At 37.7% G+C, this 144,179-nt stretch overlaps 1 protein-coding gene across 1 annotated transcript; it reads right to left on the minus strand.

The window, feature by feature from the left end:
* Positions 1–4,604: 4,604 nt before the first annotated feature.
* CDH7 (cadherin 7) lies at positions 4,605–112,419 on the minus strand (the record flags this gene model as incomplete). Its single annotated transcript, XM_080821643.1, has 11 exons — positions 4,605–5,098; positions 25,277–25,528; positions 28,642–28,759; positions 29,386–29,507; positions 30,338–30,474; positions 43,516–43,769; positions 56,720–56,907; positions 59,356–59,523; positions 66,433–66,552; positions 70,079–70,373; positions 112,210–112,419. The coding sequence occupies 11 exons, from the start codon at positions 112,417–112,419 to the stop codon at positions 4,605–4,607; spliced, it is 2,358 nt and encodes a 785-aa protein (XP_080677769.1).
* Positions 112,420–144,179: the final 31,760 nt, after the last annotated feature.

Here is a 144,179-nt window from a genome sequence, read left to right on the forward strand (position 1 = left end):
TAAAATTTTAAAGCAAATAAAATATTTCTCCCTTCGGTCAATATCAGATAGTCTGGTCTTATGGCTTCTCCATAATTTGCCAAAGGACAATAACATATTGGCATTCATAAGATAATTTTGGACCAGGTTTTTTTTTTTTTTTTTAATGTTGCTTCAGACATATTTTCTAATGCCTTCCCATCACACACACGCACACACACATACACACACAGGCACATGACCTTTTGCAGTTTAACTCTGAGCCCGTACAAGCTGACATAACGATGAAAAAGTGCCAGAATGCCATACATACTGGCTGTCTTGTTCTTGCTTGAAACATTGCCCCTAGAATTGTACTTTACAATGGCTGCCAAATCAGAGTCAAATAACTCCCATTTTTCTTGAGGGCTTATCCCACTTCTCTGAAACAATTTCAATTACACTCAAAATGTAAATGCTATTACTTCTTTCTTGCTCTTTTGGTTATGTTGATGATTAGCTAACATTTCTGCATTAGTTTTGCCTGCCAGACTTTCATATACCACCGTACATACAAATATACATTATTAATAATTTTTTAAAAACTGTATAATTAATAACCAAAAATGAATTTCCTTCTCTATTGTCATATATACTGTATGTGCTCCAGCCATCCCTGAACAGAAAGAGTTAAAAGTTGGAGCTTTCGTATAATCAACTTTAATTAGATTAACTGTAAATAAACCTTTGAATAGTGATTTAAAAACAATTAGGTTAATTAAAACAGTCTGTAAGTCAATCGATGTCAAAATTGAAAGTTTGAAGATTAATATTTATAGCTAGTGCTTAAAAACTTTAAAATATTTAGATTGCTTTTGCCTCTTGCAATATATTTAAACTTATTTTAAGCTCCCTCAGATTTTAAATTTGGATGTAACAAGTCTGCTTACATGGAAGTTCTTTGGGCACAAATATCACTCACATTTTATATAACTACACTTTTTACATGAGAATAATTGCCAGTGCCTGCTCATCGTTAGTGTGGTAAACGTAATTGTGCATGAAGTTAAAATTTTAATTTAAAACATCCTCAGAGGGCAGAGTGAAAAGGCAGCTATCATTACCTAAATATGATTGCTTCCTGTCTGTGTCCTTCATTTACCTAACCGCACTGTGGTCAGCCTCGGGTGTGAGCTCCCGGTCAAAGGAAGAAGTTTACCAGCTTCATCTAATGGCTTACAGAAAGATCTACTCATTGCCTTCACAGAGGTGATCTTTTCTTGTTGTCTCCTTAATTTTGGTCTGCAACTGACCTTAGAGTATTGCTTTAACATAGAAATTGACCTGTGAATCTAGAATGATAATTTAGGCTTGATCTGCAAACGCCCACGTTCTTGATAAGATTTAGTTTGCATAGTCTTTATGCTGATTTAAAATTATGCAGTGATAATTCAGAATTGGGGCTCGGGCATACTTCCTTGACATGGACAGTAACAAGTAAAATGCAAACATTTTTAAGAAATTAAAGTGGCAGAAACATGCATTACTTTGTGCACCTTGTTTCTAATGATGGCCCCAGATGGACAAATGGAAAATATTTAAATGTACTGGCTTCCCATCCTACTGTCTTCCCTGGAAATTATTAAGCCATTACTTCCCACAATGAAGTGGAGCCTTTCTACTTGTAGCTCCAAGGACTTCATAATAGGGGGTATCACATGCATCTATGTTTAGTAGTAGGATAGAGCAGACATTTCTTTCATGTCATTATTTGATATTCTATTCAGTCATACTATTTTTACTATCGTGAGGTTTCCTTTACAAAGCAATACAAGCAGTGAAATGTTGGTAAATATTTAACAACTGGCTCTCCAGGAAAAACAGGTAGTGTTTGTTGCTTTCCGTGGTGGGCTCAATATTACCCCATGGCTAACTTCAATCCAGCAAAATGATCTCTCTAGAGGGAGGGTTGAGAAGAGATGTAGGTCATTGGTTCTTAGGAGCTGGTTCCAGCTGGTTCCGGGATACCACTGAACTTTAGTAACTAGATATAGGTTTTTATATAAATGTTTTTAGACAATGTCCTAACTAGGTTTAACATTGATTTTATCAATCAGCTATTCCAGTGTCTCTCTGTACTGTGGAGATAATGATACATAGCATTAGATTTTAGAAGAAAAAGGAAAACAAAAATAACCAATTCACTTCTATTACCAGTAGGCTTAGCTAGAGTGCTTCACATAAATATCGTGTAAATTAGGGACATTCTTTCAGCCATCTCAAGCATTTTTAAAAAATACCACTGAAGCAAGTTTATTCTGTATTGATGTGATTGTTCACACATAAAAGAGCAGTGGGTATATGCAAGAATTTCAAATCTTTATTTAAATTTGAGCTTTTCTTTTCCCAACCTATGACTGGCAAATGTGAAAAAAAAAAAGAAAAATATTTATATATACTTGAAAATAAGAAAAATCATGGTGAATGGGTGAATGATGTGATGTTTCTTTTCTATAATACATTCACACCTCCATTTAGTGATATGTGCAACTATCAGCAGTTTTGACATCATAATCCAAATGTACTAAACTATTTTATCTTCCTGCAGACAACAAGGGGATTATTACAAAACTGTTTTCTCAGCACCTTGCTGATTTAACACCTATATAATTCCTGCACCACACTCTGTTCTTATTGAACTGGGTAAGTGTACTATGTATTTTTTTTTATTTGAAAAACTTACATATGTGACTAAAAGCCATGAACAGAATCTTTTACTGTTACGAGTTTTTCATATATGTGTATATTAATTCAGCAAGAAGCATATCTATCTAGTCCTGAAACAATGTTTATAAAACTTTATTCAAATGAAAGGACTGTTTGTAGATAATCAGATTTATTGAATTATTTAGTTTGATGAAGCTGACGGCCACGTTCACGTACTTGATTTCTAAAGATGAACTGAAGGTTTGCAGAATCCTAGTTTCTCCTCATGTAATCAAAATATTGATATTCTGATTCCAGTGTTTGTCTTTCAGAAAGAAGCACTTTTAAAATGTAGTTTCCTAGACAGTGTCCACTACCTGTAGATTTATTAGGAACCTGATCAATTATTTTTAAAAAGAGAAATGAAAGAAAAAATCCATTCTTATTGAAATATATGTACACTAAACTAGTGCTATTCCAGGAAAAACATGATAGGTGGAAATATTATAAAGTTCTTACCCTAAGAAGCCTGTCTCACATTTGAGCACGTGATCCCTGGAAATTGCTCTCCTCACTTTGGCACATCTAAACCAGTACAGAAATCCTACATTGCTTGGTTAATTCTTGAGGAACAAATCTGCATCAGAATTTAAAGATGGATTTTTGAAATTTATAGCATTACATTGTTTACGCTATAGTGGAAAAAAAAAAGAGGTCTTTTACTCAATCTGTTTACAGTAAGGGAAGCTGGGGAAAACAAATTCTCAAAAGTCTTTGGAGCATATAGAACTTATGACCTTGAAAAATCTTGCATCAAAAAAAAAATCAATTCTGAAACCTTTCTAAAATACAAATATTTTATTCCACTGTTTGGTACATTCTAATGGCTCAGATAAACGACTTATATGTCCTTGTAGCTGTGCTCCTCTCTGAGATGTGAACAGCAGCAAAGCTCAACTGCTCTACTATTTTTTTCCCCATTTCCATGCTTCATTTCCTTCATGTAGCTCAGACTGGAGAAAAACCAGCATGTTCTGACGAGTTTAATGCTATGAGGCAGTCAGATGGACCTGAATTCAGTGGAGACCGGAGCTCCAAAATAAATAGAACACCATGTGCCAAATAAAAAAGAAAGGAAGGATAGTCTCCTGTATAAATCAGAAGAGATAATAAACATCAATGAATAGACAGCAACTTTTTTCATACCTACACAAGCATCTCAAAATGACGGCAAACTTTAAGAATGATTTACCTTTTTCTTATTTGGAACACTTCATAATTTATTTGCAAAACAACAGTTTATGTTGCCTTACACCAAATTTTATTGGCTTGTATTGGAGGTTTGGGGAAGATTTTCTAAGAATTTATATATTGCTAAATGAAATATATTTGCTACCCAACAGCAATAAAACGCTGCTGGATTCTATAATCTAGCAAGCTAAAAGCATCACTGTAAATTAAATTTGTCCCAAGTTTTGATATGCAAGAAGTTCCAGGACTTTTCAAGGGCTCATCGAGTTGTGTTCTTCTGACGGGCAGTACCGTGAAGGTAGGGACAGGGTACGCTTGGTTCACGGACAACACAGGCCACTACTTACTCATCGAGGTTAGGTGCTTTGCAGGTATCTGAGAGTTGCTATCTATTCACAAACCACTGAGCATTTCGTTTTATCAAAAAGCCTTCAAATGCTCAGAGTCTGTGGTCAGTGCAGTCCCTTGGATAAGTCTAATGAAGTTATGCTTCACCAAGGCAAAAACCTAAACAGTTAAAAATGGAGAGATATTTACAACCATTTTCTCTAGTAAGTCGAGTTCTTGTTTTCTGTACGGAGTGGGGTTTTTTTGTTATTTTTTGTTTTTGTTGGGGTTTTTTTTTTTGTTTGTTTGTTGTTTTTTGCTTTTACTTTTTCTTCAGTACATTTCAAATTAAGGTCCCGGGGCTATGAGTACAAACTCTCCTGGCCGGTTCCATACATATCTGCAAGTCGTTTAAAGCGAGGCCCCCAGTCACTCAGGTAGTCATAATTCTGGTCAGAGTTTGAGCTGATGGAATCCAGGGAGCTGAGGGACTCGGCCACGGAGCCGTTTCCTTCAAACGCGTACGTCTGCAAGGAATCATAGGGGGGAGCACAGGGATCCACATCAGCTTCTTTCAGTCTTTCCCAGATAAATTCTCGGAAAATGACATTGTCTGGGATGCTCTTAAAAGTGGGTCGACTCAAGAACTGAATTTCTGGAGTCACGTCCCTCCGAGTCTTGGTGTCCCTGATGACGTTCAGATTCCTCAGGGCGGCCATGTCGAAGGCTTCCGTGTCTTCCTCTCCGCCACCTTCGTCGTCGTACCTCACGATATTTTCTCTGATGTCTCTCTCCTCGTCAAAAATGAGAGGCTCTTTTTTCCGTCTTCTCATGGTGACGATCAGGAGGATCAACACTAAACCAAGGAGACAGGAAAGGGAAAGTTTCAGTAAATCACCAACTGCCCCTCACCATGGTGAAATTGGGTCTATGGCCTGGACTTACAGATTTCCTGCTCTTTAAAGGGAAATGAATTGACCACCTCCCTGCATGGGAATTCGACAGCAGTAGACGTGCTAAAATTGCTAAAACGCCTTTAAAATAGGACACTTTTATACATTAAGAAACCCTTTTCCACACCTGTTCAGAACCGAGGTCTCCCTCTGTAAGGCGACCTCCAAAGTATTTGCTAGAACGAATTGAAGGGCCATTTCAGGATAAATACAGGAATTTCAAATCTGGGCAACACAAAGGTTTTGTTTGTTTTGTTTTGTTTTTTGTTTTTGTTTTTGAACTCCTTAATTGCTGGAAAGGCAAAGTGACATTCATAAATGTTTTAGGTTTAATTTAACAACTGCAATTTTGGAAGGAAATGGATTTTAGCATTTGGTCAGGTTCTTTGAAGAAATGCCTGGTACTTATCTAAGAAATTCCATTGTTAAGTAAAATCCAGTATGTCAGGCCATATATGAAGATCAAAAGCTTTTCTATAGTAACTGAGTCTCACTTTCAGGATGAAATACTGAACTTGGTTTTTACACATTCTACCTAGGGAGAGAAGTTGTGAGATTTTCAGCCTAGTCAAAGAGAGATTTATCAAAATTAATAAATAATAAAGCATATGGTTGCACTAGAAAGCAAAGGACACCAGATACACTGGCTTTTTGGGTTTAAAATATCTGAATATACTCTTGGATTTTTAGTAAGTATACACTACGAAGAAAGATTCTGCTTCGAATGCTAGCTGAATTGGGAACATATCAGATTTCATGGGCACTTGAATTAAGTTAAAAAAAAAGGTATTTTTGAATTTTGGAGTTCAAAATACATAAAGAATTATTGTTAATTACCTTTTTATTACATCATCCAAATATTTTTCTTGATGATCTAAAAGGCCCAGAGGGACCATCACTCTCAGCCTGCTTTTTAAAAGACACTTAAAATATTTATATTTAAAATGTCTTATAAGGTTTAAGTTTGGCATTAATAATACATTTGAAAATAAAAAAAAATAAAGCCAAGAAGGACATCAGTGTAATTCAGAATAATTAAAAACAAAGCATAGATGAGACATATTCCATCCCCTACCTCAATCTGCTTTAAAAAAAAAAAAGAAGAAGAAGAAGTCTCAGCACTTACTTAAATAAGGCCTTTTTTGTTGCAATGTTCTGGCATGGGCCTTAAAAACAAATATATAGCTTTGTTGTCAAAATGGCCTTGGATAAAAGTTCAGCCTTTTCACATATTAGCTGTGTGATCTTGAGCAAGTAATTTAAACTAATGGAGCCTAGCCACATAAGATAATTATAGACAAATGTTTCCAGGGTAAATTAGAGAGATTGGGGAATAATGTAAGGAGAGGTATTAGAGTGACAAGTACTTGTTTGTGTGCCAAAGAGAAATTTTCATTGTTATCCTCTGACCAACCAACAATGTGAACTCAAAATTTTTCCTCTGACCCAAGAAAAACAATGAAATGAGGTAAGAACGTAGAAGGTGTAGCAGACATATGGCAAGGCACGTGCACTAAAGATTGAATGAGAGACAGAAAAAGCAGTAAGGTGAAAAATGAATGTCTGCAAATAGGACTTATCATTTGGCCCTCCGGGTAGTTCTCTGGGGTATGTGTGTTCTTGTTTGACAGTGGTCTTAGGCATGTGAAACATCCTGCCTACGGTCAATGAAATAAAATGCAATAGGTGGGAATGAAGTATCCTCTACTTCCGACTGCCCCAAAGCCTTTGCACTTTCTAGAACACTATGAGCCTAGCGCTCTGTATAAGGTAATTGAGATACAAGCTGAGAGCTCAAGTGACATTTTGCTAGTTCAGAGAAAGACATGCCAGTAAATTTTAAGACATATGGATAAATAATATTTTAGGTTTATGTATAAATATAGCTTCTGAACCTTTATATAGTTCTGCCCAAAATAAAAGTAATTGCAACAGAGGGGCAAGGTAATATTTCCTCAGAAGTCAGATAGAGATCATGGAAAGGTAATTATCAGAATGATGGGTGGACAGGTAGAGGCAGGAATAAGAGAAATCTGTCACCCACATTGGAAGCAGAATTGAGGGGGAGCAAATATCCAAATGAGTGCAAGAGGATACAAGAAATGAATGGGCATCGGGGTGCCTGGGTGGCTCAGTGAGTTAAGCCTCTGCCCTCAGCTCAGGTCATGATCTCAAGGTCCTGGAATCGAGCCCTGCATCAGGCTCTCTGCTCAGCAGGGAGCCTGCTATGCCCTCTCTCTCTGCCTACTTGTGATCTCTCTGTCAAATAAATAAATAAAATCTTAAAAAAAATGAATGGGCATAAAAGTGAATGAGGTTATGAAGAGAGTAAGATATTATGTAATAATTAGTTCTTTTAATTTAAATCTGTATTTAGGCAAAAATGTCAAAATTTCCAATTCTCTTTCCTTCATATAATTACAATGAATCTTGTCATTTATATATATATATATGATTTTTAATTTATATATATAGGTATATATAAATGTTTTATACATATATAGGTATATATATTTATATATATAGGTTACATTTTGTTTTATATGCTATTTTAACATATAAAACAATTATTTCTTATGTTCTATTGTAAATATATTTTCATGCTACAGAAAAACTTACTTTTTAACACTCAAGCATAGTGCTCAGTAAAAGTGAAACATGAAAGAACCCATAGGTGTATCAGCCCTCAGGTTCAGTACCTATTAAGGATATTAATATCTTATAGAGTTTATTTTATTTCTCAATCTTGCCTGAAGCTGAGAAAAGTGAAGTGTTTTAGGAGGTTAGAAAATTTAACATTTCAATGACTTAGGAGAATATTAATTTCTAACTGCATGAGCCCATATAAAAAATAAAATTTAACCTTTACATAGAACAAGTATTAAGTGCTCTTCAGGGTCTATGGAGATAATCCCTGTATTAAAAAGAATATTTTCTGCTTAAGTAAGCACAAGATTATATAGTTTAAGAGGTTTTTCTCGTATGTCTTTTCTGTCATATGGATAATACTTGTGAGTGAAGACAGACTTAGTCTAGACAGCGTGGCACTTATAATGTGTTGTTCATGAGTTTATATACGGTTAACAAATGTGTGTTAACCACTTATTACAGGCGTTGGGTATGATGATGTACTGTTGTACACAGAAGCAGGCAAAGTACATTCCATTCTTCATGGAACTTATAATGAAATGGGCAGGCTATTAATCAAATAGTGAGAACTAAATGTAAAAGTACAACTGTGATAATTATTCCAAAAGAAGAAAATATGATCTTTTAAAGGTCTATAGTAGAAGAAACAGATCCACACAAGGCAGATTTACGTGCCCTTGAAGGCTGAGGCTAGGTGATATGGGAGATTATACTTGGCACAAACGAGCAGTTAGCAAAGGTTGGAGCTGACAAGGCTGAGGAGTAAAGAGGTGGGAGATAATCAATGTGGTTTAAGGACTGCATATATGATTATATATGTTTTCAAAAAATCATTCTGATTGAACTCAGTAAGAAGGGAAAAGAAGATGTTGAGAAAGCAATTATAATACTACTGTAATTTCTGTTTTATAATTCAGTTCTTTAACATTCAACATTTTCTGAGTATCCCAGTCATGCAGGCAGTAGTGCTGGTTATTGGCAAAATCATAACAGAAAGGATCTCTGCATCTAAGCATCTCAAACTTGGTAGCTCTATATTTACAAAGATAAATATATTATAAATCATGATGTAATTCACTCAGAGAAAGCACACACATACACAGGTACACAGGTACAAAGAAGCATGCAGACCAGAACAGCACCATTCTCCCAAACTGAAATAAATAAAAGGGAAGATGAAGAAAAACATAGACGTGTAAAACACACACGATACTCTTCAGTAGCGGACCCCTATATTCTCAGCATCACTGTAATCTGTGACAGATACACATCCATTTTTACTTAAATCATCTTTAAAGTATTTCAGTCCCACCTAACACACTTCCTGGAGGTTAACCATAGCATTATTGGTCATGATAATTAAGAGGTCCCCTCTCCAACAAACTTTCACCGTCAAGTGTCTTACTTTCTTAAAGACAGCAGACACTTTAAAAGTCATTCAGGTTTGCTCTAGAAGCACTTATAGTGTATTCTCAGTGGCTGAACTCAATGCCTTATTGTCATCCCGAATCCTTGGCAATGAATTATCTAAGCTTGCAAATGTCTGAATGCTCAATATTCAGTTTTGGTCCCCAGAACATTTGTACAGATGTGGCACAAATTGGTATTACTGCTACATAAGCCTACTTGTAATAAAGAAAAACTATTCTCTTTATTTCAAATTTTGAATCGATTCATTTAAAACCACTCTCTCATGTGAACTACTATCAAGCCAGTTCTTTTCCAACCTAAAACTCTATAAAAGGTTCTTGCTTTAAATCAAATTGCAAGACCTTAAATACTGTTAAATATCACTTCGTTGAGTTTAACCTACCATTTAGAGACTCACCAAAAGTTAAAAACTAAATTTCTCTTAATTCAACATTTTTCAACATTATTTTCAACATGTCAACATTGAACATTAATTCAACATTTTTTACTGGGCATTGATTTTCTACAACTGTAATCCCTATAAGGTCAGTGATCTTATTCCCCACAGATATATCTTGAGCACAAAAAGCAATACTTGATAATAAATAAGCACTCAATAAGTATTTGTTAAATAAAGTATGGGCTGGAGATATGCAGGTAACTCTTGCCATTGTGAAGTTCAATATTTTATATAAGAAAATATAACTAGTATATGATACAGTAGATTATATAGCATATAATGCATGCTAGGTAAATATGTATGGGAAGGTATGCTTTGGCCAGGTTGCTCAGAGAAACTCTCACCAAAGAGATGAATTGGAGTAAGACTTGAAGGATAAGCTACTGTCACCTAGAAATACCATTTTCTCTCTGTTTCTATGAATAATCAGAATTTCTTCTTAGTCAATAAAATGGTTGTCTAAATCTTCACTATCCAACATGGTAGCTACTAGCCACATGTGGCTATTGAGCATTTGAAGTGTGGCTATCCCTATTTGAAACATGAATTGAGATGTGCTTTTAGTTTAAAATAGACACGTGATGTTCAAGACAATTGTTAATGTTAAAATTGTTAACGTAAGCTATATTTTTATTGATAACATGTTAAAATTATACGTTTGTTAATATTGCATTAAATATGTTATTAGCATTTACTTCCGTTGTTCCTTTTTAGTTTTGCTAATGAGGCTACCTGAAATTTTAAAATTACATATGTAGTTCACCCTTGTGAATCGTAATATATTTCTTTCGACAAAATGAAATCTTAATTCTGTATGATCTTAAGGTATACCGCTCTAAAATTTTATTGCCAAATGACATACTGAACAGCAAAATAACTATTATACTACAATTATTACTGTGTCTATTAGGTGTAACTGAAAAATGACCTACTCTAAATGAAAAATATGCTATCCAAAAATCTGTATCCATGTTGAATAATTTATTATAAATGATTATCTACATCCATGTGCGAGCAGAACTTAGCCCTTCAATAACTTTGTTTTTCAACTCTTCACTGTCTTTTCATCTTGTTGATTTGCATAAATATTACTAAAATATGTTAATTTTCTCCATTTGCCACTAATTAAGTTTCACTAATTTTCTTTAATTTTGAACTTGAACTTTGGTGGCTTCAGATCAGAAACAACTATGACAGAAATATCTCCACTCCTTTCAGGGTCACTTCCAAATTCCCACCACTTTCTCCATGCCTGGAGTTATACCAGAGTTCTATATTCTCACCAAAAAATAAAAAAAAAATAGGTCATTAAGTGATAATTTTCCAATCAATGATTTATCTTCAACTACACTCAATGTTACTGACTTTTCTTTTTTATAAAAGTAGCCTATTTCATATTTCCATATTCTTATATCCTGATTGCCCTGAAGCCAGAGAATCTGAGTTTTTTGGCGTTATTCCTCCGAGACTAAGGTCACCAATGGTCTTTTTAACATCTGCCCAATCCAAAGGGCACTAGTCAGCCCTTAGCTTACAGGGCCAGTCTATCATTATCTGACATAGATCTTCAACCAGGAAAAATGATACAAGTGAGTTTTCTTGAATTAATAGAACATTACAGGAATTCTTACAATTAAGAAAAGTTTTACTCTCTCCTCTCAAATCATGCTCTGGTGGCTGCTCTTCTCTAGGTTAATACCTAGGGTAAATATTCCTCAAATTCTGTATGTGGCTTCTTTCTTCTTCACCCAATACTCTTTCAACATGAGCTCAATGAAATCCAAAAATTCAACTATTTTCTGTATATGACAATTGGTGAGGTCTCTGACATATAAATCTCCCATGTATCTTCATTAATTAGTCACAATTTTTACTGATTTTTACTGATAACAATATGGGCTGCTCAGAATATAGTAAATACTTAATACATGGAAACTATAATTTTTAATTATTACTATCACTTATTTTACTATAACAACTTTCTGCCCAGGGGCACCTGGGTGGCTCAGTGGGTTAAAGCCTCTGCCTTCAGCTCGGGTCATGATCCCAGAGTCCTGGGATCGAGCCCCGCATTGGGCTCTCTGATCAGCGGGGAGCCTGCTTCCCCCTCTCTCTCTGCCTGCCTCTCTGACTACTTGTGATCTCTCTCGGTCAAATAAATAGATAAAAATCTTTAAAAAAACAACTTTCTGCCCAAATATAGTTTTCCAGATTTTAACCCATTAACTTCAATCTGTTTCAATTTGTGTTTTCTCAAAATAATACCCAAACCAGAAACTTCCAGGTCATCTTGGACTCTAACTTCACTTCCTCCTTGTATTTACCTCTTGCTCGTCCCACTACCTTAATGAACCAATTATTACATAGTGTAAGTCCTGAAGTGTACCTCAAATCCCCCACTTCGACCCACATTGACACTGACTCCCTGCCTCTACTGACTGAATATGTGGGCTTAGGATATCTTTCTTTGTTCTGCCTCAGTTTCCTCCTCTCCAAATGGAGATAATAGAACTTAACTCATAAAAACTATCTCATAGTAACTTTATAAATATGGAGTTTATATTTGTAAAGGTTAAAAAATATAGGTCATATATGATAAACTATAATAAAATCCTAAGCAAAGTCATTCCTATTCCTCTGGATCTTGCTAAAATTTGAATTATATAATAGGTACACAAAAAAGAAACAAATTTTACTTGGTACTTACATGTGATTTTTGATAACTCCCTATTAATTTAGTTACTTGATAGCTATGCTATTTATTGGATGGTCAAATAATAGAGATATCAAAACTATTCTGGAGAAGCTTAAAATATGTGGCAGAGAAAAATGAATAGAATGTGATAAGTACTATTTATAAATTCATCCCCAAATATTTTTCCTCCTACATTATTCATATTAAGCCCCAAGAATACACTGGTTTAAGAAGAGAAAGACTAAGATCAGTACTCTCAAGATGTTCTTAAATTTGAGCAAAGCAAGTAAATATGTTTACAAAGTATGATAACTGACACAAAAGAAATAAGGTTTCATGATAAAGAATTGCAGGTGTTGGTGCGTCATGCCCTGGCATCCCTGACCCTTGCCCACTCCAGCTTCAACTCTCTGGCCAAGGCGTCCCAAGCCTGACAAGCCTGACCACATGTCATACCTGGTCTAGCTCTAGCTCCAGGCATCCCAGTAAGGCAGCCCCAGCCCAGTATTCCCCAAGATCCCTGGTTTCCCAGACAAGCAAAAACTAAGGGAGTTCATCACCACTAAACCAGACTTCCAAGAAAAGTTAAAATGTCTTTAAGCGGAAAAGGCCATAACTAAAAATACAATACATGAAAGAAAAAAAAAAACCTCACTAATAAAGGCAAATATATAATAAAGGCAATGGATCGGCCACTTAAAAATCTTGTGTGCAAAATTAAACCAAAAAGATGTAAAATATGACATCAGCAACATAAAATGTGTGTGTGTGGGAGGGAGAGTACAAATGTAGTACTTTTTTAGAATGCACTGGAAATTAAGTGACTATCAGCTTCAAACAGACTGCTGTATTTATAATGTTGGTATACATGAACTTCATACTAACCAAAATCAAACCCACAAAAGAATCTAACAAATCCAAAGACCTACAACGGATACACACACACACAAATAAAGAAAAGCATCAAACCACAAGAGATCAAAAGAAGAAGGAAACAGAGAACTACAAAAACAATCAGAAAACAATAAGTAATAGTAATAAATATATACCTATCAATACATTTTAAATGTAACTGGACTAAATGATCCAATCAAAAGGCATAGCGTGGCTGAATGGATAAAAACAACATCCATTTATATGCTGCTTACAGGAGACTCACTTTATATCTAAAGGCACATTCAGACTGAAGGTGAAGGGATGGAAAAAGATATTCCATGAAAATGGAAATAAAGCTGGAGCAGTGCTCATATCAGATGAAATATACTTAAAACAAAGACTGAGACTCCAAAAAAAAAAAAAACAATATAACATTTGCAAATATCTATGCACCCAACATATGATCACGTAAATATGTAAAGCAAATTTAAGCAGACATAAAGGGAAAAACTGACAGTAATACAAAATAGTAGGGGGACTTTAACAACCTACTTACATCAATAAATAGATCATCCAGACTGAAAATCAATAAGAAAAAATTGGCCTTAAACAACACATTAGACCAAATGGCTTAACAGATATATAGAGAACATTTCATCTAAAAACTTCAGACAGCATTTTTTTTTGAAGTGCACATTGAACATTCTCCAGGATAGATCACATGTTAAGCTGCAAAACAAGTTACAATAAATTCAAGAAGATTAAAATTATATCCAGCATCTTTTCTAACCACAGTAGTGTGAAACTAGAAATCAATCACAGAAAGATTTCTAGAAAAACAAAACAAAACATGTGGAGGACTAAAGCACATGCTACTAAACAATGTGTCAATAAATAAATCAAAGTTGGAAATAAATACCTTGAGACAAATGAAAATAAAAATGAAAACACAGCTTTTCAAAATCTACAGGATACAGCAAAAGCAATTCTAAGAGGAAAGTTTATAGTGATACAGGCTTACCTCAAGTAAAATCCCAAATAAACCATCTAACTTTATGTCTAAGAGAAGTAGAATATTAACAAGCAAATTCCAAAATTAGAAGAGAAAGGAAATGATAACAATATGAGTGAAAATACATTAGACACTTAGAAAATAGAAAAGATCAATGCACCACTAAGAACTGGTTTTTTTTTTAAAGATAAAACTGATAAACGTCTAGCCAGAGTTTTCAAGAGAAAAACACAACCCATATAAATAAAATCAGAAATAGAAGTTAAAACGATACCACAGAAATAAAAAGGATCATAGCAGACTACTATGATTATACACCAACAAATAGAAGAACTTAGAAAAAAATGATAAATTCCTAGAAACACAACCTTTTGAGATTATGGAAAAACAGAACATCTGAATAGGCCAATTACAAGTAATGATACTGAATTAGTAATTAAAAAACAAACAAACAAACAAAAAACCTCTCCAGAAAATGAAGAGGAAGGACTGCTTCCAAACTCCTTTACAAGGCCATCATTACCCTGATACCAAAACCAAAGATATTGGAAAAAAAAAAAAAATTACAGGTCAATATCCCTGATGAAAACAGATGCAAAAATCCTCAACAAACTATTAGCAAACCAAACTCAGCATTATGTTAAAAGAACTATACCCCATGTGGCACGTGAATGGTTCAGCTGATCAAGCGTCTGACCCTTGATTTTGGCTCAGGTGATGATCTTGGTGTCCTGGGATCCAGTCCTGTAATGGGCTCCCTGCTCAGTGGGGAGTCTGTTCATCTCCCTCTCCCTTTGCCCCTCCCCCTGCTCTCTCTCTCTCTCAAATAAATAAATAAATCTTAAAAATATAAAAATTATACCCCATGATTATGTGGAATTTATGCCAAGGATGTTTCAACATCTGCAAATCAATCAACATTATATACCACATTAACAAAAATGAAGGCTAAAAATCATATGATCTCAATAGATGCAGAAAAAGCAATTGACATAATTCAACATCTACGTATGATAAAAAATCAACGTGAGTATAGAAGAATCACACCTCAACATAAGAAAGGTCGTGTATGTCAAACCCATAGCTAACATCATACTTAAGGGTAAAAACTAAAAGCTTTTACTCTAAGACACAAGGCAAGAATGCCCACCTTTGCCATTTTTATTCAACACAATTAGTCACCACAATTAGGCAAGGGGGAAAAAAAAGGCATCTAAATTAGAAAAGAATGAAACGGTCACTTTTTGAAAATGACATGATACTGTATACAGAAAACCTTAGACTCCACCAAAAACTACCAGAACTAGTAAATGAATTCAGTAAAAGTCACAGAATACAAAATTAGAAATATAAATACAAAATACTGAATACAAAATATAGAAAAAGGTTGCATTTCTCTACACTATAACAAGATACCAAGAAAGAGAAATGAAGAAAGCAATCACATTTACAATTTTATCAAAAAAAAATTACTTAAGGGGGCACCTGGGTGGCTCGATGGTTAAGCAGTCTGCCTTCGGCTTGGGTCCTGATCCAGAGTCCTGAGACTGAGCCCCACATTGGGCTCCCAGCTCAGCAGGGAGTCTGCTTCTTTTTTCTCCCTCTACTCCTCCCCCCAGCTCGTTCTCTTTCTCTCTTTCTCTAAATAAATGGATAAAATCTTTTTAAAAATTGCCTAGGAATAAATTTAACCAAGGAAGTGAGGACCTGTATTCTGAAAATCTGAAAAATTTGACACTGATGAAAGAAATTGAGGATGGCTCAAATAAATGGAAAGGTAAACCATACTCATGGATTGGAAAAATATTATTTTAAAATGTCCATACTATCCAAAGCAAACTACAGATTCAATGTAATCTCTTGAAATTACCAATGTTACTTTCCACAGAATTACAACAAAGAATCCTGAAATGTATATGGAACCTCAAAAGACCCCAAATAGCCAAACCAATCCTGAAAGTGAACAAAGTCAGAGGTGTCATGCTTCCTGATTTCAACCTATACTAGAGAGCTCTAGCAATGGAAACCGTATGGTGCTAGCACAAAAACAGACACATAAATCAATGGAATAGAAAAGAGAGGCCAGAAATAAATGCACACAACTATGGTCAATTTATGACAAAGAAGACATGAATATACAACAGGGAAAAGACCATCTTTACAGAGGATGGTGTTGGGAAAACCTGACCACTTTCTTATACCATAAACAAAAATAAACTCAAAATGGATTAAGAGACTTGAATGTACGACCTGAAACCATAAATCCCCTAGAAGAAAACATAGTAAGCTCTTTGACACTGGTCTTAGCAATATGTTTTTGGACCTGTCTCCTAAGGCAAGGGCAAAAAAAACCTAAAAGAAGCTATTGGGAATACATCAAAGTTTTTTGCACAACGAAGGACAACATCAATAAGTGAAAAGGCCACCTATTGAATGGAAGAAGATATTTGCAAATCATATACTTGATAAGGGATTAATATCCAAAATATACAAAGAACTTACACACCTTAATATCAAATACAAACAAGCAAACAACCCAATTAAAAATGGGTATAGAACTTGAATAGTAGTTTTTCTAAAGAAGACATACAGATAGCCAACAGGAACATGAAAAGATGCTTAACATCACTAATCACCAGGAAAATGAGATTCAAAACCATAAGATTACCTCACACCTGTCAGATTGACAACTGTCAAAAACAAAAACAAAATAAGTGTTGGCATGGGTGCAGAGAAAAGAAAACCCTTGCACACTGTTGGTGGGAATGTAAATTGGTGTAGCCACTATGGAAAACAGTACGGAGTTCCCTCAAAAGGTTAAAACTACCATAAAATCGATTAATTCCAATTCTGGTTGTTTATCCAAAGAAAACCAAAGCACCAATTCAAAGACATACATGTCTTGAGGAACTTCTATACTTTGTGTTCCCTCTCTCTCTCTCTCTCTCTCTTTCTCATACATATATATGTATGTATGTATATGTAAATATACACCTACCTACACACAATGGAATATTAGCAACAAAAAAGAATGAAATCTTGTCATCTGCAACAACATGGATGGGTCTAGAGTGTATTATCTTCAGAGAAAGACAAATACTGAATGATTTCATTTATATGTGGAATCTAAAAAAAAAAAAAAAACCAAATTGAAACAGATTCAGGAAACAAACTGTGGGTTGCCAGAGTAGGGAGTGACTAGGAGGTGGGCAAAATAGGTGAAGGAGACTAAGTCGTCCAAACCTTAAGTTAAAAAATAAGACCTGGAAATGTAATGGATAGGGAATATAGTCAATAATTTTGTAACAATTTTGTATGGTGATAAATGGTAACTAGACTTATCATGAGGATCATTTCATATAAAAATGTCAAATCACTATAATGTACACCTGAAATTAATAGGATATTGTATGTCAAGTATACTTCAGTTAAAAAGACAAAGACTCATGGTGGTGAACCGTGCTTAATCTAATTAGTAGGTGAGACATCCCCCCCCTCCCGAGTAGGTAAAACTAAAACTAAAAGGATAGTGTGAGCCCCACAGGTGAAGGGACTCAGGAAAAAATCTTTTTGTAACACGGAGGCATGTTTGAAACTAAGGGAAAGGCAGCGATGTGGCTCTTCCTTCAGGCTGAGTGAAGGATTAGACAGCCTGATACCTTCAAGAGGTGAGCAGGTGTCAGAACATGTCTTGCTTTGTGGGCCATGAGAACCATTTGGATTTTATGTAAGTACATTTGATGCTTCTGAAATGTCTCAAGCAAGGAAATAATCTATGTTTTAAAAAGTGAAATGATAGGAAAAATACAGGGGTACTAGTGCAGTCTGGTGATCAAAGACAGATGTCATTGGAAGTGACATCTAAGCTAAGATGTAAAGGGTGAGAGAATTCAACTTGTCATTTTGTCTGGATCTATGTGCTGTAGAATAAGAGATATATGCAGATCCTCAGTCACAAAGGCCAGAATTTGAACTTGTACTTATGAACCTACTGTATTATTTATAGCCACAAAGAATAAATGAAAATTTATATTTGATACAATCTAAGCATGTGCATGAGGTAAACTAGATATCAACTATAGCATTTTTGACTAAAATTTAAGCTGAATTTTAACAACAAATGCATTAACCTTGAAAAATCTACTGCAGTATTTTCTCTACCTTTAGATAGATTAGGAAAATCATATATTCAGATTTATTTTTTCTTGAGCCCTTGTAGATCTGCAGGGCTATTAACTAAAAAATATAATGTCAGCATTTTAAGTGTGTGCCATATCCACTTTATAGAAAAAAAAAAAGAGGCTGGATTTCAGACAAAATGCCCTAAAATCATATAATCTTAGGAAATGGGAAAATCTGGCTCTAATGGAGATACTATTTATGGATAAGGACAAAAATAAAATCAAACCTTCTTTTCTGCTAACGAATACATTCAGATCATCCATGGTCTCATTCAGAATGTAGGTATGACATGCCCTCTACATGTCATATCAGCCTTTTATGGCTATGTACATAATGATAAAATAATACTCAGCCCCTGGCTCTAAAAGCAGGAGTCTACTGGAGCAGATATACAGACAAACTAATGAAACAGGTGAGTCAGCCATGAGGGACGCTCTAGCATACAAAAGGTGCTATGGGGCACGCAGGAACAGCACCCAACCTGGACTCCGAAGAAAATCGGGGCAAAGGTGTTCGAGGCAGGAGGAGCAAGTCACGTACAAGCAGGTAAGGCAGGATGAGTCTGAGAAAGAGAAGCTCTGCAATTTGGCTGAAGGTTGAAATGGTAGGGAGCAGTTAGAGCATAGAAAATCTGTGATTTTCATCTGTAGACCACTGGAGCCATGGAAATCTTATTTTAAGCTGGTGTGTGTCACAGTCACATTTTCTTTGGAGAAACTCAGTCTGCCTGGGATGCTGGCAGATTGGATCTGGTAGAGATGGGCAACTCAGGAGAGCAATGACAGACTTGGGTCAAAATCAGGTGCGGCGTCAAGGGAGAGCATGGCACAGATTCAAGAGTCAACAAAGTAAAATTTCATATTTTGGGGGGACTGATTGGCTTAATGGAGAGGAAATCTGTGATACTTTTCTGGGGCAAGGGGAAGTTCAGTTTTGTTTGTAATGTTTTGCTGTCTCGAGACATGGAAAGCAGCATCCCTTTTGTGCAGAACTCTGGGATGGACACATTCATCCAACAGACTGCTGACATTAGAAATTTGAATAGAATTATTAAATCCTGAACAGTTTTCCTACACCCTTACCTCTCCTCCCGACTTAGTCCCTACTTTCATGTTTTTGGAGGGGAATCAATCACCCTTTACTCTTTTCTTCCATCTCCCACAGTGTGGCAGTTAGAATGATTTGATTATCAAGACAGACACAAAACTGACCTAAGCATAAAGAATATTGTGTGTACAAAGAGAACTGGTATAGCATATATTTTGGTTGTAATGAAGTATAATCTCAAATTTATCATATATAATTCTTGATGTGTTCTCTCAAGGTTGGAAGTAGTTGGAGGATACGGTAAATTAGACATTCAGAGCCAAAGAAGTAATCAACCTGCTTTGTAAAGCAGATCAAAGATTCTGCCAGCTCTAATTTGGCAGTACCTGGGCTGTGATACCCACAGATCAACAGGCACTTCCCAGAGACACACGAGTCTCTCCTATTAGAAAACACATAGGAAATGCAAATAACAAATGCCAAATTAAAAAAAGAAAAAAAAAAAAAAAGAAAACACATAGGAAAAAATACCTTATGAAGGACATTGAGCAGGCAGCCACACTTGGGTTTGGGTCCTGGCTGTGACAACTTGTAACTTTGTGCATGTTTCCTCTAATTTAGTTTTCTCATATAAAAAGTGGGCATAATACTATTTAATACCTGCCTGGAAATGCGTTGTGAGAATTAAATTAGACCATGCTCATAAAGCACTTAGCTAATGTCTAGCACTTAGCATGAGCTTATTAAATGTAATTAATTTTTACTATGCTTATATTTGTTTGAAAGAGGAACACATGTGCCACCATAAATTAGATACTTCTGTCCTTTAATATCACTAGGACTATCATTATAGATTATGATGGGGATCAATCTTGTGTTTGTCTATGTGTGCATGTGTGTGTGAGTGTGTGTGTGTGTATTAGTATTACCTATTAGTACAATAGGTATTAGTATACTTAGTATTACCTAAGAAATATATATATATATGTATGTAACATACATATATATATAATATACATATATATGTAATACTATATATATATATATATATGTAATACTATCTCTTACAGAACTAGGAAAATATTTTCCTGTTGAACATAATCATGGGTGGCCACAGTCACAGAGGAGCAAATATGATTCAGCACTCTGTGGACCAGGAAAGAAAAGTGCAAAGATGCATGACAGCGGAATGTCAAGCTGGTCACCCTGGACACACTGCAAGAACTTGAATCCCATGTAGCAAGCAGTGTTTTCCACAAATGATTTATTAAACCTGAAGCGGGGCCAGTCTAACTAATCCCAGTTGTGGCTAAAGAGCAGGGAGCTAGAGGGGATGTTATACGACATCAGTTACTTGGACCTAAAGGTCTAAATATGGAAAAACAAAACTTAATATAGTAAATTCAGTGACAATTTTAGTGTGCACATGCTAACTAAGAAACTAACAAAGAAAACAGATATAATAGTCTCTGCATCGATGTACAATATTTAATATTGAAACATTTAAAACAACTGAAATTCTGCTCATTTCTCAAAATCCACTGAAGTAATAATTTAGTGTTAGTCATTCACAAAATTTTTTTAAGATTTTATTTATTTGAGAGGGAGAGCAAAATAACTGGGGGGAGGGACAAAAGGAGAGAAAGAAACAGACTCCCTGCTTAGCGGGAAGCCTGACTACAAGGGGGCCTGGTCTAGGACCCAGAGATCATGACCTGAGTGAAAGGCAGGCACGTAACCAGCTGAGCCACTCAGGTGCCCTAGATTTGTTTTTCTCTGAAGTGTGTTCAGCTTGGTTGGAAAATAACCATATATGTTCACAATTATGAATTCAACTATGATAAACATGCAGAAAAAAATTGGTGTTGGGGTAGGGCTCAGTCTGGGGGCTCAGTTTGTTAAGCCTCTGACTCTTGATTTTTGCTCAGGTCATGATATCAGAGTCATAAGGTGGAGTCCCATGTTGGGCTCTTTGCTGAGCATGAAGCCTGCTTATGATTCTCTCCCTCTCCCTCTGCCTTTCCCCTTGCTTGCATTCTCTCTCTTTTTCAATAAATAAATAGAATCTTAAAAATTGGTGTCCCAGCAAAATATTTAGTTGAACATTAGACTACTAAAGTATCTTGCCATATACAGATGAAATGCTTCTACTTGCAAAATAATTTCATCTGATTGATAACTTTATCATGAACGTTGAATATGACCACAATCTCTCCCATTCAAGTTGTATTCAATGTAAGTAAAGGAAACTCTGGGTTCTAATTTCTGGATCATCTTTCATTTAGAGAATACAAATAAATTTGAAAGGGTGAGAACAAACTTGGGATGGGAGAAAACTCAGGAAAGGGTTCGCCCGTAAAGTTAGAAGGAAACAAAAATGAAGCTGACATGACCAGCTTCATACAACATGATTTTCCAATTTTGAGAAAGGACTACATATGAACAATTTTGAAAAAAACCACATTTTCAAGGTGTATTTTCTTTGTAGTTTAACCTAAAAACAGTGAGTGATGATAAGGAGACCTAGAATCTGATGGCATCCTGGCCATTAACTTGGTATATGAATTCCTGAAATCCTTGAACCCAGTTGTACTTCCTTTTCCCCCTCTGAAAGGTGCAGAGGTTTGGGCTAGAATTTATTTCGATGATGCCTTCCAGCATGAATATTCTGGAAACTTCAGGGCATACCTTTCTCTTACAAATAGCTTTAATTTGAAACATTACTGGAAAACAAACTTGGCATAGAGGGAAGCACCTTTTTGTAGGGGTTAAAAGCCCAAGTTTCTCCAGTTTCATCCTTAGATTGAACTAGATTCTCAAGTAGTCCCTCCCTATTTCCACCCCTTTACATTGCCCCTCCTTTTTTAAACCATTTTTTATTTTTTAATTAATTAATTAATTTTTTAAAGATTTTATTCATTTATTTGACAGAGATCACAAGCAGGCAGAGAGGCAGGCAGAGAGAGAGAGGAGGAAGCAGGCTCCCTGCTGAGCAGAGAGCCCAATGGAGGGCTCGATCCCAGGACCCTGGGATCATGACCTGAGCCGAAGGCAGAGGCTTTAACCCACTGAGCCACCCAGGCAACCCTAAACCATTTTTTAAACATTTTTTAATTTATTCATTTGGGAGAGAGAGAGAGAGAGAGAGACCATGAGCAGGGAGGAAATTGAAAAAGAGAGGGAGAAGCAGATTCCCCACTGAGCAGAGAACCTGATGTGGGACTCTATCCCAGGACCCTGAGATCACGACCTAGGCTGAAGGCAGACGCTTAACGACTAAACCACCCAGGCACCCCTACCTTGCTTTTTTCTAGCAATATTTATTTAAAGTCTAAAAAAGTTGAGTTACAAATCCTCTTATCTAGTGTCTAGGAATAAAATCCACCTCACTTCTTAAGGTAAAAAGTATGAGTCATGTGTACACTAGAAGTCATGATCCATGTGAGGCTGTGTCTCCCACCCAATCACCCCCACCCAAATACTCAGTCAGGCTGGCTTTGGCACATGTTGTGTGAAAACCCAGAGTCTGTAATTGAAGAGACAGAACTTAACGAAAATGCAAAGTCCTGATCCTCTGTTTCTAAAGACTCAGGAAATACGGCATAAAAAGACTCAATTCTAAACAGAAACATACTGATTACTGAGCCAAGTCCTCACTGAGAAATGAAAGCCACTAGTTCACAAATGAATTTCAGCACAATAGGCTCTGTTTTGACTTACGTTTTTGTAGACTTGGAGAAACTTTTAAAAATGAATAAAATATAAGACATAAACATCTTGTCCTAAGAAGTGGAAGAGATATTCCTAATCTGACATCTGTTAGAGGAAAATGCTCAAATGTAACTAAATTTTGATGAAATCCACAAAAACCTATGATCATACCCTGAGACAAATGTGTACACACACACACACACTATCACATATTCTTATATATCATATGTAAGAATGAAATCTATAAGACTCTATTTTACTTATTTTCAGGGACAGCTAGGTAAAGATTCTTAATTAGAACCATCAAGCAACCTAACTTGCAAGGAATCCTTAGGTCAATGGTAAAAGTATGTTTGTTTTTTTTTAAAGATTTTATTCATTTATTTGACAGACAGAGATCACAAGTAGGCAGAGAGGCAGGCACAGAGAGAGAGAGGAGGAAGCAGGCTCCCCGCTGAGCAGAGAGCCCGATGCGGGGCTCGATCCCAGGACCCCCGGGATCATGACCTGAGCCGAAGGCAGAGGCTTTAACCCACTGAGCCCCCCAGGTGCCCCATAAAAGTATGTTCTAACAATGAAGTAGGCTTCATTAGATAGACAACTTTAAAAGAAATCAAAGGTAATTAATTGTTGGGTATGATTAAACTGTGAGGAATACAATTTTATCTTACTCATTTGAAGTACTCCGTAATCTAAATTGTCTGTGATAACTGGCCAGGTTAAGTTCAAAAAGTCATCCCTACACCATCTGCCTTTGCAATGGTTCCATCTTTTTCAAAACTTACTCCAGTCCTTTGTATTCTATTCTAATCAGGCTTTAACTGAGAATTACTTACCAGTTCTAATGAGTTTGAGACTTTCTGCCATCTGTGTGAAGATATTAGGGGAAAAAAAAAAAAAAAGTTTTTCCTTCCTAGATTTATCTGTTTAGCTGGTTATTGAAGTCAGTCATTTCCATTTGCAGGGGTCATTTACAGTATATTAGTAACTAGGTCTTAGCTTGGTTAATAGGTTGAGAATTCACTTCATCAATAACACTTAAAAGTTACTGCATGTCTGCTATATGGTAGGCACATGATTATCTCATTTAACTTTTACAACATAGTTCTATTATTTTCCCCTTCTAGATTAAGTAGCCAGCTTTATAATGTTCCCCTGGTGAAAAGCTAGTGCATGTTAGAAGCAGTAATGAAAGTTAGGTTTACTTAACTTCATAAATCTTGTTTTTAAACATTACACAATGATGACTCACATTGCCAAATTCAGTTTTTACAAAAATATGTTATAAATGGGTTCACAAATTATAGTAGACCCTAAGAAAACACACAATATGGTCTCATATGTAATACTAAACGCTTGTTGTCCTTGATGTAAGAAGTTCTACTCTGAAAGACAATGTAGCTAAGGAATAAACCATAAACCCATTACCCAATGCCTGTGTTGGATGTCTCCCAATTTTTAAAAGGGTACTGCATAATCTCCTATAAAACTAATTCTAATATAAATTATAAATCTTATTTACCCATGCAATAAAGTAATCATGAAGAGTATAATTAAATATGTTAATTCTTGGGAAATTATAACTTATACATTCCTAAAATTATAATCTTATTTTGTGAATAATTTAAAAATCTACCTTAAATCTTTTCTGAAAAGAGGTGGGATATAAAGCGATAATTTCTGAAGTAATCACATTATCAAAACAACATAGAAAAGATTCTGGTCTAATATATCTCCTTTGTAGGGTATTTTAACACACATAGCTGCGACATGGTAAATTTGAAAAATAAAATCAAATTTAAACAGTCACTTCACTGTTGTTTGAAAAATGAAATTGATTATTTTTTCCGAGTTGTATTTTAAATATACCACTGGAAAGTGTGGCCAAGGAACACGGGTTGCTCACTGAAGGAAACACCATCGAACAGAACACTTGCACATGTTCTCAAAAAGGTACTATCGGCACAAGAAAAGAGAAGGTCACGATGTGTGGTTGGCGTGATCGCTCTCACAGCGCAAACACTGGAAACAGTACCTACCCAGTAATGTCAAGACACAGGCGAGTATGGCAATCAGGGCTCCGGTGCTGAGGCCGGCGGGTAGCACGTAGGCCTCCGCATTGCAGGTCTGAGCGATCCCATCGGCATCACAGTCGCAGACGCGGATGGTGAGAGTGTTGGTGCTGCTGAGGGAAGGCGATCCACTGTCCACGATGGAGATCGGTAGATAGTAAACAGATTGTTCTTGTCTCCGGAAGCCATTCCTCCTGGTGAGAACGGAAGCTGTATTGTCTAAGATAGAGAAAATAAATGGGTAACACCAGATTTCTGATGGACTCAGTCCTGCCAAACTTACCTGATTTAAGGGGGTGGGGAGCTGGGCGAAATAGATGAAAGGGATTAGAAACTTCTAGAAGAAACACACACACACACACACAAATTGATGTGACTTAAGTCATTTTGTTAAGTGTCTTGTCAGAGAGCTCTACTACCCAGTACTTGTTAATTTTAATACATTTTAATGTATTTACGTCATGCTACACAGTTATGACCAAAGGAAACAGATATCAAATAAAACTGAATATGAGATCAGACTTGGCAAGAGTCTGAATATGAAAATTTTTATTCATCACTTAACTGCAACTTAGTAAAACTCACATAGAGTACACTCTTTTCTCCTAAATTTCAAATCATACACTTACAAAGAGGATGATTCAAATTAAAAGGACAAATACTTTTGCAGCACCATAAGATAGCAAAAATAAAAATCCCAATCCATCCCCTCCTTGACAAGTTCCAAACCCAATACAGAAATAAGTAAAATAAGATCATCCAGCTTTATCTGAATGAAGTATACATAGATATTCAGGAAAGGAATTATTGTGTAGTTTTTTAAAAGTCCACATTGGTATATATTGTTACCCAAACCCCATGTATATAAACATTTTGTCAGTGATAAAATAGGTCATTTGTGTTTAATTTATATTCAATATTCTATTTTATCTACCATTTAATTATGAAACCTTTATCAGTGATCAATAAGTCTGTATCACATAACTGTGATTTCTATACCAGAAATAATTTTTTTGTCTACTAGCAATTTACCCAGCTACCATCTTAATTAGAGAATTTATGTGATCCTTTAAATTTACAGCAATTAAAACATGAAGAAGGAAAATAGGATCATAGTTTCACCTAGTGTACTTTAATATGTGCCTCCTTTCCAAGCCATCAAAAAGATATTCATCCAGCGTTTATCGTAAAAGAATTAACACTTCTCCAATGAAAGAGCAAGCTGAAATCTACCCCGTCCTGAGAGCACAAAACAGGAAGCTCACAGGACCCTGGAGAAAACATACAACCTTCAGTGGTAGAGGTGGCAAGAATAAAACTGTTGATTTTCAGGTTCCATCTGGTACGTTTTTCTGTAAACAAATCTTTTAAGACATGAAGTTGTGGTGTTCGTTAAAAATCTACACAGGGAGTTGTTGGAGGATATTGTTTTCAGTATGTTTCTATACACTTAATAGTAATACACACGTCTAGTTCTTTGCCTCCCAATCATTAAGATACATGTATTCACGTTTTGATACACAAAGTTTTTCAGAGCTGTTGAATTGTAATAACACGATTGGTATCAAATAGCACGCATGTATGTCCACACACACACAGGCACACTGGATTGTGGAACACATGCCTAAATGCCCAATATGTGAAAGAAAGCCCTATGTTTGGGAAGGAGATCATAAAATTCATCATGTTCTCTACACAGTTCCTAGCATGGAAGCCAATATAGGAACTGATCTTCTCCTTCTTATTACACGTTTTCCTCCAAGGTACATGCTAGGGAGCTCTGGTCTTGACTTAGGGAAATCTTTCAATTGTGCAGCAGTGGGGATGTCCCATAAATCCATACATTTTAGTGCATGTGCTGTCTAACAATCGTGGTGGTACTGGATAGGATGACACATGGGGGAAATATTCAGACTCTTCTTGGCAAGGTCATAAAATCCCCTCTCTACACTTGTGCTGGATGAATCAAAGCGCTGAGAATTGTCCCAAATATGATTAAGTCAGAGAGTCTGGGATTACCCACGTAGAGAATGCTCTTCCTTTTATATTACTAAAGGGACAAGATACTATTCTCATTTAAGCAGAGAGTGGGGTCAGGAAAACTATTATTTTCAGATTGAATTTTTGAGGTCAAAGTTGGATTTTCTGCACTAAAGAAGATGGCAGCTTCAGGCAAAAAGCACTTATAATATCCACCTTCTGAATAAGTCTTTTTAGATGAGCCAGTGTTTGACTAGAAAATCTATTTCTACAGGTTTTCTTTTCTCCTGAAACCTGATTCACATATTCAACCCAAAGGAATTACATTTTCTGTATTGGTGGGGAATACTCCTCTCTCTGTATATTTTTCAGTTGCAAATGCCCTTTTGTTAAAATAAATACCTTAAATGAAAACACCTCTGAATATATAAATTAAAAATTACAGAACAGCAGGTTCTCCTACTTTAAAAGTTCTTATAATTATCCATGTGTTGCCTATAATGAGATATATATATATCTCAATAATTATCTATATACATTTATATTTAAATATATATGCCTATGTCAGTCTATATATATTTATAAAATGTAAATATTCTGTGTGTCTCTGTGTGTGTGCATATAAATACATATTTAAGCAAAAATGTGTGTGTGTGTGTGTCTCTGTGTGTCTGTGTGTATACAAACACACACACACACACACACATATATATATATATATAAAGCAAAACCAGAATATGCTTATAGGTATTTGTAAAAATGTTTCTATAATAACACTTAGGGAACTGATAAGAGAGTTCACTTTTAAAGCAGAGAAATGAATTTAGGGTGACAGGAAATTCTTTTGTTCTTTTCTTTTAACTTCCCTGCATCAGGAATATATCTTTTAATTATATGCATGGATTACTTCTATTTTTTATTAAAAATAAAAATATAACTGATGCTACTATTGAAAATATTAAGTCAAAGTTGATTTAGGTTGATATCAAACAGGAAATACCAATTATTTTCCTAATGTCTCAAGTTATACCTATGTAGTACAGTCTTATTAACGAATTTAGCTGGCTCTCAAAGGTCTAGAAGAAAAGTCAGAGAGAGATGGATCTGGCTTCTCCCCTATTTGGATTTAGGCCTGAAATGATTTAACTAGCAGCTGCTTCTTCATGACAGCAAATCCATAGATAAAAATTACTTGAGGGGCTCATTGCCCTTTAATTAATGTCCTTGCTAGTGTGTGTGTGTGTGTGTGTGTGTGTGTGTGTGTCCATAATCAGCATTCCTGAGCAAGAAAAAGTAGTTGCTTAGAGAGTCTGTACCTGCTGCCTCCACTGGTGATAATAAGAATACCCTACCTTTGTTATCTTTCAATGAAAAGTTGTGGTTATTTGTTGCATCAGTTGTCAAGCTGAAATAAAACTGGTGTCCATTGGATGGCTCATCTTTATCCACAGCACTGATCTTCTGGATAACCTAGGATGGAGAATTAAAAAGCATGAAAGCATGTTGCTGTGCCCTGCTGTTTTGTGTGACAGGACAGAGCAATTTTATACCTCCTGGGGGGGAAGGACCAGATGTACTAATATGAACCCAATCTAAAAAGGGCTCTGAAAAACCAGTCATGTCCCTTTGAAATTTCACGTTTGCATTTACTTTTGTGAACCTGAGAAATAAGCTGTACCAGCCCAGTACATACCACAAAACACCAAACAAAATGGATGAGTAGAACAAGCCACACCAAGATTAAACCATACTTAGTTCTTAGAAGTTCGAGGTACATAAGTCCTGCTGTGTAAAACGGGGGACAGTCCAATCAAGCATCATATGCTAGATTTTTCCTTAAAGGAGTCGAAGCCCTCCACCGTTTACCATGGCTTTCACAATGTTTACCTTTCTTCCTGAGAAATTTCATCAGCCCAATTAAACCAGAATTTTAAAGTTCCTTCAATATTAGTTTATGCTACACATCAAAGTGTTAGTTTTGCTGAGATGTGCTGATTACATTTTATCTTAAAACTGGCAGAATTTCAAAGGTAACTGCTGCTGGATATTTTTAAAGAAATCACAAGCTAGGAGTCTGGTGTGCGGAAAGCTCTTACCTGCCCTGGCTGGGCATTTTCACACACAGTGGTTTCATAGTCCATAGCAAATTCGGGGGCATTGTCATTGATGTCAAGTATAGTAATGGCCACATAGCCTCTTCCGACTTGAGATGGATTCTCTAATAAAGAGGAAAATTTGTCTTATCATTTACTCTGAGAGTAAAGCTATTATTCCATTGCCATTTTCCTCAAGCAACTCCTATTAAAAACAATTAGACTCAGCCGAAATGGTTTGCCTCTCTGAATCATGATTCTAATAAGAAAATGACCAAACCATAAATGAAATCTAGAAACGTAACACTAAAGACTTCAAAGGGAGCAACGGAAAATTTGATCCAAACGTCATACGTATGTATAGTACATGTGTGTCTTTATTTGAGTCCCTGATGAGAAAATCATTGAAAAGAGGACTAATAAACCATGACTTTCAATATTCTTTGAGGCTAGAGTACAAACTGGTATGACTATACACATATATACATATTATCCATGTACATATACTATATAGAGAGATAATATGCATAACATATCATTATGCATCCCTCTTTCAATATTTTTCTTATCAGGGGCTAAAATTAGTTCAATATCAATATGTATATATGTGTATATTGGTTAGGGATCAAGTTATTACTTTTTGTAAGCTACTGGACTAACTATACCAGCATAAACGCGGCTTATGAAATAAAACTATGAAACAATAGGGAGCTCCCTGAAGGTAACTCAGGCCCGTTATTTTATAGCAATCTCTTTTCATTAACTCTGTGAGTATTAGCAAATAAAGTTAAGGAATATAAATACATTTTACAGCTTGAAATTAGGGATTTTCAAGATTTTGATCAATTCAGATAGGCACGTAATAGAACTCAAGCGGAAATTACCACCTCATGACAGCCCATCCTGTACTCTCAATGTCCTCCGTCCTAATTTAATGTTCAACCTTACAACTTACGGCTCTCCATCGCAAGAACTGTGATATTATGAACAGCATTTGTCTCTCGATCCAAAGATTTGGCAGTTGTAATAACTCCACTGTTGGCATCAATATTAAAGTATCTCTCCAAGTCTGTGTTTCTGTCAATTGAATACCTAATTGAACATTAAAAAAAGAAAGAAAAAAAAAACCTTCAATATTTGTTTGATTACAGTTTGCTAAATTTATTTCATTAATTGCATAGCCAACCACCAAATCCTGCTGATTCCACAATCTGTCATATTAGTAACATAAATACATGCTTAGTTTAAAATTTCACCAATGTTATACTCGGTTCGTAACTGCTTGTCAGTAAACTTTTTGCTTTTCTGTCAGTAACAAATAAACACCCTAGTATAGTTATCTTCACAGTGGATTGTTGCACTAATAAACTTCAAATTGATTTTATTATTATTTTGACTCCCCGAAATCATTTACAATGGATTTAGTAGCCCTTGTCACGTTCATAGGTCCCTCTAAAATGAAACAGATATAGGCATCTTGCCCATTCACATACACTTAGCAACATCTTTTGTCTTGACAACACCAGCCTGACCTTAATCCCCCTAACTTTTAAAAAAATCTCTCATTCAGGATCTTGACTGGGGTTCCATAGATACGTTTCAAGGTAGAACCCCTAAAATTACATGAATATTTTGGTGTAGAGAAGCATTTTCTCAAAATATCTGCTATCCAAATACTAGTGAAAAAATGACTGCTCCACCTATATTCTAATTCCATGATGCTGTTATTTGTTCCATACACAAAATTCATCCACCTCCAATTAATGACTATTTCAAAACACCACACCCTCACCCCCAGTGGTTCTAGTTGAGTGAAGGAATCTTATTTAAAAACAAACAAAAGAACAGATAAGCAAACACACACCCAATTTAAGAATGTATTTTCTGTTTCCATAGTTCTCCAACAACTATCATTAAATAGAATCATCTACTTCTAGTCTGCTGTATTATAAAATTCTAGACACAGCAAACATAGCAAGGAAAGAGGAGGTATCAGAAAATATTAGAAAATTAGCCATAAACCAACAAATACTGTCTTTGTCCAGCAATAGGTGTTTAGGTGTTGAGAGTATTAGGAACTTATTTTCTGATGTTTCTACTTTCTTGATGGCACATGAAATAAGATTATCAGCTGAGGGAGCAAAGAAGAGAAGACAGTTTGAGAAGGAGGGAGAAGTCATTTATCAGAAGGGACAGAAATATATATATATATATATAAATACACACACGTACACAGACTAAGGGATGTATAATGGGATGGCTAAGCATTGTGAATTGCCAATTTGCATTTTATGTTCATCAGTTCAATGTGAGACCAGTCATCCTGCCTATCTGTCTTGTTCTGCTGTCATCCATGTGTTTGAAGGTGCACAAAGAGCATAGGGTTGGATTTGACTAGTCATGGACAATGGCAAGGGGGGGGTACCGATGATAGGGGCATGTACACAGGAGTGATAATAATGAAGGCCCATGGTATAGAAGTTCATAAGGAAGAGTTAAGGAAATAAGGAGAAATAGACTGATATTGAGAAGATTCTGATAGCATCAGGTTGCAGAACTGCTGGAGTGAGAGGTGGTGGACAGGGAATGAGATCCTTGAGGTAAATTTTCAGTAGTAGCGTATGTTTGATGACTGACAAGTCAAGAGTATGTTTTTAAAAACCTATGACTAAATCTGGGGCACCTGGGTGGCTCAGTGGGTTAAGCCTCCGCCTTGGGCTCAGGTCATGATTCCAGGGTCCTGGGATCGAGCCCCGCATCGGGCTCTCTGCTCAGTGGGGAGCCTGCTTCCCCTCCTCTCTCTCTGCCTCCCTCTCTGCTTACTTGTGATCTCTCTCTCTCTGTGTCAAACAAAACAAAACAAAACAAAACAAAAAAACCTATGACTAAATCAAGGCAGAAGAACAGATCACTAGAGTCCAGAAGACCAAGAAAGTGAAAGATCAACATGTTTAATGAGTCATTGGTATAATCCAATCAGTTACCAATCACCATGTCAGGAGTTATTATGGGAAGGAATAAAATGATCCTGGAACTAAAATCTTCAATAAATTAATGTGATAACTGTATATTTCGTGGTTGATAGCAACATGGAAGATTCTGATGATGCATTCCATGGAAGAGTTGAGGGTTTTGAAGGAAAAACAAAATTAAATTGTTTGAAATGATAATGGCAGTACGAACAAAACGTACTCACACTTCTAAGATCTGTGGTATACAGGGTATGAGAAAAATAAATCAATCTTACTTGAGTTCCTCTATACCCTCTTCGTTTCCATCCCTCTATTATAGCTGAAGTGTTTTTATTTGTATCAAAATCAAACTTATTCTGCACATCCCATCTGCTCCGACCTTTTCAAAATGTTTTTCCTTGGAATAAGATCTTTTCCACTGTACGTTATTTGAATTGAAAGCAAGGATGTCTTCTACTTTAAAAAACAAATTTCCTCATGTGTGTCTAGTTCCTTGTTGGCATTTATATCATCAAATCCATTGCTCACCTCTCCATTCTTTTCTTACTCTCTCATTCAAATATACTACGATTGACCACTGACTCCTCCTTAAAACATAGTCTCCATTTGCCTTTATCAGTACCACATAGTCTCTGTGTTCTTCCTCCACCACTGCAAACTCTTTACAGTCACCTAGGCTGGTTCACGTTCCTCTTCATAACTTCTGTTTACATAAACTCTCTGAAAACTCTCCTGTGCGGTCCTCCTCTCTTCTTATATAAAAATGCTTTCCCTCTGAAATTTATACGGTCCCATAGCTTAAGTAACCTATACTTTTGATTGCTCCCAAATCTACATAAAAGTTCCTTGGCCACCAGACTTATTTATTGAATTACATGCTTAATATCACCGCATGGTTATACAACATGAACTGAAATGTAGAATGTCCCAACTGAAGTTATAACTCCTGCGGTCTCTCAAACCTTTCCCTTCCCCACTCTTTCCAAGTAAATGATACCACCAATCACTTGACTGCTCAAACCAATAATCTAGAATTGGTTGGTGGCTTGTTTTACTTTCTTTTGCGTCCCGTTTCTCCGAAAACTCCCAATGACCACACATTGTAGCCCAGATCTTGCATCATTTTATTCCTTATCAACATACGTAGGAAAAAACCAACAAATTGGTCTCCTAGAAATTACAAAGGGAGTCAGAGCATTTGTAGGGATAGAATAAGCTGTTGGTTTGAGAAGAGATGGGAGATTTGGCAAGGACATGGAGGACACAAACTGTCTAGAACATTCTGGATGGTGGCTATGCTTCTTAATCCCAAGGACTTGGGGTCACCCAGAATTAAAGGAGTTCCCAATTTTCTACGAGTCCCTCTAGAAATACAAAAAACTAGATCTTATATATGAGGCATTCACTACTATATAAAGTTACCTGAGAAAAACAATCCCTCAGTCAAGAAAAATAAAGAAAATATGGGTACTCTTTAGAGTCAGAGGTACCCCATGTCTCACAGGAGGGCTGACAGAGCTAAAAGAAAAGTAAGACTCTAAAGAAGTTGGACGAGCACATTCTTTGTACTTCTGTACCCACTGGCCTTGGCACTGAGATGTTTGATGGCCTGAGTCAACTAGAGGCTTAGCAGAAAGGAAGAGGACTGATGTTTCTCTAATCACATGCCAGAGTGAACATTAGTGCATCTTCTGGTGCTGTTAGTGGTGTGTGGACTCACAACAATCCCTCCAGTTTCTGCAAATTACAGCCTAAGAAAAACTTGTTTATATGTGTGTGTGTGTGTGTGTGTGTGTATACACACACACACATAGACATACATACATATATATGTTATATATATATATATATATAACACACACATATATGTGTTATATATATACACATACATATATATGTATACATATGTATACATACATATGTATACATATGTATACATACATACATACATACATATATATATATATATAACACACACATATATGTGTTATATATATACACATACATATATATGTATACATATATATGTATGTGTATATATATAACACATATATGTGTGTGTTATATATATATATATATATATATGTATGTATGTATGTATGTTGGAGTAAGCAACTAGAGAGCTCACCTCTGTATTTTTGTCACTACAGTATTAAAGCTTCCGGTCTACCCATTTACTAGTCAGACAGATGAAAATCTCAGTATCGAGCCTCAATCCTTTTCCTGAGAGCTACAAAGTGCTCTAGATACCTGCAGCATCTTCAGCTCAAAGTCAATCTCAGTGTATCTGAAAGCCGATGGATCAGCCTTTCCCCCAGTCTAACCCTCCTTCAGAACTTTCCCATTTTCAGAAGGACTTGAGCATTAAAGCACAGTTTGCATTTTTAACCGCATCCTCAACTATGAAAGGTCATGCGTGACAAAGACTTCCTTATTTACGTATCTCATATTCATTTGCCCTTAATTCTTATTACTAGAACCTGCTTTTGTTTAGAGGCAGCATGTATTCAGCTGAACAACTCTATTTGCTAGTCTCCTATGTAGATGTGGTATTGGGGTCCTGACAGTGAAGTTGTAGCAAATGAGATGAAAGTTGTTGAGTCAAGCATCACTGAAAAACTCCTGAAACGATAGGACAGAGCTGCTAATTCAGCCGGCGTTTGTTTCTGCCCCTTCCCCTCTGTCTCACCTGGGACGTGAACACAATGGGAAGGGGTCCAAAAGCCATCTTGTAAATATGAGGTGATGAGAGCTTGATATGAGAAGCCAAGGCCCTCGATGACATTATACTGCCAAATTGTCAGTCCTTGGGTGTATAGCTCCAGACTTCTCATTAGTAAGTCATCAGTGTTAAGCTTTGTTGCTACTAGCCAAGCACAATTTCTAACGAGGGCAAGCAGGTACTATTATTATGGTATTTCAGTACTGGATACTAAAGTTTCACAGTTGGTTGTTGATGGAGCCAAGATTCAGAACCGGCATCTGAGCCATCCTTCCATTATATACCACATTGCCTATAAGTAAGCTTTTAGTCCCTGCCACTTACGACTCTACAAGTCAGCTTCTTTCTACTTTTTCCCAATGCTCTCCTATCTAACTAAAACTGTAAGTCAAACTGATGTTTTAACTGATGAATGTAAAGGTAATGTGTATCTTCATTTCTTATGCCTCTCTTCATCTTGGGTCCTCCTATACTCCATTTTTTCTCCTTTCCAATTATTTCGGTTCTGTGTTCCTTGAAGATACTCCTCTAGCATTGAGGCAGCAAGCCCTTCTAATTACATTAAGAAAAAAAAAAAAAGTTCTTTTCTTTACTATTTTTTTTTTTTTTTAAATACTCAGGGAGTCTCCGAGGTCCTGAATATGGGGTAGGCACAGAGGGGTTGTCCTGTCTTCTCTAACTCATCCCCATCTTTCCCATCTTTGAATGCCCTTAGAGCCTTACACCTGAGACTTAATTGCCATCCTGGGGAACTGTACTCCTGCCTAAGATCAGAGACCCTCAGGCCTCAGAGGGTCTTTGCTTGTGCAGAAGAATGAATCATTCAGAATGTGGTTGGTTTATTTCCGAGGAAAAGGAAGGCTCATGGGACAGGTTCCTGCCACACATCATTTTGAAGAAAATGGGTAACGGTTTTAGAAAGAAAGCCTAAGAATAGTATCAGAAGCATAAAGATTTAAACCAAAAAGCTAAGATTTATAAATTTTTATCAGCCTAACAGTTTTCTTCACCCTTATCCATGCACCTCCCCCACAGCCCCCACAGTATCAAGCTTCTCTTATATCACACCAGTAATAATTTTGGAAAATATCATAATGTATTATGATGTGATGTGACTATGGGACCCCAGGATTTGAAGTCAGGAGATTCTAGGATAATAGCACCAAGCCTGCTCTGACTACCTGTGGGAACTCCCAGTCACTTAATCCTTCAGCTCAAGTTTATTAATCAGTAAAGTGAGTTGTAATAGAGATCTACAAAATTTTCTATGTGTCTGATCTTAGTGATTACCCTCCATTATCACAGATAGTCACTGCATATTTTTGTAACTGTAATTTCCCTAGGATCAAACCAAAAATTAGGGCACTTAGTACAGAGAAATCAAGGATGTACCCATAGTATATTGCCAAGGGAAAAAAAAAAATTCTTAGTCAAAGGAAAATCTCTAAAGTTTAGTTCATTAAAGCCATTCTGTTTTAAAAATAAAACACGTATAATCCATAATTGGCCTTTCTTGGTTTGTAGAAAGAATACAGGCTGTCACTAAAATTCTTTAATGTTTAATGTAGTGAACAGTTGGAGGACATATATTTGGATCTCCTTGTTCCTCAGATCTTACAACTTTTTAAAAAATATATTTTATTTTAATTTAAACTAAAAACAAAAACTAAAATGAAAACAACTTACAAATTATGCCTTTTTAAGAAACCTGGCAGTATATAGGATCTGTGGGCTTTGCGCTCACTGCTACAAACCACAGCGTAGGAATGAAAGGACAAAATTTATAGCCACGACCTGGCCCCTAACCTACTATACTTATTTGAGCTTTCCAGTCACCATTTATATTCTTCTGTGTCTTTAGCTGCAAAATGAGAAGGCTTTACGAGATGGTTTCTCATTTCCAGATTTAATATTAGATTTTTTTAAAATAGGTTTTTGTATACAATATCTCCTACAGCTAGATGACAAGAGGGCTGGGACCACATCTTACATGTCTGTAGATGCTCAGTGTTCTGTACACCGACCATAAAACGGATTCCTTAATAAGCACCTATTATCATCATTGCTGCTGTTCCGTAAGCTATGGAGATCGATCAAAATATCAAAGTGCTCTTCCCAAGTAGCATTCTTAGTGCCCAGCTATCGATATGCATGTCAATCCTCTGAAATAGGACCTCTGGGTGAGTGAGCCACATTAACACGAATGCATCACCGCTACTCCCCAAAGGGCAAGAGGTAATGTGACAAATACACATTGACAAATCTAAACAATAGAAATAGCTCAATGATTTGAAACCTTAATCTCTTAAGAAATGTGCGTGCGTGTGTGTGTGTGTGTGTGTGTGTGTGGTGGTGGTGGTGGTGGTGGTGGTGTTGTCATTGCAAGGAGTAGAAAGGTACCGACAGAGACCTTGGTAAAATCCTGGAACCATATTTTCTAACTGTATGACGGGGGTGGAGGGGGGCAGATTTATTATAACAGAGGGATGCCAATGCTTGCCTTGTAGGACTTTAACAAGAAACTTCTTCAAAATAAACTACTGAGTTCAGTACTTCGTGACGCCACCGTTCACATCCTCACCCCTCTCTGATAATGGCATCTCAATATTCCGTTGGCAATGTAAACCTTCCCAATCTCATGCAATCTTGATGGTACTCACCACCAAGATGCCCAGAACTTCCTGGGTAAGAGACGGGACACACGTCCTAAGACAGGCCAAAAAACTTTCCAAGAAACCGTGAACCTTAAACAGAGGGCCACGAGAAAAGAAAAGGGTTGGCATGGGTTCGTCCCACTGCCGCATGCTCCAAAGATTATTTGCTCATTCTTGCTGCTCATATTTATAGAAAAACCTCATACTTATTTAAAAAAAAAAAAAACCCTCTCTTTCCTGAGGACCAGCTATTCAATTTTTCCTTTAACTCTGTGAGCTATCCCCAATTATTTCAAAAAAATTCCTTTTCCTTTTTTTCGGTTACCAAGGCCAATTTCTGTTATTGTAACTGAAGAATGCGAACAGCACAGTTTAAGGTAAATACAGCCCCTTAATCTTCCACCTCATGTACAGTTCCCACAGACTCACACCACAAACATTACGGATTTTATATTCTTCTATTCATCACGCTTTTCAATAAGCATTTTAAATGTAGAAAATACTTCAAGGGACAAATCAAGAGAAAAGGAATCTTCAATAAATTCACTTTACCCGGAGTCTTCAAAAAAGCTAACTCAGAAGACCTTTGCTTGAGCAGAGTTGTAATTCCAGAATATAACAAAAGGTGGAAAAACGGATCAAATAGCTTAGGAATTTCCTACTTAACACATTTAAAAAATTACCTCTGGATATTAACATTAACATTACTGTAACAAAAAACACATTTTAAAAAAAATTCACCATACCTGAACAGAGATATTTATATTTTTTTCATTTTTAGTGATAGTTACATTAAATTGGGCAGCATTTTGAAATGGATTATAGCTCATGTCTTCCTGATGGAATCAATTTCTGCTATTGTTCACATGAACCACTATTTTTCTCTATGTTACTGGCTAAGTTTCTTAGAAAATCAAATAGTAACAAGTAGCAAATAATTTAGATTAAAATAATAGGTACAAATGTATGCATGCATACCAGCTCCTTCAAAAACTACACACTGAATTATTCAAACATCCAAATGTGTTCTTACTAGTCACACTACATAATGTAATATCTGATACTATTTTATCACCTTTGATCTGAGAACATACAATACCAGGAGTGCCAAAAAAGCCTGCAGGTAAGTATTATTATTGTGGTATCCTTGAGCATAAATACAAATGTAGTTCTGTATTTAAATTGCTGGAAATGCTGAAAATAATCCCCATTAATTTTTATGAAACCCTCTTCACATCTGATCTTATTTGTAGTAATATCATGTTTCAATTCATTGGCTATTTTTAGCATAGGGATTTTGGGCTTGTGCTGTCTATGGAAGTCAATCTGCTGATTTCATAAAACAGCACTAGACTCTTAGGCTATAACTAAATAAAACATAAACAGACTTTGCATAATGTTTTCTTGGTTTGTCCAAATCGTGCCACCCCTCAAAGCCCTGTTTATGCTCTCTCTCCTTCAAATGAAGCCTCCTGTCCAGTGAGCTCGGAGTGATTGCAATTTATCTCCCAACTGGCCATGTTATAGTTCTGACACTTTCTCCCCTCACTGTGTTTAACTTTTCTGGGATCTTATGTCTTCAAGCAGATTGCAAGTTCCTTGAGGTCAGAGGACATGTTTTATTCATCTCTGTTTTGCCCGTCAATATTCTCCGCAGCACTGGGCCCAAAGCAGGTTCTTAATAAATGTGTGGTGTTGCACTGCTCCGTCTCCCAGCGCTGACACGAGGAATGAGGAGTGCTCGAGACTCCAGGCTGCTCCCACCGTGTCTGTCCTCACTGGTGAGAAACACAGGTGGGAGCGTTCTACCATTCAGAAAGACCATCAAAATCATCAACAGAACATGACCCGTCCTTCGAAGTTCAATAGATAAGCCCTGATGTTGGGTATTATTTGGGGTAAATATTTACATGAAACATGAAGCAACTACGAAAACATAAATAAAGGTAGCCCAAAGACTGCTAGACCTCAATTACTTACTTCTGCTTTTGAAAGAGCCTCTTCTTCTCCTTCCCCCACCCCCTCCCTCCCCCCGCTAAGTAATCTCAACTACCATCTAATTTCTACTTTTGGCTTCCAGTTTCTATATGGGAAGAGGAAGATAATGTATATATGACATGGTGGGGGATGTAACACACCTGGATGCTAGACAAGCTATCGTGAAGATATAACAGTTCACAATGGTGTTATATTCTGGCTAAGCACTGGGCTCTGAGTTCGTTTAATCTTTCCACCTACTGCTACTATGCTTCTCGGTGGCCAAAATGCTTTATGGTGACATCGGTGCCTCAGTCCTCTTTTAAAGGAAGGGCAGAAGCACAGAGAAGAGTTACTCATCGCTTTGGCTGGCATCAAAAGCAGGTAAAAATAAAAAGTGCTGAGCAAGGCAGAGATCCTATGAGAAAAGGATCTCAGTTTTGCCTTGCTGGAGGAAAGTAAATGTATTTCTTTCCAGAATTCTGGTCTCTCACTCCACATATTGGTAAATATTCCAATTATAAATAGCATATGCTCGATTTTAATATTATACTACCAAAAAAGTCAATAAATTTAAATATCACTTATCCAACTTCCTATCCTGGTTTACAATTCAAATACTATTGGCCTAATTTTAAGCCATTACAATGAAACAAATACTACTTTTCCATTCCTCTAAGAATCCCAATATTTCTAAAGGTGTGAGCACAAAGCTCACAACCCTAAGACTCTGTGGGTTCTTTCTCAATCTGGAAATTCATTTATCCTAGGATCTCAGCAGACCATGTCCCCTTCCCATCCACCAGCATTTGTTGAAGGAGGGCTTACATTTTGATAGGTACTTGAATGCCCAATGCAAACACATATTTGTATCCATTAAACTATATAATATCATCTATATTTTGGAATATATGTGAATACAAAACACAATACAGATCGCCAATACAGTTGCTTGTAAAGTATGCCTCCTTTCACTGACTTACTGACCTTGAAACAAAAATGGGATGAAACCCAATAAACCATAATAATAGCAATGCACAATGATAATACTTTCTAATATTTAAGTCATGATTCTCACTTTAAAATCATTAGTTATTTTCCCTTTATCATTTAATTTTCAAAAAACAGGATAAATCAGGGATAGGGTTTGCCTTTCCTTTTTACTGGGCAGACAGAAACTTAGCTGGCTAAGGGGCATCCCCTAGGTCACTCGGCAAATAGCAGTGTTGAGAAAAGAGAACCAGTCTTCTAGAAAATGTGCAGGCATGCATATCTACTCACCAAACTACAAGATGAGGAACCTGACCTCCTAAATAATATCACAAATAAATAGGAAAGGAGAAATATATCAAAGATAAACCCAGGGGAAAAAAAAAATCAGCCATGAATGAGTGACCTTAAAAAAATAGTATAAAAATGTTTCAAGAATACAAGTAGTAAATATTAAGTCATGAAATTAATTAAAAAAACAAAAAGAATATATATACACACACACCAACAATATGTTAGTCCCTTTGAACAAAGGTTGTACCTCTTTAATTGTGAGATTTAGGCTCAAAAACTGATATAATGGGGCGCCTGGGTGGCTCAGTGGGTTAAACCTCTGCCTTCTGCTCGGGTGATGATCCCAGGGTCCTGGGATCGAGCCCCGCATCGGGCTCTCTGTTCAGCGGGGAGCCTGCTTCCTCCTCTCTCTCTCTCTCTGCCTGCCTCTCTGCCTACTTGTGCTCTCTGTCTGTCAAATAAATAATAAACAAAATCTTTAAAAAAATTGTTTAAAAATCTGATATAAGTTAGTACTAACTTGAACTTTTCAGGTCACCTTCATTAGCATTAAGAAAATGAAAATGAGGTAAAAATAAATCATTGGCCAGCTTCTTTCATTGAGGAAAGCCACAGAGATCTTTACCTCCAAAATCAAGAGAGTTCACTTCTGACCCTTCCATCTCTGTGCATCAGGGAGGAGACCTGGAGGCCACTTCATCTCTAACTCAAGGCACTTAGCTGCTTGGTCCTACTCTTCCTTCCTCCCCACATTATTATGTAATGTTGCATTGTTGCAAATAAAGTACTACAAAAAGCGAAACATTTATGTCAGAGGCTTTCATAGGATGATACACAGGAAATGGGTAAAGGAAAAAGAAGAAACAAGATTTCTTATCTTCTCTCATTCAAGTACTGAATTATGTTATGTATCAGTGTCTCCTTTTTTTATATCCCCAATTTCATGAAAGAATTCTTTCTCCCCATGAAATTAAATGATTTAAGCAGAAGTCAGACTATTCCCAGTAGCTGATCTAGGCGTACAATCACGTTGTGTCTGATCATAAGGGGAGGAGACTTACGTGTTTCAGTAAGAGATGTGATGCTGTAACAAAACCCAAATTCAAGTGTTTGCAAGTCAGCAAGACTCGCTGGATGGAGCTGAGCTTAAGTCAGGAAACTGTTTGGACAATGAAGGCTGGGCTATGACAGGGAGAAGGGGAAGGCGTGTTCTCTCTGGTACATTTGTGACTTTCAAATGTTCTATCACACGGAAGCTTATATTCTTAGGAATAATTTATGATCACTGTGCTAAAAATAATATAGCCATCCATATAACCTGAATTTATCATATAGATAGGGAAATGATGAGTATGACTTCATTTTTGAACAATTATTTTATGCAAATTCTTCATAGACTACAATACTAATGTCAGACAAAAGATAAGCAAAGCAGGGCAGTTATATATGCCTAAATAAGTTTATTATTTATAATAAAAGATTATGCTTTTCTTAACTAAGAATTATTGTCTAAATTACAAATAGTTTTCGTAACGTTTTGTTGTCAATGTCCAAACTTAGCTCAGAAGTTACCTCAAAAGCACTTAGCATTGCCAGATAGCAGTTAAATCTAAAAAGCTGTGGTTAGCTTATAATTGAATATATCTGAATATAAAACATCCACTGATTTTTGTACTTTATTAGAGTTTGTAATCAAAATCCAAAATGTCCCATTAAAAGTTTTACTTATGAGTGCAAATTAAGACACGTAATACAAAGTGATTTCAAGCATATTCTCTGTAGACTATTCACCTGAAAAAGATGTCTCATATGCACACACATACTAACACACACATACGCAAAAACATTCATGTCGATATCACGTTGTACATTAGAAGTAAAACTGAAAGTGTGAAACTGCTGTGGTATTCTAAAGTGCTTACCTATCATCTTTCTGTTGGTCGTAAAGAGATCGGTTGCTTAGAACCATGTGTCTAGTCTTGGTGCAGGACTACTGATAAGACATTTGAAAAATAGTCCTTATATATAGATACAGCATTATTTGTTTTTTTGTAAGTGGAAATAATAAACTTAAAAAATATGCTATCCAAATAGGCCAGTATGTAAAAAATATGATTTGTTTAAAAGTTAATCCCTAATGTTAATTGTTTATAAAATTAGCTTTTTCGTATATGTCTGTATCTTACAACTAGGACATGCATCACTTCATCTTTGAACACAGTTGGCTTTGAAAGAGCTCAGGATAATTGGTTCAATAGGAACATCAGCTATGGCTTGTGGATGATAATGAGTGCCTAAGAATATCGCTACATAATAATGGCCTTGGATAATCAGGTGAAACATTTTTAAATTAGTAAAATGTCGAGTTGTTCTGATTCTGTTTCACTTCCGCTGCTATGGCTCAATACAGAGACAAAACTGGTCTTCATTTGCTATGAATCAAAAGCATCATAATATAGAAACTTGAGTTGTGAATAAAGCACATTGTTGCAAACTGCCAGAAAGAAGAGAAATGAGCTTTTACCTCACAGGGCTGTTGGAAGAATCTGGGTCATGAGCTGCTACAGTGCCAATGATATTTCCAACTTGGGTAGCTTCTGACACCTCCATGGGGTACAAAGGTGAGGAAAACACGGGGGGCTCGTCCACATCCTCCACAATTATCTTCACCGTTGTCGTGTCGCTGAATGGTCCCAGGCTTAGAAAGCGAGGGTCGGCATCTTTGTTTGCAGCTTCTATCCGGAGCGTGTAACTTGTTTTGGCTTCAAAATCCAGGTCCTGTAAAGAAAGTTATTAGGGAAATTAAATTACCAATTAAATAGTCAGCTAAGCAGAGCCTTTCCATTTATGAATGCCAATAAGCATAGAAAGGACTCCGCCATGAAAATGCACCATCAGCATTCACAAATAATAAATAATAATGCCAATCAGAATCCTTGCTGCTTTTCTGGCTCATAGACAATGGTAAGTGCTTTGGAGCTAACTTAATCCACTCTGCCGCCGTGCATTGCATGGGCAAATGCAAGTCTTTAGAATATTATTTGAAAGACAACTGATAAGATTGAAAACTCTTTCCAACAGGGACATCAATATAATATCCTTCAACCATGTAATTTAACTGCACTATCCAGGGGTGTGCATTAAAAAGAAAGAAAAATATAACTTTCCACTGGATTTCTCATTTAAAAGGTCATCTTTATTGATTTCAGGGACTCCATTACAATCCTGAGCTGTGAGGTGATCCAAGGCAGCCACACAGTCTAGGTGTGATATTGAGTGTTGTGCCATCTGAAAACACAGCCAGTTCTCGAAGAAACACCCATTGTTTCTTTCTCCACAATTCCTCTACCAGTATACACTGTGTCTCTGTTTGTGTCTGATGGCTGAGAGTTACACTCCAAAATCTCAGTCCTGCAACTTTCTAAGACGATTAGCATGCCAACACTTAACTCAAAAATAGTGACCCCAGTTAAACCATTTGGTAGCTTTAAAAAGTTGTAAGGGCAATTAAATGTTGTCCTAGGAAAGCACCATCTGTGAAAAAAAAAAAAAGAATTACATACACAATATGCTGAAGTTGTTTGTGACAATAAAAATGCCTCTCTTTTTCAAGGAAGAGAAGAGAAAGAGAAACACTTTCTCTATTTGCAAATAAAGAGTCACAGATTTTTATGACTTTCAAGCTCAATCTCACCACTGAAAAACTGTCCCCAAATATTCCTTGCATTCAAGGAGATAAAACAAACATATCCTTTTTTTAAAAAGTAAAGAAATGGACCGAAATGCTGCCAAATATAAAGCATGGTTTACTTAATTGTAATTTTTACCTAATGGTTGCATAGCAAAAATATATTAGGGAAAAATGGCTAAAATGTAATGTTGAGAATTGGAATCCAACTTCATCTCATGTGCATGGGCAGGTGTGTGCATGTATGTGGGAAAGCATATATTCCAAGCCATCCCCAAAGGTGTGATGCTGACTAAAATAAACAATGTAGTCGTATAAATAGAAAACAGGATATATAGATACACATACTATATGTATATATACACTGCATGTATGTCTATCTGACAAGCAGGATATATATCTGTACTGTTTATACATAAAACATAACATGTACACGCAGAAAACCACGTACATACAAAATAAATATAGATATGTGTGTGTTTGCAGCTATATGTTACATAAAACGTTTCCATGGTTCATCTCTGGTTAATACTGAGGGGGAAATATATAAATCAATACTCAAAAATAGGTTTATAATATCCAGATCAGGGAGCACTTACTGAAATTTTTACTGGCTTCACATCTGTCTCATCCAATAGACTGTAAGCTCCAGACTGTTTTGTTAATTACTAGCATTCCCAGGGCCCATTATGAATTCAGTACATAGAAGGGGGCTCAATAAATTCTTGTTGAATTAGAAAAAACTAGACCACAGATATCCAGGACACACAGCCTTAAAATTGAACTATATATTTGCCCCAGGGAATCCTGATCACCAAAAGGAGGGAGTGGGGGAAGGAAGTCAAGTATATTGGTATTCTTTACCACAAAACACTTCTTAGAATTGCTACAGGAAAATGCAGTTTTAATTCATTCTGAGATTTCATCTGAAAATGCAGGGGCATGTGGTACACAGTGCCCTAAACACCACCTTATTAACAAATTCAGTGATGTTTTGATGATGCTACCTTTTTTGTCTATTACCTAAAAATGTTCCCAGACCAATGGTTCTCAACCAAATGTGGGGATCAGAACTACCCAGGGGTTTTCTGACACACGCGTGGTCCCTTCAAAGATTTGGATGCAGCAGATCCAGGATGAAGCATATGTATTTTTAAAAGGCTCATTGGGTAATTGTGATGCAAGGCCTCTTGTAAGAAGGCTGACCTCTGTGTTCACATTGCGTCATGTCCATACATGTAATCCAATATTTAATTTGGGTATTGCTAAGAATAAAAAAAAAAATATTTACCTAAGTGCATTCACTTACTCTAAACACACACATAGCTTGGATAGTAACCTGTGTACTTTGTTCTTATATTACTTATAAAACTGGCAAATAAGAGAAATCTTACTTTTGTATAGTCTGTGTCTGTGTATCACAGAATGTGTCTTAAAAATCCTGTTTACCGTCTCCTTTTAAATCAATTCAAAACCACAACCACTTTTAAGATATTCATTCAGCTCTATCAAAAGGGATAACAAGTATTTCTGTATTCAAGTAAAAGTTTGACTGGCATATGAAGAAAAATTTAAAATTTACTGCACAAATGAATGCGACTATTTTATGGGAACTTTTTTTTCAATATGTCTAAAAGGCAACAACATGAGGTATAGACATCTGGATGCCACTGAGTCATAATGAAACACAGTATCATGCATGATGATTGGTTGCCTAAGAGCTATTATGAAAATAGAGCAATAAAATAATTCATATGAAAGGCTATGAATCAAGATTACAGACAAAAGAAATTGCTACACAAAATGATTTTCAGAGCAAATCAGAATCAGCCAGACATCTAGTTTTCAAAGAGGGGTGTGGTGTGACAGGGTTGTTAACCACATTGAAGAGAAAGCTTTTGCAATAAAATTTTAATTCTATTTCTCGTTCTTATTGACTTCTATCTAAGCAATACGTTCTATAACTATTAGATTTAATGAACAGAGTTTTACTTGGGGGAAAAGAAAGTTCAAGTAACAACTGAGGAAACACAAAGTAAAAGGTAATGTCTAAACAGATTCTATCCCATAGTGGAACTACATATCACTGGAGACTATATATAATTGGAAAGTAAACCAAAACACTGTTCACCCTGTGGCCTCCAACAGCAAGAAGTAGGTAGGGTGAATAAGAACCCGGATTCAAATGGGAGTCATGAGACCCAAGCCAGTGATGCCACAGAGCCATTCTGAGACCTGAACAAGGTGTGCTTTCATTTGTGCAGCAACATGCATGTCAGAGACACTGAAAGACAGAAGTAGCTTGTTTGGTATATATTCCTAGACTACAAAATAGGGCTGTTTACATTTTTTGCCATCAGAGAGGATGAACTGCAGCATTAAAACAAAACAAAACAAAAAAAAAACCCTATAAACTGATGGTCCACATAGGGGAGGTAGGTGGGGGGTGGGTGAAATTGATGAAGAAGACACTTATCTTGATGAGAACTGAATAATACATAAAACTGTTGTGTCACTGTATTGTACACCTGAAACTAATATAAGGCTATGTTAACTATACTAGAATTAAAATAAAACAATTTAAAAAATAAGCATTATAACTAAGGTAGGGGTGAACAACCTTTTCCTGTAAGGAAATAATACTAAATAATTGGGCTTTGCAGGTTGTACATTCTCTGTCACCTGTAAATGAATTAGTGTGGCCATGTGCCAACAATGCTTCACGTACAGGCAATGAAACATAAGTTCTACGTAACTTTCACGTATCCCACAACATCCGTCTTCCTTCCATTTTTCTCAATCATTTAAAAATATAGAACCATCCATAGTCCTTGAGCTGTACAGAAACAGGCAGTTGTTTGTCAACCCCTGATCTAAGGAGCCCAAGATAATAAGCTTATTTTTCCAGATTAGGTGCTCACCCTTCTTCCTCCTATCCCTTTTACCACAATTAAAATGAACTATTCACTATAAGCAGCACGCTGTCTTCCAGTTCATATCACCTGATGGTCCTTCTTTCATGTAATTTTGTCTTCCATTTGTCTGATCGAAATATGGAGACCCACCATCACCTTCTTTATTAATGTTCCCATAATCCCCTTACCTAACGGATAATAAAACTTCTTTAAAAGGAAAGCTAACCATAAACGAAGTTTTAGACAGATCTTTAACATGCATTTAAAAAGATGTAAGGCTGACATTATTAATGGACGTGAAAATCAAACAGCAGAGAGTTCCAGGGAAAGTCCAAAGTTACATGCGTAGAGGGGGAAGACACACTATGTGAAGTCAAGGCCATGTCCACCCACCACCCATTCCCTTCCTGCTATTAAAAAGCAGAATCCAAGAGCAAAAAAATAAAAAAATAATAAAAAAGAATCCAAGAGCAATTAGGGTCTCTTATTATATGGCATTATCACATTTAGGGACTGCCCACCTCACCAACATATAGGTTGACTATAAGATATTCCTAAATTTAGAGCACTTAGAATATTGACTGACAGAGTAACTGCTATATAAATACTCACTTTGTTACTATTACATTATTCTTAGTGCCATTACTTCCTGCTAGATTGTAAGCAAATCAAATGAAAGTTGAAACCATGCCTTCCTCCCCTATGTTTCTCCCAGGACACCCAGGCCTACATCTTCAGTAAAGTCAGTTTATAATATGGTGGCTTGAATTAAAAAACAAACAAACAAAACAAAACAGCCCAACTATCATTAATAGTGGGATATGCAGAGTTGCCCCTGCCATTTTTAGCCTTTTAAATAGTAAAACCTAAGTTAAAACATAATCTTGAATCCATTTAATAAAATCCCTGCACTGCAGTTTTCTTTCTCCATATCTCTTGGCTTCTGGTCTCCAGCCAAATGTGCTCTCATTAGGCTCAGTGGCCTCCTTTTAGATCTTGCACTTCTGGGCAATGCTTGTGTTGATGTTTAGGAATTGATCCAAGTTAAACTCTTCTTTTGGAAATTGTTCATTCTGCTCTTCTAACCATGGCATGGTACCAAAAGGGCTGATGAGAGAAACAGAACGAGAGAGAGAGAGAGAGTGTGCGCACATACGCACACGTGCCTGACTCTATATTTAGTGTCTATGTTTAATGTTGATTTTGTACAAAAGCACTAAGACTGTTGTCATTTTTAAAAACACTTCTTTTTCTAGAGATTCAGCTATCTTTTGGATCAAAGCATATTCTGTTGCTTTCAATATCTTCCCTCCTTGTTGATCGAACTAATACACATCTTTCCCCCCTTAAGTAAATGGGCTTAAATGAGGTCGTACCTATGGGAAAATAACCCTCAATTACAATTTTCCCTTTGCAATTATTTTACTCTACATAAATCTACTGTCCAGAACCTTAAAAGTGACCTACAACCTTGAAAAAGCTCTCTCTGCTAGAATAATTTTGTACATTTAAACACAATAACAAGAGTTCTAAAGTGATTCCCCCAACTATTTTTCAAAAGCAAAACATACCTTCATTATGTGCAACTACGCGACTGCCTTTGTCTCCTCCCCTCCCCGGGTTGTGCCTGAGAAAGCCTTAATGTTTCCCCCACTTGCCTGAATTTAGACAGGCTTCTTCCTGCTCTTGGCCCCTGACCTACCATTTCTTAGAGCAGTTAGTATAGAAAGCATGTACTGTAAGTTCATTCTCTGCCCCTTTGAGATGGAAATTTTTTTTAAAAAGTTTCTTGCCGCTTTTACAGCCTAGGAATGTCTTCCTCAAGAAACAGGGGAGCCATTTCTTTGAAATGTCATCATCAAGGACGACAGAGCCTCTAGCTGCGAGCTGCAGTGGAGGGTAGGGGCCAACCTTTAGCCTGAGCCTTGCTCCAACTTGTAAAACTACCTCCTGTCATGAAGATACAAGAAAATTTTCTTTGCCTTTAGATAATGCTGTTATCCCCCTATCCATACACACTCTAGCTCTTAACTCAGCAGCCCTCTGTCTCATATGACTTTAGACAGAATTCAGTATTTTCTAACTTAAAAAAAATTCAAAGACCATCAACTAAATGCATATATGTTTCAAATTTTTAGTTGAACTTATCTACAAAGAGGCAGAACCCTAAACTGCTAAATGTATTCCCCATTAACAATGCACATTTATATAGTCCTTCCCATATGTAGGTTATCATTCAATGAGTTTTACAATATTAATTTATTAATTTATTAACTGCTATAACTCATTGGTTCTCAGAAGATAATACTCTAAGATAATATAGCTCCATGATGGAGGCATCATACTCCATAGTGTATATGGACCACATCTTCCTTATCCATTCGTCCGTTGAAGGGCATCTTGGTTCTTTCCACAGTGTGGTGACCGTGGCCACGGCTGCTATAAACATTGGGGTACAGATGGCCCTTCTTTTCACTACAGCAGATATTAATTTATTTCATTTTTTATTTTTTTAAATTATTAATTTATGTTGACCCACACAATTATTTTGTGAGCAATGCTGAAACAGGAGAGAAGACTACGGTACATAGTCAGCCGACCTGAGATGCTGTCTTACTTTTGCCATTCCATGTAATGTGTAACCTGAAGACTCTTTAATTTCTTTGGAGCACAGCTGGGACTCAAAGTCTTTTTTTCTACTTTCCCAGCATCCACAGTATTGTACAGCTCCTCTCTTTTCATGTGTTTTTTCCACTCACTTCTCAAACCTGGGTGGCCTATCTTGCTTTGATAAATGTAATGGGGCAGCAGAGATGTGCCAATTCTGGATATCGGCTTCAAGAGACCTTGTAGCTTCTGTTCCCACCATTCTCGGAACAAACCCAAGTTAGCAACTGGATGCTATGAGACACATTTGTAACCCCCCTGGTCCCAGCAGATAGCCAGCTACCTCCACATGGAGGCAGAGCCGCCGAGCTGACCAGGAGCTGACCACTGATCCATGTGTGAGCTGACCTAAGACCGGCAGAAAAGTCAGCCGGCTGAAGCCCCACCAAATTGCTCACCCACAAAATCATGATGTGAACAAATAGTGTTGTTTAAAGTAGTCGTTTGGGGGGTGATTTGTTAAGTGGCAATAAAGAGCTGACACAGCTGTGGAGAGACAGAATGAAAGTTTGGTGGCTTTAGGTTCTGATATGTGATGGCAGCACATCCAGTGAAAATGAACCAAAATAGACTCGGAATGAGCAAATGAAATAGCGAGAGAGGGGTCATATCTAGACATGTGAATTTCTTTGAATTCCAGGCCCTTGACTCTTCTAATCATCTCCTTACTGGTTTATATCCTGTATTTATTATCGAAAATAGATTCCAGGATCCATCAGTTCTCGCCTCCGCTGATAACATATGCAATTCCTTTTCTTTTATTTATCCAAATATATTTATATTTTAAGTTTGCTTTGTTGATCAGTTATTTATAAACTCTCTTAAAACAGCTCACCTAAAAGAAAAAACAATTTCCCTTCTCTGAATCTTTCCCTGCCCTGCTAACTTAAAATTTTCAGGTTCACCAAGTAATGTCGAAAGCATGCGTCCCTTCACTTTATTATGCCTTTTAAGTGATCTCTGTGCCCAACATGGGGCTTGAACTCATGACCATGAGATCCTGAATTGCATGCCCCACTGACTGAGCCAGCCAGGCACCACTTTCCCTTACTTTATATACATGCTTTAGTGATGTTCTCAAGTGTTCCTTTAGTTTTTTTGTTTTTTTTAAATATTTTATTTATTTATTTGATAGACAGAGATCGCAAGTGAGCAGAGAGGCAGAGACAGAGGAGGAAGCAGGCTCGCCACTGAGCAGAGAGCCCGATGCGGGACTCGATCCCAGGACCCTGAGATCATGACCTGAGCCGAAGGCAGAGGCTTCAACCCACTGAGCCACCCAGGCGCCCCCCTTTAGTTTTAATTATCATGCAGACGGTAATGCTTCCCAGACCTAAGTTTGTACTCTAGACCTCTGCCTGGAGCCGCCATTCCTTATTCATGACCTCCTAGATGTTATTACCCAGATATCACGAGCACCTCACATTATTCAAAACCATATTAACCATCTGCACACTCCCATTCTAAAGAAATGACACAATTATTCATCCAGTTACTCATACTAGAAACATTAAGTTTTGTCCTTAAATTCTCTCTTCAACTTTCTTATACAATCATTAAATGTTATCTCTTTCTTAAATATCTCTTTCTTAAATATGTCTTTCTTGGAAGCTTACCCATTGAAACTAATTTAGGAAACAACACGCCATGGAAAAAAGAAGTAAGGAGAAGATTGTACATTATCTGTGACTTGTACTAAGCAAAAAGAAAAAAAAAGTGATGGACTCACTGGAAAATGTCTTTGACATACACATATTCTGAGAACACTGTTCTGGTAACTGTCAACATCAAAGCAAACAGAAAATACTCGTCAGCGAACATGGCCTTTGCCTCTTTGATCAAGACTATCATGTGTTGACATTTACATTACTATCAACTTCCTTCAAAGAGTGTCAATTTCTTATTTCCTTTCTAAGCCCTTAAATGCATCTGTAATCTCGGCTATTCAAACACGGCTAAGTTTATACCTTAATAATCAGATGACCTATTCCTATACATACATAAACATAATCATTAAAATATTATAAAGATTTGCTAAAATATACATAGTAACAATGGGCTGGATAAGTTGGAAAATATAGTCTGAAATTCACAAGTTAACTGCATTCGAGTTACTGTATTAATCTTATCACAGCCTTAAAAACTAAAATAACAAATAAAATAATTCAAAATGTATGCCTTTCCACAGTCCAATGAGAGAAATATCTTTGTTCCATTTGAGAAATGTACCTCCACAGCAGCAGGATTAATTGAATAAAATCTCTGAAAGAAAAATGTAACGATAAGAAGAAAAATAAATTGGAAATGCTGCCGGTTCGACAGACCTCCACCACCCATCAGTAGCGTTTTATGAAATGCTGAAATACATACTTGACTCTGGGAATTAGCCCCTCATTATTGCAAGTCGTAGACAAAGGACACATTTCAATAACAAGATAGCAAACCCTAGCATTTAGAAATCCTCACGGCAGAGTGAAGGCTGAACGGAAACTGTATATTCTAACTCCTCCTCCTGCACAGTGAAGGGACGTGGGCCACCTTATCAATACTTTGACAATAATGTTCCATTATTTGATAGCTTTGGCCTCATTCAGAATTTTTAAAGGTATGAATATAAGGAGATTATAAAGATAGCCTAGAATCGGGACGCCTGGGTGGCTCAGTTGGTTAAGCAGCTGCCTTCGGCTCAGGTCATGATCCCAGCGTCCTGGGATCGAGTCCCACATCGGGCTCCTTGCTCGGCGGGGAGCCTGCTTCTCCCTCTGCCTCTGTCTGCCAGTGCTCACTCTCTCTCTCTCGGTCTCTCTCTCTGACAAATAAATAAATTTAAAAAAAAAAAAAAATTTAAAAAAAAAAAAAAAAGATAGCCTAGAATCGGCCAGGAAAAGCTTAAATATGCTGTTTGACAGTGACAATGTGAGCCTCCAAACACTCTCCATATGCCAGAGATGAATGTGTACTTATCCTTCACAGGAAATGCATCTTGAAAATGTTCGTTTTTTTATTGTACTGTAACTTTACAGTAATGTATTTTATAAAAGCAAAACCCCATATTTAATCCCTACTGAGGTCTTATACTGAAAACTGAAGTGCATTAGAGGAAAGATTGTCATCTCTCAAAGGAAAAGTAGGAAACAAAAGCTCCCACATTGTAAATTATGATGCAGAAATGTAAGCCGAAAAAATTCTAGGTGGAAAGAAGGACAGTTTTCGCTCACATCGGATAATACTTATGTTTACACCTTGTGAATTTGGAAGCCCTGTGTAACAGGTTGTAGAAGTTATCATTAAATCATTCATAAATGGCCAAAGCAGCAGTTTTCACTGTGAAACGCTGTACTGAAACAGTATTTAAACTATATAATCATGTTTATAATTCTGTGATAATATCTACAAAAACCTTTAGCCTTTGGGATTCTGCCTCTTTAGTCATATTTATAAACATTTTCTATATAAGACATTGGAGGAATAATAACATAAGTGAAGGTTATCTTTCACAATTCTGTACTAATTTTTCTTTTTCTAACGTACCTTTAAAAAGATTGTTTTCTTGTCTCTCTCTGCTCTGAAGTTCACTCTATGCAAAGTGTAACATATGTAAATGTTTTAAAATATGATAAGTTGGCTCAAACCAGAATAAATCTCATTATAACCATGACAGTGCATTGTTTATGACAAAGCAATGAACTAAAGTTTTATTATACTGTAGAACAGAGAGAAAATAAGTTCACATGATTATCAAGCATGGTCCACAGTACAAAATACCCTATTTCCAAGAGAAATGATATAAATAAGCAGTGGAACTCTGTTATCCACATGTGAAATAATATTTAGAGACATTCACAATTACCAGAACAAGTAGGTATGTCAACATCCTAGCAGTGCCTGGTGGTAAACATTTTCCTTTAGTTAGGAGACACTAGAAAACCCATCAAAAAATGGGTCATTTTTTTGGACCGCCCATAGCATTCTACTGTACATCTAAATGGAAATTTAAAAATATTCTAAGAACAATGTAAGAATGTTTCATTTGTTTTCCTTCAGAATTTCTTAGTTTTAGTGGGAGTGCCCTTGGGACTCAGATTCAGAAATCCATTTTGGATTTTACAGATGATTCTACTACTCCCTAGTACAGAAAGAACACTGGATTTATGGAACTCAGACATGTTTTTGCTGACTCCACTCGTTGTGAGAAACCTCTGGAAACATTTTCCCTGGAATGAAATACAGAACCCCATTTCACTGAAATCGTGATAAATAAAACTGAAAATCAAAATCCTGTCCTTGAGGACCATATGCAGTTGCTAGTTCTGACAGAGGGAATCAGAAAATCTTAAGGATAGATCTCCTTCATTCTGAAAACAAAACAAAACAAAACAAAACAAAACAACAACAACAACAAACCCTCTCTAAAGAGACTAATTAAATTTAAAAAAAATGTTAAGCAAAAGCATTCTTCTGAAATAGAAACTCAGGATCCTGTTGGCTTCAAGATGGAAAAACACTTGCATTTGGGGTTAAAGACTGCCCTTATGAGGCCAGTGGACTATAGTGCTTTAAGATGGCACGTTTTAGGGGTAATGGGCTAAGTATGGATATTCTATTTTTCATGAGTAGAAGCCGCTGTCCTTGGATTGAAGATGAAAGTTCATACAACAGTTCTTAGGAGCTACAGCTAAGCTACTGATTTTTAAATTACTTTTATAGCCATTATTATTGAAAAGTCTTGCTAACTCTAACAGTCCTTCAGTGAATTCTTTTGGAATTTCTAAGCATGTAAGCTCATTAATGATTATTTTACCGCTTCATTTCAGTTTGTAGCAGCCCTCTCTCTTATCCCCTTAGTATAAGGCAGATCACTTTCAATCTAGTTGGGAGTAATAAAGTATTGTTGAATTTTGAACAGCAATGTAAAGAAGTGGTGGGTTTGAGAAGCTAGAAACAGGCTGTGAACTCAGGAACTATTAAAATAGTTTTGGAGTGAGCCATGATAACCAACTTTAGGATAATGCTAAAGAGAACAGAAAAAAAAAAAAAAAAAAAAAAAACATACAGCCAAGAGCTATTATGGATCAAGGAGGAGCAAGAAGCTAGAAATGACTACAAAGCTTTAAACTTGAAAAAAAAAAAAAGTATGCTGTTTGACTGTGACCAGAATTAACAGTTAATTCCCTAAAATGTTAAGAAGTAATGTTAAGAAATTGAAGATGAATTTTATTACTGAACTAAATATATCAAATATATATATTTGTGTATATGTTTCTTCCATGCTTTATGCTCTTTATAATATATGAAATGTATGTGTTCCATAAAAATAATTTCAATATATATTTATAATTCTAGAATATGAACAGATTGATTTCAGATGAATCTTTGAAATCTTTGAGCAACATTGTACCTTATTGCATTCCTTTTATTTTAGACAACAAAACAAAACATTTTTCCAACAGTTGGCCTATCCTAGTTATTAAAACTTTTTTACACAGATTGTCACCAGCTGAGCTAAAATAGCAGCTGTCCACTGGAAATAATTGCAGAAATGTTTTGCCCACTGGCCTAAAATCAAACATATGTTTTCCTGTAACAACTAAAATATAACTTACTTTATTGACATGTGTTAATTATTGAGGAGTGTTAATTACAGAGTTATACACCTGGATTGTCAGACTGACATAAAATTCCATTATTCAGGGGGTGGGGATTTTCACACATTTTAATATTTACTATTTCAAATAATTTTTTTGCAATAATTTTTTTTAAATTTAACATTTGTCAAAGATCATGTCTATACAAAGCAGAAGGAATAAATAGCTCATTTTCCTCTTTATCTAATCAGTGTTGGGAGTTAATTTAAATATACCATGACAGAGTCTTTAGTTAGGATTATAGGGATTTTCTATCTCCTTTGCACTTATATTTAGGGGATTATGATAAGCTTCACAACTTTTCGTGCTCCGTATGAATTCTTCAAACACTTCAATTAGTATAAACTGTAAAAAGGAATAATTGATAATGTAGCAAGTCTTCAACATTTCGGTTTCTATTTCCAACTTCGCACTGCTTTCACATATATGGAGTGTTTGTCTAGCTTCCTAACAAAGACTTTTAGTTGATTTTAGGGGTTTCATGCCTGGAATAGTCAACAGAGAAACATACTCACCTCTCCACCGAGGTCATTTAAAACAGCACATCTCCAGTGTGCCTTACTGTCTTAGCACTACAGACAAGGGCTGTGGGATTACGCAGTAGAAACTAGTCAGGGCATGATTACAAATGTCTTTCATGATTCTCTATGATTCTGACACCTCAAAATAAACGCAGACCTTTTCTTCCTAAAGTCAAAATAATAATAGTTCCACACGGTCATTTATTTTGTCTAATACATTCTTCTATCAAAGCAAACATGGCTTCCTGTTTTGTATGCGCTTCACAGAACTTAAAAGGGAAGGAAATATTACCTTCTGTATAGTAATGATGCCTTCCTGAGTGTCTTTGTCAACAGAAATCTTGAAAATCCCCAGTCCGTCACCATCCACAATTTTGTATTCCATTTCAGCATTAGCACCTATATCTGCATCAGCTGCTTTGATCCTGGCCACAACGGAGGCCACTGGCAAGGACTCTGGGACGTTATACTGGTAAGACCCTGTGAAATTCACATCAAGAGGTGAACAAATTACACAAAAGCTAACCCAAAAATACTTAACTATGTGGCCGTTTTGCATCATCTTTGCTTAATTTGTTTTTGTATTTTACTAAAAAAATATGCTAAGGCAATACGAGATAAAGGACAGGTTTCATATAGACTCCAGAAATTTCTTGGCGATGATCTAATAATAATTAATATGTGACAGCAGAAACAGCCTGAGAAAGGCATGATAAGTGTCTCTAGTCCTGTATTTCTAGTGGTGAGAAATAAGCTATGTTTAATAATAACATAAATTTAACATAGTTATATATAAAATTAAGTATGTAACCATTGAATCTAAATAATTAAAATATTACTACTAATATTAATATTAAAAAATAAAAACCAGCATAGCTTAGGCTTCATATGGGCAACGGAAGACTAAGTAGTTCTGATTATTTATTGTTAGGATTTATGTAACAGCATCTTTTACTAAGAAGGTTTCAGACAACTGGACAAGGACACTGACGAAAGATCAGATTAGCCTTGTTTTAGTTCATAAATTTACCAGAAATAAGAGGTATTCCCGTGGGTTATATGTGGAACTGATTTGGGACACAATGACACAAGAGCAGAGGCGATATTATCTGTACAGAGGAAAGAAAAGTAAGATAGAAAGAGAAGCTTTCTAACTTTCCGTTGTAAAAATTCCTCTTCACCATCCTGCAAGTCAAGGAAAAAAAAAAAAAAACTCGGGAAAGCAGATGACCATGAATCATCCCTTTGAAACCAGAAAACTCCTCAGAGCCATTTTTCTCTAATCATCTGGTTTTTTTCCTGCTTCCTCCACCCATTCCATTCCCTTCAGGTTGTTAAATGTGGTATATTTTCACTTTCTTAGGAAGAGAAAAGATTCTCTTCGCAGGAACTGAAGAAGGAAAATGTAACCATATGAAGGGACCATATTTTCAGCTCAAAATTATTATTGTTAGCAATTTTCTAAATTTTGTGAACAGTCACTGATTAAAAAAAATAATGAAAAGATATGCTGATGACTTTTGATTGACCCCTTTCACACATCCAAAGCCTTCTTAGTAAAATCCAGAAATTTTAAGGATAGAATATTAACTACACATGGTAGAGAGAATCCCGCAAAACTGAAAAATCCAATGACATATCCTTGGCTTCCCTCACTTTAATAAGTAGGAGAGCATCTAATAAGCTAGAAAACCTGTACTGTATCTTATCAAATCATGACAACTGAAACAACAAAAATTCTAAGCATCAATTCGTACTACTCTAGGCTTAAAGAAAAATAGTTTATTGTGAGCCCAATATAATTATGTTATTATTTTTCTTATTCTACAACCTTCTTCTCCTCTCCCATTATAAGCTATCAAGGACACAATTAAGGATGAGTTCATTTTTTATGAATGCTAAACTTAGAGTAATTTCAACATTATTTTGTTAGGAGGTATTAAAATGTCTGTTGTATAGCAATATCATGTAACAATATTACATGTTAAAAATGTGTAAAATAAAAATGAAACATCCAAAGACGAAGTGTTTGCAGGAAAACAGTGTCTTTCATGTTCGCAGAGAAAGCTTCCTTGACATTGTTCACTTCTAAGATCTGTTTTTGTAAGGAAGTTTCGTTACTCATGTCTATCAAACAAACATTTTAGAGACATAATAGTCTATACAATTTCCTTATTTTCCTGAGCATTGTAAAGAAATACCACATATACTTACAAAAGGAAAAAAAAAAACAAAAGAGAGTGAGATGAAATGCTTTTCTATAATCAAGACATTTCTACCTAGAATTCCAACCCCCCTTTTTTTCTTGGCTAAGTCAAAAGCCACTTTGGTCATAGAAACTAAATTGAGGGCATGTGGTTTTCTGGTTCTTTGAATTGACTTCTTTTGAAACACTGAATGTTTGCACAAGAAAGAGATGGTAGAACTGCTAAAGGAATGTTTAATGTGCATGAAGTGGCTAAAAAAAAGTGTGGAGTAAAAAATGAAAAAGTTTAGTGCTCTTCCATTTTTATCTTTAAAAATAAATCAATACTTTTAGTGTATAGAATGCATGAAATTTATCTGAATGGTACAATTGGCAACAATCTTGTAACTTACAGAACGTGTACAAAGAATATCTTAGAATGAAAAGATGATTATATAAATGAACTTAATAACTGTCTGGTATTAAAAATATGAACCGAAGAAAAACCATATCATATTGAAGACAGAAGTAATACAAAGATATGATTGCCTCTTTTCATTTTCAATACACTTTGCATTCTACATTTCTGAATTAAAATCCATGCCCCTCATGAAACAAAATTGTGAGAGAATGTAGTAAGGTCACTTGTTTGAGAAGTATTTGGAAATAGTCCTTTTAAAAGACATTTATATAGACTGGCAAGGAAAGTTAGGACACTTGGAGCATTTGACAAAATAGCTTACTTCGAGGAAAGCGAGGTGGGTTATCATTGACATCAGTTAGGGTCACGGTGACTGACGTAGTTCCTGAGAGTCCTCCATTTTGACCAACCATATCCTTTGCCTGAATAACAAGCAAATACTGGTCTTTAGCCTCTCTATCCATGTTTGGAAGGGCGGTCTTGATGACTCCTGTAAAATTTCAAATCCCAGTAAAACGCATCATGAATCATTGCATTTATACTAGCAAAGAACACTGATACAGGTAGCAAGTCACTCCTGAGTTGCTGCCTTCTGTTGTTTTATCTTAAATAATCTTACCGCCTATTAAAGACCAAAGGGACATAATAGTTACATACAATATTACAAAACACAGAGAGTGCTATAACAAGGGAAAAGCAGGGAGGGCTTCTCAATATTGGACAGAGAGGATTATCTTTTGGTTTTATGAAAATACGGTTCAGAAATAACAACTTATAAATAAATAACATGAAGTCCTCATCTAAAGTAATGGGCAGTGACCTGTGCAGGTACATGACAATGAAACACTCCTTTCCTTCTCTTTCACCCTCTCTAACCACTTAATTCCCAGGTGATGTGAAATCACGATAACCTTTTTTTTTTTTTTTAAGATTTTTATTTATTTATTTGACACAGAGAGAGAGATCACAGGTAGGCAGAGAGGCAGGCAGAGAAAGAGGGGAAAGCAGGCTCCCTGCTGAGCAGAGAGCCCGATGCGGGGCTCGATCCCAGGACCCTGGGATCAGAACCTGAGCCAAAGGCAGAGGCTTAAACCACTGACCCACGCAGGCGCCCCTCACGATAACTTTTCAGTTATGGTTCCCATTACCTCTCTATGAGAAAAAATGGCTGAAACAGTCTACAAAGCAAAAAATGAGAGTGATTTATGTTTAATAAGAAAAACACCATTTTAAACTATGGCTATGGTTGTGGTTGTGGTTATGATGCACAATGAGGTTACCCTGTATCGAAAGATCTGAGAAAAAGCACTAAAGATGAGAACGACTACGTTAATATAAATCAGCAACATTGAAAACATTCATGGGTTTTGTTGCTGTTTGTTTGTAATCAATTGCATTGAATATTGATCACCCTTAAGGCTTCAAATGCAGAAGAAATTGATTTCAGACTTTCATTTTGATTGATGGGGAAACTTGACACAATAGTCATTGGTACAGTAAATTAGTTCTTTTATAACTATTTAATTACTGCCTAAGTATATTAGGCAATAATATTTAAAAGTGGGAGGAAATTTAGTTTAACATCATGTGTAAATACATAAAATGATATATTTACCTAATACACTTAGTATATGTACAGAGAGGGGTTATCAGATAAAAATGTATTTAACATTGATCTATATAGACCTTGAAACTAGCAATATGAGGTCATCTTTACTAATTAAATATAAAGAGCTCAGATTCCTACTTATTTCTTGCAATTTCATCTTTTCTAACAAAAACATGTCTTACCTATCCACCTAGGACCACAGCTTGAAAGATGTCTAATCTATTTTATTAAACAGATTCTACTTTTTATGGGGAGGTCAGGATTTAAATCTTCATTGACTCAGACCTGAGGATGAGAAATTCTGGTATTATGGACTTTTCAGTAGCAAAACAACAGCAAAACCAGCTTGTTTGATAGAGGATGGTTCTTTGGGAATAAAATAATTGCAAATAATTGTTTAATTCGGGATAAAGCTTCTTTCATTCCTCATGTTTAGCATAAAAATGTTATATCCTCCAGATTTATATTTTTTAAAAGCTGCTAATTTAAAGGCTAATTATTCAATGTACACATGTCATAATGGTGTGCTATATGCTATATATAATATGTGTTATATTTTATTTACAGTGTATGTTATATTTCAGCAACAAGAATAAGCTTACGGGAAACTATACAAGGCCTGCCCTATACTTCATAATATTCAACAGTTTGGTAACCGTTCTAGGGGTGGGAAACAGATGAGAAAAGCTCTTCAATAGCACAGGAAAAATTTAAGCAATTTGTTATTAGTTCCCAAGATTCCAAGTTAAACAACACTCATCCTGTCTTAAGTGACCATATTTGTGTTTAGTCTGAGCACTAGCCATCAAACACAAACACACCCACACACATACACACATCAACAACGCATCAGTATTTTAAGTGTTTGCGTTACGCTTCCTTAAGTTAGGACGGTTTTGTTTTCGTTTCTAAACTTTGACCACTTTTTCTCATCAGGCAGTGTTGCTACAAGTACAGCAAATACAGTTTAAGTAACTCCTTCCCTGAACTCTTTTGGCTATCTACACACTGCTTATAGTTAATATGTGAACTATCAAAGAAACATGAAAATCATAAGAAAGAGTCACATACTGGTCTGGTTTGGTTGATCAGTGTCTACTACCTATTCTTCTTAGTGTCATAATGTTTCCACGTGTATTTCATATTTGTTCTTCAATACTTCTGTTAACTCTATGATACAATGAGTGCTCATCTCAGTAATATTGCTACTGAGCATAAAATGTCTTTGTCTATGAGTTCTGGAATTTACATCTCTCTTTTTCCTTTCTTTTGTTTCAGATGTTAACCATCCTTTATTTATTTGTAAATCCTTTTTTTTTTTAAATAAATTGAGGATTGGCTCTCTTTACTATTTGATCATTAAGTGTATCATTAGATGACAAAATATTAATGAGCTATGTTTAGAATCATTTCCTGTTCATTCATTTTTTTTTTTTTAACTTCTGGGCATCTCTTATTTTTCCTTCTGAAATCAACAGGTACAAGTGAGCTTTCATCCTTACACCTTCATAATGATGGAGAGAGGCCCTAATATCTCAACTAATCAGCAAGGAAAACACAGCAGCCTCATCCTGTCATGGTTTTGCTTGGTGGCATTATTTTTGTAAGGAAATGTAACATTATTAAGAAAGAAGTCTGGTAGTCAAAATTATTCACTTATTTTTCACACTTCTAATTATTTCTTTACAAGTGATCCTATAAATAGCCCTTTTCCAAAGTAAAAATCATCACAAAGATTGCAAAGTAACCAGGTGCCAAAGGTAATTTCCAAATACCTCAAATATTAAACATATTTTTGACAAGAATGGAATAATTGGGAGAGAAATGAATTTAAATAAGGACATTCAAAAATAATAGATTTCCAGCCCCATGACTTTTGCTAGGCTCTTTAGTTTTAAATAAAACTGTCTACATTTGGCAAAGAGTTCTCAGGCATTGGATCTGATTTGCACTTTGCTATATATTATGGAGAAACGCACATATAGCAAATTGCTAACATGACATCTCTGAAGTAGTAAAGGCCAGTTTTGTCTAGCCAGATCTCTATAGTTATGTGAGATTTTCATGGAAGACAACAACATTATTTGATTTCAGTATCAGTCATTTTGAGCCATTTATGATAAGAAGAATATTCCCAGTAGCTCTTCAGAAAAGAGATTAGTTTAGACTTTAAGCTTCCTGAATAATAATTTTTCTACAGATGTATCATCTGACCCAATAACCCAGAACTTTCCATTTATGTGTAATCCATGGGCACAAAAAATACCGTGCATATGAAACATTAATTTATCATCACTATTGCTCAACAACTGTCTGGTTTTCAGTCTGGGAACAAATTTTCAGATGATTCTTTTATCTCTTAACAGCCATTTATGATTGTTTTAAAGCATATTGTTTTACCATGGAACTTCTCATGAATGTAAATATGTACTACATGTAACAGATAACAGCTGGTTCTGATATCCACCCCATTTAGGGATCCAAAGAATCCCTGAGGCCTGGCATCTACACACTCAGGTCTTGGACTGGTCTAGGGGGCCAGGCAACCACACGACTCAGGTAACACAGGTCTACAGGGTTTCAGGCCATGTGGATCTGAGACACATTAGATGTACATGGTGCATCTCTTCCAATTAGTTTATATTCTTAAATTTGACATCTAAGCTGCATTTATATTTGGTTTGTCTCTCTGTAAGTGAAGCATATGATAAGACCATCAAAAGTCAGAGGAGAACCAATGATAGCAAACATGGACGCTTCTAGAACACTAAAGAATTTCAGAGTTGGCATCCAATGAAGAGTCTCTGAGGAAAGGACTCTTGTAATCTCTGAGAGGACATCCTCAGCAAGGCTGACAGGAAAGAGGGTTCTCCACACCACAGAATGGAATGCATTTCAAGGGCACATGGGGGAGGGGCTTTGTTATGACTATATTACTTACATAAAGTTAGGGAGTCACAAGTGGGTACGTAATATATGACGCAGGTATTGCGTAGTCACACCTCTATGTTAAGAAGGAACTCCTAAATGACAAGTGGTGTTTTATCATTCAATCCATTTTTCAGGGCCAGCTTTATGGCCATGTGACCTGTGCAGGGGTCGCTTGTTTCTCACTCTGTTGATAATAGCTTGAAGTCCTATTCATTTTAGAAGACAGGCCCTGCATTTCCATTTTGAACTGCAAATTACGTAGCCAGTCCTGCCATATACCGAATAGACTGAAACATGGAGTCTATTTGCTTGCAGGTTACGGAGTAGATGAAACCTCAGAATAACCAACCACCAGCCTCCCAGCAGTGTGTGGTCATTATGGAGATGCGTGATGGGAATCTCTGCCGTCCCTTTAATGTTGCCTTATCGAGCTCCTAGGGCCATTCTGTTTGCTTATTAGAGCAAAGTGCTAACATTGGCTTTTGTAGCTACTCACAGTCTTGTCTTCCTGATGGAGAAATAAGGTGGAAAATACAGTTACCCCCCAGTCATCTGGGCTGTGAGTAGTGCTACAGGTGTAATATGTGACCGAAAGCTGTGGCCGTGCTAGGTTCACGATGTGTGATTAATAAATGGTAATAGGTATTATTAATATTAGAAAAAAAATCAGAAGTTAAACTTACAGAAATGCACCTAACAGTGATTCCTTGTGCCTATTGGTTTTTTTTTTTTAAGATTTTATTTATTGGACAGAGATCACAAGTAGGCAGAGAGGCAGGCAGAGAGAGAGAGGGGGAAGCAGGCTTCCCGCTGAGCAGAGAGCCCGATGCGGGGCTCGATCCCAGGACTCGATCCCAGGACCCTGGGATCATGACCTGAGCTGAAGGCAGAGGCTTTCAGGCACCCCTCCCTGTGCCTATTTTTATAAAATCCCGATTTAGCATATTTCCAGTATTCTTCCTATCAAAAATTTTACTTTCTTTATAAAAAACTCTTAGATTTAAAGATTTAGAAATTCATGTTATTTCTCACATAGATAAAAATCAACTGACACCAACTATGAAGACTAAGTCAAACTTGACTCAGAGATAACCATGCCCTTAAGAGTTGAAAACTTTCCATTTTTGTGAAAAAATAGATTTGTTTTGCAAATAATACACTATCCATATTATAAATTAGCAGAGGACAAAAATTTCCAGGATATCTCTGTACTAATGACTCTACAAAGAGAAGTCCCAATGATTACCATAATTGCAATATGAAAAACTCTAAACAAAACAAAATTAAACTGACCTCTTCATCTCCAATACACAATAGACAGTACTCGAGATTCTGAAATTAGAATTAATTTGAAGTACTAATAATGTGATCCCATGACATAGACGATTGTCTGCTTGCTCAGTCAGAGGCCTTACCTTACCTCCACAGGACTTTAAGGAAAAATGATCACTGTACCACAAAGCAAAAATCACAAGCCAATCATTAGTACCAGCAAAATATTTAACCCTAGGGAGGAGTGCATCCTATTTGTGGACAGGTTATATAATGCAGGAGTGTATAATTTGTGAGCAAATTGTCAGAAACTTGTCAATGTCTTTGTGGGCTGTGAAGAGTCGATTTATAAGGGAATGGGTGGGTGGATTTATGCTTCTCAGATCTATCATTAAATCAACCACAAGCACACGTTCTACGTTCATAGGATTCATATCAGAAATCAAATACTTTTGTTTATTTCTCCTTCCATACTTGCTTAATCAGAACTGTTTCTTCTCTGTTAGACTTTCCAGGTGGTTTCCAGATTCTACCACTATATTGGTATAAAATATGCAAATATATCTCTGTAAAAACTATTGGTGAGGTAGGACTGAATTTATTTTTCCGTTCATGCACATTACAACTACCATTTTCAAAAGATGCTTAAAATATTTATCCTCCACAGTGATTTGAAAATGAATTAATATTACCATTTATATGGAAAATAGTCTAAGTATCATTAAAGTAATCATTTAAGGTCACAGGTCCTATCCAATAATCATAAACTTGGCTGTTTGAAGAATAATTTTCTTTACAATAAAGACAAAATTGTTACAATATGGATAAATTCTGTATTTCATGGTGAAGAAGACCAGTGGCACAAACCACCCATCTCCACACTCACCCCTCCTCCCTCCACCCAGAACCAGAAAAGCAGAATAGATAAAATGTTATTTTATAATCATGGGAACGATGCTCTAGAGTCTTTCTTACTTACTGCAAACCATTTCAGCTTAAAAGCAAAACAGAACACCTAGCCAACCAACTACATATTCTATCCAGGCAGTCATGCAACTCATAGAAAACATGTTTTTTCCTTCTAAAATTAAATCACTTAATTTGGTTTTTGATTTAGCAGACCATCATCCTAATTGTTACGTTTAAACTAATTCTCCTGAGTAAACCAGACTGAGAGGATAACCTGAACTTACTACCTATCCTGCTGCATGTCAGGGAGGTTCCTGCTTGAGATTTAAATTTAATTGTGTGTGATTTCTACATAAATTAGTTAAAGCAAGACAAAAAGAAAATGATGTAAATAATATTTTCTTATACAGTCAGGAGATAGCAGCTGGAATACTTTTTTCACACGTAATACTTTAATTTTGGTAGAAGTTCTGATAAACCTAACGAAATACTCTTGGAAGATGCTGACGCCTCGATAAATAATGTGTTTATTACCACAGTTCACATATTGAGAGAAGCTCAGAAGCCACGTAGCATCTATTATCAGCGTCAAGTGTATCAAATAAAAATAACTAATATTAACTCTGTGCCAAGACACATATGATGACATTATAAGAAGAGTCACATTTCAATGTTTACCTGTCTTTGGTTCCACTGAGAAGTATGGCTGTCCTTGCAGAATGCTGTAGACCACTCGGGCGCTGTTACCATACGTAGGGTCATCGGCATCTGTTGCTGTCACTTGTACCACTGAGGTCCCTACGTGCCAATCCCAAAACCAATGAATTAAAAACTTCCAAATACCACAAAACAGAATGATTCACAAAACGCTGAACATGCTACCTTTGTTTTTAATTACTTTCTTTTTTCATGTTTCAAGGCATATGAAAAATTGACATATTTTTCATAAAAGACAAACCCAAAATGAAGATAAATGCTAATTAAGCCCTCAGAAAGATTTAAGGGCTACAAAAATATGTTAGCAAAAAAAAAATAATAATAATAAGATTGATGATGCCCATTAGGAGGATCCTCAGAATTGGAAGGGACTCAAATTTTAGGCATCTCATCCATCAGGGTCAGGTAACAAGTTTTTATCAAGAGCAATTGCTGTAAGTCTCCATTACCGTCCAGAAGGCAGTGTGACAAGTACAAGCATCTTGACACCCAAGTCACCGAGGGGATCTCACTATTATAGCTGAGTAGAGCCAGACAGAAAATGAAACTTCATTAACTGATTCAGAATATCTGATGGATCCACTTAACTGGGTATTAGGTAGCATCTCTTCATGAATAGTTTTAGTGTTCATTTGTTTCTATGAATTGATTAAAAAATAAAAGCATAAAATGAAAATCTACCCCACCCTCCCAAAGGAAGAAAACCACGGCAATCTTAAAAATTGCATTATTATTTGTTTTTCTATATTTCATGTGATAGAAAGCCCTATGGCTTCTGCATTTGACTATGTATTCACTTATTCCACACGGAGAGCATTTATCGTGATGTGTTCTTTTTATTTCCATTTGGAGCTGAATCTTAAAAATGTTACTCGCATTTACTTAGTTTACATATTTTAAGCACATGTTATTTTACCATTTATGTCCTATTGATGGGAATGGAACAAGTCTTTTTCTTTCTGAATTCTTCTAAGGTTTGGATTTGTTTCTAATAATTTATTGAAAATACATTTAATCTAACACCTCATTTCAATATATTTCTAAAGAGATTTCCCTAAGTCCTTTAAATAAGTCATTAATATCCATCTTGTTACAAATCTATTGTCTTTTCAGCACTATGTTTTTTGTTTCCAACCCCATTTTCTTTAAACATGGGTGCATATTATGAAGCTATGTATATAGCACTGTTTTCAAAATTCTGATTTTTTTTTTTTTTTATTTGACAGACTTAGTTGATTGTGCCCTGCAGATGACTGCTAGGTCCAAACAGTAAATGGTGCATATTTAAAATATTTTTAAAAATTAAATTATGATTATTTTAAAATATTAGAATTAATGGCATTAATATTCTCTATTTTCTTCACAATGCACCATCTTTACAGCAATATTTACTCTGGTGACACACTTAAGTACCGATTTCCTACTTCATTTGAAAAGGAAAGTGCCTTAAACAAAATAATCAAAACTACTTTAGTAAATTGGGTTGTATATAATTTTTCCTGAAGTGTTCACTAAGACATTCACCTTATATATACATACACATACACATGCACGACACACATGCACACATATTTTTAAATGACTTTAAATTGTCCATGCTTATCTATGCTCGTCTGGAAATGAATGAACTATCCTAAGGGCTTATTAGTGTGTTTTCAATCTTGCGGTGAGCCTCCAGTGAAAAACACAGCCCTGAATATTAAACACTGAATGCTTGTATTGTATATGCCATACTATTTAGTGGCTACTACAACGACTTGGTTAGAATTAGACCCTCTGATAAACTACAACTCACTATAGATCCACATTCCGTATTTAATGTAGACTTCCATTGATCTTAGTTTAAATTTCTGTTATTCCACAATTCTCAATTAATGTCAGTTAAATCCTGAAGGCACCTGAAAATGATTTTCTAAAAAGTTCTGAACCTGCTGGAATTGATCAATTAACTAATATAACTTGCATGTGTGCATAATTATCATGCTGTTTGATATCAGAGCAGTACAATTAAAACCAAAACTACAGTGTGCATTATTTCGCCTCTAGAAGAACTAAGTTCACATTAATCCAGTCTGCATGGTTACATTCTGGGTAGCAAAGGAAAATGGTAACAAGCCAATGAAGAATGTCCAACATGCCCATATGAAAGTTATGGAGTTGGGCTGACTTCCTCAAACACAACTCAAAGCTTCTTGTTTTTCTAAACACGACTAGTTGGGGGAGGACAAAGGACCTTCCCTTTTCTTTAAAACCTGCAAATCCTGTTGTGGTGGCTGTCTCCTAGTTGTTGTTCGTGTTGTTAAGCAACAGCAAGCAGCACTGAAGATGTGGGGCAGTACTGAGAAAAGTGTGAATAAGCCTGTTTGGTCAAAGAAACGCTCACTGAGACTCTAGGTACAGTGAGATGCTGCCTCTGGGGTTCTGAATTTTTCCGGACCATAAGCATCTATTCTTCTGGTTCATTTTCTGTTTCTATTTCTTTAGTGGCTAGAGCAATGGTACCTTAAATAATTTTCACTCTCCCATCTGTTAGGAATTTAGGGTCACTAAATTGTGGATCTCCTAAAGGGCACACATAATACACGTCTTTGCAATTCCCCTTCCTAACATAGTCGATCTGTTGGCTGAATGCTGGAATGAATGAAGTGACCTTTATGTAATATAAAACAAATCACATTGGGTAAAATGTCCGCCTGTTAAAATACAAATTCAATTATTACTTTAAATAACTGTCTTACTTCAAGACTAAAAATGACAGCAAATAAATATATAAATCAACTGGTCTATTTAAGCCCCATGTTTTTTGCTTTGTATTATAAGATCATCTAAAATTACATACTGGCTGAAAATTATTCCAAAGACATCTGATTCAATTATTTAAAACTGACTTTTTATTATTTGATAGAAATAAAGTATATACCGGAAGTACTTCGCTTTCTATGTTTCCGGTAATGGGGCAGTGTGAAAAGCCCTCTGAATAAAACAGCCTTCATGATTCTTTTATATATCTCAAATGAAGTATCACTTAACCGTTATCAATTCAATATAAATTTCCACACATGTTAAGTTTCTGGAGAAATTACAAAAAGATTAGTGGTGGCATATGGAGGGACATTTGTGGGTTCAAGCCTACTCTACAAACAAACAGACCAGCTCATCTAAACACTAGATGGGCAGTCTGATACTTTGGCCACTGAAGGATTCTTCGAAGAGTGAATCATTAATACTAATCAGGAGAAAGAAAAGATTACCACAGGCCAAGGTCTGCAAGGATTTTCCTTTGTAACTTCCTAGGGGTACTTTTAATCATTTTTTAAAATTAAATATTACATTGAAAAGGGAATGAGCAATGTACTAAAGACACTGAGATCCCTGTGGAAAAGGGACATTTTCTTAATCTTCCATAGAAATAAAATAACGATCTGAATACTCAGACTTGGACGCCGGCTCCTAAGGCACCTCGAACTTCCCCCTCATCCTCACTAGACGTTGCCGTACCAACACTGAAGTGATTATTTTTTTTTTTTTTCAGTACTTATGATGATCTGCTTTCAAATACAGACCCCCTAAAACCAGACACTGCCAAAGCAGCATGTTCTTTACTTACCCACAGGAGACATTTCGGGAACTCCTGCCGTGTACGGGCCATCCAAGAACTTGGGTTCGTTGTCATTGATGTCCTGAATCTTGATGACAAACTCGGACTCGGGCTCCACAGGCTTGTTGGTGAGCCTGTCCAGCGCCTGGGCGCGGAGCGTGTAGTAGGCCTGCTCCTCCCGATCCAGTCTCTTGGTAGCATGAATATCCCCCGTGTTCTCATCAATAATGAAAATGGAACTTGCCCCTTCGCCTGACAAGATGTATTTGATGGAACCATCTCCTTTATCAACATCAGAGTGAAGCTGGTGAAAAATTCATGTGAGATGAGATTAACTTACAAGAGAGTCAGCGATATGGAGATATGTAAAAATAATTCTTATGTCAGGCAGCAGTACATGAAATTTTATTGTTCTTGGAAAGATAAGCTGGTGTTTATTGTGCACAGCAGAAAGGCTATTAGAATGTGTCAGCTTGCACTTGGGAGCAAGACAATTTCATTTCTTCCTGTAAACAGTCTCATTTCCAAAGGTATTTTCTACCATTCCCAAAGTTAGGAACTTGTGGTGGTGTTAATTTTTATTTGGTCTGTCCTTGCCAGTTTTAGCCATCTTCTTGGAACAAAGCATTCAGTAAACACGAATAATCAGTTGATTTGATCTTATTCCAAGCAAAGGGACTTGCTATAGAACATTTGCAAATTTAGATCTAATAAAGTATTTAATATGCTTAGAAACTCCCACATTCTTTAAGGACACCCTTCCCTCCCACCCCCTCTCATGATTAACAAGTATGGATGGATGTCCACTCACTAAATCCGCCTCCAGATTCTGTTCTGTATTTTAAAATGTGAAGCCGAGAAAAATTACACTGCTCTCCGAAGTAGGAATTTTAAATCAGTATATGCCTGAGACTTCAACTCAAACCTTTCTTGAAATACCAAGAACTGCATTAGATTTGCATGATTAACCCCAGCAATCGGCAGCAGGGACAGCACCTACTGATTTGCATTTCGTATCATTCCGTATCGAACTGTCCCTGCTGTATGTCAGAACATTATGTTGAACAGAGGAACCTAAGGAAACTCAGGCATGATTACACATTCTCCTGAACTTCCTAACCTGAAAAACACAGGACTCAATCTGTCGCCTCCAATCATTCATCCCCTATAACCACCATCATCTGGACTTTGAGTAAGATGAATGCAAACACCCAATTTGCAAAATAATAAAGGCTGTTCACGGTCTTACAGAACTGGGTTTGCATTCTTTAAAAGACGAGGTGCTACAAACAAAAAATACTAGACACGACTTAGGGAGGTGTGCCCGCAGAACGTTTTCTTCCTCCTGTGTTAGGTGTGGATGGTACCACTCTTTACATCACGGTTTCTCTAAGCGCTTCTTCCCCTGCACGGTAACAGCTGTGTTTACACTCTGCTCCAGAACCCTTAAGGACCTGATTTCTCCTTTAGTTTCTGTAGTTTTTTTTAATCAGGGCTCAACAAAAATTAGTTACTGGCACGAGTTATAATTTAGCTTTGTTCCGTGTGGAATTATCTAGTGGATCACTGTACCGCACATTGACCCACCCATCTGGAAAGGTTGCGTTCTGGAAATATGGTGAATTGCTTAATTTTCTTAAGTCACCCTCAGAGTTACTGTTGCATCTATAGCTCCCTGAAAGAGGAAAACAAGCTGGAAATCACTATAGTTTGGATTGCTTGAGTGATTCCTGTGTGTCAGGCACTAGTCTTAACGTTCTCTAGATAGTAGCTCATTTCATCCCCACATTGAATGAATTCATTATTTCTACCAACAGATCAGGAAACTAAGGTAAAGAAAGGCTGAGTGCCTCGCCTGAGGTCACGTGCCCAGTGCTCTGTGGCTGCACCAGGATTACGAAAAACGGGGGCTGCTGGAAAGCTCGATCTCCATGCCCTGCCATGAGATGTTGCCTCTGGAGACGTCTGTGGCCCAGCGAAGTGGGGACATCAAAAGCTGCAGCAGAGGACAATTCAGAGAAGGAAACGTGCATGAACCCTCAGCCCCAACTACTCCCGAGACTTAGAGAAGGTCGGTGCTTTGAGTGGTTTCCATCAAACATTTTATGACTTGACAGAAGGGTCCTTTCTCAGCATTAAGGAACAAGAAAACACTCTGTCACCTTCAACAACACCGGGCAAAAAACTTGACCCCCGAGACAAGTGCAGATGATGGATGAAAACAAGCCCACCCCTCCGCACACTTCTCACAGCTATACGCCTCACCCCGTCCATGCCTCTCAACTTTAGAAGAGTCTACACACTACCGCTGACCTTGGTGTGAAACAATAGGGGACGATCCAACGACCACAGGAATACTTAAGTGACATACAGGTTGTGTCTTTAATCAAAGGCTTGCTATGTCTCTAAGTCTCAGTAGGGACTACCATTTTTAGAACCAGCCCTTATGATTCATTTAACCAATTCCTATCAACTAATTGCTGTTTCCTTCCCAGGGTGATACAACGCTCCTGTAGTATCCACGTAAGGCAGAGAGGACACATTCCTTTTCAGTACATGACACACATTAAATCCTGAGCTGACCGTCCATCTGAGCTCTGACACTGTATTTTACATTATGTGGTATTGCTAATTGTTCTCCATCACCGACAGCATGAGAGCTCAAAGGAAAAAAAAAAAAAAGGTTCTTATTACTTGTTTCTCCAATCATTTGAAGATTTCTTCTTTTCTACCCCTCACCACTACCACCACCACCACACACACACACACACACACACACACACACACACACACGCCCCTCTGTCTCTGGAGCCCTGAACTTCATCATCCTTCGCATCACTGACACTCTCCTACCAGCTAGGACCATCACTAGGCTTGTAATCACTGTCAGAATTCACGAGCAGGAAATTACTTTGAGTGTCCTTGCAAGGTTAGTGTAAGCATCTGTATTTGAAAGTGGATGACCAGCTTTGAAATGCTAAGACGGATACCTAATTATCAGATGCATTCAGACATTTAATCTGTGAGACTATGTGCACTAATATTCTAATCTTAATAGGCAGAGTGAAACCCATGCTGTTAGTGGATAACTATTATACTCCTCTGCTTAAAAAAAATGTTCAGCAAGGAAAAACCTGCAAGTCCAGAACTCCCTAATAGCAACCTTAAGTGAAGCATGTCTGTGCAGGTGTGCACATACACACACACACACACACACACACACACGCAAGTACACACCATCTTTGTGAATGACTATGACAGAGCAGAGAAGCACTATTCTCCACAGTGAAAACTCCTGTGCAGTAAAAAATAAACAGGCATTCTATTTGCCATATTTGCCATATGGCAAATGAATAAAAAACAAATAAAATACTCAAGTGAAAACAAATATTTGTACTCTTATCTGGGCAGAGTAGAACTTACAATGTTATGTCTAATCCATTCGCAAATACCCTTGTAAGTGTGGTCTTGTCATTCACCTAAACCATAACGACAAAACCTTGGTTCATTAATCACCATACAAAACCCACCTTTACTGCATGGATTCCCAAATCCTCTTCAAAATATTTGTTGTGACTCCAAAGTGAATGTTTACATCATCACCATCATCATCATCATCATTACTATATTTTGCATGTACACACAACAGTGAGGAGCACACACACACCTCTTAGCTGGGTTAGCTCAAGACAAAAGAATCAGTAGAGAAGGAGATACAATCATTGTATGTTTCCTCTATGTCACTATGAAGCACCGTGAATGGTAACAGTGTAAGGAAATATCACACCATGTTGCAGTCTTCATCAGCTACACAGCCCAGGAACGTAAAGCACCCTTCACACTTTATATGCACCCTAAAATGTAGTAGGTTTTTTGTGTGTGTGTTTTTTTAAAGATTTTATTTATTTGACAGAGAGAGAGAGAGAAAGAGCACAAGCAGGGTGAAGCCACAGAGGAAGGAGGAGAAGCAGGCTCCCCACTGAGCAGGGAGCCCAAGATGGGGCTTGACAGGGGGCTCGATCCCAGGACCCTGGGATAACGATGTGAGCCAAAAGCAGACAATTAACCTACTGAGCCACCCAGTGCCCCTGTCGTATGTTTAGTAACCCACGATGGCTCTATCATCCCCTGCTTGACAGAATACCTACTCGTGACCTCTAATAGAGCAACTCTTCCTTTTCCGTCTTTCAGAACAAGAACCGTACTCTAGGATCTGAAAATCTTTCACTGGAACTATCATAAAACTCTCCGGTTATTCTCCATTTTCTGTGTGTCAGAAATTACCTCGCTAAAATGCACATTGAATTATATCACACCCCTCATCAAATACTTTTAATTGCTCCCCACGGTCTAGGGATTTGCCCCAAATTCTAAGCCTGGGGCTCCATGTAGCTGTCTGCGAGCTCTTTGGTCTCTCTTTTCCATCACATCTCAGAAGCCATTCCGTGCTCCAGGCATGCTGGATGAGCACCACACTGCCCGAACATGGCAAGGTGTGCCATCCTTTTCAACGCAAGTCTGTCATCATCTTGCCTACTGACATCCAGCTCAGCTTCATGCAAGCTCCCTTGTACTGAAGTTTTACAATCTTCCTGTTCTGCCCCCATGGCATGCTGTTTGCATTTCTCTGTTAGGCTGCATTTGATTCTGCTTTATATTGAAAATCTGGTTTAGTTGTTTTCATCCAACCCTTTCTTTAATTTATAAACTCCTTATAAGCCGCATTCCTTTTTTATCACCGTATTCCACATTCTCAATAAACAGTTCATTGTCTTAAATTTAGTAAATTTATAATCCAGTTTGTAAAATAGTAGTGCTTGTTTTCCTTCAATTTCTATCCTTTTAAGTTTTAATACCATCAGCAAAAGAAAACAAACTAAACAAAGTACATCCCATATCTCTGCATCGTTCTCCCTAACCCTCTCACCTGGCTAGACAGACCTCAGATACCTCATTCTGAATGCCCGTGGTAACATTTGGCACATTATTCTGAACTCGCACATTTATGCATCTGTGTTCCCCAGGAGACAGAAACCTGTAGGGACACACATTCTTTCTTATTCTTCTCTGTTTCCTGAGTCTCATGCTGTAGTACACACACACACACACACACACACACACACACACAGGTACTGGTGGAGGGTTTTATAGACCTTTGGGTGCCCTTGGATGGAAGAAATTGGATGTCCTTGATTAACTTTTTTTTATCTACTATTTAGTTTTTAATTGAAGATTATAAAGAGCAAAACTAAAAACAGATCAATACACTGCAGTTCTGACAATTTTCTTATATCTATTTAATCAACTAGGGCCTGATACGAACTATCTGGTCTAGTAATGTCAATCTATCTGCTTAAAGAATCTGAATATAGTGAATAAATCTGTTTAGCAAAGATTAAGGTAAGAAAAGAAAAATCAAGTCAATATGTTGATCAGCTTTTCTTCCCTCCGTGACCATGTGAAATTCTGTTTGTTATTTGATCGTACTGATGACCTTGTCTTTTAGTCATCTCCTCTGCAAAATGGAAGTAAAAAATACCTATACTGGGACTTCATGAACACTTACAACAACCACTCGAGGTGATGTAGTAGAACACAGTTCATGAAGGTACAGCACGATAATATCAGGATTGTACTTTGTCATGTAACATAATGAATTTTCACCTGACCAAAAAAGAGTAAATCTAGACATAAGAGGAAGCTATTTGCAAAGAGATAATGTTTATCATGAAAGCTTTGACACTGAAAAATAAAACTAAAGCCAGCAAAGATCTCTATGATCCTCACTGTCCTACATATGGTAAAGATGAAAATAATTACAGTTTATATTCAATTTCCCTTGTAATGAGCATTTGAATAAGAAAAACGTAAAAGTTACCATTACAAAAATATAAAAGTTCGTACTACTACTACTTCTGTGTACAAAAATGGAGTAACGATGGCTGAGTTACACGTTAATCAATCTGAGAATGATTTATATTGAATATTAGCAAAGGATTTCTGAGATGACTTTCCTACCACTGGGTTACTTATTACAGATTCCCAATTTTTTAAAGTTTAAAAATACATTACAGATTGTTGCAACTCACGTGAATTACTAAACTTCCCAAGTTTCAAATTATAAGTACACAGGACAGATTTAACCAATATTGGTAAAAATAAAATCGCTCGTATACACACATTCCATGCAAGTTTTCTTTTCTCATTATGCTTTTTAATAGATATTTTCCACATGCCACTGGATACCATGTAATTATCAAGTTGTTGAAGAAATATTATAGATGAAAACAAGTGTATGAGTCATTTCTTTCTGGTTGAAGTATTTCTAATTTATAATTATCGTTGTGGTCCAGGGTAATGGAACACAATTTACTTGTGACGCATCTCTGATGAACACGCATGGTTTAAAAAGTGAAGGTATTCATTACGACACATCGAGTAATACAGGATAGTGATACAATCCAGACATGCTTAGGTAAGGTTAAAACTGTCAACAACAACAACAAAAAAGTCTCATTGCTTTCTTTTTTTTTTTTTTTTTTTTAGCCAACAATAGGTAAAAAGGAGGAACTATTCAGATTGTTTTTGATTTGTTTTTCCCCTTCAGAAAAAGTTCACACTAATTCAGTGGCCATGAACATGCATTCCAGGGTCCTGGTTCACTTACTTAGTAGTTGAGGGGTACAACTGCTAGGTCACCAGGGCAAAGGAGTCAGAAGCATGGCTACTGGATCTCTGCTCTGCCCCGGATCACCCTTAAATCACAGTTTATTCGTCTGCTATAGATCAGCATTCATAAAGGTACAGGTGGCCTTGGACGCTGAAGTGAGGATACAATAAAATAATGCATTTGGGACTGTTTTGCGAAAATTAACTTTCTATCCATATTTATTAGTTCACCCATCGGGGCACAATAGAATTATCTCCATCCCCTAGGGAAGAGACTCTTGGTTTTATTTGCAACAGTTCTACATTTATGCCCATGGCATGGTTACTCAGGACCTCCCTCTAAGAGCTGCATCTTTGTCCCAGCGACCCAGTGGTAACAACTCAGAAAACCATTCTCTATTCCACACAGCTATGCATGCCTCCCTAAAGAAATCTCCACACTGCTCATCTCAACCTCTCTCTGGTTGCTGTCTCCAGGCCACATCCAGAACTTTCAGACAACTTAGGAAATCCGCCTTGAGTCAAATTGTAACTGATCAAAACTCCTCCTAATCAAAACTCCTCCTCGTCCAACTCCTCCTCATCCAGTGTCATGGTGAGCACGTCATGTTCCCTGCTTCAGGGCTCCCCCGTAGTACCTTGCTCACTTAGTTCTAAACTCCAAGTAGTCAACCAGAAGCAGATAAAAAGCAAAGCCCCGGCAACATCAAGCTTTTTGCTCAAGAGGATAATTTTCAATCTTACTTTTTAAATGGGGGCTGGTTGAGCAGAAACTGTTACAGGAGGCTGACACGGGCTATTCACCCCGGGGTCCAAGGACAGGGTGCATTCTGCCCAAGTCCAGGTAAGTACAGAAAATTGAGAGGAATGGCTTAGCAATTTTCGTAGTCATTTTATAGAGCAACTTAATGTCTGTTGAGCCCAATAATAAGGGAAAGAAATGAGGACTGGATTTTCTAAGTAATTCATTTTTAATATAGTTGAACAATTATTAGGAGGTTATAAAAAAGTATGCTCTGTGTTCTTTAAAAAACCTTAAGTTTGAAAATAAACAAGAAAAACTTGGCTCTTCACAGCAGATGAGCTGAGAAGCACTGGGCCACTGGATAAAACCAGTGTGAAAGCTCTTTTGAATGCTTCTAGGCAACAAACCAAAACTCTTTTCCTATCCTAACATTAAGCAAAACATGAGGCTACTAACTACCAGGGTGGCACAGGGCAACTGAAGAGACCATCTTTAAGACTCGCACAGATATTCTGTACATGGCACTTTGGAGAAGGCATTCAGGTTCAAGTGGCAGAGGACAGTAGCGTAGCATGTTTGCCAAATACTTCCTGAAGTCATTTGCATTGCATTGCCTTGTGCATTCATAAATACAAACAGTAACGGTTAACTGAAATATAATTCTGGAGTCTACACTGGGGGAGAAAACTTCGATGCATGTATAATTTAAAAAGAGAATTATACTATCTTAACCAATTCTGATACAAGGATTCTATATGTCCAGTGTGACCTGATAGAAGCCAGTGCAGGGACAAAGATACAAGATACGGAAAAACACAGTATTTCAGGGATAAAGTGGAAGTAGGAGGGTAAACAGAGAAAAGGAGCTAGTCCAAGAGGAGAACAGATAGTAACTGGTCATTTCCATGCTTATTAATAAGATCTTAGTAAGGGGGGCTGCTGGTTAAACTTTAAAACCACAGTAAGTATATACCTTATTTGTAATTTGTGATAACTATTTGGTAAACTTGGTTTCAAATACTGTCACTGAGTAGTTAATGTTAGTCTAGCTAATTCTTCTAGCATCTTTATAAAATCCCAGTATCTTTTTAGTTGTTATTTAAAGTACCAGGTGTGAAACAGCACCTCAGGGGCACCTGGGTGGCCCAGTGGGTAAAGCGTCTGCCTTCAGCTCAGGTCATGATCTCAGGGTCCTAGGATCAAGCCCGGCATCCGGCTCTCTGCTCAGCGGGGAGCCTGCTTCTCCCTTTCCCTCTCCCTGCCATTCTACCTACTTATGTTCTCTCTGTCATAAATAAATAAAATCTTAAAAAAAGAGAGAGAAACAGCACTTCAGTCATTACACCTGAACGAAAGGGATACAATTGGCATCATCCTTGCACCCAAGCTGCACTGTCCTGGAAAAAGAGAGATTGGATCAGTCTGTTTCTGTCTCCATCTAGAAACAATATATATTAACCTTCTATTAAAGGTGAGTACGGAGTATCTCCTCTGGGCCAGGCGGAGGGGTGTGTATGAATGAAGACAAGAGAGGCGGGGTGGAGAAGGGCAGCCTAACGCTTGGAGCCACGCTGTGGCCATCTTCATGAGCGAACGAAGAGAAAGGTTGTCAGCAAACCACATTGAACAAACAACTGCAATTCTGATGACCATCTTAAAAAAAAAAAAAAAAAAGCACCCACGGAATGCCAAGAAATCATCTGACAGGAAAATCAAACCGAGTTCAGAGGTTCAGGGAATTGCTTTTTAAAGAAATGATATTTAAGTTGAGACAAGAAACCTATTACTAAGAAACCGTCTGACGGGGGGCAGAACTTGCTTTCCAGGAAGGCACTTGACTAAGGATGGAATAAATTCCTTTTTAGGAATCTTCAGGCTGAGTAATACACAGGATCCACTAATTTATAATAGAGAGTACTTTCTGCATGTGATATACAAAAAGAGGCTTTACAGTGTAAATATATCACAGTCTATATTCTGTAAACATCTATTTAAATAATTAAAAATTTTTAAAAGTCTACAGAACAGTTCGCTGATCTTAACCTGCTGTTTGGCTACCGAAGTTATTATTTATTGAAGTTCAGAATGTAGGTTTCCTGCATCGACATTACCCGAGATGCTGGTTAAAAATGCCAATTTCTGGGCTTGGTCCTAAGTCCAAGGAATCAGAATCTCTTTGAGTTGGAACCAGGAATATGAATTTTCAGCCAGCATTCCAGATAGAAAATTCTGGCCTAACAAATATAACCAGTTACATACAAACCTCTTTAGGCCAATAACAGCATGGCTTTAAAACTGTTCACCACTTCCAACTAATTTGTATTTATAATTTATTCTACATAAGATTATTGAATAAAATTTTGTGTTGATTTGTTTATATATTTTACTCAAAAGGGAACTGTCCCTTCTCTACCCAAAGTTATAAGGGAAAAGTAAACAATATAGATTTCGGTATCCATCTTATACCCTGTGATACTTATTATATTATTAAGATACAGAAATGATGTTAGGCTCTGGGAATCCCTCTGGGGCCAGAAAGATAAACTAAGAATGACAAAATCTCCTGCTATATTCCGCATGTTTACTTTGGTGGGAATCAGACATTCTGGTGGTATACTATATTTTTTCCTAAAGAAATACTTCATGTCTGCTCAAAAAAATTAATAGTGTCGACTAGTGTACGTTTATTATTAAAAGATTGGATATATTAGAGCCAACAAAGAAACTGATGGTAGGAAGAAAGTATGTATGATCTCAGTTAAACCTCCAAGGTCATTCCTCCAGGTGTCTGTGCTGTGGCACTCCCGCCCCACCCCACTTTCCCCCTAAGGGCTGAAACTTCCTCAGCTGCTGGAGATGCTGGGATCCTCTCTCAGCCCATTTCCGCTTGCTTTATGAAAACTTGCTCTGTACTGGGGAGAAATGCCTCATCAAATGCTATAGAGCTTCCCGGGGTAGGTAGAGTAGATGGGGCCAGGAAATAAAGGGGTAGAGTGGGACTGTCCACGTTAGCCCTCCCTTCTCCTGCCCCACTTGTGCACTGCGGGCCTCCCGTTCCTAGAACAGGGTGATGGCACCAAGTTCATGCTCTCTCCTCCTCTCTGAACTCCCAGCACCAAGGGACCATCCCCATAGGTGTAACTGGCCTTGCTCACCAGGAGGAGGTGGGCTTCTCCCACACAATGGGGAAGGCCAGGTTTCACATCTCGACACTTGGGAGTCTCTGGATACTCCCTTGCTCCATTTTGATGGTAAGTGGGCAAGTGTTAAGACCCCAGCCTACGGAAGACGGGGTGGTTAGAAGAAATGGGGTGAGTATCAGTCGTACCCTGAAAATCAGCTACAACAATAAGGGCTGCTCTTCATCCTTCTAACTTTCCTGTAAATTCCTCCAAGAAGAGAGGGTGACACGTTTCCGTAAGAGCTGCTCTCTGAATGGGTTACAGGAGCTGAAGGGATTTGAGTGGGGTGGGGCGGGGGGCCTTCAAGGGGTCGTCAAGGCGGCTCCCCTCCTTTCCCAAACTGGTGAAACACTGGAAGTGTTGATGGCTGACAGTTCTCAGCTAAGTCCGTCCCCCAAATTGTCACTTTTGAGACATTTACAAAGTTGGCAAGTTGTCAAACTGCCAAAAACAGAGCCACATTTGCCAGAGGTAGTATTTTTTTCTTGGGGGCATCCCGTATCCAAACTACCACATGGGGGGGGGGGCTTGAAAGCTCCTTCTTTTCCCCTAATTCAGGAAAACTGTGAAGATCCTTTCCAGCTCCACAGCTCCCCAAAGCTTAGCCATGATCTAGGCTGCAGCTGGTTGCAACACTTGCGTCTGGCGGATCCCACTCCCCTCCCTCCCTCCCAAGCATTGATTCCAAGAATGCTCTGCAATTAATGCCCTCCAGGCGAATCCTTGTCTCAGTCTGTTTCTGGGGACCTGACCTGCTGCATGCAGGTAATGAGCTCAGTAACTAACGAGCGGCAGAGCCTGGCTCTCTGCGGACGTCTGTCCTCACGCACACCATGCGGTCTCCTGCAGAGGCCTCGGAGAGTGAGAAGCACATCCGCATCGTTTGTTGAGAGCTGTGTACTTGTAGATCAGAAGCAGCGGCAGCTCGAGAAGCTGCAGGGTGGCAACGTTAGGACACACAACCCTGGGCAGAGTGCTGTGTGTTTCCTTCCGTCGACACCTGATATACTTTTTTTTTTTTCTCCATGCTCCCAACTGCTTTGATTTCTAGAAACTCCATCCCATGAGTGATCCAGTCACCAGAGAGAGGAGGATTCACTGGGCTGGTCTCCTTTGAGAAGCAGCAGCAGCAAAATGCTCTTAACTCAGTGAGCCCAGAGCTAAGTGGGCATGCATTTCTCCTCATTCGACGCCCTTGTTCTCCGCACTCAGGGCGAGTGTCTTATGTTCACTCAAGTCCTGTGATGCCCAGACCTACTACAGAATGGTTCAATCAGAATATGAGTCCATGGGCCCAGGCTTTTTTTTTTTTTTTTAAACAAAAAAACTCTTCAGGTCATACTATTATACACCCACTATTAAGAATCATGGGCCTAAAAGAAAGAAAGAGAGAAGAAGCTGAGGGAAATGTTTTTTGCATTTTACTAATAATATTGCTTTGAAGGACAGAGAAAAAATAGGTTTATTAACAAGCTAAAAAAAAAGAGAAAATAAGCACGTCTGTGGAACTTAGCCAATAATTTGCTTAAAGGGTGCAGATTTTAAAATCATACCTAAAAAAAAAAAAAAAATTCCTGGCAGAATTTCAATAAACACAAAAGCTCCCTAAATGAAAAAATAAACCTGTTTCACATGACAGGTCTCTCCATGGGATATGTAATTGCCTCATCTAAAATATAGCAGGTTTAAGAAATAAAAAGACCATATTCTGGCTCAGGTAACCTAAGAAGAGCTAAGCCATGTTTTCTTCTCTTAAGCAAGAGATCATTTAGAAATAAATAAGGAAAACAAAGTTCCTTCTCAGCCTTCTTAGCTAGTACCCAACCCAACCACAAGTGACTGCAAAATCCTGACTTCCTAGGAATGACCACCTTGAGTACAGTGTTTACATGCCCTAAGGATAAAAGTTTCCATAAACAAATGCAGTAGGATTAGTAAATCTGGAAGGAAAAAAAAGGGGGGGGGGCGAGTAAGAGAGTGAAGGGGGATGGGCAGCAATAAAGCAAAGTCAACAACTAGTTGACACAAGAGTGAGACATCCTCAAACATCTCTCATCTCGCAGAGCCTAGAAAGCCACCACTGGTTTTCCCAGGAGGACTGCTCGTGGCTGTCTAGCTTTGCATGCAGGTTGTTCTGGTATGGCCAGCAGGACTCCCGTAGATCTCGGAGATGCAGACAGACAGAGAGAGAGCGCGCGCGAGTGAGCCACGTTCCCCCTGCTAAGGTGCAGGCAAAGGAAGAGGGGTGACTACATTGCTTAAGAATGATTTTTGCAGTTCTGTCTAGCTTTTAAACGGATGACGTTCTAATTTGGAAAATGTAATGTTATCTGAGTACTTTCTGAACAGCACATTTATTTCATAGTATGACCCTGTCCCTTCTTCTCAAAAGAGTATCAAATAGTAGAGCCCTACTGGGCTATCCGCTAATTCTCAGAACTGGGATTTAAAATGAATAAAACAAGCTCTTTGGCAGCACAATCGCAATTGCTAGAGGGAATCAGAATCATACTGAAACCGATTCACGTCTGTATCAAGCACCCCGGCACAGGGACAGGACAAGAACCAGGGAAAATGGGGCCAGCGCTGTGGATATCGCGCCCACGTTGGACAACCCTGAAGGACTGGTATCTTCTTGGGACTTTAGCTCATTCATCTACAAAATACATTGAACTAGGAGGTCTTAAGAGCTTCCCTTTTATCCCTAAAACTCTATATATCACCTGGAAGTAAACATGAGTGAACCACAGCCATCCGTCCATATTCCCAATATGTCCTGTCTTACTCCATGGTAACAGCTAAGTTTTAGGTAATGCCTTAGGTGGCACTGATTTATAAAATCACGTATAAGAATTGTGTAGTTATGCTACCTTGGGAAAGTTGAGAGTGTTTTAGAACACATTCAGACTATTGTATCCTTGGAAAAATCCCATAGATTTATAAGATTCTTTACTATAATTTTAAAATGTCTGTTTTATAGTGGCTCGTGGGGGAAAAAAAAAAACCATTAAGACATTTATTTCTGGGCACTTGGGAGGATCTGTTTTGCATATGTATAACGGCTTGCAATTTGGTTAAAATGATTCAACAGAATTAGTTTTTAATTTAAAAATCTATGTTAAGAACCTACACGAAGTATCTTTAAAGGGCATGTCAAAATAACACGCCACCTAAACATAACTGTTTGGACAAGTACACTTATGTAAAAGAACGATTCGTGGTACTTATAATTTGTCTGATACGCACAAGTTCTATTAGTATCACTTACAAATATACACACAAAGGAAACCCATTCGCTCTTTCTTTCCCTGAGATTCACAACGTTATACATTTTCTCTGTATTTCATCCTGTCACATTACAGACACACGGTTCAGATGTATTATTATATTTCAGTTTGAAAGAGTACAAGGCTGTACTGTGACGATAATGATTTCCTGGTGGCAGCCTGCTGCTGGCGGATCCTAATACAGAGGAACTTTCCTGGAGGGCATCAGCGCGGGTGGTTATTTCCCCTCTTGCCTTCTATGCTGCTTCTATTAACGAAAACTTTCTTCACTTTGGACCCCAAAAAAAGAAGAAGAAAAAGAACGCCGACTGTATCTCCTTCCTTTTAACGGCTTGTGATTGAAATGAGCAAAGAATCCCGTAACAGAATACGCACGTGTTGTCGCATCAAACATAAAACAGTAATCACTGCGACCAGCTGGGTCTGGCCTGCGACACTGTGTGAAATGGGACCAATCCAACGATGAAGTTACGACAGAATTTTCCCGCAGGCTTCATCCAGTCGAACTCAAAATCCCATCACTCCTGTTAAAGAACAGAGCTCCTCTACGCCGTCCTGGGAGCTCATCTTCCCTTTGCTTTCTGTCTGCAATGCTGACTCTCACCCACCTGCTTCACACGTTGTTTCATAGCTCTCTTATTCAAAGAGCTAATAGTGAGAACTAATATTTATTGAGTGTAATTATGTGCCAGACACTGTGGTAAAGGGGTCTTGAATTCTCTCGACACTGTCTGTGGTTGGCATTACTGGCCTAAGTCTATCCGTGAGGAAACTCTGCTTTACCGGGATTCGGTGTTTTGCCCAAGCTCACACAACAATGTCCCAGACTTGACCTAGGTCATACCGATGACGACAGAGTCTGTATCCTACCCGTTCTTACCTATACTGCACTGCGCCCACCCATCTCCTCCTATGAGAGCTGAATGGCCTGGAAGATCTGGGATCCTTGCACTCCCCTGTATGAAAAATCCAGCCATGAGTGAGTCAAAACATGACTTGATAGCGACGGAAATTCCAGTTTTTGTTTCCGATCTCTCGTCCTTCGCCCGCCTCCCCCAGTTGTTGATTTCCAATATTCCACCCTCAATAGTCCACCAATTTTGTCATTTTACCTGCCCATCGGCACTGCCCTGAATTGGATTTTGTTATTTCTTATATACATGAACAGCACAGAAATGTGACTTTATGAAAACTTGAGGGCTTTTAACCGCTCTCCCCTCCTTAAACATCTCTAACGCATAGTATTTCAAGGCTGTCATATCCATGCCTCCTACTACACCGCGCTCCTTTTATTGCTCTCCAGCTCAGGGGGAAGGACGTCTCCCTACAACTTTCCATACCAGAGATCAGCTTAGCATTCAATGTCTCCAGCAGCAGGAGCTCAATGACCGTGATACGCACAATAATCATATATTCCAACACACGAGAAAAGAAATATCACAATTTTAAGATGCTATTAATTGTACCTGGCATCCCAATTTCTGAGAGTAAAATGGGAAAACAAAATGCATCTTATAATAGGCAGAATGTGCTGCTTTTTGGTTTTTGTCTCTTACTTCCCACTTGGAACTCTCCCACGTTCTTCTTCTACCTCCCCCTTCTGAAATGCAACAGGCTTTGCAAAGCAAGAATACATGCCTAAGGCTTTCTACAGTCAAACCCACCAGATTCCATGCCAAAATTATCCATATTTTACATTTATCTAACATGAAAATCAAGGAAAGCCAAGTAAAAGTGAAAAGAGCACATGAAGCACTGAATATTATATGTGGCTCAAAGAAACGTAATGACAACAGCTTCAATAAATGACAGCATTTTGTTCCGTACTGCCACAGCATGCATTTTCTCTAGAACATCTTTTAAGATAATCTTATTTTTATTTTCTTTACAAAATCAAGTCTCCATTGCAATCACACTGAGTGACAGTATATTTCTGTGACAAGTACAGTGTGATCTGATGTGGTAAGCTCTTTAAAAGTTACCACCATTAACGAGAAAAACTGATCTAATTTCTGGGGTACCAATCGCAGAATGGACGGAGATAATACCGTGCTCGGGGCCTTTAATCCAGGGAAAATGTTTGTTTTGTAATGAAATGGAAGTAAGTGTATTCACTGGAATTTTTCATACATCTATTTATGTAGAAGAAAGGTCTTAAAACAATTGTGGGAAAGAGAGAGATAGCCACCCCTTCCTCACAAACACTCCAGTTGTAAAGAATAATTAGTAATTCCTTTGGTATAAATAAAAGAGAAGGAGAAATCATAGCCGGTTGATCCATGGAGGAAGGGAGAAGAAAAGCTATTTAAGCCTTTTGGCAGGGTCTCAGAGATGGCACAGTCAAGGACCACAGTCCGATGAGGGGGATCTGATGAGAGGAACGTTATACGGTACTCTCCATGGCCTCACTTAACTTTAAAAAAGATTTTTCTTTAAATGCTGTAAGATTTTTATTATTATTATTATTATTATTTTATTATTATTATTATTTTGGATGGCCATCAGTGAAGAGCTGAGTTTTGAGGCAGGTCAAACAAAATCAGGTTGCAGGGATGAGACGTGTCCTGGAAATGGAAAGGCAATGGACACGGTGAGGAGGGTCCTTTTCCCGTCTGCCTCAACATGGAAAGAAAATAAAAAGGCTACAAAATGTGTTATTCTAGAATACAATATTATATTAGTCATATACTATTTACCTTAGGAAGATGATACACATATTCTCCAATCTGTATTTTTTTTTTTTTAATAAAAGGCAAGAAAATTGAAACATAGAATGGCTAACACATAGCCCTAGAGTGGAATACTGCCTGCTGCTTCATCTACAAGCTTCTGGGACAGGGATGACAATGGAGCTCTTTCAAGGTTTAGGCATTTGATTCTTCACTTGAACTCAACAGACACTGACCTCCTTTCGAGCCCTAGAGGGCACATCGATTCAGTCTTTGGGAGTACAAAACCCAAATAACCCTCCTTTTCCTTTTTGTCTGTCTTCCCAATTCTCTAAGAGGTCCTCCATATGCTCCACCACTCTTCAGAAAACTCTGGCTTCGGCCACCGTGCTGGGGCTCCACAGAGAGCGGCTAGAATTTCTTGGAGCCATTTTTTTGGTGCCTAGAATGTCAGCCTTAGGGGCACCTCGGCAAAATAGGTAACACACCCCCATAAAATAAATGGTTAATGTCATTTTCAGACCTCAATATCCAAGTACCATATAAACCAATTGGCATGCTAAACAGAGAAAAGTTATTTAGTCAAATGTCATTTAATTAAAAGCCAGAGATATCCATTTAAAATAACGGCCAAAGAGGAACAAATGAAGAAAAGGAAGACTGGAGAATTCATTCAGCTCTTGGGGCAGAAGGAGTCCAGGCGAGGCAACTTGTATTTGTTTTCCCAATAATTCTGTCATATTCTAAACAAATTACAAAAACTAGCGATAGGATTTACTAGATAGACTCCTAGAACAAACATTAAATTACTATTATATATTATACCATTTAACACAGCCCCTAAGAATTCTAGCAGAATGTCTGGCATCAGTCTAAACAGTGACTAACAGTGGAAATCAGAACACAGTCTGTGATCAAGGCTTGGGGCTAAGACTTGCCTCTATCACTTATTAGCGATGTTTGTAACTTTCAGCTTTAATTTTCTCACATAAGGAAGTTAACTAGTGATATCCTTTTCCCCCAACCTCAAAGAGTTTTTGTAAGACTCAAGTGAGATAAAGTGTTAAAAAAATATGGCTTACAAACTATAAAACAGTAAATAAGTAGCAGTTTTTGTTATATTAGTGCTATTTAAAAACTCCTCATAGAAAGGATAGTGTCTCAGGACCAAAATATCTTGTTGATTTCTGTGTGTGTGTGTGTGTGTGTGTGTGTGTGTGTGTGTGTATGAATACAAATAAGCTAATTAGATGTGTAATACTGAAATATTCACATGCACATATAAATATATGCATATATATACAAACACACATAAACTCATAGATACTTTATGTTTCGAATGGAGATAAGGGCTAAAGATCTAGATAGACTAAGAGATGTTTCGTTCCTAAGTCTTCAGATTAGATTATTTTTTTTTTAGTTTCTTTTTTTTCTTAAGATATTATTTATTTATTTGACACAGAGAGAGAGAGAGCACAAGCAGGCAGAGAAGCAGGCTGAGAGAGAGGGAAGCAGGCTCCCTGCTGAGCAGAGAGCCCCATGCGGGGCTCGATCCCAGGACCCTGAGATCATGACCCGAGCCGAAGGCAGAGGCTTAACCCACTGAGCCATCCAGGTGCCCCCAGATGAGATTCTTCTTGAAGTACTCTGCAAATGTCTAAGATTGTTGCCTCAAAAGCAAGAATATTAATGAAATTTTAAACTTTTTCATAGTTCTGAATGCACTTTAGTAAATAGAGTTAACGTGTTCACGGTGTCTAAATAATATACTACATTACTCATAGTGACCCACTGTATGTACTTCACAATTTAGTGGATGTGTTTTGAACCAATCAATCACCTTTCATAAATAGTCCATCAGAGTGGCTTTTCTACCAATCATACTAAGATTATTTAATGCAGTATTTAAAAAAAAAAAAGTATTTCTGACTACTTGGATGAACAGGAAAAGAGGATAAAGAACAGCGAGAATGTAAAAATCAGCATATTGTAGAGTACTTGCCCATACCTTTGCTCCCAGAGAGCCCTTTTATGACCAAGATTAAAAGTCAGTTCTTCTTCCCTAAGTCATCAATCCTACATGCTTCATCATCAACCAGGTTCAAAAAGTTGTTTTTCTCACCTACTTTCTATGTTTAGGGACTTGAGGGTTTCATTAATGAACATCTCTATGTGGCTATCCCTCAGGCAACTTCAAATTCAACAATGTCAAACTGCAACTTAATCTGGTGCTTCCTGTCTAGAAACACGGATTTACCCTTCACTGTAAAACACTTACTACGTGGACGGTACCTTTGCTGATGCTGTAGAAACACCTGTGATAAGACAGGGAACCTCTCTTCTCCCCTTCTCAGACGTTCTCAGCAATTCGGTTATAATCCACATCATACCTATTTCCAAATAACTGTTACTCATTTTATCCTTTTTGTCCTCGTTCTACCATATTTCAGTCCCCACCATCTCCTGGCAGGAATATTTAGTCATCACTGAATTGAAGCCTTCAATCTTCTGCCTCCCATCTTGCCTCCTTCAATTTAAAAGCCTCTAACACTGGCAGAGTTAGCCTTTCTGGAATCCCAGTTGGCTCAAAACCAACCTTCAAATGTACCAAAAGACAAGTAAGAACAAAAAGAAACCAGTAAATTCCTTAGCAAGTACATTAATGTTTCACGTTGTGGCCCTTGATTCATGAATGCCACCCTTCTCTTGTCCTCTTTGGCATCGGAAACACTTACAGACCCCTGAAGAAATTATCTTATCTCACAAAGCCATGCCTTGCACAAACTACTCCTCTGGAACAAGAACATCTTTTTCCCTTATCCCATTTATTTAGGGACCACTTTCTCATCCTTTAAGGCTCAGCTGAAATATTATCTTCTTTTTAAAGATTTTGGCCCGATCTCCCCAGGCTGATTTTTGTGTTCTTGCCTTTAATCTTTCATTGCACATTTATAAAATCCACTATCAGACAACACTGAGGTTATGTAAAACTTTCCTCATGTTATTGTGACCTGCAGAAAGGACAAACACCTTTCTTTGTATATTTATATCACCAGTATATAGCTACATGAGTGTACAGCCCATGTACAAATGTTTGATCAAAGAGCAAATTAATGCATACCCTGAAAAATCTCATGATGACAGGACTTCTTAAAGGACCATTACAGACCATGGATTGATCTTTCTTCCTTTCTTTCTCTCTCTTTTTATTTTATTATTTTTTTTTTAATTTCCTGATCCCATAAGCTTGGTTTCAACAGGCAAACCATCTTAGCTACAGGTAAAATCTAAACTTCGATAGGGTGAAACTGTCCTGAGATTCTTTTTTTTTTGTTTTTTTTTTTTAAGACTTTATCTATTTTCTTGACAGAGAGAGAGATCACACATAGGCAGAGAGGCAGGCAGAGAAAGAGGGGGAAGCAGGCTCCCCAGTGATCAAAGAGCCCAATGTGGGGCTCAATGCCAGGACCCTGAGATCATGACCTGAGCCAAAGGCAGAGGCCGAACCCACTGAGCCACCCAGGAGCCCCTATCCTGAGTAGATTCTTACTGAAGACTCTGACTCTCACTACCGGACTAACATCTTAGTGAAAGCAGGTCCAACTCTGCTTCTCTTTCTTCCCATTTCAGTACACACATAAATAGCCTTCACTGTGCTAGCGTCTGGCAAGTGGCATGATGTGAAAAGTCTAGTTGGTCAGTGAGTTAGAGACTTCAGGAGGCTGTGAGCCACTAGAAACTTGAACTTTGTATCAGTTGAGCAGACAAGCATATGGCCCCTATGAGTTCTGACCCGGAGCGTTAAATACATACAAATACCTGCTCATACCACACAAGATGGCTTACAGCTACGCAAAAAAACTTTACATATAATGTGACAGACAGGGTCTCCTCTGTCATTCTTCCTCCCCCGCCCCCTTTCTTTCTCTCTCCCCTCCCCTGACTCCTTTCTTTAATTTCAGACTCTATGTGTGTTATATAGGATGAATGGATGCCAGAAGGCACCCAAAAGCCAGCTATTAAGTGATGATGATCCCAAGTACTTCCCTATTTTTATGTTTTTTGGTCTTTAAACCTCTTAAATGATTTGAGCCAATACTGTAGAATTTGGCTCATGGTAGAAATAGCTGTAAGTAATAAAAGCTTCCACTGTGATCAAGGATTTTTGAGGGGTAGGAACTGTGTGCATTAGTAGTACTTAATAAATGCTTACTGAAATAACCACCCATTATTCTGGGTGCCTTTTTTAGCTGAGCCTCTGCACCTAACCAGCCACAGCCCAGATGGTTCAACTTTAATGCACTGTCCACTTAATGAATCTGGATCAATTCCTGATTATACAAGCTTATTTTCAGTGTGTTCAAAAGCACAGAGATCAGTAAAAAATATTGAAAAAAAAAAAAACAAACACAAAAATCCTTACAGCTAATAGCTGCCTTTCTTCTTCCTCAATTTTAAGGCATGACTTCAGTATTTCTGTCCTGCCAAGATGTATCCTGCTAAAAAGCAAATGTGATTTACTCTTCTCCATTCTTCATACTAACTGCTTACTTCTTTCGCCTTGAATTTCACCAACTTATTCAGGAAATATATTACCTATATATCTCCTGAGTGCACAGTCCTATTAGTCTCAGTCTACTTAGAAACTGTAGTTTCTTAGCTATATTCATCTGTGTAATATATTTTAAAAATACTTACATCAGACCATCTGCTCAGTGCTGAGAATGCAAAAAATGAAAGACACAGATCCTCCCTCAAAGAGTTCATCCAAGAGAAGAGCCGGTCCAATAAACAGATAATTATAGCTCTGCCTTATCACACTGTTGTTCCTGCCTTTATGTATCTGGACAGCGTATCCAGTCTTTCACGGCACAGAATTCAAAACTGAAGAACCTCAAATTTTGTTTTTTTCTCCATATCCTGATTGCTTAGCCCCAATGCCCTGAAATTTAGCTTACGAATTTCTTAAAATCTGTTGCTGATATTTGAAAACTACTCTTCTCCTTCATGCTTTTAAGCATCCTGCTGTATATCTGGTAGAAGGAATGGCAAAGGCTCTGTAAATTCTGATTAATTTACATTGAACTGACACCAAAACCACCGTTACCATCGGCGGAGGCAGCGGCCGCTATGGTAACAGCCCCAGCAGCCACCGAAATGCAGAACGGTTGATAACGCCGCTCCAAATTCAAGTTTCAGTAATCCTTCTTAGACCCAATAGGCACCTAAATATACGTGGCACAATTTAATTAATTCAAGTATCAACTAAACAAAATGTTTTGCCAGAAAAGTTTTTTCTTTCTACATATTTCTATATACATGCATATGTATACATATCAAATCTCTACTAAAATTAAAAATAATTTTTGATAAAAATTTCCTAAGTATTTCATGCATGACTCTCGACCTGCACCATCAAAAAAAATAAATGTTCCTTATGATAATGACCCTTAAATTGTTGTAGTAAAAACAATATATGACAGGCCTGTCTCAGAAATAATAGGTTTTCATTGATGGGCAGGAAACCAAGGAAATTATCTGACCCAGAGAGGTATCGATCCTTAAAGCTATCCTTTTACAACATCATTCTGAACAAGAAACCAGTCCCTTCACAGACATATATTAATATATTCAATTAAACATTTTTAGTAGAGATTTATGATTTGCTATGCAAAGGTGGATTTATTCTGAAGCTAATGCACCTTAAGATTTAGGGCTCTGTACTTATACAAGTCATTCCCAAGATGCACACACTGGGGGGAAGTTGGCACAGCAATGTAATCAGAATTTTGTAAAATATCCAAAAGCTATTTTAAATATGTGTGTGTGTGTGTGTGTGTGTGTGTGTGTGTGTGTGTATTTCCCCCCCCCTTATGAAGCTTTAGAACCCACAAAACTTGTATCTTTCTCCCGGTTATCACTTTTTTTTCAATGTTAGGTATGCTTTTGAAATGTCAAAGGTAATATCAAAATGTTTAGCTTGAAAATTACTTCTTCATCCATCCCCATTATACAATCAGGTACACCCACGGAACAAACACAAGCCTGAATATGTGTTAAACGTTACAGTGAAAATTTCATCATTACCTATTCATGTTATAATCATATTAATGGGCAGCTTTAACTCAGATTAATGACCACCATTTACTTTATGCCAGGTCATATCTCTGGACTTAGGGAACCAAAGATTTTGCATGCCAATGGAGGAGAAACATGTAGTTGCAATGAACACTACAATTATTTACAGCACATTTTAAAGTGAATGTTCAGTATCTTACTATAATACGGTATTTAAAATTTTTGTGGCTCTCTTTATGATTATAAATTTTCTTTTGCATATTTAAGAGTTAATTTTGTTGTAATCTTTGTTCTGGTTCCTTGTGGAGGAAATAAATCTATTTTTAAATGTTTTTCAGAGGGGCGCCTGGGTGGCTCAGTGGATTAAAGCCTCTGCCTTCGGCTCAGGTCATGATCCCAGGGTCCTGGGATCGAGCCCTGCATTGGGCTCTCTGCTCAGCAGGGAGCCTGCTTCCCCCCTCTCTCTCTGCCTGCCTCTCTGTCTACTTGTGATCTCTCTCTCTCTCCGTCAAATAAATAAACAAAATCTTTAAAAAAAATAAAATTCTTTTAGAGAAAGAAATATAGAGCTTGTGAGCTGGGTAGAGATGGGCAGAGGGAGAGGGAGAGAGAGAATCTTAAGATGGATCCAGGTCCAGGGAAGAGGCCAGTGCGGGGCTCGATCTCATGACTCTGAAATCATGACCTGAGATGATCTCAAGAGCCAAATGCTTAAATGACTGAACCACCCATACACCCCAGATATAAATCTCCTTCTAAATCACAGGACTTCACCATCATAATTTTCAAGTTTTCTTAAACAGTATCAACATCAGAATAAAATTAGGTTCTCCATCCATGATATATCCAATGAACCCTAAAATTAATGCCACTAGGAAAATGATATATAAGTCTCCCAAACACCATTAGATATTTTCTCATTATGTTTGTCATTTATTCTCCTTCCCCAAGAGTTTTATATTTTCCCCTACATATAATATCTACTATATTGGGTACAGTTTTCTTGAAATGCTGGCTAAGAATTTACTGTACTTTAAGCACTTTAAGTAAGAGAATGTGGTTATTAAATGACCAGATTTTGCCTTAACAATGAGACAATGAATTTCACGCTATCACTTTAACCAAACATATTTTAATTAAACTGAACTAAAGACAGTATATCATCTTCTCTACCAGACTGGCAGCATACCTTAAGGAGATGATCCAGTTTTCATATTGTTTCTATAGAGAACTATACACGTGTCCCTTTGGTCCAATACAAATAGGTGTATTTTTAAATGACATACATATGACACATATGCTTATTTTGAATGTACTCAGGGTTTCTCAAATAATTAGTTTCACAAAAGTTAGATTACATACAACATTATTAGAGTCAGTCAAATCATAGTTTAAACAGGTTGCTCTGCAACTGAATTGTTGTAATAAATTAGCCAGATTCTAGTTAATCCAAAAGCCATTAATCAAACTGAAGTTGCTGCAAATATCAAAAAAGAACACAAATTCAACTTCCTTACTATCTACTTCTCTGTCTATATATCGAATACCTTGTTCTAGAAGAGACTTATGCGGCTCATAAAGATACTAGATACAATGAGATAGCATAAATGAAGAACAAGGGCAACATAAAATACCAAATGTGCCCCCCCAAAAAAGGGGGATTAAATAATAAGGAATCAAAAGATGCTATCAAAACTTGATAACAAGTTAAGTTCTAAGCATTCCGGAATGTCAAGGACAATCCCCCTACAGCAGGCACAGAGATGGGTTTCCTAGGACTTATTTTCTCATACTGTATTTGAACTGCAGGTCATTGTTGTTATACCAAAGAACACTTAACAGGTGCTATACAGCCAGCCAGATAATCTGAGACCCCTTTCTTCTCTGCTATCACATGCTGCTCACTCCGATCAGCCACACTGGCCACTTTTATTTCCTCAAACATATCAGCCACTCTCAGCTGAGGGTCTCTACTCTTGCTGTTTTCTGTTTGGAATTTACTTTCCCTGGGTGTCCACTGGGTTCATTCTGTAGCTTCCCTTGGACTTTGTAAAAATATTTTTAGTAAAGCTGACCACCCTTTAAAAAAATAACCTCTCTATTGATACTCTTTATTGCCCTCCCCTTGTGTATTTTTCTCTGCATGATTTATCGGTTTCTGCAACACTCTTTATTTGTATCTATTTGATTTTCCCTGTGTCCCCTACTAGGTGTGAGCTCCATTGTACCCTTGGCGTTTTACTCCATCCGCAATTTCAGCTGATACTACTGTTGCCTTACTCTGCTCAGGATTTCCATCTAAAAGACCAAACTGATAAAATATGACGTCAGACATTTGCGAGCAGTCTTGCAATGTCTCACTCAGTGATCCTCAAGGTGTTGTCTTCAGCCCACCAATGTTCTCCTGAGTGGCCAAAAGGAGATAGGTCATAATTTCCATAGAAATTTCTATACCATTAAATCGTCCATAGAAACCTTTTGCACCACTAAAGATTAGTACTATTATCTAAAAAAATTTGGTATTTATAAACTAAAGTTAGGATGCAGTTATTATTGGTGGATTCTAACTCAGCATTCAATAAGAAACATGGTTGCAATGAAACAGCACAGTATTTTTGCCAACCTCTTGTGCCATATATGCGCATGCAATTAACTGAAAATCATACCATTTTTCAGAAAGGATCTATACTGTCAGTGATGTTTTGAGCTTTTCAGAATATTCAATTATTGCTACTCATTTCATAATTATCTTACTGTTAATTCATCTTCATCACTACCAATTTACTTTTCCTCTGGTTTATTTACTTGGGGGGGATTAGTTGCCTAATAATATTAAACTGTTCATGCATTGTGCTCAAAATAGGACTCATGCATTTCCTCTTTGCTAGAGTACATACAGTGGATTTTCCATCCATATTTGTGAACTCACCTGCTCACTAAAATGTATTTGTTCTTGGTCATTCATGGACATGTGCAGAGCAGCCAACATATTGAGTCTCCTTGTCCGTCCACACCCAACACTCTGCCTTCCTGTTTCAGCTCTCATATGGTAAAATGCACTTTTCCAAGTCTATGCAATATCATATGTTCATATTTTTATGCCTTTTATTGGAGCTTTTGCTGTTTAAAATACAGCCCCCCACATCCCATGTATTGCTGAAGTGCTTGCTCTCCAGTATTAGCTAGAAGGCTAAGAAGGCTAAGGTGCCTTAGGGGGAAAAAAAAAAAAAAACTTGTGTTACTTAAGCTTTGTTAAGGCATGACTTACAGTGCCATTGGCCATGTGTTCAGTCCTAATAGATCATTGCTCATCCAACTCTCTCTTTCTCTCTCTCTAGATATATCTTTAAACAAAAACACATAAAATTATGTGTTGATGACAGGATGGAAATGTGACCAGAGCCTAACAAGAACCGAATCCTATATTTCCCCCAGGAGCAATGGCTCAGTATTTTCTACTTCAGTGTTCATGGCAATTTTATGGAATGTAATTAGCATAAGTAAGAATTAACTGAACATACAAAAACCACTCATCCAACAGAAAATTCTGTCCAGTTTAAAACTTCTGTTATCCTTAAATTCCATTTCTACCTACAGATAAAAATCAACCAACAGAATAGGACAAAGGTCCTTTGCCCTATTTAAGAAAGTAGTTCTTCCTCTTAAATGTCAGATATTAAAATGTGGTAGAAGAAGTAGGAAAAGAGGAATAGAGGGGAGAGAGAAAAGGAAGTGGGGAAAGTAAAAGTAAAAAGAGCTTGAACTGCTCATTCTATTTTGTATCTCCTTCCTTCTGAAAACATCACCTTCTAAAACGTCTGAAAGGCTGACTTGTAAACACAAAATGATTTTTTCTCCTGCAAAATCGCTCTAAACTTGTACCAAGAAACCACATTCAAATAGTACATAAAATGCTTACAGTAAAAAGTTATCATATGCACATTTGCATATATTTGCATAAAATTTATATGTATGGTCAGATTATATTAGGCTATTTTAGAGAAAAATTTTAATGTTTTATTAACCTGATTTCTTACCTAAATCAATGTTGCTCTTCTCAAGTTATTTTTTATCATCTACTAACTGTCATTGCCATAAAATTCAGCACATCTGGCATATATAAGAAAACGAATGGTTGAACAGGGCCAACTGGAGTAAAGGGTACTTAGTAGCACCATCAAATCTGAGGATTCAATGTCTATTTTCTGATAAAATGTCAATGGTGTAGCCATGAGACAGAATTAAAGCTTGGCAGATGTTCCTTCCAGAACACTGAAAGAGGCTGTCAATTTTCCCATTCTATCACATCTTAAGCGGTTCTTTGCTTGTACTTTTTTTAGCTCCACTGACTTCCAGAAAGTATTGGTGAGGGCCACTTGTGACTCAAATCGAGACCATACTAGTGCAGCTGACTCGGTATTAGAGATCTAGGGGAAAGTCCTCATATTTGCCTCTCTGCCAAAAAGGCTGTGCATAATGGAAAGCGAGTAAGGCAGTTAAGGGCATACAATTTAAGGATAAACTCATTTTCAGTTTTAGGTAAGTACAAACCCTGTCCTTTGTTTCCCTGAGAGCAAGAGCTTTCCTAAGGATGAGGCACTGAGGGCACAACATTTAAAGAGGTACTCACGCTCGGTCACATGAGTTCTGATGAGTTGAATAAAAAAAGAAAACAAAGGATGGTACATATTCTTGGGAACCAAATTAAACCAGTTTTCTCTGTGCAGGTCTATGTTATTTCCACATAATGTGCTATTGAATCAGCCCAGCACCAGTGCTTGATAAAAATGATGAACACTTAGCTATAGCATCATATGGCAGATCAGCAAAAAGTAAATACAAAGGAAAAGTTATTGACTCCCTGAAAAATACAGATTAAAATCACTGAATGGCTGCTGACACCTTTCAGTGAGATATAATCAAAAGCAAAACAAACATGAGTAAAGAATTGTTTCTCTAATCAGACATTGCTACAAATCCAACAAAAGGGACACTTGAATAGTCTTGTGTATATTTATTTTTACATTAATGTGTCATGTTTTATGTACTTATTTTTAAGTTGAATAATCACTATACTCCGGTGGTGGGCAGGAGCAGGGTATGATTTACCAGAATTCTCACATCATATGTGGCAGGGGATAAAGGAAAAAGAAATTACCCTAGGGTATGAGGTCAATCTGTAGTGAAAACTTGTGAAGCCAGAATACATATTCTTTCCACTCAACCAGATGCCTGTATTTGGATGGATAAAACATAAACTTATCCATCTGAATGGATAAACTTGCTCCAGGCTGAGAAGTGTTTCTTTTCACCTATAAGCTAGCCTCACCGCAAACATCATACAATAAGCATCCTATGAGTTTTGGGGAGGGTTTAGCATTCATTTTACCTAGAAACCTTGAGGTTTTTCATGGTCAAATTGTACAGAATTTGCCCTAAACTTCACACAGCTTTCATTTGGATGGAGTGAACAGACATGATTATTTTTGTACTTGAAAAAAAATACTTAGCGACAGAGGCATTTCCTCAGCTTTACATTGTAGAAGTCTATTTAAGGACATCCTTCTCCCTTTGAATCACATATTCTTTGGATGATTTTTTCAACATCTTGTCTTTCGTGTTTTTGTTTTCTAATTTAAAAAAAGGGGGGGGTGGGAAATAACCTCTGGCCTTCATCTTCCCTCTGGGTCTTTTTTTTAATTATATTCTAGAATACCTGCCTGCCTGAACAGACTCCTTTGCAATAGCAAGTCCTAAAAGCTAGCAGTATTTCCCAATATGAATGCTGTCTGTCCCACCTCTTGTACATTGGTGAAACTACCAGAATTGTAAAATATTTGGTTTCTCTTTATTTATCTAATAACATGAAGGGAAAAAAATACCTGTTTAAATAAATATTGAAATTATATCAAAATATTCTCTCAAAGTGTCAGAATTTTACTACTTCAAAAATGTTCTGCAAGCAGCACTAATTCCCAATCGTTAGGCTGGCGATATTTAAAAAGAGTTCCATTTTTGGAAATAAAGTGAATTAGTCAAACTCAGTTTCTGAATTCAAAACTCGATGAGTGTAGAATGCGTAAACCCAAGTAATAGGTTTGAGCCAAACTTCAGACAAAGTAAAGATGAATTTCAGACCTAAGGTACAGTCTTGAAAAAAAAAGAAAAAAAAACCTAGCAGAGATTAGCAAGCAATCTCAGTTATTTAGTTCTATTAAGCATCACTGTTATTCAGTAGAATCCTAATGATACTGGAATCTCCTGGCTCCTCGGAAACTCTCAAAACGTCATTAGCTTTCTGGATTTAGAAAACATTTGAGAATAAAGCAATCCTCTTTGTGTGTACGTGTGTGTGCTCTGCCCTTTCTACAAGTGTGTGGTTTGAAAAGATGTCTTATGTAATTTTGAATCTGACTTGATCCTGAATGTATAATATTTAAAACAACAGCCAAATCCTGAAAGCATTTTTATGGTACATATCAAAGTATTACTTATTAATAATTACCAAAAAAAGCATATGTGTTCCAAATTCTGTTCCTACCCTAATATTTTATAAATATAACTAGCAATTATTTTTCCCATCAGAAACAACTTCAAAGTTTAATAATTTACATATTTCAAAGCACTTTAGCAAATGTCACCCATTGGAGGTTCTGACTCTCTCTACCATCCCCTTGTGATAACGTAAAAGAATGAGGACCATGTGATGAATCCTGCTTAGGTTTTATCTTTGTTTTCTCCTTAGACTACAGATTGTTTTAAAAAATACATTCTTTAAAAAGTAAACACCAGTCTCAGGTTACTTACAGAAAGTAGAAATTGAAAGTAGAGTAAAAATATGCATCACTATTATTAACAATAACAGATCATCTTTAATGGATGTTTTCTATGTACCAACATGAAGCACTTTACATTTATCTACAACTGTATCACATAATGCCTATTATGAACCCATGTGAACAGAGATTAAGCTGACAGAAACATTAATTTCTAATTAAATGATGATGCTGAGATTCACACTCAGATCTTCCTGATTTATGAACCTGAGGTAGGGTTTAACAGCGAGGCTAAACTTTCCGTGCACTCGTGAAATCTACCAATTCATTACCATTCATACTAGGTAATATATCTAAACCTGACCATGAAACATACAAATGGGGGCATAATTTCCAATTCCCTATGAGAAAATAGAACAAAAACATTTCCATCCTACTCTGTAAAGCCATTACTTTTAGGGTCTAATCTTAGTTATTTTTTATTCTCTACATGTTTATCAGAAAACTGAAATATTCCTTCTATCTTTAGCACTGACCACTCCAGACAGCTCTAAAGTAACCTATCTCCTACCCTCAGCCTATTTTTTTTCTTTCTTTATTCCTTCCTCTGGGTTTATGGTAGATTTTAAAGCAGGGTCAGGCCATCTTAGGAATTACAGAGATGTCAAAATCCATGACCATGGGTCATTAGGATGGGAGAACGATCATTCAGATCAGGCCTGTCTCTCGGGCCTCACATCTTTCCAGCAGACTGTATCCTGGAAATGGTCTGAGAATTGGTGGTATCTTCAGGCACTCCCAATGACAACCCTAAGGAAATGGTGCTCACTTAGGGGCATCAGATTCAGTAGCATGAGGAAAATGCCACATCCTGGCGCCATAGCTGTGGGGAGCCTACAATCCGATAGGCTGTCTCTCTGCCTGGAATTTATGAGAGACATTGTTGTAACTCCTAAAACCAAAGAAGAATGCAGAGACTCCTCAAGGGGAAGGTACAAGAAAGCCAATATGGGCAACCCATGAGGAAGTTTTCCATGTGCTCTAGAAGGGGAGCTGCTAGGCTCCTCCTTTAACATTTTTTCTGAGGAAAACAATATTTGGAGCGATCAATGTTGGCTTTTCTAGATAATATTCAATTTTATGATAGCTTCCTTACATGTATTCACTATTTTATGATCAGATATATTTAATTTCAAACCCCAAATGTTTGTGTTGTTTTCCTCAAGAGATGATAACAATGTTATAATAATAATACTAATAATGATAAGTAATGTAGTTATGGCTTGTGTTAACAGCAGAATTCATGCCGAGGGAAATAAAAATCTCCATTTATCTTGTTTTGAAATGACTGGTTCAGTTATAAATTCGTGAAGTTTAATCCTGATTGTCATATTTTGAGACACTGAGAAACAAGCACAGATAAGTATGAGGAAAATTCTGGATATCATGTCATAAATGAAACGTTTGAGATAAAGTTAATCTTTTCACCATTATTTAAAATGGGGGGGTGCAAAATACCTGCCATCAAATATTTTATTTTTTAATGATTTATTTATTTGGGGGGCGTTCAACCGGGGGTGGGGGTCGGGGGACAGAGGAAGAGAGAGAATCTTGAGCAGACTCTGCACAGAGCATAGAGCTCAACGCAGAGCTCTGTTCCAGGACTTTGAGATCATGACCTGAGCTGAAACCTAGAATCAGATGTGTAACTGAGCCAACAGATACCCCGCTTTCGTATATTTTAAAAGCCACATATAATTTAAGTTCCTAAAAGTTAGAGTAGTCCTGAAACTATTGCTTGTTGTCCTAAAGTTCTTCTCACCACACCTCACAGGCATGTGAGTTTCCTGTGCATTTACTAGCTGCCAATCCAGTACATCCAGGCACCACGTTTGTAGTGGACTAAATCTCTTCCCGCATGAACCTCTCTCACTTTCATACTTTATTTTACGCTTTCATATTAATTCTTTCCTTTTATGCTTGCAATAGCCTTATGAGGTTAACATTGTTGTTCCTATTTTACAAGTGAATGAATGAGAAAATAAGTTATTTGCTCAGAGTCACACCACTCTCAAGTGGTACAGCCAGTACTCAACCCTGGTTCACATGACTGAAATATGTGTTTCCTTCACTATTCCTGCCCCAACTAAAATAGACGTGGGGCCACCTGATCACCCATCATAGATACTATGTAAGAATTTCCGAATTCAGAAATAGATTATAGTGAATGAGCTTTAAACCCCCAAAGAGCTCTAATATTAAAAGTAAGTTTTTAAAAAAGAATATATTATTTTACTTTTTGATGAAAATATTTGATAGTCACATAATATTTAGGCTTCCTGATTAAGGAAACATGTGATTTGCAAAAAAAAAAAATCTTTGTGATAATGCATATTTCATAACGAAAATTGCACACGATTTGTTTTTGCTAAATTCCAAGAGTGGTCATTGCTTGAAAAAAATAATAAAAAGAGCTATCCTTTGAAGTAGCTTCAACTCCTTCCTCCTCAAAGCTTCACTTTCTCCCACACATCCTTCAGCTCTGGGTAGAAAGTTAAAAATGGAGTACTGTGAAAAACTAGACTTTGTCAGTGTGCCCAGAGTTTACAGAAGAATCAAGCTTAAACATAAGCCAGAAGCCACAGAGAGCGTGAGGAGAGTAACACTAAAAAATATATGTATTGCATGAGCTTAATAATTAGAATAATAGTTCCCCATGGTTTTCATCATCAATTCCACTGTGAAATCTTAATGAGATCTGGAACAGAATGTCCCACTTCCTTGTGACCCTAACCCTGAGTCCTCATTCATTTGTATATATTTTCCACCATCAACTGGGCTCACGGCTCCAACCAATGATAGCATCAACGTGAAAAGCGGTCTTGTTTCAGATCATTACACGGCACCATTGCTCTCCCAGATTCACTAAATAGAGTGGTTATACCACAGGTGAAGGTCTACTTGCAAGTGTTACAATGATCAACCAAAAAGGTAACTTATCCTTTGCCATAAAGCTTGTATTTTTAACTTCAATGTCAAGCTTTCTCATACCATCCCATCATTTGATACTCATCTTTGTAGAAAGCACATTTCGAAGGCTGTGTGTCTGCCATACAATTCAAGGTCTTTTATTCTAGACGTGGCTCTGTATCTCTCTGCAGACTCCATGTGTGCCTGGCATGACAAATAAGCTTTCTTCATGTGCTACAGCCATGTGACAGTCCTCACCTAATTCCTTAGCAATCACTTTTAACTGTTGATAACTTCACTTTCCTTATATATAATTACATTGAATCCCAATGACAAACTCACCAGTATCTGCTTCTCCTGAATAAGCAAAATTAGTTAGCTGCCTAAATTCAGCTCTGTTATGATTCAGTTGAGAAAATTATATAAACTCTGTCAAGGATAGAGTGGGTGTGAGATACAGAACTGAGTTTCTCAAATATGTTATGAAAAAGAAAATGCTGACTTTTATTTCTTCTTCATTTCAAACCAAGTGCAGCATGTGTAATCTTTTACTCTCCACACACATTCTGCTCCAATGTGGACCCTTAAATGACTCACAAATCAGAAAAATCTAATTTAAGTAGGGTTTGACTAATTTCACTAGTGATCATCACAAATCTTTCAAACTCACATCTGTTGAGCATTATGTATGTGTTGTCCAAATCTTGATTGTGTGTTTTCAGTTAAATACCTTAAAACATGTCAGCATTTTAACTAAGAAGATAAGTAAATATTCTAAGGGAAGCATTCTTATCAGATAATTGCACACTGTTTACACACAAAACTTGCTGGGATGATGTTAATCGTTTTGGTTCTTGTAATTACCATTCCGGTAACACAGCCCCATCTTGAGAAATTAGCCTTCTTTCTGCATTTATCTTAGAGAAGACAAGGATTCTAACTTGACTAGAAAGTAGATGGCCTCGCTATACTATCTTGTTCCTTTACCCCACCCCAACACACACACAACCTTGGGGCTCTCTCTCTCTGTCTCCTTCGCTCTTCTGTTTGTGTCGTGACAGCTCTAAAGATAACTCCCAGGTTTTCGGCCTGAGAAGACCCAAGGTTGGCTGAGTCCAACATGAGTATTTTCCTGGCCATTCCTTTTCTCTACATGCCGCTTATTGGGATGTGTTCAGACCATCCCTTACACTGAAACAGAAAGCCATGAGATGCAAAAGTAAACTCTGCTGACTTAGAGCCTATAAGAGGCTCTTAGAGCTCCAGGCCTACCCAAATGTCCCATGGGCCCACAGCAGCTCCATGGGATAGTGCACTGCAGGGTGGGGCCAGCTAGTTACAAAACTCCTTTATCTCTTTTATACCCCTCTCTGGCATGGGCTACTGGTCATCCCACTTGTTTGAAAGGTATTCTTTTTCAGTTAAAACTTCTTAAGTATATTGCATATTTCATATACCAAAGATGAGAACTTTTAAAGGGTGACAGTTAAAAAAAAAAAAAAAAAAAAGGAATGAAAGTCCTAAATACTTTCTCTCCAGACTCTGAATAGTTTGTTTTTTTTTGGACACCTTTTTCTGAACATTTCAGTTCTACAGTTCATTTTTAATATTTTTGTGTCCTGGCTAAATACCATTAATCTCTGCATTATTACCTCTGCTTATTATTCTGACCATATTCAGTTTCAAGACTCGTTACATTTTAGTAAGTAGTATGAAATGATTGGAGAGCCCTGTAAATGTATTTGTTCTTTCTTGAATACATGCCATTTTAAAGGCAAAGGTTTCAAAAACTACGTTGAGAGAGCTCGGCAGTAACACAATGGAATCTGATACTTTGCAAGAAAACAAACTATTTTTGTAGCCCTAAACACCTTATTAACATTTTTCCAGAAATTTACTTCTCAGAATTGAGATAAGCATCCATATTTGCTTTCTCGCTCTTCTGAATTATAGCTCAATGATTGTTCCCTTACCTACTTATTTTACTTCCAAATGTATCAATAACCTCATTTCTAATGAGAACAGCTCCTTTCTAACTCTGAAGATTTAATCAGTATTGACCATGAAACAGAAATTTTATAGCCTCTAAAAGGGATCATTAGGAGAAATTGTCATTACTAAATCTTTTCAAACACTAAATATAATTCTATTCATTGTTTAGATTTCAACTCTCCTGTGACTATATTAAAATGTATGACATTCGATTGCACTCTCTTGAGCTACTTCTACATTAGTGAACTGAGGATCTATTATTTTCTAAAACAATGTTTATGTACAATTATAAGGTTTAAGTATTTGTGGCACACCTTCCAGTGTAAAATGGGTCATTATATTTTGTAAACAATGGAGGAAGAGCTCTTGTTGTAATTCTAGATCAGTAAACATCTTCTTGGAATCCTGGACTGTAGAGAATATTATTGCTTGGTTCAAAAAAAAAAAATCAATTTCCTTGAAACATACTAAATTGATGTGCTTTGGAGAAATAAGATCAATTACTACATAAAATTATGGACATTACCTGATGGTATCATAGATTTAAATCTGACCCACGTTTCAGACGAATCCACTCCCTTATCGCTAAAAATGGACAACGGACCATCAGCCAAGAAGCCCCCCCCAAATGAACTGTAGTATTTATTCCAATTCGTATTGACAGTTTAGCTAATTTTAGGCCTCCTTCAAGATTTCAAAACTTTCATATGTATTTTCAGCAGAAGAATCTAGCAGACAGCACCTTAACCAAGCGACAAAAGTCAGCATCACCACTAATGAGTTTATCAACATCTGTACCTCCTGACAGAATGCACTGAGAAGTGCACAGCATCCCTTCTGTGGCATCCTTGGCAAAACTACATCACCTAAAACGTCTCCATTAGAAGGAAACACGAAACTAAGCCAGATTGTAAAATTCGCTACCGAATGGTCAAGAATGACAAGGAAAGACTGAAGAGCTATCCCAGACTGGAAAAGACTAAGGAGACAAGATAAATGTAAGAGGTGATACTGGGTTGGCTCCCATCAGAAAAAGTAATTTATTGTAACAATTGGAATATGTTGAATATTATTTATTGGCAAATAAATAGTATTATACCAATGCTCATTTCCCGGTTTAAATAGCAGGTGTCATCACGTAACAATACCAGCATTTGGGGAAGCTGGGTTTGGGAACAGTACTCAGCAGCGTCTTGGAAGTCTGAATTATTGTAAAATAAAATGTCTTAAATGTTTACCTCCTTGATCTCCATTTTACAGTGTAAGGATAAAATTTTATTATGCTGTAGAGCATTGCTCGAAATGAGAAACTTGTAAGTAGAACCTAGAGTTTCTGTTTCCTGGTCTTTCTACTATATAAAATTTCCCCCAATGCAATTTTATTTATTTTTCCCCCCAATACAATTTTAAAAGACTCTGTCCTACTTTCAAAGAAAGTGATTTTTTTTTTTTTTTTGCTTTGATTTGAAGATGGTATAGAAGGATAATGAAATCACAGAGGTAAACCAGGTATCCTCATGCAACCACCTGTTCATGGATCCATGAATTAGCTCCCGGTCTTGCCTACCTCCACAGCCGGAGATAATTGGCTACTTCCCAATGTCATCTAGTTACCTGCTTGGCTTATCAAAAAGATTAAATTTTATGAAGGGGAAGAGGTGTTTTGTTTTGTTAAACTCTCCTATCTAGCACAATACCTATCATAGAATAGGTCCTTGGTAAGTATCTGGAAAAGAAAAGAGAGAGAGAAAAAAGAAGAGAGAGAACTCAAGACAGCTTTACAACATGCCAGAGAAAATTCGGGGGGATTCACATTAAGCGTATTTATACAAACTACGCTTTCTCTCTGCTGATCATAATCACTAGGACAGATAATCAATATAAATCATGCAAAATGATTAGGATGAAATTTCTTCCAATATAGTTCTTATCTATATATGCTTGAACCAGCAAAGGCTCGGTGACTGTCCTGCTATTTATCTAATTCTGTCATTTATCTTGGTGAGTTACAGAGACTGCTGCAATTTCTGCAACTCCATATCAATGAGCTCTGCTTATAAAGCTTGTCAAACAATTACAGCGCACTTACTACAGAAAGGCCCGATATCATCCTTTTAGGTTATCTCCTGCCTTTTGCACTTTAAAAACACAGCATGCGTCCAACGTGAAAACACAATGATACACAAGGAACATTACTGTAATTTTTGCTTCTCCCACCACCAAATGTACGACAAGTACAATATGTACAAACAAAAACATGTGTTAAAGATGACAGCATTTTTAAATGCCTTTGATCAACATAATCATAAAATTTAGGGCTAATCTATACTATCTAGTTTGACTGTAATTAGGCTGATAACTGTAAACTCGCTCTCCTCCATCTTAAGCTCTGTAGTCTCACCTGATACAGCCTTTGGTAATTACAACCTTCATTTCTAACCTAAGATAACTTTGAAGAGAAAATGAGCACTATTAAACTGAATTAATAGTAGGTTTTTTCATTTTAGTGGCAAAATCTAACATGTTTTAGTTCCATCTCAGTTTAAAGGAAATAAACAAAGACTCTGAATTATTGATTTCATGTGAAGAAAATGCACTTAATACTTTATAGTTACGCTGGAGTATTATAAGAACTAAAAATAACTGCCAAAGGAGTATTTCTAAAAATCTAAACTTATTTGTATCCCATAGAGCTGATCCATGTGCAAATGGCTGTTGAAGCCACAAGGGTTCCACATTTCTATCAGTAAAGAAAAAAAAAAAGAACAAGAGTTTTCTGAATTCACTCTGGTTATAAAAATAGTATAAAAATGGGTTTTCCATATAAACAGAAAGAAAACAAACTATTCGCTTTCTTCTAAGACTGGAGCCAACTTTAAGTAATCTACATATTTGTAGGATACTTTTGCATTTTTCCCCTCCCAAATCTACAAAATAAAAATATTACCATGATGAAAATGCTCCTCCCTAAGGAATTAATATTTGTGATTATCTTCTTTTTGTGTATTTAATATAAATTTGCCCAGCTAAGGAATCTAATTCAGAACTCAATTTTCAAACACAACCAATTTTCAAGTTGAAAATTTCTGGGGGTACCTGGGTGGCTCAGTGGGTTCAGTGTCTGCCTTCAGCTCAGGTCATGATCCCGGGGTCCTGGGATCAGGTCCCATATTGGGCTCCCTGCTCAGGTGGGAGCCGGCTTCTCCCTCTCTCTATGCCCCTCCCCCCATTTGTGTTCTTTCTCCCTTTCTCTACCTCTCATAAATAAATAAAATCCTTTTTTTAAAAAAGGAGAAAATTTCTGGAAGACTGAGCATAGCTTCAGTTATCAGGAGACAGAGAATGTCTTGGTAGGACATATTGCTGAGATGTAATTAAATGCATTGAAAATGCTCACCAACACTTTCCAGCAAGCTTAAACTTTTTATTTTTTTTTCCATCAAGCTTAGATTTAAAGCAGAATGAATCCCACACTGCATTTCTATATATTTGATTTCGACTGGGGTAACAGGTATAAATTCTCCCTGAATGAGGAGGGAAGAAAGGGGAGTAGCAGAAAAGGCAAGAGTGATGTTAACCGCCAGCGAAGCAGACCACGCGAGAGGCAGGAAGCACACATTTCAGTGAAAGTAACAGCCCAGAGCGCAGGGATCAGCGGGCGGCCCATTCTGGTAGGAGAGATGAAAAACACTTAATACCTGGGACAGAGGCCCTGTGCTTCTGTAGACAATTTCTTTTTTTTTTTTTTTTTTTTTTTTGGTCAGATGGTTAGGGAACGCTAAGTGAGAAATGCCAACGTGAGGAAAAGACTGATCTAGGAAAGTGCATTGTGATGCAATGAGATGCCTAGAAGCGGCTACTTCCTGTAGACCTCAAATGGCCAATGCAGGAGGCATTAAGTCATAAAGGGAAAAGCAAGGACTCTCCGCCTCATTCTCCCTGTAAAAGGACAAGAAAACAGGCATGGTGGTAATTAAGAAATACTCTTAGGGAATGGTGCGCTATTACTCTTTAAAACGGTACTCTGCACGGCATGGTGACTATAGTTCATAATCTTCTACTGCCTGTCTGAAAAGTCCCAAGGGAAGAGACCTTAAAAAGTCCTCATCGCAAGAAAAAATCGTAAAAATCTGAGTGTAAGGTGACAGACATGGACTAGGCTTATTGCAGTGAACATTTCACCATATATACAAATATTGAACCATTATGTTGTACGCCTAAAACCAATACAATGTTACATATCAATTATGCCTCAATTAAAAAAAAAGTTCTGCCACAGTAATCTTTAGTGATGATTTCCTTAAGTGTGTATGTTTCGATTCAGCAGTTTATTAGTTGATATCGTTAGAATAAGGTCGGATGCTCATGATAAATGTCAGATTCTAACATAGCCCAGAAGTGCATACCATGAAGTTCTCTTGGTGGGGTTCTAGAAGACCTCCTGGCCCCCTTCAACAGACTGTTCTGCTTTGATCTTAACTTATTATGTTAGACAACCCTAGTAAATTGGCTAAAATTAAAAAAAAAAAATTGGCTAAAACAGTAAGGGCACAGCATCTTCTGGCCTCATTATCTCCAACATCCTAAAGATCATATTTTATTTACTGTACCGTCATTTAACTGATCTTTTTGCCCACCAGCCATAAATATGATCTCCAAATTCAAAGGTCTTAAAAATTGCAGGTGTCACTTTTCTGACATTAGAATTCAAGATAGAATCATCTGCTTCCTAATCATATTTTTGCCATAGTCTAATCACCTACAGATAAAAATATGCTGTATTTCTAAGCACACTCAGCGCAGACCATTCTCCTAAGTAACTACAATAAGTTTAAATACTACTTAGTACATAAAATAATGCCTGTTTTCACCTGAAGGATCACAAATACAACATTGGACATATAACACAACAGATTATCCATATGTGGTCATCTTACAAATATGTAGTAAAGTAGATAAACAGAATGAATAGATTAAATGTATGCATGCTCTGAATATTTTGATCTCATCTATTCTAAGAGACTTGAATTATGGGTATCATTGTTCCCATTTTAGAGATGAGGAAACTAAATTTTAGTAATATTTCATAATTTAACCCAAATTCCACAACTAGTAGGAAGTGGTAGAATCCACAATTGCAGTCAATTTAACATACACTGTAATATCCATTATGTGATCAAATTAAGCTCTCAAGTTTACCAAGGACATTATACATGTTTTTCAAATTAAATGACTGGATTTTTTCAGGAAGACTAGGAGTCCAGCCATCTAATTAGTACAGGTTTAAATACATGTCTGTAAAAAGTAATGATTGCTTTCCTTCTTTCCTTTCCATGAACATCTGCCTCTCCATTTTTCCACATCTTCATCTAAAACTTTTTTTCTTTTTCTAGGTCTTGCGAACACTTTAAAAAAGGAAAATACATTTATTCTACATAGCCCAAGTGACTGAAAATGTAGTGAGGTCAAAGTCATTATTGTAACTCCTTATTCAGACTGCCAACCTAAGGAGAATCATTTCATCATCTCATATATACAATCTAAAGTATTCAAGTTCTCTGCCAGTTCCTTCCAAGCAAATGTAAATTGCTCCTTTGAAGCCTTTTGTGTCTATAAATTCCCTCTCGGTCTCAAAATTATTTTACTGTCCTTTTTCTGGACTTGTATGTTTTTGTCTATCAAGGCTTTGTTTTTTGTTTTGTTTCGTTTTTAACCTCTTTACCATCTTGGACATTCTTTTACTGTGAATGACAGTATTGAACTCCCAATACACAGCCTGCCAAGAGATAAGCACAAACTTGTTTCCTGCCACATAAAATCTACAAAGCGATGGTCTCTAATTGAAAGGAAAGCACAGAATATCTCTTTTACTAATCAAGAAACCACAGAATTTCTCTTAGAAAAATAACAACAGCCTGGCCCGGTAACTTTATATGCATTTGGAATTTAAGTCACCTAGGGATATGCATTTTTGTAATTCTAAATGGCCTTAGAGGGATTATTCCAAGCATTCTCAATTATGATGGGAAAACTTTAAAATTGAAAATAAGGGTGTTTTTAAAATTTTAATTATGGTTATTTCAAAATGCCAACGTCATTCGGGCAACTCCACTTAAAACTAAATTAACGGGAATATTCCAGTGGCCTTTAGAAAACTTTACATTCCCATAAAAGTGTGATCTCACCCAATAACTACTGACTCTATGAATTCGTTGAATATTATATACCTATCTATTGAAAAAAAAAGTTTGATGATACTGTTAAATATGTATTAAAAATGAGGGCCAGATTCCTAGTTAATAACACTGTGTAATGATTATTGCTCTCACTTTGTTGACAAGAAAATGAATGAGAGAGATTGAGGGAGCACCGCACAGAAATGCACAGTCTATGTGATGGTACTATTGATAAAGGTACAATGGCTATAAAAAATATACACACAAAAACCCTTGTGTACTTATATATATATCCTTTCCTGGGGCAGAAAATGCTACCACTGGGCCACAAAAACATCGTAATCCACACCCTAGAAACTCTACTGGTTCAGGTCCCCTTTGTTTATAATACAGTTATAATGTAGTTGTATTATAATACAACTATTTATAATACAGAATCAGTCAGTATTTGTAAACTATAGGAACATCAAAGGAATATAATAATAAAGATTACTTTGACTTCTGTAGATACCCATCAACAAAAACAGATTTTTCACTCCTCCTTAAGATGTATTCAAATGAAACAATGACCCATAGAATAAATAGCAAAGATTCTTCAGGCATTCAAAGTGGAAAATTCACTCATGGATAAATGCACCAGTTTGCTGTGTTTCATTTTATCAGGAAGAGAAGCATAACACTGACCAAGGGAAGAGTAGAACTCGCCGGCGCGTGCTACTTAGAAACTCTTTACCAGTACTCGGTGCCAAACTGAGAAATTTGGGAAAAGTCTTTACATAATCAAACCTGAAGTAGATTAAAGACTGGGAACATGATACGAGGATGGTAAGGCTATGCTCTTTAAAAGACCCTTCAGTGCAGAAAGCACTAGAGTGGAAATCCCCCGCCCAAATATTCAGACAGAAAGAAGCTGTGAAAGAAAAAAAAAAAATCCAATTGGCCCCCAAACGTGCACCACCAACTGCCCACTTTCGGTCTGATATCAATTAGAAACTGACTTCCGTTACCGTTCATTTTTAACCAAAAGGAAAATCTGAAAACAACAACAAAAAAACAAAAAACGAATCCATCAAAACAAGACCAAGACCACCACTAAGAAAAGCGGGTCAGAATTGCTCATAACTGAGGGACGATAGGCTCGATAATTTCACTTGGCAGTCTTTAAGTTGCAAGTATCAGAAAAGGATAAATAAGCATAAAGTTAGTATGTGCATCATTTAAATAGTACTCCCCCCCAAAAAAATAAAGAAGCTAAAAAATCAACTGCCTAAATGTACCCACTACTCTTCATTTTAGTGAGTACTCTTGTTCTAATTTTGAAAATAAAAGTTTTACTAATTTGCCATAATCACGGTAAACGAAGCATCTGTAGACTCCTCCTCTCTTTCTAGAAATAAACATCACTCCCTAAGTTATGGCTTCAATGTATGGAGAGCAATCTGGACTATAATTTCAGACCGGTTAGTGCCAAAAACTTCATGAACTATTTCACAGGAGTAATCGTTATGTTCTCCCCAAAGCAAAAACAGCAGTTCTCCATCCAACCACAAACATTCACAATAATCATTTGTGACTTTGAAAGGCCAAATGCCCTACCTTTCCTACATAGAGAGGGTCTGAACCCATGTATTCCTCCAGCACAAAGAACTGATTCCACACCCAGCTGCGCTTGGTTCGGGACCTCCCTGATTGGAAATAGGGCTTTGATCCGGACCTGGAGAGCTCTGCTTGACTCATCCCAGAGAAACACAGGAAAAGCGCTATTAGCTGCAGAAAATGGCAGAACTCCACTTTGCCCAACTTCATCTTTTTTTTTTCTTTCTTTTTCCTGTGTAAGAAAAAAACCTTGACAAGAGAAAAGGCACAGTTCCAGTTGGCTTAGGAGCTCTTGCCTCCGGCAGGGTGTCAGCTGGGAGTCCAGAGATAATAATTTGCAGAGTGTTCGATTGCGAGGGGTCACCACTGCTGAATAACCTTCGCCAAAGAATGGTGTAATAGGTACCTAGCAGAACAAAAAGAAGAGCTAGTGTCAGCAACCAAAACGCATCATAACTTTTAACTTTCCTTTACGAACTTGCTATTGATTTTCCCAAGATATCATTATTTGCATAATCATTAAATTATTAATTACAAACTTATACATTTACAATAACTGTTGCCACATGTATAGATCACGAATACTGCTGGGGCAGAATTATCCTCATTCCATAACACAATCTTAAAACTTTGTGTTTCTTCTAGGCATTCTACTTGAACATATGGTTTACTTAATACAAATGGAGCGACATCAGTTAAAAAATCATTTTAATGCTAGCCTTTATTATTTTTTTCCTTTATATTACAGTCAGTTGCATTCATTGGTATTAGAATATGAAAGCAAAGCAGCTCAAAGCAGGGATTTAACCAAATGGGAAGGACATATGCCGGTTTAAATCTCTTCTGTGAAACTGTAAAGAGAAATAAAGAAGTATGAGGTGATTCAAAACCGGTTGATTGATTCTGAGTCACAGAACACCAGCTGTTTTGATGTGTTCTGATTTGATTGTGATCAGCTGCAAAGCTCAGCAGTTTCCATTTTCCACCCTTCAAACCTATTGTCATGTCTCCTCTGTAGCATGCTGTCAGGTCACACTCTGGCTCAAATACCTATTGAACGTCTTACAGTATGGCTCGTGCATAGTAGGGCCTCCTTCCCTAAGTATACGGAATTGAATAGATCACTAGAGAGGTGTGAAAACTCAACCGTATTTGTGAGCCCCGTTAACTCTGAGTGTGCACCCAGAATGCTTCAGCAGCAGCACGAAAACAAAACAACTTTTATTCCAAAGTACATATTTCAGTACAGAATTGTTTATGCAAGAGATATAAAACCAGTTACAAAACAAACTTCCAAACATACCCCAAGACACAGAGGAATAAGAACTTATGGCAAGAATCTTGCTGAGATCACTATGCTGTACTTAGGTTTATAAATTCATTTGACTATAACTAAATCAACAATAGTATAATTAAGGTGAGAGTTCACATTTGCTCTTTTGGGGGGTAGTGGTGGCAAAATACAGTTTTAAGGACATGAAGCCAAAAGATAGTTCCCTATCAAAGCAGCAAATAAACTGTCTTTATATTATTAGCTTTCTCATCTTCCTACCTGTCTCTCCTGTAACACAAGTGTGACTCATTAGACGATTTCTGACAGTAAAGTTGCTTATGGAAAATGCCTTATCTAATAGAAGAAAAATGAAATGTATTAAACATGTTAAAATAGTCAGCACAACTGTTAAAAAACAGGTTGCACTGACTTTGAGCTCTGTTCAAATGAACATATACATGTTAAAAATATCCCTATCAAGTTCTGAAATTCCAGAGGGCATTCCAGAATAATCCAATGTGCAGCTGATTGGTATATGCTGAGAACCACCAGAACAGTAAACTGTTATTGGAGCATATTACTGCAGTCTGTGCAATGAACACCTTCTTCTAAAATCCAAATCTCTTATCTAAGCATCTAAAATGAATTTGGTCCATTTGGAAATCACTCTGGAAGGATTAGTTGTTCTAAGACTTAGAATCATAAACAAGGAGTAACTTGCGGTCATATCTTTGTGTTCCAATGTAGGCTCCTCCATTAGGTTGAAAGTTAATTGCAGGGAGATCTGAGCTAACCCACCTCAGAAGTGAGTTAAAGAAGTTAAAGGCAAGTAGGTGCTTAGACTGGGAAACAGAGGGTAGTGTAGACTAGTCTATAATGAGCTAGGAGTCATGGCCAGGAGCTTACAATGAGTGGCCTTTGTAGGAATGGCTGACAGCCTGTGGAGGGCCAGGATCATGGGTTCCCTTCATGTCAGTGGCAAATCACGTTCCCAGGGGATCGAGAGGGACGACTTAAAGTTGTGGACTGTCTAGCATGTGAGACCTGTGGCCAAAGAACATTTCAGTTTCACGGTTCTACTTCCTCAAAAGAGAATGTGTTTTCTTATAAAAACAAGTAAATAAATACTTTGGTCCCTAAGACAATTTTTTTTTTTAAATGTGCTATAGTTATATTAGTTAAGCTACTTAATGGTTCAGGTGAACTTGGTAACATTGTTACACGATGAAATGCATCCAACTTCTAAGAAACAAAGTAACAAATGATATTTTGGAATTCAAAATTTGGGGAGTTACCAAAATTATACACTAGGAAAAACTGTAGGTACCTGCATCAGGTAAAGATTCAAATGCTGACTCTGTCCTGTCTTAGCTATGCACTCTTGGACATGCGACTTAAATTCTAATATAAGTTCCAGAGATGAAGCCTTAACCTCTAACTTACAAAGCAAAGATGGTAATAATTGTATCTACTTTGTAGGATTAAATAAGCAAATCATAAGGATGATGCCTGACACAATTCAAAGCCCTAAATTTTTTTTAAAAGATGATAGGGCTATTATCATGATATTTTCTAGTTATCTTGAAGTTAGTTTGTGATGTTTTCATTTTAAAATTACTTACAGGAAAACGTTTTAGACAACTTACACTGAATGAAAACATTCTTGGTAGTTCCAGTCTGTGTCAGAGAACTATACGGATCATGAACCCAAAATCCTAGATGAATATAAACAATGGCACCAAATTATTAAAAAAAAAAAAATGTAATACTTTCTTTCCTAAAGGCATGTCTTCTGTGATTTTTTAATTAAAATATTATTTATTTATTTGATAGAGAGAGAGACATCAAGAGAGGGAACACAAGCAGGAGGAGTGGGAGAGGGAGAAGCAGGCTCCCTGCTAAGCAGAGAGCCCGATGTGGGGCTCAATCCCAGGACCCTGGGATCATAACCCGAGCTGAAGGCAGACACTTAATGACTGAGCCACCAAGACACCCCAAGTCCTCTCTGATTTTTATAAGTCAAAGACTGGCATCAGAATTGGAGTAATTTGAATTCACTCAAAATGTTCACTAATAAGAAAAAGAAATATAATCTGGACCGGGAATAGGATCAGTGGGGTCTTTGCTCTAAAACCTCCTTCATTTGCTATATGACCTTGGATCCTTCTGGGATTTCATTTTCCACACTTGCAAAATGAGAGAAATGAGCTAAATTTAAAAATCATATTTTTATATATGTAACTTCTCTGTTTTGACAATTACACAGAATTGGTTTTGTTGGCTTTTTTAGACTGTAAAAAAGTGCACATTGTTAATGACTAAAGGGTAGAGCGATTTAAGAAAGTCATAGGGATGTAAAAGAAGCATTTTTCACATTTATAAAATTCAGCATGAATTTTAACATGAGATGTTTAAATTAGACTTGCCTCTTGAAGACCCTTTCTCTTCCATATGAAACTGTGAAGTTATCAAACCAGCCAGAACATAGAAGTCAGACACAGAACACGCTATGGATTACTTTGCAGTCACTGAGTTAATGTTTGTGAAAGAGACCAGAGAGTTTTGTACTTTCCTGTTTAAATGAAGTGTTTTAAAAGCAGCTATTATCAACATTGACCTTGATAAATAGGCATGTCCATGCTGTCTTTGTATCACAGTATCTAGAACAGAAGCAGACACACAATTGACCTTTGGAACACATTTACAAAAGGTTTCTTTGCATTATGCGTATTATTTTCTTTTAATATGGTAAGTTAACCATGTAAATCAATATATAAATTCCTTGGTAGCTCTACCATGTTTTATGGGAGACAATCCCTTTGAAAAAAAAAATCCCATTATATTTCTCTGCAGTATTTGAAGTACTTGCCAGGCTCTTGAGCCAAATTTTCTTTACCTTTCTTGAAGGCCTATGAGTGTACAAGGATATTTTAACTGGCCTTGTGTACATTATTGGAGGATAAAATTCTCTTTTATGTGGCAGATAAATGATCCCATAATGCCTATTGTAGAAAGCACTTAGAAAATCAGAAATTCATGTGTGAATGACTGTGACTGAAGTAGGGGGGTTTTATATGTGTTCATCATCATTTTTGATAGTAACTATCAACTATCCGCTGGAAATGAACACCTGATAGAACAGGAGGGAGTCCCAGGGCAGGTGGCCCTTCCCCAAACCCTTGCTTTCCTTCACAAGCGGATCTGTTTCCAAGGTAAAGACCGGTACAACAGTTCGACCGGACTCATCCTGACCTGAACTGAGTGTGAAAGAAATGAAGGGCCCTGACGCATTATGAAAAACCTTAAGTTATCTGTGGTCTTCAAAGAGAAGTCATCAGAACGGGAACTTGAGATTTCCTACCACAAGTCGGCTTCCTATCTTCCCGAAGATGTCCACACATATCAAGTCACCATGATAACACTCTTCTCCATATAGATTAACTTGAGCACACAATCAATCACAATTGTCATTTTTTTCACAATGAGTTAAATACTGACTCACAAATCTGGGCCCCACACCCAAGCCCTGCACCCTTCCCTGCTAGGCTCCCACATTGCTTATCCTCTCTCTTCCTTCTGCCTCCTGAGTTTTATAGAAAGGCGTTAATAAGGGGAAAGTTACATTAGAAACAAGCAGAGACCCCTGCACCCAAATGGTGTCATGTGTCCCTGTGTCCCCTGTGGGAAAGCTTAAGGGTGTGAACCACTGTAGGTCTGGAGAGCTGACCTGTTCACTATTGCTGGCTCAGAAAAAAAGACAGTACAGAACAACGACGTGTTGGTAGACAGCTTAGGTAACTTCTACAGATTTAAGTCAACTTCTAGACAGTTACAAATATGTAGCATTATACTTTGGGGAGAAAAACAACAGGAATGTGTTCTGAGGAGAAAAGAACTGAACAGGAGCCAACCAGATGTTTGAAAGACTGTGGTGGCTGCTACTGGATTAATAACCTAAAATTTAAAAATACATATCCTATATATCTGAGTGAGACTTAAAAAAGTTCTTTCTCTGATATCTTAAAGCTAAAGTTTGTAGGGAATCAATCCCATTTACAACTGAACCGAAAACCATCATCTACGTAGGAATAAATCTAAGAAGTGAAAGACCTGTATTCTGAAAACTATGAAACACTGATGAAAAGAAATTGAAGATGACAAAAAGAAATGGAAAAACATTCCATGCTCAGGGATTAGAAGAAAAATATTGTTAAAATGTCTGCACTACCCAAAGCAATCTACAAACACATTGAATGCAATCCCTATCAAAAAATAAAACTTGTGTTTTTAAACATAAAACTTTTTTTTTTTTTTGCCGAACTAAAGATTCACGAAAATCACAGCTAATACTGTGATCAGCACAACACACCTTAGTCCAGAGAATACAAAATGAACCCCCAAAAAAGAAATTTTAAGTGGATTGGAGCAAAATGAGGAGGTGGTGATGAGAATCAGTCAAACAGTATTTACTAAAACATCATTTATTTGACCTGAAATCACTTTAGCATGCTACTTTTTTGTTCCAATTATTTTTGTTCAACTAAGTGGCAAAGAATTATTTCCAAGTAGATAGTTTATTATTCATTTAACTTTAATAGCTTATATTATTTTACCCAAATGAATTCATTATTATAAAATTTTCTTGGATTTTCTGCTCCACTTAACATCGCTGTGAAACCACTTTTAAAAATCAGATCAAGTGACTATCATACTCTTAATACAATGTTTTGTTCATACTTAAAAACAATGGCTAAAACGCCCTTAAAAACAAAAAATATTTTTTACGCATCAGCATGCCAACGGCTAACCAGAAAAAAGCATAAATGCTGTAGAGCCTGTTCCATCTAAATCAAAGGCAACATGCTAAACACATGACAAGTAGCATGAAATGTATCAGATTCAGCCAGTCACATAAATATAGAACCATAAGAGTAGTTTTAAACACATGCCTAATTACCAATTAACTTATATATGCTAAACTGCTTCTTTAAAAGTGCTAAATGCCTTCCAGAAGTAACTCGAGCTATGAAATAGGATTATCAATTATGTTAAAAGGAAATACATTGCTATTTTAGATTTTGTGGCAAAGTTAAAGTGGAACTTTTTTTTTTTTTTTTTTTGCAGTCCAATATAAATAACTGATGGCTTATCTCAGTTAAAGACTATCAACACAGGGTCTCTAAAGGACAGGCAAGGGACAGTTGCTGTGCTCTGTGTGTCTGCAGTTGCATCAGATACAGGACTGAAACTGTTTTGAAATATACTGAATGTATATCACACGAACACATGGTTTATTATCCACCGGCAATTTAAAGAAGATGGGATGAAGTTGTGCCTCGCCTTTAAAAAATAAGTACAAATCACAATTATGTGGAACATAATATCCCCCAAATACATTGTCATATGCATTTTCTAGAAAAACAATTGTAAGAATGACATTTAAGGAGTCAGTGTACTTGATAGAAAATAATCAATGAGAATGTGAAAAATCCATAGTGGATGATTGCCAAACATCTCTAGTATCTAATTGATACTCCCTAAGATGTTTTGCTCGTGAATTTATAAAACATAATAGTACCAAAAAATCACAGTTTTAACAAAAACAAAACAAAAAGTCTTGCTGTTGGCCTTTTGGGAAAAAAACTGTCATTTTCAGGACTGCTTTAAAGTTGAACTACATTTTGACAAGCAACATATTTTTAATGGATCCTTATGAAAGGAGAACAATATACATGTTCAAAAGCGGAAATGATACCATTTCACAGCAGTGGTTAGAAGCCCTGATGACACTATTACCATTGCTTTAAGAACAACCTTCCATATATTAGCTCTTTTGTACAGTCTGACAAAAGATGCCTTTTTAGAATACTCCCTGAGTATTTAATAGCATTATTTAAATTCAAAGAAAAGGCTCCTCCTGCTTCATCCGATGCCTTCTTTTAAGACTTTCATTTGTCCTTGTTTTCCCCAGGACAGCAGCCACCTGTCACCACTGAGGTCCTCACTGTGATTTATCTCTGTACACAAAGTTAGAGGAGTCTGCTTTGTAACAAGAATAATACTTGCCCATTGTCGTTTTTATTTATTTTTTAAAGTAGACCCACTTAATACATTTGGACAATGCAAAAGAGAGAAAAGATATTCTAATCTCCCATTCATGAATGAGCAGATGTCATAACTCTACAACAGAGAGAAAATAATCCAAGACAAGGAGTATTTCAAGAGCTTGGACACACTTTTTTTCCCCCCCCAACCACCACATACAAGCAGAGCTTTTAAAAGAATAATGTTTATGGGATAGAGAGAATGTCACGTCAGTGCTGAAGAAGGTAGTCATTTGGTTCTCCGGAGGGTTCATGTTGGGAAAAGAAAAACAAAAAACAAAACAAAACCAAAACAACAACAAGAGTGTAAAGATGTCCCTAAACCCGCTGCTCCTGATGTTTGAATAGTCCTTGAGTGGCGGAACCACAGAGCTAGAACACACATTAGAAAAACCTAAGGTAAGGCAGTCTCTTCTTTCTTTCCTAAGAAAACCAAAATCTACCGAATTCTAATGAAATGTCCAAGGTCACACAGCAAGTTCCTCATGGTACTGGGCGTGACTGGTTACACAGAAAACTAAAAATATTTGTTAAACATTTCTCATTCTGACACTAAAGATCTCTTTTTTTTTTTAATAACATCATATACTCCAAAAGCCAAGAAAAGTAAGTTTATTCCTACTCAAATGTCTATAGGACCATGAGTTTGAATTCTCCAAGTAGATCATTAGGATTCCTATCCAGAAGAGTCAGGAGGATCAGGAGTGCAGAGTGAGACTGGGAGTGAAAGGATCTGTTGTTTAGGACTGTAATTTATATGTTACACAAAAACCACTGTGAGAGGCTCCAACTTTAAAATCACCTCTCCCTTCTAAATCTGGTGAGTGATCAAAGGATACCTACTGCCCTGTGACACTACAGTAAATATTTCCACTGAAATGTAAACAATAGCTCATTATTTTAGAAATAGGGTACCAACCCCAAAAAATATCTTAAGATATAAGGATGCCCATGTAGGGTTATCTGGTTGTTGCTACAAATCCTATATTTTGAAAGGACTGTCTACTCCTAACTTACTATAATCATTCTAGATTTAATATTACCATCTTTAGCTTCTATTATAAAATATACTACCATTTAATTTCTTTTACCTGTATACCACTGAAAGTTTAGTATTAGTTTCAATAATGTTAATACTGATGAAACAGCCCTCGTCTTTTTTACTGAAAAGGTATAATGTTTTACATTTTAATTAGTGAGGTTGGGGACCCTCTGTGATATGTGACTTCTCACGTAAAGAAACTGTGATCAAATCCATTAGCTCCCTGGGCCAGATAACGTTACAACCACAGACCACAGCCTCCTACGGTTAACTGGCCTAAATATTCAGGCAGGGGCCCTGGAAATGAATCACACAGCCTGTAGTGTGCATCTGGCTATCAGACATGGAATGAAAACTTCTCTAAGTGGATTAGAGAGTCAATTTCAACTAAGCACAAATAACTTCTGTCATGGGTATAAGGAATGCAAAAGAAAGAGGAGAAAGAGTTTATAGTTAACTGGAAGAAGCCCATGTAAATGAAAAAGAAAACAAAAATGACAAACCATATCCATCTGAGCTATTTATATACTATCATATGTAGTATTTTATATATATATATATATACTATACATATGTATGTGCAATTATAACAGTAAAATTATATTTAAATTGCTTTTCCTTTATTTTTCTACAACACTTCTTAGCTGTATCAATTTTTAATTCACCTTAGCATTTACATTGAGCCAGGTATGATACATGTGACCTCAGTAAAAGGAATTATGTTTCAATAAACATTCTGCAAAAGAACCTAAAAGAAATTCTACCAGAATGAAAATCTAGAGTATCATCTGAGATGAATATACAGACAGATGTCTGCATAGTCATTTGCACTGATAATTTTGTCAGTGAGGGATCTTGCAGAATGACGAGGGGGAAATGTTTGCAGGGGTAGCTTTCTGCAAAACCAGCAAATCCCCAGAGGAGGCACTCGAGTATTGCTGGTTACAGCTAGATCTGCTCTGCTTGTCAGAGGCTGAGAAGATGGTCACACACAGGACTCTGATCACATGTCTTTTTTCCTTGTCCTCAGCTCCCCTTTCTCACTCCATTTAGAAGCAACTGATTCCTTCATGCCAAGGAGAAAAGCTTCCATCACAATCCCTTTGCAATGCACTAATATGCATTAGTTATTTTAGAAGTTTCTGAAACTCCCATTTTAAACGAAGGCTTTGAAGCCTTCCAACCAAGTAAACAACAACAACAACAACAACAAAAGAACATTTATGTGTATGTGAGCGAGAACTGTGATATGTTACAAACCACTAGCACAATAAATGCAAAATCTTATAAAATCAGGGAAGGTTAAGATCACTCAAGCATAAATATTCACAACACTGAACAATTTATGGGCTCGGTACTTCATAAAGATTTCTAAAATATTTGACAAAGAAAGTATTTGACTCTCCACAAAGATGTATTCACTTCCTCATATCAGTATACATTCTGAGAAGTTTATAACAGCTTTGCCATCAAAACAACTAAAATGCTGAATGATAGGTAGACCAGCAAAGAAATCACGCCTGAGGAGACACAGTGGGTTGATTTTTAGATCTAGGAAGGCAGAACAGTAGCCAAAACTCAGTATGCTCCCTACCCTCTCTTTTTCACTGGACACTAAAAACTAGAGTCAATTCAAGGGTAAACTGCAGGGATACAGATGCTTTACAATTATCCTTTTATTAAAAAAAGGGAAAAGCTCTGTGCTATTATATAAAAAGTAGACTTAAGAAGAGTTGTGAGTCTGTCAGCTGATTGTTAACACAATTCTAATGACCTACTGCAGCCCTTAATAACAATAATACCTCACGTTGTAAGCGCACAATGCCCTTTTATTAAAGCTGCACACTGTAATAGCTTTTAACAGGGTGATGGTCTGTACTACTGATTAATGTTTTCTTTATTTTTCTAACCACAGACTTTACCAGATAAGACTATTAACACTGAATGCTACCTAATTGTGTCTGCCACTCCACTCCATATTAAACACTAACATATAAGCAAGACTTTACAAAGTTGTCGGTTTCACTACTTGCCTCAATTCTTTTGCATTTTTATTCATACTATTCCAAAGATCCCTAAAAATGAAGAAAAGGATTCTTAATGTTTTCCTTTAACATATAGTAACAAGAGCTTCAGTAAACATAAAGTCTAACCAGTTCTTTGGGGGGGGGGGCGTAATTTCTGGTGAGTTACTGAAAGCTTCCAACCTAATTACTTCTTTCCTTAGCTCCCCCCACCACCACCAATTTGTCTTTATAAAAACACACTTAAAACTATTTAGATGTTGCTGACAGTGAATCAATGCAAACTTTCATTTTAAAAAGGGGGAGCTACTGCCCCTAAACTCTTTTAAAATGTATGCTTTTGTGCTGTTAACCTGATTTTTAAATGTATACTTGTCACTTAGTATCAGCTTTATACTCACATGTTACTTACATTTTTCTATATCCCTCTCCCCCCTCCCTGAAGTTCTGTTTATCTACCTCTGTATGGAAAATGACCTGAACACCTGTCTGGTTACAGGGATTATGAAGGATGAGTCCTACTTAAAGATATTTCACTTCAATGATCTAACAAAGAGAAGATATTTCTTGCAACATAAAAGGCGTTTCAAGTGTATTCATGGTTCAATCTGCAGATCTCCAAAGCCTTGAGACACCCACTCCTTGATGATTTCTTCACAGGTTCCCCAAAGCCCACTGCTGGGTGAACTCACTGCCAGTCTTTACTCACCTGAACTATATCTAAGAAATCCGTGAGGTTAACGATCTAAAACGTGAAAGCAATACAGCAATAGGTCCTTTCTCATTAATCCACGCTCCGAGGTTGAACACCAGCAACCAGCTGTGTAGCAGGTGCACCCACGGAGAAGTCCACCACGCATTCAGAGAAACAGGGCGCCCTTTCCCCCACGCAAACCTAAGGTAGAGCCAGGCGGCAGGGGAAGCAGGGCGCTGAGCAGAGGCAAGCCCTGCAGACGCACCGTAGCAGCAGAATACTAATTACAGGAAAAAGCAAAACACCCTTAGACGAGTTCCACCTTCTCCAAACGTAAACGGAGTCTGGTGCGGACGGTTACGGGGGCTCCTGTACACGCAGGCACACACCCCCTTCCGGTCTCGGACCGCTGCGGAACCGGGCGGCCCAGCCGGCGCGGAGTTCGGCCCCCATCCATCCCAGGGCAACGCGGGCCACTCGCGTTCCTCTCGGAGGAGAGCGCCCCAGACTCCGGGGTTCCCACTCGATCTGGAGCGTGCTGGGATCCGCTCTCCCCCTGAACCCGCCAGCACTCGCCGCACCTGGGGTCTGCCCGCGCGGGCTCCCTCTCGGGGCCGAGCGCCCCCGGCTCGGTAACGCACGTCGGTCCTGCCCTGCGGAGCCACGTCTCGCGGCCACGCAGCAGAAACTTGGGGACGCCAAGGGAAACTCCGCACGGATCCCCCCGCCCGCTCTCCGCTCGCCGACGAGTCCGGCCGCAGACGCGCACGGCGAGGGCGCGCTTCTGCCCGGCGGCGCCTTCCCCAGCCCCGAGCCGGCAAACGCACTCACCTGGGGCCTCGCTGCCCTCCCGGCGGCGTCCGGCGCCCGCGACCCGGGTGTTTGCATCCGAAAGGGCGCGCGCTTCGCAGCCGGCCGCCCGCGGGCACTTCGGGACCCGGGGCGCGCGGCTCGGCGCTCGCGGGGGACTGGCGGCGCCCGCTCGGCACTCTCTGCGGCCGGCCGCACGCGGGCTCCTGCTCCAATCACAGCCCTCTCCGCGGGGCGCCGGGCGCGGGGCGCGGGGCCGCTGCCCCGGCCGCGGGCGCCCCCGGCCCGCCGCCTGCGCCTGCTCCGGGGGGCCGGCCGGCTCTCCCGCGCGGCTCGGACGCCAGGTCCGGAGCGAGCGGGAGCGCGCGTCCGGAGAGAGGGCGAGAGGGCGAGCGCCCAGGGGAAGGAAAGAGGGCGCCGGGCCGGGGCGGGAAGACGCGGAGAAGGCGACGGTGGTCGGCGGCGACGGATGCCTGCTGTCAGCGCCAGGCGACACCGGCCCGGGGAGCCACTGAGACTTGGGTACCTCCTGGAGACCCAGTGAGGGCTATCGGAAAGGAAGCGGCTCCGCCGCCACGCGCGCACACACGCGCGCGCACACACGCGCTCCCCTCCTCCAGCGCCCTCCTGACGGCTCCGCGCAGACCGAGTCCTTCGCGGGGAAATCAAGGGGAGCGCGGGAAGTAGGAGGGGCCGCAGCCCATCCATCTCTCCGCCAGGTATTTGCATCGGAAAGCGCGAAGCTGGAGGAGAGTTTGGAGATTTTTTTTTTTTTTCCCAGCGCCCTCCCCTCCCACCCCCAGCCTGTCGTAGAAGCCGTGATCAATTGAGCTCCTGAGGCATGAAGGCAAAGTCATAAAACTAATCAGAACTTACAGTTTTCTTGCGTGATCGTTTTGCCCTTTCAATCTCCTCGGACTGCCCTAGTCCTACTTTCTTTACTTGCAGAAAATGTTCTCCCTGCTGGGTTCTCTAATGCAAAAGTTCGGAGGTGTGTGATGTACGCGCAGGGAGGGATGGAGAACCCTCGCGGGCTGGGGAAGGGGTCTGGGCTCTGGGGACGCGCTGCAGCCGGCAGAGCCGAGCGCGCGTTCTTTCCGTCTGCTCAGGTGCTTGACTTCACCTGAGGGCGAGATGCTCTGTCCTGAGGGCTGGGAAGGTGAATGCCAAGTAGTTCGTTTTCATTTTTCTCCTTCTGCCCGTGGAACTTGCCCTGCTCTTCTCCTCCATCCTTAACAGCGGCTCCCTGTCCCCCGGCGGCGTGGGGGCGAGGCTCGCCGGCGTCCGCGCCGCGGCTTCCCGGTGCTTCCCGCCACGCTTGCGCTCTCCCAGCCAGTCGGTCCTGCCCGTCTAGCCTGCTTGCATTTTCCTCTCCTGCAGTTAGTATTTACCACTGAGTCGCATGCTCCTAATTCTGACAGCAAATATTTTTGGAACTCCTGTTAAGTTCTAGATACCTAGCAACGCTGGTTCCTGAACGTTGCTTCATTTGTAAAGTTCTAGCTCCAACCCAAGCCTCCCCCAAGTCCGGGCCTGCCTGGATGTCCCCTGGCACGCCCCACTGTCAGTCATCGCCCAAACTCAGGATGTTCAGAACAGACCCATCTCTTCCTGGATATCACCTCGGATTTCCGGAATGTTCTCCTCTCTGTCAGGGACACTATCATTCTCCAGGTACCCAGACACTAAACCTTGGCTACATCTTTGAGGCCTCTGACATATTTTTCTGTATTAAAAGCCTTAATTGGGGCACCCAGGCGGCTCAGTTGGTTAAGCCTCTGCCTTTGGCTCAGGTCATGATGTGGGGTTCTGGGGATCGAGCTCCTCATGGGCTCCCTGCCCAGCGGGGAGTCTGCTTCTCCCTCTCCATCTACAGCCCCCCTTGCCCACCCGCGGACTCTCTCTCTCTCTCTCTCAAATAAATAAATAAAATCAATTAAAAAATGAAATCCTTAGTTATTCCGGCTAATATCATAAATCTAGAACCTTACATTTTTCTGGTGGCCTTACATGCGTTTGTCTCGCTGTGTCCAGTGGACGCATTGCTGGGATGAGACCAATTCTTATAATTGTTCTGGACTAAAAGCTTCAGGAAGACAAAGACTGATATTGAGTGTGATCGAGACACAGCACATATTTGGGCCATAGTAAATATTGTTAAGTGAAGAAGCGAATGCTTGTATCTCATCCAGCAATTAGCACAACTCCAAGGACACCACGCTATTTGTAAGCCACCCATTGATTGTCTGGCTCTTTCTTCCATGAGAGCCTATGAGGAAACAAGTACTGCCCCATATATGTTTTAATCAAAGGACCACATACAAAGGGAAAAAATTCGGAGACCATGTTTTTAAGTTTTTTTCCACGATTAATTCTTTTCTTATCTTGTGTTTCCCCATAAATATTGACCATAAGTTTGGCTTCCATCCTGAACTACATGTTTCTGTGTGAATTGCCTTCTTAAAAATAAATAAATAAATAACTAAATATTCCTTAAGCCATAACCTTTACAGGGATTCTAGGAGGGGTAAAATGGGTTCCGTTAACCACAATACTAGTTCTGGTTCTCAGAAGTCACAAGACATTCATCCTAGATGAAGAGGTATGTGCCTCTCTACCTGGTTAAAAATGGGGTGATTCCGATGAGAACTGAGGGACAATCCTTTACTTATCTAGGACATCAGGGATGGCCTCTTTGCAGAGATGGCACTTAAGTTGAGAGCTGATGATGAGAATGAGCGGCATTTGTGAAAATCTGAAGGAAAAGCAATTTGGACAGAATAAACAAGGACAAATCTCTGCAGAAGGCAAGAGCTGGGTGTGTTTGAGAAACCTGAAGTACTGTAGGAAGGAGAAAGTCAAGATGGAGTAGTGGGCCAGGGACAAATTTACAGAGCCTTTGGTCTCTGAAAAGCGTTTGTTATTTTATTCTTAGGGGGAAGCCCAACATTAGGAGTGACAAATAAAACAAGAGCTCCACAGGTTTAGGCTGTGGTCAAGTCTAAGGACAAGACTTGCTTTTTAATTTATTTAAAGATTCTATGTATTCATTTGAGAGACACACAGAGAGAAAGTATGAGTGGAGGGGAGAGGGAGAGGGAGAAACAGACTCCCCACTGACCAGGGAGCCCAAAGCAGGGCTGAATCCCAGGACCCCGAGATCATGACCCAAGATGAAGGCAGACTTAACCATCTGAGCCACCCAGGAGCTCCAAAGCTTGTTTTGTTTTGTTTTAGATTCTTCTTCCCCCACCCTTTCTTTTCCTATAACTCTGGCTGATTAGAAAACCTAGTTTCCTGAGAAACACAAATAAAAATTTACTATCCTAGATAAATCCTAAGGTGGTGTCAAATGTTTAAGATTCTGTGAAATACAAATGTAAGTCATAACAGCATATGCTTAACTTATGAAATTTCATAGTGTTTCCATGTAATTCTCAAATTTATGTTTTAATATTTCCGTTCTTTTTTTTTAAATATTTTATTTATTTATTTATTTGACAGAGAGAGAGAGAGATCACAAGTAGGCGGAGCAGCAGATGGGAAGGGGAGCGGGTGGGGGGGGGAGCAGACTCCCTGCTGAGCAGAGAGCCCAATGTGGGGCTCTGTCCCAGGACTCTGAGATCATGACCCGAGCCGAAGGCAGTGGCTTAACCCACTGAGCCACACAGGTGCCCTAATATTTCCCTTTTTCTATATAGTAACCTTTTTCAAATCCCCTCAGTTGAAGGTTTTATTTCTTCTATGTCATGTGTTGTTGTGCACAAATTTGTTAATGTCCCCTTTTCTTTCCTATTTAAAAAAAACAAAACAAAAATAAACAAACTAACAAAAAAAAACAAAAACAAAAACAAAAATAACCTCTCCTGGGGCACCTGGGTGGCTCAGTCAGTTAAGCATTTGATTCTTGATTTTGGCTCAGGTCATGATCTCAGAGTCCAAGATCAAGCCCTATGTTGGGCTCTGCACTCAGTGGGGAGTCTGTTTCTCTCTCCCTCTCCCACTGCCCCTTCCCACCTCCTCTCTTTCTCCCACTCACTCTCTCTCTCTCTCAAATAAATAAATAAATCTTTTTTTAAAAACCCTCCTTTAAATCTATGTTTACTCTTGATTAAATCAATTAAATACACTGTATGAGAACTATACTTTGGAAAGGAAAAAAACAGAAAAAGTCAGAGAACTCTTGTCATGCTTTCTGTCAGCGTGGAGGTTATTTCCCTATGTGTTTTAGCTCTCAAAGCAGATTTGGTACAAGTAAGCAAGTTCTGATGAGATTGCTAATTAGGTTATGTTCATAGCCATTCCATCCTGAACTTACCTTAAACCCAAAGATGAGTCTCAAAGATCTTGAAGCTAAGAGCAGAAGAGAGCTAACCATTGAGAACTAAGTAGTATTAAAATTGGGGGGCTATGGTAGGAAAACAAATGTGACAAGAGGTAAGAAGCACCTATATAAGGCAAACTGTCAAAGAGTGGGGCCGTTTATAGTTTTTCTCTATATAACTTTGTGGATAACAAAATATTTATTTTTAAAGGTTTTATTTATTTGACGGAACAAGAGAGCCCAAGCAGGGGGCAGCAGACAGAGGGAGAGGGAGAAGCGAGAAGCAGGCTCCCTGCTAAGCTGGGTGTCTGACTCAGGGCTCAGTCCCATGGCCTGGAGTTCATGACTTGGAGCCAAAGACAGACACTTAACCGATGAGCCACCCAGGCGCCAGCAAAATATTTTTTCATCATATCATCCTTAGCTTTTTCTTGAGGATGTCTATGTTCTTCAATGAATTTTCTCTAGTTAAGGCTAATTCCATCTTTTACAAAATAAAGATTTTAGTAGGAGAGATCCTAGCTCAAGATACTCATTTGCTAATTGGGTAATTATTAATTGACCTGCTTGGATGATGGGATATGCAGCTAAATTTAAGATGTAGTTCCTATCCTTAGGAACCTTTCAACCTGCGTTGAAAATAAGGAGCTGCATCCATCTCCATATACCTTGATAAACATGGTGATGAAGTATGAATAAATGTCAAGTGTGGCAGCACACAAAAGTGGCCACATGACAGAAAGTCCTGGACGGGGAGAGAAAATGTTTGGAATGTACCATGAGGGCAATGGGACATCACAAGGAGTTTTATGAAGGAGAATCACTATAATTTCAGTAGAAGAAGGAACACCCCACAGCCTTTTTAAGCCATTCTTGGGCTGGAGGTAAGAAAATGTTTAGAAAATTATTCCAGAAATCCAGATAAGAAACATCTTGGCCTGACTCTACTTGTGGCACTAATGTGTGAAAATCTCTTGGATATAATCAAAATTTATCTATATCTGTCTACCTCTCTACCTATCTATCTTTAATGATTTCTTGACACCAGTTATCAACAAGGGAGTATAAATGAACACTAAAAGAAAGTAGACGTGTTCCTACAATTAGTATTGTGGAATCACACCCCAACTACACCCCATTGATGACTGTATCCCTCACAGAGTACTGGACTGGAAGAATCAAAAGTCTGAGCTAATCCAATAGTTTTGTTGCTTAGGGTGTTTGCCTGGGCTCCTTTTCATTATCCAGAAAGTCAGTCTGTTCAGAAATGAATACTTGCCAAGTATACGACTCAGTTGAAGGGCCCTAAAGATACTCACAGAAAAGAGAGTTGCTACGTCAGCACAGAATTATTTAGAAAATGCAGAGATGTCTAATGGGGTTGAGGGAAATCATTTCTTTTTTTTTTTTTAATATTTTATTTATTTGACAGAGAGAGATCACAAGTAGGCAGAGAGGCAGGCAGAGAGAGAGGAGGAAGCAGGCTCCCCGCTGAGCAGAGAGCCTGATGTGGGGCTCAATCCCAAGACCCTGGGATCATGACCCGAGCCGAAGGCAGAGGCTTTAACCCACTGAGCCACCCAGGCGCCCCGAGGGAAATCATTTCTTAAAAGTTTCTCTGTGTGAAGAAGAGGGCATCAGGCCTTACAGAAGCCTCAATCCTTAAGACTACAGGATGTGGGCGCCTGGGTGGCTCAGGCGGTTTGGCATCTGCCTTTGGGTCAGGTCATGATCCCAAGGTCCCGAGATGGAGCCCCGCGTCAGGTTCCCTGCCCAACGGGAGTCTGCTTCTCCTTCTCCTCCCTGCTCCTGCTCTGTCTCACTGTCTCTGCCTCTCAACTAAATACATAAAATCTTTAATTTAAAAAAAAAGAATACAGGATATTCCATGATCCATGGTCTGGGGAGTAGCAAGTGGAAATCTACAGGGAAGATTTCCCTTAAGATTCGCACTTTGTGCTGCCAAAGATTCTGCATTGGCTCTGAGATTGCAGGTAGTGACTCCTCACACAAACCGCTTAGAAGAAACCCACAGAAAGAAAATGGGAACAAAATGACATAGTGGGACTGGAACCCAACAGTGACGAATTCACATTTCCCCTGATCTAAGCAAAGGAGGTGGTCCTGGCTATTATTCCGGTTTCCTCCAGCCTCATCTCGAGGCTTGAGACTATCTGAGCTGTTGCAGGTCAATGGTTATGATTTGAAAGTAAAAATAGAATTTTCTCCTGCGACATGTCAAATTTCTTAGCATTTTCTTTCCAAGAACAAACTCAAACAGATAAACATCTGATTTGGATTTGGTATTAAATGCCAAAGCAAGGGAAACACTTACTTATTTAAATAGCTTATGATACTACTGATGTGCAATTGTATCTCTGGGTTCACAATTGTTGGGACACAAATTACTTTTTAAAAAGCAGCTCAAATCAAAATTGTCAGAAATAATATAGCTAGGCCTGTGCGGTCTCTTGAATTACAGTTGTTCTATAAAAGCCTTCTAAAACCTTTAGAGGAAAAAAAAGCAACAATGCAAATTTCTGCTGAACATTGCACTACATCCTGTGATCAGCTCTAGAATTTTTTGAAAAATGTGGATTTTTCTCAATAAACTCATTTCAGAATCTTTATTGAGTGTGAGCTGTTTTACTAAGTTTAATGGCACAAGTTGCAGAAACCACAAAGGAAAGTAAGATCCTACAGAATATTCCAGGAATATAACTATTTAAAAAAAAAAGGGAGAGGGGCACCTGGGTGGTTCAGTGGGTTAAGCCTCTGCCTTTGGCCCAGGTCATGATCTCACGGTCCTGGAATCAAGCCCCCAGCAGGCTCTCTGCTCGGCGGGGAGCCTGCTTTCCCCCCTCTCCCTGCCTGCTGCTCTGCCTACTTGTGATCTCTTTCCCTCTGTCAAATAAATAAATAAAATCTTAAAAAAAAAAAAAAAAAGGTGGGGGAGAGATGAGGCTAACTCAGTAAAAGAATCTTGCTCAGTGAGGTACCAGATTTAAAGGAGGAAGATAATAGTTGCTCTTGGAGAGTCCTAAAAGCATCAACCGGTATGACGTTTCACTGGGGTCTAGGATATGATGAGTGGAGTGACAGTAGGATAAAGCAGAAAATCAGGAGAATATTCACAGGACTTCAAATATCTCCAAGGAGCAAAGGGATTTAATGGAGGTTTTTTTTTTCAGATAAAATTCGATTTTTATACGTAATCCTCCGCTCATCTAGACAGAAAGAGGGCTCCCTCAGCATGCATTCAGTTGTCACACTTGTACTGGGGACACTGTTCCTCCACACATGCCCACTGAGCTTCTCTGAGCAACACTAACCTGATTGTTCCCTGCATGGAGATCCAGAGCGCTGGAGTGCCCTGGGTTCTGTCGGTTTTATAGCTGGTGCCACTCAGTTATATTTAGTGCTCTCTTAACACACATAAAATGTGCATGTAGGAATGACCCTACTTCTAGCAGCTGCATGAAGCTACGTGACTTTGAGGCTAAACTCATATTCAGAAGGAAAATCCAGGAGGAGAAAATATGAGCCACTCTATACCATAGGAAGAAAGATGAGATGAAATGAGCCAGTTTCTTCGAAGGTGAATTTGTAAGAAGGCAAACATGCTTAATAAAGTACTGGAGAACCACTGCCCTAGAAGATACTTATGGTTAAGAAGAGCAACAGCCTTTTTATGAACTTGAACTCCTTCATGCACAAAGCTAAAGTCTGAAGCCTTCATTGTCTTTATGAAATGCAAATGGTTCCACATTCTCCTTTTAGGCCAGAATGATTAAAAATGACTAGGACAAGCCTCTCTCCTTTGTTTCATTCCCCATCTAACAAAATGGTTACTCTAAAGCCCGAATTAAGGGATGGCCCCTTCCTGCGAACGATCAAATAAGGAAGCAACCCCATTCAGACTGACACAATTATCTCAGGAGCCACATAAACGAAGAGACTTCATTGACACAATAAGGAACACCATTTCCTCAAGTATTTATGTGTTTGTGTGAGAATAGTGTTGGTTGAAATGAGTACTCATTATGCCATTTTGATTAGCGAGAGCCTTTCACATTTCATAGAGATGAAAAAAATGTAGTAAGTAACTTAAAGATTTCCTTCCAAATATATCTGTGGATACAATACTGGTCTGAAAGGGTTAATGAGCCTTGGCAAGCCACTCAATTACCACTAGTCACTGAGGATAATTGGACTCAATACCTTATGCATGAAATGACCTACATAAGACAGCTTTGAAGACATTTAAGCATATTCCCTTATTTTATCAATGATGAAACTGAAATTCAGAGACAGATTGGCTCATACTCTTATGATACATTTCAGGTATGGGAATAAGAATCAAAACCTAGTAATAAAAGCATGCTGCATGCTGTACATACTGCAATATCCAAAGCAGGATTCTTAAAGATCCTAGATATTTGGGTTTAATTATTTGATATTATGCATTTCAAATACCAAGAAGGATTGTTTGTTTAAATTTCATAGCTTTTCTAAGGCAACAGAAAAAATAATTGGTTGTAGCCTTTCTCATTTTTAATGACACTTTTAAAAAAAAAGATTTATTTGTTATTTATTTATTTACAGAAAGAGAGAGAGAGAGCACAAGCAGGGGAGGGGCAGACAAGAGAAGGAGAGAGAGAATCTCAGACAGACTCCCTGCTGAGTGCAGAGCCCTGGGGCTGGATCTCATGACCCTGAGATCACGACCTAAGCCAAAATCAAGAGATGCTGGTGTAACTGACTAAGTGATCCTGATGCCCCTTTAAGTGATATTTTTTACAGCTCAGACTGTATTAACTTTATAATTATAAAAATTAAATGTATATTATGATTTTGTTGACATGGTTCTCCATCACACCCTAAAATTTTATTTAAATACTAATATAAAATCATAATTCTCATAGTTTTAGGAGAATAAGAACTGAAGGAGTCACTTGCTCCAGGGTAAAATGCCTGTATTTTGGAGGACTAAAAAGGCAATGGAATAGTTCATGGCAAGCAAGTCATTTGCTTTTAGAATCCCCACTGGTAATTCAGTTCCCTTATCATATGAAATAGTAGTTTCCACCTAAAGGTTAATTCAAAAAACTGAATAAGTTTGTTTAAAATATAGCTATGAATAAAAGTAGTTCCATGACCTTTTTAGAAAATTATTAGGTACCTTTAACCATTCACGATCCCTCATAGATTAAGACAAAATATATATTTCTAAATTTCTGAAAAACAGCTGACCTCGAACTGACCTTGAAATTTGCCTAGATTGAGTCTCCTGCTTAAGTGAAAACAAAAAGGAGCAAGATCAATAATGTTTTAGATGTTTTAATTTGTTTAACCAAGGTGTACCATCTAAGTGCTGCTCTGATTATACCTAGGCTTCACACAGGTTTGGCTCACAGAGAGGGTTTTTGTTTTTTGGGGCTTTTAAAAAATGTATATTCCAATATTTGTTATTGGAAGATCATGCATGCAAGTCTTTATTTCTAACTCCTCTGCTATATACTAGAATTCTGACCAAGCTAGGCTGCGACTTCATATTATAAAGTGGGATTGAATTTGAGGGTTTCTATATCCTTTTTTTCAAAATGAATAGGAGGGATTCCAAAACATACACCAGGTCATTAAAGTATAGATATTGGAATTGACTTTTGTTTGCTTGCTTTGTTTATTTGTTTTAAAAAACAGAAGGCTGCAGGAGTCATACACCAAGCAAATGTATCTTATCTCACTTATGTGAAAGGATGCCATGGTTGGAGTGAACAAAATTGCTTATGAAATCTACCTTGCAAAAAAAAAAAAAAAATCTGGTAACTCTTACTACCTAAATTATCTAAATCCAATGCCCAACATAAGATAATTGGAGTAAGATGAACACATCACATTCGAAGGAAAAAATACTCAGTGTGAAATATTCATTTGGGCCAAATAAATAAATAAATAAATGCCTAACAATTGTTCTCTAAACTTTGTGGACTTAGTATAAAAGATTAATTTTAAAGAAGCTCAGAAGTAACAGATGTGAAAGAATGCAAAGCATAAATTCCTTCACATTTCTGATTAACTGAGTTTAAGATTGAGGTATTGAGAATAAAAGCAAGGAGGGGGGAAATGTAACTTTTCTATAGTTCTTCAAGAAGTCCATTAAGCACTATTTGGGAAAGTTCCCCCCCCCCCCCCCCGGGCAGTTTCATCAGGATAAAAAAGACGAAACAAAGTTTCTCCATACGCGTTGGGACAGCAGCCACAAAAGGACTCAACTATGTGGGGAAGCATCTCCCTTTAGTGGAGAGCTTTTATTTTACCCCCGTCAACAGGAACTCCGTCCCGTTTTGAAACTTATTGTCCTTAGCTAAGACACTTGTGAAAGGCAACAGATGTTGCTAAGATTATTGCAGTCCGTCTACTATCCTGTTTCATTTTCAAAGGAAGAGAGAGAGAGAGAGAGACAGAGAAAAGAGACCAACCCTTGCTTTAAATCATTGGACCATTTTGCACTTGAGCAGATCTGTTTGCACATGCTCTGCTGACCCGGCAGAAAGGACTGAGCCTTTTACATCCAGCTTGAGGTCAATCCTAATGTGGTGTTCAGTGGTCCTCAGGCCTTTCACATGAAGCAGCTGCCTTGATTGCCAGAACAAATTGAGGTGATTCAAGCCACCAGCAGGGCATAAGTATAACTCCCATTCACGCCGAAGGGAGGAAAGAGCTCAGAACAGACCAACCGGGGCTGCCCACAATAAACCGCAAGATTCGATTGGATACACTGTGCATTAAGACACGGTCATGCTGAAAAGTAGGCCGTAATGACATAAGAAATTAGAAGATGGTTGTATTGAATGACAATAAGGAAAGAACAGTCCTTGGGCATTTATTAAGTTACACCTAATTATCAAATGCCTTATATTTCTGTGTCCTCATGACACCTGAGGAATTCTCACGGTCACTATAGAGATAATAAACTCTGTAGGGGCACAGACACATACAGAAGGCTGAAGACATTTATTTAAAAAAAAAATCCATTAAGGAGGAAGTGATTTTAAACAAAGTGATGGTTAGGCAAAGTTGGATAGCTTGTCTCCTGACTTCAGCATAGGAGTGTATAAGCAGCTTAAAAATAATAAAATGGATCTATCCCAAAAAAAAAGAGAGTAAAGGAAAGTATTGTCAAACAATAACAGAAATTAATTACATAAAATCAGCATCAATTGCTTCAAATGGCACTATCATTTTAAACCAGGGCTTTTGAAATGATTAAAAAAAGAAATTTTAAGAGGACATGTTTCAAAGATCTCATATTTACTCTTAAAAACATGTCTCTGATCCATTCATTTGGTAAATAGTATCTAAGAATAAGTGAGATTCTCTTCTTTTTTGGTGGAATTATATTCCTTAAATTAATATTGCCAGTTCCACACTTTTCAGTTTCCAACATTTATTATTGTGTTAAAAGTTCAGGGTAATTATTCCTTGAGCCTTATTTAATCCCAGATCTCGCACCCATTGATAGTGGTGAAATTTTTATATGTTAGAACTTTTGCTTCAGAATAGTGTTCTTCCTACCCCCACTAGAATTGCAATTATAGAGGATGAGTAACAGGGCTTGTTCATATTCAAAGAACTCAGTCGAGACTCTCGCATAGCATATGTCTGTCAGTCTGTAAACGAATTATGTCTAAATATTAAACCACTTTCGGATAGAATAACATCACAAAAATAAACAAATGCAACTCTATGAAAGACATTGCACATTTTTCCAGTGGTCACTAAGCATGTAGCATATTTTTCAACCAAGGTAGTAACCTCTTAAATTATGAGGGACAAATTATTTTTGTCAGTGAGAAGTCATTAGCCTTCGCTTTACTAACGTGAATGCTGACCTTCAAGTAAATTTCATGGTCATTTAAGTAGGGCTTGACTCTATTATTTCTGAAAGGGTGATCTAAATACTGAGTGGTATTTGATATTGAGTTCTTTCTTCCATGTGGCTTCCATATTTCGTTTCTCTGTGTAGCTCTTTTCATGACTGACAGTTTCAATATTCTTCAGCTTGCTCCTTTCCTAATAGATCTTAAAATTATCTTATGCCAGGAAATTATGTCCCTAAGGTCTAGAATTCACATGGACGTTGGAATTTAGCCACAAGTTCTTTTGATGTGTGTTAGATGCAAATAGAAGTATTTCTTCAAGATATACACACTATTAATAATGAAGATGGGGAATGATATCTCTGTTTGGGAAGTTAATTACCCTGCTGATACTGGTGCTAATAGCTCCATACCAAATATAAATTCAGTGTATTGATCTGTTAAAGTTGAGTCCAGAGGGTATCTTGTAACACAATGAAATTTACAGTGAAATTAGCAGCAAGGAAGTTAGTTCATGACTATAAATTGTCATGGAATATAAACAAAGACATTTGGCATAGGAGAAATGGAGACAATGATATATTTTGAGAAAAATTACTTTTCCGATGCACCTCTCAAATCACTGGGGGCAATATAAAATATAAATAGAACAGTTAAAAAAAAAAAAAAAAAAGCAAGTGACCTGTAGCTAGTGAAACAAGACAGAACAATGTATTAAACATTCATAAGTAAGGCTTTTCTGTTTTTTAGAATAACATTCATTTCAAGGATTAACAACATTTTTAACCTGTGTAACTCCAGGCAACCGGATGTGAATGAGAGAAAATGATCCTAAAGATAATTAGAGATTCATATGAGGAAGAGTGGCATCTGCAGTTACAGTACACTAGCTAGGGTAGAATTACACCAGCTATCAATCTTCATGCTTGAGGGCAGAAGCTGCTTACCAGATGGGTCAGGAAGATATTCCCCCCTGTGGTATAATATTGTGAAATTAAGTATATTATGGGAGGTTTATTCCTCTTAGTGAAACATCTGGTATTGGCCACCAGATGAGATGCACCCTCTGTCTGCTCAGGATGGTAACTCATATTTTTTCTCACATAAGGATTGCTTTATGCCAACTGAAGTCATATCGTCTTTACTTTCAGGTCACAACCGACACTTCAACTCCTAAGGAATTTTGGTTGCTGCTGAGCATCCGAAGGAACAAATGGGTTAATTTGGAAATGGTTTCCAATTATTACTGAATTTTTATTGAATAAATAGTAATAATAATACAAGGAAAGGATGAAAAATCCTTGAATAAACAGTAATAATAATACAAGGAAAAGATGAAAAAATATCCACTATGCCTATGTGGCTAAGACTAGTAACTCCTCACCGCTATTGATCTTTCTCTTATAGTAAGCATTTGAATGGGGTACATTTTTCAGCCTGCCTTGAACTGTGCACGGTCAGGAGCCCAAGTTCTGAATGGAAGGAAAGACTGATTTGTGCAACGTCCTTTTCTCTTGCGTATGAGGAAAGCCCTACCTCCACTCCTCTGTTCCCCCCTTCCCGTTGTCTGAAAGGACTATGTCCAGAATGGCATTGGGAGCTCTGTGGTAAATATGGCCGAGCCATTGTCAAACCTATGTCACTGGCTGGTTTTGCTGTTCGGAACCTGCTTCTCTTCCCTAAACATTACCTGAAAGACAAATAACCTTCTATCTTTTTGATCCATGGTTTTTGGGTGCTCTCCATCATCAGTGTGCCTACCTGAATGCATTAAAAATGTTCATTTTCACGTGTTCTATTTTCTGTCATAGGAATTCATAATCTCTAACTGTAAGTATAGTACAAGTGCAATTATTTACTTGCTAAGCGTAATATTTAAAAAATATATGAAATACATGTAATATATTAAATTTTAAATATATCTTACCCAATCTGTTTCTAGTACTTCCCTTTCAAAGTCCTTCCCCTTCTTTAGGGCACTGCTAGATGGAGGTGCTCTTAATCTCATCACAAGCTGTCTAGGATTGGGCACCTATTGGAAGTCAACAAGCTTGGAAGACCATTTATTTCACAGAAATTGTAATATCTCTATTAGAAGCCAAGAAGACATGTATGCAGCTTATTTCTTGGCTGTGATCTCTATGATTTACGTTGTTGGAGTCACTTACACTGGAGCTTTTCTCTTTGGGCTCAATTTTAATAATCCATTCTATACAATCATTGATATTATAACAGAAAGCAATCTTAAACATGGAGCTGATTTTAAGCAATAAAAATTTGCTGTTGAGTTTTAAATTGTTTTTCTGTATTTATTCACTCACATGTTTATGTTTTAATTTTAATTAATTCCATTTTAAGAAATTTAAAATGTACTATTTAATTCCACATGATTTATAGCAGCTGTCTCCATCCGTAAAGTGTGCTCAGAGGAATCTTTTTCAGCAAATGAAGTCTGTACCCAGACATCTCACTTTACATACCATGAGGACTTCAGCATGACTATTCTCAGCGATAAACCTGAACTAAAGACTATTGGGAGAGAAAGGGAAACCCAGTATAGAAATTACACAGTAGGAAGTAGGAACACTGATTATGTATGTACATATATATGTACACACATATACATCTATAAAATTACATAGTATATATAATATAGATAAAATATATAGATGTACATTTACATCTCTATAACTAAATTAATAAAATAAAATTCTGTATATAACACATAGTATAATAGTATAATATGTTACACATATTATATTATTTTCTAAAACAAATATTTTTCTCTCTACTAGAGCCTTGTGTAAGCCCCTGTGATACTCAAAATAATTTCTGCTTTCCTCAGAAGCATATGGGCCTCCAACGGGGGTCTTCATTGCACAGGTACACAAGTCTGTAAGAATTTTAGAAGCGGTAAGGTGATTTTTTAAAAAAAGACTATCATTGAAAGAAAATTTAAACAGTACAAAAATTGTAACTAGAAAAATCAATGTTTCTCCTTCCTTTTGATTCCCATGTCCTCTCTCCAAAGAAAACCACTTTTAAATCTTTGATAATTTTGTATAGACCTGAACTTCATTTTTTTCTCCCTAGGGAATAGATTTCCTCAGCTAATACACAGCAGTTACAGAATGATCTATGCACAAGTGAGGTCACCAGGTCTGGAGGTCATCCTAAAGGGCAAAGTTTGCTTGTGCTACGGAATGCCAAGTGCAGAAACCCCAAGGAGCTGTCCCAGGAAGTTCTGAGAGGGTTCTATGCTTGGATGACAGAGAAAAGGCTGTATCTTTTGGTAGTGGTTCATTAAAGGTTCACAAAAGAATCATAATGAAAGTCTCAAGTTCAATCTCAAAATTGGTCTAGCAACCTGAGTTGAGTAGGGTGGCCATATAACACAATTTTCTTATGAGAGCCCTCTTTGAAACATTTTTTTTTTAATTCTGTTCTCAAATTTGGTGAGTGCTCCTTTGCATTCTTGAATGTGATCTGCTATTAAACTCTAAATTACATGCTCATCCAGACTATAGGCTAAAGGACTGTTCTGGGTCCACCATCCTTCTACGTGGTTTCTCTAATCCTGACCTTTGCTGTGCCAATAGTGACAATTATTAAAATTTAATTCAGAAAAGTTGTGACCAATGAGAATTTAGGAGCCCTAAAAGAAGACATTTCTGTCTCCAAAGAAGTTTCATTGGGAGACAGCCTTAAGTTCGTTATGGTTCAAGGACTGGCTCTAAGTCTAGGTGGCTTGCAAAGCTGACTTATTAACACAATTGAAGCAGGAGTGATCGCAGATCATCCATGCTGAAAAGCAATGACGTACACCCGTTTACCAATCTATAATGAACCATCGAATTGGAGAGACAACCCAGCACTCCACCTGCAGGCATGCCGCATAGGAAGCCACATTATTATCAGGCTGCTCCTTGGTGAGCAGGAAGTCAGATTGAAGATGGTTAGTTATGTGATTTGAAAGTGTAAAGATGTCTGGCTAAAACGGGCTCATGCAGATCTACCCCAATAGCTTATTATTTATTGCTGTGCTTCAATTTCTGACTAATCTCTTTTTCATATTAAGACTTTACTTCTCTAGATATAGTGACCGGTTCCGTTTTGTTTTCTCAAGCCCTGTCTTATCTGGGTATTTTTGTCTTCTCTTTAACATGCTTCCGTGACGTAGACATCTGACTCAGGCCATCGAGTGCTCAGGTGGGGAGTCTCCCCAATCCTGAAGCCCTTCCTTCCCTACAACCCCTACCCAGAACAGTGCCAGACCCCTAAGCAGGAACATTTCCCAGCGATGGGTGCAATGAAGAGATGGTAGGTCATTTGTTATATAAAAAGCCCAGTAATTACAGACTTTAGAATTAGGTTATCACATAGAAACAAGTGTTGGTGTCTGAGTGAGGGGCACCTGACTACTTCTGAGGAAGAACAATGGAAAAGGGAAATATTAACACTTGGTGAAAAACCTTGTGTCAGATTGTTATCATCAGCCTGAGTAGAACAAGTGGCTTCTTGAAAGTGGTGTGGGAATGTGCCTGCATATTAGTATCTGCTCTACTGGTATGAACTCTGTTTTATTGTTCTGTACAGTAGCACACACAGTGTCACAGCCCACCACACATGAAGTATTGTCAACAGCTGTGTGTTTACTGGCAGATGTCGTGCATGATACATTTTTTAATGGTAGCATTCATTCAAGAACTGATAGAGCCCACAGATAATACTGATGCCTCTAGAATTCAATTTCCTCTTGTGTAAATCACAATAGAACCCCCTTCATATTTTGAATGACTTTTGAAACCAGCCCAGGACTGTGCCGTGAAAACAAGTTTATAATGTCTAGGAGGGAGCAGGACATTTTTTAATGCTGATATCACCTCTATGGAGAACAAAGTTTATTTGGGGGATACTCAGTGTCTTGCAAACCAAATTCATCGTCCTCTCTCTAAACATCCATTCCTCCAGAATGATGTTCTCTCCTTCCCTTATTTTTTAAAGATTTATTTATTTATTTTAGAGACAGAACGCGATAGGGCAGAGGGAGAGAGAATCTAAAGCAGGCTTCATGCTGTAGCACAGAGCCTGACGGTGGGCTTGATCTTAAGACCCTGAGATCATGACCTGGGATGAAATTCAGAGTCAGATGCTTAACAGAATGAGCCACCCAGGCACCCCTCTCCTTCACTCATTTATATCATCCACATGAAGAGGTTTGGAGTCATCTTTTTCTCCTTGATTTTCCTTGCCCCCTACACCCACAATTAGGAAATACCATTTTCTCTCCTATCAGCCTTCCTCCTTCCCATTCTCGCATGAGTGCCTGGCTTCCGTCCTGCCATGGTAACTCGCCACTGGATTATGGAAGAAACTTCATCAGTCTCCCTGCCCCTTTTCTTTTCATTTGCTCCCCTTTTGATCCCTTACACCGCTGCCAGTCATTTCCCGAAACGAATCTGCATGATGCCAACACCTTCTCCTCAAAACATGTGGGGTCTCCCCGTTGCCCAAGGGGACAGGTTAAAATTCCTAAGTGTGGGATTAAAAGCTTCCCAAGGTCTGGCCCTATCCTGCCTGTCAGCTCCATCTGGAAGCACATTTCATTGTGCATATTGACTGCTTATTACTCCCTGAGCATGGCCACAGTTTTATGGCAATTAACTTCGTTCAGTCTGTTTGCTCTCCTACTCTATCAAAACCTCATTCGACCCTTAAGCCTCTATTCAAATGTTATTTCTTTCATAAAACCTGCTCTGAGCACAGTGGTCAGAATTGTTTCTCCTGCAATTCTATAACATGTTATTTTGTTTTCTAAGACTACACCCATGACTTAATGATTTATGCTCACAGGTGTCTTTCTTCCCTCACAACCATAAGTATTACCTTCTTGAGATAGTGACCATATGTGTCCTTTGAACATTGAGTTTCTCACAAAGCATGTTTTCAGTAAATATTAGCTGAGCAGATTATTACAGGGTCTGGAAAGGTAGCAACACTGATTTCAGACTTTTTCACCCATGTGCTCCTATTCTGTATATGAACAAGCAAAAAACATCAGATGACCTGCTAAGCTTAGGAAGCTAGGAAGCTGGCTAATGGAGACTGTAAAAAGACGCTGGAGCTGAGGGAGACATCACTTGCCCAATCTGAAAGCGGCCTCCTCCCAGTTAATAATGTGAGTTATTTTATACCAGTGAGCTTGACTCCTGTAAGACTGAATTATTTCTTCCAGAATAAGTGCTTTATAATGGTCATTTAATATCCTGAAATGAAATTCATAGATAATAAACCCACCTATATACTTATAATAACTAAAAAAAAATCAATATGATGTTCCAACAAAAAATAAATGAGACATAAAAGCAATTTATACTAAAATGATGTCTATTTCAATATATAAATGGCTGAGGTGGGGCAAAACTGCCCTTACCAATGTCCAAAGTGCCTGCACCGAAAATGATTGATTCAGATGCATTTTGGAAGAGCGGAGGGATTGTCTATTTTGGGATCCTGGCCTTTTGTGATGCATTCAGAAGAAAGAAAGTGACTAACAATTAGTCTCAAAAACAGAGTGCCCTCTCTTTTGTTGTATTTAAGAGCAGAGAAGCAGCTGATCAGCACTCGAATAGAGAAAATGGGGTTCTCGCAGAGTTAGGATAATCAGAAAATTTGGGAAGAACATGTAACGTCCAAAAAATGTGGCTCATCTGCCTTAAAGGATACACTGTCACTTGTTTGTGGAGTGAAAGCAGTCCTGCAGATAATCCTCTAACTGGGAGTTAGAAAATCAAGGGGAGTCCTTTGCGTCCAATTTTCTTTTTCTTTGATCTATTTCCTCACGATCTTCCCTTTTTCACCTAAGTGAATTACAAGGAAGCTACGTAGGGACAAAGTAGCAGGCTAACACTATTGCGCCTGTTTTGAAGTTGATGTCTAGAGGGAGGCACCATGATAGCAGGTAGAAGATATTCTGGGGCTTCTTCCTTCTCTGAAGAGCCCATTGAGCTGTCCCCTTACCAGTGATAGCTTCCTAATGAAGCCGGAAATAAAATAAAACTCTAGAGTCAAAACTTTTTTGTTGGTAAGTCCATTAGACCTCGTGTAACTCAACTCTCTCATCTTACATGCAGGGAAAATAAGTCTCCAAGAAGTTATGGGGACACCCTTGCCCCCAAAGATCTTTCAGCCTGTGAGTGTCTGAGCTTGGTCTGAAACCCACAGCAGCTGCCTTCAGGCCCAGGGCTCTTCTCATAACTCACAGCCTCCCTTAACTGCAGGTGGGGTTAGTTCTTCCGGAACTCTGCCAACACACAAAGCCTTTGTAAGCCACCTTTATTTCCTCAAATATTTTTTCTTCCCATGGTTCCCCTCCAGGCACATTTCTTCTAGTAACCTGTAGAACAAGAATAAATATAAAAATCCATGAATCCTCATCTGAATTGGCCTCCGGAATGTGTATCTTTCTTCTCTCTCTATGTCTATATTCTTTACTTTCAATCAGTTCTTCAAGCCAACTGGTTTGACTTGATAGAACACCAAACCCTTTCCTACCTTAGGCCTGGTGCCTTATTAGGCATGTGATTATTGTTATTTTAAATATTTATGTATTCATCTGTGCAACTGGAGTAATAATATCTGTATATCCCAGAGCTCCTGAAAGGATCAAATGGCAGTATGATGACGCTTGGTAAACTGTAGGACATTGAACAAGCATAAAATATCTACCTTCCCTTACAGTCAATTTCGTAGTCATAATAAATGGGCTCTGGAACCTCCCCTCTGTCACTGAATTTCAGGGTAATCTTAGGCAAGA

The sequence above is a fragment of the Martes martes genome, assembly GCF_963455335.1.
Source record: "Martes martes genome assembly, chromosome: 13".
NCBI classification, from domain to species: Eukaryota; Metazoa; Chordata; class Mammalia; order Carnivora; family Mustelidae; genus Martes; species Martes martes.